A 144,179-nucleotide genomic window follows, 5' to 3' on the forward strand; every position below is an offset into this window, starting at 1 on the left:
TGAGCATCTGACTCTTGATTTTGGCTCAGATCATGATCTCAGGTTCCTGGGATTGAGCCCCATATTGGGCTTCATTCTCAACATTTGAGTGGGTTTGTACCTCTCCCTCCCTGTCTGCTCATGCCTAACACATGCTCTCTCTCTCTCTCTCTCTCTCTCTCAAATAAAGTCTTAAAAAAAAATCTTTAACTTTTAAATTCTTCTTTTAAATTATTTCGACATTTCATATCTGGTCTATGTAACTCTCAATGTTTTTCCTTTGAACTAGTTGTGAGTTATTACAAATTCTCTCATTAATTAAGGAGTTATATAGAATCTTGGTAAGGAATTTATTTTTCTACAAGAGTCATAATATTATCTTCCTTGATAGTCATTTAACTATTTGGGGTGTTATTAACTGAAATGCCCAATGAATTTACCAGAAACTAGGTAAATGTTGTCCTGGAGATACACACTATAGATGCAGCTTAGGCTCAGCTATGCATTGCCTTAGCTTCCAGAGATTTCCAAGCATCAGTAGAGCCACAATTCCACTGAATTTCTGTTTCACTAGTACTTTCCCCTCTCCTCTGCTGATTTTGTTTTGTTTGTTTCTGTTTTGCTTACATCTGATAAGTGATTGCCCAGTTGTGATAGCAGTGTTTGTGAATTTGGTTTTATAGTCTGATATTTTGAGGATCTATAAATAGATTTATAAATGTTTAGAGATCTATTATCTGTTGAGTCAGAGATGTCAAAGAATTTGGTTTGTCGATTCCTGCCATTATTAATTCTGTGCATATTTGTCTATTTTCAACACACATCAATCCACTGGAAAGCAGACCATTCTTTGCTATCAGAACCAACAAATTTTTACATCTGTGTCTTTTGACCTGTGGCTAAGTTTGTATAATTGAAGCGATCTCTGTGTCTATGCTGTGATCCTGAAAGGCCTTTCCTTGTGTGATTATATAATATTTCCTAACTTCAGAGAATATTAATAAATTAGTTTGTAAAGGATTTTTTTCTAATTGGCTTCTAGAGATAACTAAGCACTTACATACATTAAATATTCCTAATATTACCAGAAAATAAGGAAATTGAACTTAAAATACTTTAAATGTATTTGAAAGCTATTTTTATACAAGCTTAGAAACTTTTTAAGAATCCAAGTATATATGATTTTAGTTAAATCTTAAGTAAATGAGACTAATAATCTAAGCTCAATAAAAAATTTGTTTCGGGGCGCCTGGGTGGCTCAGTGGGTTAAAGCCACTGCCTTCGGCTCAGGTCATGATCTCAGGGTCCTGGGATCGAGCCCCATATTGACTCTCTGCTCAGTGGAGAGCCTGCTGCCTCCTCTTTCTCTGCCTGCCTCTCTGCCTACTTGTGCTCTCTGTCAAATAAATAAATAAAATTAAAAAAAAAATAAAAATAAAAAAATAAAAAATTTGTTTCTGTTGATTCATCAGTGTTAATTGTAATACAAGTGTACATTTTGTTCTTTTTTCACTTACTTTTCCCAAAACATAGAGGTTTATTTATAAAACAACTAACACAATTATTTGCTCAATTAAGTTGAATCATTATTTTAACAAACTTTTAATTTTAAAATTAATTGTGTTTTAGAGTATGTCATATTGAAGATAATTTTTAAGATCTTTGGGCAATTTAGATTTTTGGACTAATATTGAGTAAATAATTAACAATAGTCACCAGATGTCTACATATTTTCTAATTAATATGGAATAATGAAACATTTATTATAAGCATGATTTTAAGGTAATCTAATTTTATTCATATATTTATGTTATAGAGAATCTGTAACTTTGATTCACTTTAATGAATGTGATCATTTTGCCACTTTAAGAAACTACAAATGGATGTTTTCAGCTGTAGAATGTTGTGTTATGTATACTTATCAACTATACTAGAAAACCAAATGCTTATGAGTGATGAAAGATTTACTTTATCTAACTTCCAGTTTTATCTGTGAGATAAAAGTTCATCCCGTTGAAAGTTTGTAATCAGGAGTACCTGGGTTAAAGCCTCTGCCTTCGGCTCAGGTCATGATCTGAGGGTCCTGGGATCGAGCCCTGCATCGGGCTCTCTGCTCAGCAGGGAGCCTGCTTCCCCCTATCTCTTTGCCTGCCTCTCTGCCTGCCTGTGATCTCTGTCAAATAAATAAATAAAATTTAAAAAAAAAAAGTTTGTAATCAATTTAGTGCTTGATAGTCCACTAAGAACATTAGTGAAAGGGAAATAAGACTGTAAATGTACTTTTGCTTTTTAAGAAAAAGAGTAGTTTTCCCCTGAGGTGTTTTCTCTTTTTCTTTTTGATCCTTCAATCTCTTACAACTCTTAATTATTGAGCATTGAGGACCCCAAATTGAGAATTTTTGTTGTTGCTGTGGTTGTTTACACAGGTATGTTTATGTGCTATATTAGAAGTAAGAACAGAGAGTGTTAAAATGTACATATTTATAGATTAATTTGAAGATAGGAATAATTAACACATTGCCTGTTAACAGAAAGAAGACAATATTTTATTTATTTATTTATTTATTTATTTTCAAGAGATTTTATTTATGTATTTGACAAAGAGAGACACAGAGAGGAAACACAAGCAGGGGTAGTGGGAGAGGGAGAAGAAGGCTTCCCACTGAGCAGGGAGCTGGATATGGGCCTCCTCATGACCTGAGCCGAAGGCAGATGCTTAAGGACTGAGCCACCCAGGCACCCAAGAACATCACATTTTTAATATAAATGTTATTTTGCTCTCGAAGATCTAAGAACTGTCATCAAATAAAATGTCAGATTGTTCCAGGATGTGAAAAACATAATAATGAAGAATAAAGCATGGAAAATGATATTTTTGCCTTGGTTTATAGTACCTAAATCTAAAAACAAACTATGATGTATATCAAAATATTAGTAAATTTTTCTTAATTTTGATAAGTTTATTCTTTGGTTTATTGATTAATATCTTTACCTATAATTGGTAAAAGAGATTCTATGTGTTATTAGAATAGTGTTGTATTCTTTATTTTGACTATATTATACCACTGATTACTTAATTTAAAAAAGAAAGAGAGGAGTTTCCTCACTTAGGAAAGAACAGAAGTTCTTACAAGTTACCTTCTGTCTGCATTTGTCACTTAAAAATATTATCAAGTATTGTTCCTTAGGCACTTATGATCTCACTATTCTAACAAATTTTTTATTTTTGCTTTTCAAATATCTGATCTGAATTTGGAAAAAAATCAGTGTAACTTTCAGGATATATTTTATATATCTTTGAAGTTTCCCAGAGGTTCCCTGGAAAGTGACAAATTTTTCCCACCTTATAGGAAGTGATATCAGAAATAATTTGACTTGTTAGATTATTTGTCTGGAAAAAGTTAAGTAAAAAGAAGGGAATGTACAACTTACCTTAAATTTGTATAGGTAAAATGTTAATATGCATATTTCACAAATTATATGCTTGAAGGAAAGTTTCTAGCAGTTTGTGAATGTACTCATTATCCATACTATATTTTCATCTTAAAGGAAAACATTGATTAAGACCTTATGATATAATTCTGTTGTTTTTCTTTATTTGTCAGAGTCCTAGAGAAGCTTTGCCTGATATTTGGCAATAAAGGTATGGTGCATTCAGCTATAATTTTTCTTATTACTTATAAATTTCTACTTGATCACAACCTTACTCCTTTAATTTGTGTGTAGCATTGGTACCGTGTTCTTGTCTATCAGAGTCAAAGAATGAATCTCACAGACACAAAAGGTCACAAAAGTGAAGGTGAGAACAGAAAGAAGAAAAGCACTCTAGAATGAGAGGGGTCCAAATGGGTTGCCACTGTGAGCTATTCTTGGCAGGCTTTTATTGGGAACCCACTGGGAAGCTTGTGGCCTTAAGACTCTTGTGCCATATTGGTTTGCGCAAGGACTATTGATAACATTTTTAATGGCTTACTTCTTCTTTGAAGTCTGGTCATTTTCTGTAGTTACAATGTAGCTGCTGGGGGGGAGGAGGGATGGGGGGGGAGGGAATACCCCCTAACATTCAGGGCAAGATGGTCTGGTTTGTTCCCTTATCTCTTATCTTATCTCCTCCTGGAGCCTAGTCAGGGGTCTCCGATCTCCCCAGGCCTTTATCCTTAACCGTTTCCTTGCTCAGCGTCTTCTAGGCTAGTGGTTCTCAATTGGAAAGCATATTCAGTTTTTCTATGTAGGGTCTTTTTTTTTTTTTAAGTCAAAGTACCTATGAAACCCCTATAAAACGTAAAGATGGATGGAAATTAAGATGAACACTAACGTTTCAGCAAGACTTGACTTTAAACCGAACAAATTTCTCTCTTCCTCACTCTTGAAGCTTCCTCTGACCCTTAACTTGTTTTCTGTAAAATCCTTTGTTCCAGGAACTTGATGTTGATGTTGGCATCTTGCTGACCTCAATGTCTACTTAGTAAGAAGACGTGGATGGTGCGCGGCAGGACTAGTCATGAGACCACCTTGAACATGACACGGCTGGCTGCAAACGCCACATTCCTGTCAAAACTTTCCAGATCCTGTGTTTTCCAAATAAAACCCCTCAGCCTTATACCCCAGTGGGTCTGCAGTTTTGAAACCATTGGCCTGCTGTAGCCTCTTTTGTCTGGCAAAGTACAAAAACTATTGTTTCATCTTTATCCCCAAACTCTGTCTTCATTGGCTCCAGAGCACAGAGGTAGGTTTTTGATACCTATGTCTCAGGCCTTCTCTGGAGTTACTCAGTCTTTGTATCTAAGATTCTTTTTTTTTTTTTTTTTTTTAAGATTTTATTTATTTATTTGACAGACAGAGATCACAAGTAAGCAAAGAGGCAGGTAGAGAGAGAGCAGGAAGCAGGCTCCCTGCTGAGAAGGGCCTGATTTGGGGCTTGATCAGCCTGAGATCATGACCTGAGCTGAAGGCAGAGGCAGAGGCTTAACCCACTGAGCCACCCAGGCGCCCCATATCTTAGATTCTTTTTATATGTTTTGGTATGTCTCAGAATTCTTTTTTGTTCTATCTCATTATATTTGTTAAAATGATGTTCATTTATTCTTATAAGTCAGATGTATAACACTCCTTGTCTTCATGGAAAACAGGCTTATTCATTATTTTTAGAGATATTTTGTCAGAATTTTGGTGGGAATAGTTTCCTTATCTCTATTCCTTATGCCACAGAAACAGATTTCCTTGTCAGTTGTATTAACCTTTTTATGAATCATAATCAGATTTCTCACATTTGAAATTTATCCTTAGAAAAGAAATCATAGAAAAAACTGTAGGGATTTTGTCTCTGGCACAAAGGTTATTTGTTTTACTCTGCTATGTGCTAGATACCTTGCTATTATCTGCTGACCAGTTTTATCTTTAACAAAGAAGGATAATCCCAAAACTCCCCCAAAAGAGACAGTAATAGGTACTTAAAAGCATTGACACTTCAAAAATGAACCTCTCTTTGTAGCTTCTGAGCTGACATTGTTCAGATAATATTTAGACTATCAGTAGGCTGAATCAGAATTTTCAAGATTCCTTTTAATTAAGAAGAAGACAGTTTTACATTCGGGTCCTCCTAAGTCCAGATATAGCATAAGAGGAGCTAAATACATAAGGCTGATTAAACCGACAAAGGGAATTTTATTGTGGTTATTTGCTTGGAATATTGTTGATTCTGTCTTAATGTTCTATTTTCTATAAATATAAGAAAGTTCTTTTCTTTTTAAGTTACCCCATTTCAATGCAGTGACTTTGCTTTTGTAAACCCAGATGACTCACTGTGACACCCAAGAAATCATAAACATTTTTATTAAATCTTCTTACTTTTCATAGCAATGTAGTTGTGTGCGTACATTCAGAAAGCATCTGTCTTTCTCTTTTCCATGATCTAATTGGATAAATTGATCGTACAACTTAGATCATAGTAGTTTATCATATTTGAAAATGACGTTTCTTTAATTAGTTTTGACAAGCACCATTAAGAAGCAAGTTTAGCTAAACTTAAGGAGGGAATGTCTATAAAGTCCTTCTGGAAAAACTATCCTGGTGCCTTGTTTATGGTGTCCCAGCCTGGCAGGTGGTAAGGAAGTTTCATAGGACCAGGAAATTTAGAATATTTTGACAACCTCTAAAATAGAGTGATTCACCCAAATTTAAAGGTAAAATTTGTGGAGTTTCTGGATTCAGCTCCTGGTCTCATTATTGCAAATAATAGAGACTTTTTATAAATCCAAAGTGAGGTTCCTTATGGAAACTTCCAGACAGAAGGTAATTTTATGAATTTATTAATTGTTCAATATTCTAGGACTCTAGATTTGGAAAACGAACTCAAGGAGGTCTATACAATTGATCAGTACTTTTGCTGTACCTATGTAAATATCAGTACAAATCAGATGAGATCAGCCTGATTTTTTTTTAAGATTTTATTTATTTATTTGACAGAGAGAGATCACAAGTAGGCAGAGAGGCAGGCAGAGAGGGAGAGAGGAGGAAGCAGGCTCCCTGCTGAGCAGAGAGCTTGATGTGGGCTCGATTCCAGGACTCTGGGATCATGACCTGAGCTGAAGGCAGAGGCTTTAACCCACTGAGCCACCCAGGCACCCCAAGATCAGCCCGATTTTTGAAAAAAATTGTCTATTTGAGATTATTACAATCACAGGGGAAGAGTGGGTGCTGTAAAGAAGGAAAAATAAAAAAACCCAAAGTTCAAGGATTTTGAAATGGATGAAAGAATTCTTGGTTGGGTTTCTTTTCTGCTGGGGCATCTGACTCCGTGGAGGTTCTGCTTCTTTCTTTGCCCTGAGTTACTGCACAATCACTTGTTTATGAGCTAGACAGCTATCAGTTTTTGAAAGCCAAGAGTACAGATGATTTTTTTTCGCAGAAATATAGATTGTATCTGACTCAGTGCCCTGTGGCTATTGACCAGATAGATTCATGAAGTTTTGCATTGATTCGTAAATTCATTCCAGCGTTCCTTATCTGACTGTATAAGTGCTTTTCTCTCAATTCTACTCTGAACCAGTTAAAATACTAATGAACTCACTAAAATCTTTGAAACATTTATATTTGTATGAGCATCATTGTGATGAACAGACTGTGAGATGCCCTCCCCCACCCAAATGATTTACCAACTCCTAGAGTCCACACTGTGGGCACGCAGTATATGTGAATTGCTTCTAGGCGACAGAATGTGACACTTCTACAGGGGACATAGGGATGTCCCTCCTTTGGTGACTTATTATATATAAAACTTCATATATAAGACTTTATCATTGCAGACTGCAGTGGAAGATTATCCTTGTTGGTTTGATGAAGCAGCTATGTTGAGGAAGTCCTTGTGGCCAGAAACTGAATAGAGCCATAAGGAACTATGATTGGTCTCTGGGATCTGAAGGTGGCTTTTAGCCATAGCCAGCAAACAGCTGGAGCCCTCAGTCATTCAAACCTAAAGGAATTTCTTCTTCTAATAACTTGGATGAGTAAAAGCAGATTCTTTCCCAGGCCAGTGCCTAGTGAAACTCAGCCCAGCCAATATCTTGACAGAAATCTGTGAGACCGCAAGCAGAGATCTAGCCACACTATGCCAAGACTCCCAACCCAGAAACCGTGGGATGATAATGGTGTGTGCTATTTTAAGCCACAGAATTTGGGGTAATTGGTTATGTATGTGGTAATATAGAACAACTGATGTAGTCATGATTTTACTTTTTGTTTTTAGTTATTCTTTAATAATGTGAATTAGTGGAATTAAATTGCAGTTGCCACTGTATAAGTACTTAAAAGGAACAGAAAATATATGGTAGCTCAATTATTTCTGCACTGCAAGCCAAACGTCTTGAGGCTGCATGATTGTTCCTGTTCTACTAAGAAGGTGACTGATGAGACCAGAATTAGGAACCACAGGCATATGTGGCTGCACCAAGCAGTGAGTGACAAAGTTGAGGTAGATCGTAGCAATTCTGCGAAGAATTTTTCAAAATAAAGGAGTTGTTTTCTTTTTCAGCTTGTGGTTGAAAAATATATGTCCTGGGCCAGGAGGGAGGAGAGCCATAATCAATTGGTCATATTGCATATGGGCTTTAGCAAAAATAGAGGAGAAACTGCTGAAGACTAAAGTAACTCATAAATTGTAATCTTCTTCTGGGAATATCAAGGACCCAGTGCTTTCCTTACTCACTTGCAGCTTTCCATTTAAGAGAAAGTATACAAAACACATGGAAGAAAAGACAGATATTTTATAAGTTAGTATCTGGGATTTCATTCCATAAAAGTATTGTTGTTGTATATTCAAATTAACTAATTATGTTTTTGTAGCATTTAAAATAGAGTAACAAATATTAGATAATAAAAAATTTTTGAAATAAAAATATATGCAATATAAAATTATTACCTCTAAAATAGGATATCATTTCTTTCAACATGAGGAAGATATATAAAAGTTGTGGGGAAAAAATACTAATTGATTGACTTCAATGAGAGAGAGTAAATGGAATTTGACTTAGTCTCTCAATAGGTCATTAGAAAAACTTGTAAAGCAGAGTATAGGGGAATGAAAACTAAATCATATTATCTAAATCACTAGGTGAAGTTGATAGGCTTTATCTACAATTTAATAATTCCATGATTCATAAAATCTCCCTAGCATGGAGTCAAGCTTTTGTGTCATTGACTTTTATTTTTTAAAGATTTTATTTATTTATTAGACAGAGAGAGAGAGCACAGAGGGAGAATGTGAAAGAGAAGCAGGCTCTACACTGATGCAGGGCTTGATTCCAGGACCCTGAAACCATGACCTGAGCCAAAGGCAGACGCTTAACCAAGACTGAGCTACCCAGGTGGTCCGTGGCATTGACTTTTTTTTTTTTTTTAATTTTTTTTTTAAATAAACATATAATGTATTTTTATCCTCAGGGGTACAGGTCTGTGAATCGCCAGGTTTACACATTTTGCAGCACTCATCATAGCACATACCCTCCCCAGTGTCCATATCCCCACGACCCTCTTCTGTCCCCCCTCCCCCCAGCAACCCTCAGTCTGTTTTTTGAGATTGAGTCTTTTGTGGTTTGTCTCCCTCCCAATCCCATCTTCTTTCATTTTTTCTTTTCCTACCCCCCAAGCCTCCCACTTCCCACCAACAGTTCAGGAGGGTTCCCCTCTCTCCATATCCTCGCCAGCATCTATCATTTCTTGGCTTGTTAATTTTAGCCATTCTGACTGGTGTGAGGTGGTATCTCATTGTGGTTTTGATTTGTATTTCCCTGATGCCGAGTGATATGGAGCACTTTTTCATGTGTCTGTTGGCCATCTGGATGTCTTCTTTGCAGAAATGTCTGTTCATGTCTTCTGCCCATTTCTTGATTGGATTATTTGTTCTTTGGGTATTGAGTTTGCTAAGCTCTTTATAGATTTTGGATACTAGCCCTTTATCTGATATGTCATTTGCAAATATCTTCTCCCATTCTGTCAGTTGTCTTTTGGTTTTGTTCACTGTTTCCTTTGCTGTGCAATAGTCTTTGACCTTGATGAAATCCCAATAGTTCATTTTTACCCTTACTTCTGTTGTCTTTGGCAATGTTCCTAGGAAGAAGTTGCTGCAGTTGAGGTCAAAGAGTTTGCTGCCTGTGTTCTCCTCAAGGATGTTGATGGATTCCTTTCTCACATTGAGGTCCTTCATCCATTTTGAGTCTATTTTTGTGTGTGGTGTAAGGAAATAGTCCAATTTCATTTTTCTGCATGTGACTGTCCAATTTTCCCAACACCATTTGTTGAAGAGGCTTTTTTCCATTGGACATTCCTTCCTGCTCTGTCGAAGATTACTTGACCATAGAGTTGAGGGTCTATTTCAGGGCACTCTATTCTGTTGCATTGAACTATGTGTCTGTTTTTGTGCCAGTACCATACTGTCTTGATGATGACAGCTTTGTAATAGAGCTTGAAGTCTGGAATTGTGATGCCACCAACTTTGGCTTTCTTTTTCAATATTCCTTTGGCTATTCGAGGTCTTTTCTGGTTCGATATAAATTTTAGGATTGTTTGTTCTATTTCTTTGAAAAAAAATGGATGGGATTTTGATAGAGATTGCATTAAATGTGTAGATTGCTTTAGGTAGAATAGGCATTTTCACAATATTTATTCTTCTAATCCAGGAGCATGCAACATTTTTCTATTTCTTTGTATCTTCCTCAGTATTTCATGCCTACTTTATAGTTTTCTGAGTATAGATTCTTTGCCTCTTGGTTAGGTTTATTCCTAGGTATTTTATAATTTTGGGTGCAATTGTAAATGGGATTGACTCCTTAATTTCTCTTCCTTCTGTCTTGCTGTTAGTGTAAAGAAATGCAACTGATTTCTGTGCATTGACTTTATATCCTGACACTTTAATGAATTTTTGTGCACGTTCTAGCAGTTTTGGAGTAGAGCCTTTTGGGTTTTCCACATATAGTGTCGTATCATCTGCAAAGAGTGATAGTTTGACTTCTTCTTTGCCGATTTGGATGCCTTTATTTTCTTTATATTGTCTGATTGCTGAGGCTAGGACCTCTAGTACTATGTTGAACATCAGTGGTGATAATGGACATCCTTGCCATGTTCCTGACCTTAGCGGAAAACCTTTCAGCTTTTTTCCCTTGAGAATGATACTTGCAGTGTTTTTTCATAGATGGCTTTGATAATATTGAGGTATGTGCCCTTTATCCCTAGACTTTTGAAGAGTTTTAATCAGGAAGAGATGCTGCATTTTGTCAAATGATTTTTCAGCATCTATTTAGAGTATCATATGGTTCTTATTCTTTTATTAATGTATTGTATTACATTGATTGATTTGCGAATGTTGAACCAACTTTGCAGCCCTGGAATAAATCCTACTTGGTCATGGTGAGTAAGGCTTTTAATGTACTGTTGGATCCTATTGGCCAGTATTTTGGTGAGAATTTTTGCATCTGTGTTCATCAAGGATATTGGTCTGTAGTTCTCTTTTTTGATGGGATCCTTGTCTGGTTTTGGGATCAAGGTGATGCTGGCCTCATAAAATGAGTTTGGAAGTTTTCCTTCCATTTCTATTTTTTGGAACAGTTTCAGGAGAATGGGAATTAATTCTTCTTTAAATGTTTGGTAGAATTCCCCTGGGAAGCCGTCTGGCCCTGGACTTTTTTTGGAGATTTTTGATGACTGTTTCAATCTCCTTACTGGTTATGGGTCTGTTCAGGTTTTCTGTTTCTTCCTGCTTCAGTTGTGGTAGTTTATATGTCTCTAGAAATGTATCCATTTCTTCCAGATTGTCAAATTTGTTGACGTAGAGTTGCTCATAGTATGTTCTTATAATTGTTTATATTTCTTTGGTGTTGGTTGTGATTTCTCCTCTTTCATTTATGATTTTATTTATTTGGGTCCTTTCTCTTTCTTGATAAGTCTGGCCAGGGGTTTGTCAATCTTATTAATTCTTTCAAAGAACCAGCTCCTAGTTTCTTTGATTGGTTCTATTGTTTTTTTTCTTATTTTCTATTTCATTGATTTCTGCTCTGATCTTTATGATTTCTCTTCTCCTGCTGGGTTTAGGGTTTCTTTCTTGTTCTTTCTCCAGCTCCTTTAGGTGTAGGGTTAGGTTGTGCACCTGGGGCCTTTCTTGTTTCTTGAGAAAGGCTTGTACTGCTATATATTTTCCTCTCAGGACTGCCTTTGTTGTGTCCCACGGATTTTGAACCATTGTGTTTTCATTATCATTTGTTTCCATGGATTTTTTCAATTCTTCTTCAATTTCCTGGTTGATCCATTCATTTTTTAGAAGGATGCTGTTTAGTCTCCATGTATTTGGGTTCTTTCCAAATTTCCTCTTGTGATTGAGTTCTAGCTTCAGAGCATGTGGTCTGAAAATATGGAGGGGATGATCCCAATCTTTTGACACCATTTGAGACCTGATTTATGACCCAGGATATGGTCTATTCTGGAGAATGTTCCATGTGCACTAGAGAAGAATGTGTATTCTGTTGTTTTGGGATGGAATGCTTGAATATATCTGTGATGTCCCTCTGGTCCAGTGTGTCTTTTAAGGCCTTTATTTCCTTGTTGATCTTTTGCTTAGATGATCTGCCCATTTCAGTGAGGGGAGTGTTGAGGTCCCCTACTATTATTGTATTATTGTCGATGTATTTCTTTGATTTTGTTATTAATTGGTTTATATAGTTGGCTGCTCCCATGTTAGGGGCATAGATATTTAAAATTGTTAGGTCTTCTTGTTGGACAGACCCTTTGAGTATGATATAGTGTCCTTCCTCATCCCTTATTATAGTCTTTGGCTTAAAATCTAATTGATCTGATATAAGGATTGCCACCCCAGCTTTCTTCTCATGTCCATTAGCATTGTACATTGTTTTTCACCCCTCACTTTAAATCTGGAGGTGTCTCAGGGTCTAAAATGAGTTTCTTGTAGGCAGCATATTGATGGATTTTGGTTTTTTATCCATTCTGATACCCTGTATCTCTTGATTGCAGTATTTAGCCCATTAACATTCAGGGTAACTATTGAGAGATATGAATTTAGTGCCACTGTATTGCTTGTAAGGTGACTGTTACTGTATATCATCTCTGTTTCTTTCTGGTCTACTACTTTTAGGGTCTCTCTTTGTTTAGGGGACCCCTTTCAATATTTCCTGTAAAGCTGGTTTGGTGTTTGCAAATTCTTTTAGTTTTTGTTTGTCTTGGAAGCTTTTTATCTCTCCTTCTATTTTCAATGATAGCCTAGCTTGATACAGTATTCTTGGCTGCATATTTTTCTCATTTAGTGCTCTGAATAGATCATGCCAGCTCTTTCTGGCCTGCCAGGTCTCTGTGGATAGGTCCACTGCCAGTCTAATGTTTTTACCCATGTATGGTACAGACTTCTTTTCCCAGACTGCTTTCAGGATTTTCTCTTTGTTGCTAAGACTTGTAAATTTTACAGGTGACGAGGTGTGAACCTATTTTTATTGATTTTGAGGGGTGTTCTTAGCATCTCTTGGATTTTGATGTTTGTTCCCTTTGCCATATTAGGGAAATTCTCTACAATATTTCTCTCCAATATACCTTCTGCTCCCCTCTCTCTTTCTTCTTCTTCTGGAATCCCAATTATTCTAATGTTGTGTTGTCTTATGGTGTCACTTATCTCTCGAATTCTCTCCTCATGGTCCAGTATTTGTTTGTCTCTCTTTTGCTCAGCTTCTTTATTCTCTATCATTTGGTCTTCTATGTCACTAATTCTTTCTTCTGCCCCATTTATCCTAGCAGTAAGAGCTTCCATTTTTGATTGCACCTCATTAATAGCTTTTTTGATTTCAACTTGGTTAGATTTTAGTTCTTTTATTTCTCCAGAAAGGGCTTTTATCTCTCTGGAGAGGGTTTCTTTAATATCTTCTATGCCTTTTTCAAGGCGGGCTAGAACCTTGAGAATCGTCATTCTGAACCCTAGATCTGTCATATTACCAATGACTGTATTGATTAGGTCCCCAGCCCTCAGTACTGCCTCTTGCTCTTTTTTTTGTGGTGAGTTTTTCCGCCTTGTCATTTTGTCCAGATAAGATTTGCTTTCTCCTCCTTTGGAATTCTGCTGTTCTCTTTGGTGAGTGAAGTTGGTCTTGACTGGGTTTCTTGTTGATCTTCTGGGGGAGGGGCCTGTTGTAGTGATTCTCAAGTGTCTTTGCCCCAGGCAGAATTGCACCACCCTTACCAGGGGCCAGGCTAAGTAATCCTCTCGGGTTTGCTTTCAGGAGCTTTTGTTCCCTGAGCGCTTTCTGTAGAGTTCCGGAGGATGGGAATGAAGATGGCAGCCTCCCAATCTCTGGCCTGGAGGAGCCGAGAGCTCGCAGTTCCTCTCCTCAGTGCGCCCTCAGAGAAAAGCGCCCAACCGCCCCCATCTCCCAGGCCTCTGATTGCGCTTGGAGGAAAGTGCTCAATCGCTCACACTTGGAGAAAAGCGCCCAGTCACTTCCGTCTCTGTGGCCTTTGGCTGCGCTCCAAGCTCACCCTGCCTGTGACCAGTTCAAGGTAAGCCCAAGTTGAGAGCTCACTCCTCAGCTTCTTGCTGTAGTTGGCTTCCCCACTCTAATACCTGTGAGCTCTGTGACACTCAGACACCCCCAGTCCTTCTGTGACCCCACGGGACCTGGGGTTACGCTGACCCCGCGTGGGCTTCCCCCTGGTTTAGCCTCTGGAGCGAGGTCCCTCCGTGGAGCTGACTTTTAAAAGTCCTGATTTTGGGGTGCCTGGGTGGCTCAGTGGGTTAAGCCTCTGCCTTCGGCTCAGGTCATGATGCCAGGGTCCTGGGATTGAGCCCTGCATTGGGCTCTCTGCTCAGCAGGGAGCCTGCTTCCCTTCCTCTCTCTCTGCCTGCCTCTCTGCCTACTTGTGATCTCTGTCTGTCAAATAAATAAATAAAATCTTTAAAAAAAAAAAAGTCCTGATTTTGTGCTCCATTGCTCTGCTGCTTGCAGGGAGCTGGCCCCTCCCGCTACGGTCTATCTTCCCGTCACTGTGGATTCACTCTTCACAGGTCCTACCTTGCAGAAAGTGATTGATTTTCTTTTTCTAGAATTGTTGCTCTTCTTCTCTTTGATTTCCCATTGGATTTGTAGGTGTTCGCAATGGTTTGATAAGCTATCTAGCTGATGTCCTGCTACCTGATATTGTCTCTGCCTACTACCTTCCGCCATCTTGACTCCTCCCCTGGCATTGACTTTTAAAAAGTCTCTGAGGTCGGTATGGTTTCAGAGGACAATAAGCATTAAATGTAAGAAAGCTGTGAGAAATAGTTATGGGTATTAAAATAATCTTTTGGAAAGAAAAAGGGAGAAAACTGAAGTCACCATACAAAACTTAGAGAATTAAATTATTCAAGACATGGAACCTTTTCTTTTCCAGCAGACATGTGGTTCACTTCAATTATTTTTTAACATTTTGTCTCCTTATGATGAATATTAAGTCTTTATAGTAGAACATCTTTGCAAATTTACCAAATAAATATTCAGGAATTAGGTGGCTCCGTTGTGCAATGGACAGCACATTGGACTTCTAAATATTTAGGAATAAATATGCTAACATATTATTTGTTTTTGTGTGTTTTTATACATGTATAGGTTTTTCACTTGTAATATCAATAAATATTTTTTAAACATAAGATAATTAACACAAGTACTAGATACTTCTGACTGTCAATTCTTGAGTATTTCCTTTCTGCCCAATAACATTTAATATTGGGTCAAATTGACCACTTTTCCTGCTCTCTCTTCACTTCTTCATTTTGTATATCATGGCTTAACATTTTTTCCCCCACAAAACACAAATATGGCCATTACTTTTGGTTACTAACCCTTTAGCTTGGCCTGAAGTCTTTCTTAATAAATGAGATTGTTATAGATTGCAGTTTTTCTGAGTTTGGAGCAGGACTGGTTTGCTCACTCGATATTTGTTGAATTAAGAAATCCATCTCATGCTCCCACATCTTGTTTGGTCAGGCACAGTGGCAGGACAGACAGTTTATCTTCCATAATCTCTTTCTCATCAGGTATGTCCTTTGTCATGCGCAGCCTGTTCTCACGTATGGTAGAGTCACAGTTCATGTGACCATAAAGCTGGAACTAAATGTCTGAAATGCTTTTCTAAATTGTGTGATTATTTTTGCTCCAAAATATCTTGCTTCCTTTTTGGACTGTTGGCAGTCATTATTTTCTTCATTTGGCTTTTGCACATAAGAATGATGTAAATCATAGATTATTGATCTCCATCCCAATAATGTATATTCCTGACCATCCTTATCTCAGAAGCTAGGTTTCTGAATCCAAGAAAGGGACAGGAAGCCTTCTCTTGATGATAGAAATTGGAGTCCTTGTGATAACTTGTAAAGTATGACCAGGTAGATGAATGCCTATTCGCTGAGCCTGGGTCATTTGGACATAGAAGTGGTTAAGGATTATATCAAACTTTACAAAAAGTTTGAAACAATGTAAGTAATCTATCTCTTTTCTGGTTCCCAAAATTCACAAAGGATAAAATAAATTTATATAACTTATGGTTTCTTTCCTTCCTTTTTCCCTGAGTTATTATCACAACTTTGTTATAAAATGTGATTTGGGAAAACAAATGTTAGTGTTGTTTCAGACAAAAGATCAGAATGCTAAGATTTGGGACACCTGGGTGGCTCAGTCAGCTAAGCGTCTGCCTTCAGCTTGGGTCATGATCCTAGAGTCCTGGGATGGAGTCCTGCATAGGGCTCCTTGCTCAGCAGAGAGACTGCTTCTCCATCTCCTGCTGCTACCCCTGTCTGTGTTCGTTCTCTCTCTCTCTCTCTGACAAATAAAATAAATAAAATCTTTAATAAAAAGAATGCTAAGATTTGTTTTTATGACAAATAAAAGCTGGAACTAAAAGGAGAATTCTGGAAAAGTGAACCCTCCGAGGATCAGAGATGTTTTGTCCATTAAGGAAGGGAGAGAAGCACATTAATGAATATAAGCAGGCACTATAACTGTGCTTATGCGAGTTACCCAATCTAGGCTCTATTCAGCACAATCATAATATGTAGTGGATATTATTATTATTCCCGTTTTTTTTTTAATTTTTTTTATTTATTTAACAGACAGAGATCACAAGTAGGCAGAGAGGCAGAGAGAGAGAGGGGGAAGCAGGCTCCCTGCTCAGCAGAGAGCCCGATGTGGGGCTCGATCCCAGGACCCTGGGACCATGACCCGAGCCGAAGGCAGAGGCTTAACCCACTGAGCCACCCAGGCGCCCCCTACAAAGAATAACAAATAAGAGAAATACAGAAATATTACTATATTTTTGAAAAATTTTATTTTGGAAATTTAACACAAATACAGAATTTTTAGTATGATATAAAATACTCATCATCCTCATCAACAGTTATGAATATATCAATTTTTTTAAGATTTTATTTATTTATTTGACAGAGATCACAAGTAGGCAGAGAGGCAGGCAGAGAGAGAGAGAAGGAAGCAGGCTCCCTGCTGAGCAGAGAGCCCAATGTGGGGCTTGATCTCAGGACCCTGAGATCATGACCTGAGCCAAAGTCAGAGGCTTAACCCACTGAGCCACCCAGGTCCCCCCTACATCAATTTGTTTATATCACTCTCCATGTCTCTTCCTAGAGACATGAATCATATCCAATGAATCATCACTTTAACTGAAAATACTTAGTAGGTATCCCTAGATAAAATGCACTCTTAAAAAACAACCACCACACCATTATAAACCTAAAATAATACTCATTTTTACTGTGTTCAAATATCAACTTTTTATGTTTTTAAAATTTTAAATATTTAAAAAACTATGGTAAAAGATACAAAAAATAAAATTTACCACTTAAGCACTTTGAAGCATTTCGCTCAATGGCATTAAGTACATTTATATTATTATGCAACTGTTACTGCTATCCATCTCTGAAACTTTTCATCAAATATCTATTTTTTTAAAACTGTTTCAATCATCATACAATTTTACTTATATTACGACTTGGAAAATGGCTTTTAAATATTTAGTGTTTCAGTTTCCTTTTTTTTTGTTTTATAAATCTAATAGACAGTAGTCTGAACACTGATGATTCTAGCCACCAGCTAGCTTCTTATGACTTGGTATGTTTGGAGTTTTGATCATATTTACATTCAATTATTTTTGACAAGACTGCTTCATATAAAATCATGCATACTTCCATTCAAAGGTATGATGTTCAATTTTGTATGCCAACTTGACTGGGCCACAGAGTCCCCAGATATTTAATCAAACATTAATCTGGGTTGGTCTTTTGGGTATTTTTGGATGAGATTATGGTAAACTAAGTAAAGCAAACCACCCTCCCCAGTTTAGGTGAATTTTGTCCAGTTCATTGAAAGCCTGAATACAACAACCATGCCCTTCCCCACTGTCCCCATGAATAAGAGGAAATTCCTCCTTCCTGACTCGTTGAACTTGAATATTGATCTCTTCCTGTCTCCAGACTTGAACAGAAACAACTCTTCCTGGATTTCAGGCCTGCTGGCTTTCAGACTGGAATTTATACAATGCTTTCCTGATTCTCAGGCTTTAGGACTCAAACTAGAGCTTCACTATTTGATCTCTCCTGACATCTTCTCAACCTCCAAAATCATGTGAGTTAATTCCTTATAATAAATCTTTTTCTATATATATATGTACATCCTGTATGTTCTGTCTCTCTAGAGGGTGCCCTGACTCCTGACTAATACAAGGGGCTATATGTATGTCTGGCTGCCTTTGTTTTTGTGACATTTCCACTAATGATATTGACAGATGATTTATTATCTAAATAAGAATTCTTATTCTTATTTAAGAATAATATTTTATATTAAGATATTAAGAGTTCTCTATTCTGCCACTTAAATATGAATTCCAAAACAATAATATTCTGATTTTTATTTATTAAAGAACTCATATAACTCAGTAGCAAAATAAAAATGAACAATAGGATTTAAAAATCAGCAGGGGAACTAAATATACAGTTTTCCAAAGAAGACACATAAATGGCCAAGAGACACATGACAGGTTGCTTAACATCACTAATCATCAGGGAGATACAAATCAAAACCATAGTGAGATATCATATCACACCTGTTAAAATGGGTGGAATAAAAAAGACAAGCGGTAACAAGTGTTGGCGAGGATGTGGAGAAAAGGGGAAGCCTTGTGCACTGTTGGTAGAAATGCAAGTTGGTGCAGCCACTCTGGAAAACAGAATGGAGGGTCCTCAGAACATTAAAAATAGCAGTACGCTATGATCCAGCAATCTTAATTCTGGGCATACATCCAAAAGAAATAAAAATAGGATCTTGAAGATGTATCTGTATTCCCATGTTCATTGCAGCAGTATTTGCCATAGCCAGGATATAGAAATCACCTAAGTGTTCATCAGTGGATGAATGGGTAAAGGTGATGTAAGATATCTATATTATCTAGATGAGTTATGAAAAAAAATCTTGCCACTTATACTCATACATGAATCTTGAGGCCATGAAGCTAAGTGAAATAAGCCAGACAAGAGAACAGATAATACATGTTATCTTTTAGATGCAGAATTGTAACAAAAATTCAAAATCATAGAAATAAAGTAGAAAAGTGGTTGCCAGGGGCTGCAGGGTGGGGGAAATAGGAAAAGGTTGATAAAAGAGTAAAAACTTTTAGTGATAAGAAAAAAAAATAAGTATATATAAGAAGGTTAGCTTCTATCACTCTTCTTTTTTTTCCTTCCCTGGAAAAAATCATGTAAATATATTTATGTTTTTTCTATATTTAAATATATTATTAATAGCATGCTACACATTCTGCCTTGATTTGTTCAGCATAATACTTTGTGAAGAACACAGGATAGTATTATAAAAATGAAGTCATTTACCTGTAAAATTTAATGGAAAGGTTTTTGAGGAATTAATGTTTGAAATTGGTCTTCAGAACCCACAACTGTTCATGGAAAAAAAAAATGAAAGGGTCAAAAATTTAGGAGAATAAATTTAGGAGAATGGAGATCAATTAGGAAGCTACTAGTTTTATCTAGATGAAAACAAGAAAAATTTGAAATGGCTAGAGATGAAAAAGCACAAAGTTAGAATAGATGGTTTTGGTAAACTTCTAAGATGTGGGTAGCAAGAGGGCATTATCTAAAATAATTTCAATGTGGCAGAACAAGGTGACTGAAAGAATTATGGTGACATCAAGATGGGTAAGAAATGCATAAAACAGTATTAATTGAAGTTAGGATATTATACAATCAACATTTAAGGTTTAGTCTATTTTTTTGATATGTCTGCCATATTGTCTAGTAGTTTGTGAAAGTGAAACACAGGACTTGGAGAGAGATCAGACCTGGAGACATACAAATCGATTTGTATTTGGTTTACATAAAACAGGCAGTGATCACTGTGAGACTGGAGAAAGTGCCAATGGAAATAGTTTAAAGCTTGGAGCAGGCAGACGCAAAAATAAGGGAGAGTGAAACAAATAAGCCAACAAACAAAAACAAATCAACCAAGAAGCTTTATTTTTAAAAAGATTTATTCATCTATTTTAGAGAGAGAGCACACTCAAATGGGGGTTTAGGGGTGGGGGTGGGCCAGAAGCAGAAAGCGAGAGTCCTAAGCAGATGCCAAGTTGAGCCTCGAGCCCTATGCAGGGCTGGATCTGATGACTCTGAGATCAGAACCTGAGCTAAAACCAAGAGTCCATCACTCAACCTCCTCTGCCACCCAGGTGCCCCAGCAAAGCTTTAATTCAATGCAAATAAGAAGAAAGACAGAAGCAAGTATTAGACTTCCAGATTTGATAAATATTTGAATGCAATAAACAATAAATTAATTTTTAAATTATATTTAGCCTATAGAGATCAAGTGGCCCCCTTTTTTAAAAATATCAGTAGTATTTGCATCAGTCTGGTAGTAAAATTCAGAAAACATAATTACTCATGTGAATATAGAGAATTTATATCCCAGTTAAATGAGCTTATCCCATTTAATCCCCTTAAGGTACTTAAAATCCACAATGTTATAGAACATATTTATACAATGAATATTCTCACTTTATTTTTGTTTCTACATGAGTCTTATAGGGAGGACAAACTGATTAATCACATATGGGAAATCTTGGTGATATACACTAGAATAATGGGAAAAAGCTAATTTGAAACAGAAGGAATATGACACTATAAGTTTTTTTACCTGTGCCCCACAGGGAGTGTAAAGTTGTAGCTGAATCAATTAGAGATTTGTTACCTAGACATAAAATGCACAACTAAAAGTACCTTTTAGAGTACAAATGCTGCAGAGGAATATGTACCTAAATATATTATAGTTTTCTCCCTACATTTAATGCCAGAACTATGTTTCCTTCCAAATAGATATACCATATTTAGGTTAAATTATAATCATATTAGAGATATGTGGACTATTTAATTGATACTTTAAAACATATTTTATTTTTATGTTTACATAATTGTCATAATTCCATGACATCAATAAAAAATAATGCCTTGTAATGATTTAAATATAATTTAACTTGATATCTAAGACAGCACATATATTTCTGTGACTCAATTCTATCCTATAGAATATCAGGGTAACATGGCTCAATTTCCTAATTTATTGTTTTTAATAATAAATCCCGCTTGTGCTACACTTTCCTAATTATCATGAATCTTTTCTAGAGCCTTTAGAATCTTTTCTCAAGTGAGTTTTGCATATACATATACAACTATTTACTCTAATTATGGGGTTTCTTTCAGTGAATAGTATCTTTTAAGATTTGTAGTGCTGCTATAAGGCATGAGAAATGCAGACCATAAAGCTTCTACTTCTTTATAAGAGAGGGAGTCCTAGTATAAAAAAGGACTTATAAAAACTATGCATTCAATGCTAATTTTATCTGCTATGTGTAAGTGTCCACTTGCTAATTCAAATTTTTATCAGTGTAAATTAGTTTTGTTGAATGAAAAATATACAGTATCCTTTCTTTGAAGGAAAAATAAATAATTGGTGAGGTTAAAAATATAATATAGAAAAAGAAAGCAGAAGGAATACCTTGAATAGTCGAAAAGTGCCTGAACTGATGTCCAGTATGAGGACAAAAAGAAACCAGCTGAACCTCTAGATGCAGAAATAAATCATGTTTTATATATTTGCTGTAATGCACTACTGCTGAATACATTTCATTTCTAAAATTTAAATAAATGTCTGTAGATTAGAAGTCAACTACTTGTTAAAAACAAAAAAAATGTGAGCATTACGGACCAAACACTATATGTTTGTCTATATATACAAACATATGTTTGATTATGTATTGTGTGCATATATATATATATATATATATATATAATCTAGTATGTAGTATTTTAAAATAACTGTCCCCAAACTACTTAATAAAACAGGCATCCCCAAGTCAGGCCATTATAGAATGAAAAATATTCCATTTGGATATTATTAGAATCTTGGATATATTGAAAATTCCTCCATTATTTGTGTCTATAAAAATTCCTCCATTATTTGTGTCTATATTTTTATATTTCAATGAGGTAAATGGTATCTGATTCTGCTACTCTGCACAGTATTTGTGAACAATTTCATTTAAAAATCTTAGTAGTTTTGGGGCGCCTTGGTGGCTCAGTGGTTTAAAGCCTCTGCCTTCGGCTCAGGTCATGATCCCAGGGTCCTGGGATGGAGCCCCACATTGGGCTCTCTGCTCCACGGGGAGCCTGCTTCCTCCTCTCTCTCTCTGCCTGCCTCTCTGCCTACTTGTGATCTCTTTCAAATAAATAAATAAAATCTTAAAAAAAAAACTTAGTAGTTTCAAGATATCAAGAAGTAAATTTTACAGTGTTTAATACAACTACTGGTTATTTTAAATACAGCCATTTTGTTTATTTCCTAAATTATAATTTTCATATTTCCTAACTCAAAACAAATTTTTAGTATATGCACACATATCTTTTGGACCCAAAAAACTTGTGATAGTAGGAAGGTCCAATTTGAAGGAATTTTCCCTTCAAATATTTCTTTGTAGATGTTTTTTTTTCCCACTTCTTTTAAAGTTCCCAGTAGTAAAATTTTCACATGCTTCAGCTACCAACACAGTTACTGAAAAGGTGTGTAAAACATTTATCCCTAATGGGCTATGGATGGAACATTGATCTTAAAGTCTCTGAGGAAAACAAATAATAAGGTTCATGTAATTTAATTGGTTCCAAAGTTGATATCAGAATGCATAATACACTGTTTTTAATAAATATCATATGAATTAAAGTTTTAAAAGAAACTTTATGTTTTAAAATTTTATCCCACTGAACAATGCACTCTCTTTTCTTAGTTTCTCTCTCTGAACTTAGATTCTGCTGCTTTTCATTGAAGAATATAATATATAATTAATATTAATATATATTCATATATAATGTCATATTATATATTATAAAATTAATATATAATATATATAATTCTACTTAAAGTACAATTCTTTTATAGAAAGATAATTGCACCTAAAGGATGTATATTGCCCTTAAATGAATAAAGACCAAAATGACCTTGACATTCTCAACTTGACCTAACTTTAGACAGGTTTCTTTCTGACTCTAGGTCCCTTATCTCATTTTTCCAGGATCCTTTTCTTTAGAAAACTTGTCATTTTTTTTTCTGTGCCCTTACAAGATTTCACTATTTTTAAAAGCTTTTTCCCAGTGTTACAACCCAAGACTGTCTTTCTCAAGGACCTGGGGCCATCCCTTTGAAGTGTAATCATCAAGGGGGATAGTGCCCTATCTCTCAGTTTCTGGGGGAGGGTAAGAGTCTAACGTTAGTGGGCATCTTGCTTTAAGCAGTAAAACTACTTCCTTCTTAAAACTCTCCTGCCTTTTATTTCAGTAGAACTGTTTCTATCCTTGTCTAGGTATTAAATGAAATGTCTGTAAATTCCTTATTGCTAGCATTAGTATCAAAATAAAATCCAATTCAGCTATTCATCTTGCTTGTTATGATGGTTTCTTTAACAGTAGGATCAGCTAATACAATGCTGGACATTTTCCTTTACACAGTTTTTACTGTAAAGATGTCCATAGCCTGCATTTTCAAGTATAGGTTATGTGTTACCAAAACAGATATTAAAATTGTGAATATGAACCTTAACAAGTCTGTGTCCAAATTTTTGGTTTAAGCCCTCTGTTAAAAATAATAGAAAAAAGATGTACAGGGAAGATAAATATAGATTTTTAGACAAGACAATAATTACAATCACTCATGTTTTCTTAAGTATGCATTTGTCAGTTTAACAAATAACTGTATATATGTGAAGGCATGAACTTCAAGTCCATGGGCACCTGAAGTCCTTTTCATTTAATACACAGTCATACCCGTTAAGACACAGTTAACTAGAACTTTAAAGCAGCAGACAAATGAATAACACGGATCACAACATTTTACAAATTTCAATAAATGTTGTAGGAATTTGGAAACAGATTGTGAATAATGAGGAATTACCTAGGTCTTGAACTATGATAATCAATTAGAGATTCAGAAAAAGAGGGAAAGTACACCCAAGAATAATACAAATAAATAAAAATGTTTCAATCAAGACTGACCACAGTGCATTATATAGACTACCTAGAAGGAAGAAAGGGAATGACGAAAGATTTGGGAGGCCTTAAAGAAAGTGGTTTTTATAAGAATATAAGAACCAGAAGATAAGAACCAGTAGATTTCAGGTGCCAGTGGAATCAGACTTGCTGTAATGAGAGAGCTGGACACTTGACTGGGAAAAAATAGGAGAGCATCCAACTGTGAAGATCCCAAGTGTGGGCTAATGGGATCTGCCTGAAGCCTATATGATTCTGACATAATGAAATCAATTTCAGTAAGAAAATAAATAATTTTAATTTCTCATATAGATATTTGTATATTAATCACAAATATTTAATCTCAGTGGCTTCTTGTCTCAAATAAAAGAGGTGTTAGTAAATTGTTTAAGTAAGGCAGAATTTTCATATACCAAGAGATTCACACTCTTTTTTTTAAAGATTTTATTTATTTATTTGACAGACAGAGATCACAAGTAGGCAGAGAGGTAGGCAGAGAGAGAGGAAGGGAAGCAGGCTCCCTGCTGAGCAGAGAGCCCGATGCAGGGCTCGATCCCAAGGCCCTGAGATCATGACCTGAGCCAAAGACAGAGGCTTTAACCCACTGAGCCACCCAGGTGGCCCAAGAGAGTCACACTTTTTAAAAGCAATAATAGAGATACTTTTTATTAATAGATGATTTATATAGACCCATATGATCCAATTTAAAATATTTAGGAATTAAAGATGCAGATGGACTACTTGAGATGATCACTGTGGTTAGTGATCCCTACATAGGTCAGTAAATGATAGAGATTTGAAATTAATGCCAATAACTCAGAATGAAACCCTCTAACATTAGTTCTTAGTTGACATTCACTTTTTTTTTTTTTTTTTCCAGAGAGGTAGAGAGACAGGGTTGGGTGGCAGAGGGAGAGGGAGAGAGAGACTCTTAAGTAGGTTCCATACCCAGTGTGGAGCCCAACACGGACTTGAAGTCATGACCCTGAGACCATGATCTGAGCCAAAATCATGACCTAATGCTTAATCGCCTGAGCCATCCAAGCACCATCACAACTAAATATATATATATATTTAGATTTTATTTATTTACTTGAGAGACAGAGATCACCAGAAGGCAGAGAGAGAGGAGGGGAAGCAGGATCCCCACTGAGCAGAGAACCTGATGCGGAGCTTGATCCCAGGACCCTGAGATCATGACCGGAGCCGAAGGCAGAGGCTTGACCCACTGAGCCACCCAAGTGCCCCATGACAACTATATTTTTAAATGCTTACTAAAACTGCTGCAACACGTCCAGCCTCTGGGATTCATGAAGAGAATTCCTCTGTAAGTTTACTTTATCAACCCCACTGAGGCCTAGTCTTTGTAAATAACTCCACCAAACAGCCACTGTAGCAATGGAGGTCATAACACCACGATTCTTGTCTATACCAGAAGCTCAGACACTGATCTGGCTGATAGTAGGTTCAAAATTTCTTGCTAAAAACTATGACTCTGAAAAACAATCTGAGGGGTTTGAAGTGGCGGGGGGGTGGGAGGTTGGGGTACCAGGTGGTGGGTATTATAGACGGCACAGCTTGCATGGAGCACTGGGTGTGGTGAAAAAATAATGAATACTGTTTTTCTGAAAATAAATAAATTGGGAAAAAAAAAAAAAAAAACAAACTATGACTTAATATGATCACTTAATTTCCTGGACTACTAGAACCAAACACTTCTCCTTTAGACTTTTCCTAAAATTGACTTTAGTACACATTCCTCAATATCCGCCCAAACCATTTTATTGCTTGTGCTGGAATTCATGATACATCATTAGTATATATTTTTAAATCTTCAACTTCTTTCCAACTGCTTATTTCCACTTAGTGTACTACTCAAACATGCTTGTCTCCAGAGGACACTCATTTCCCCCAAATTAGTTAAAGTGAAGTTTGTATTTGCTTTGCATCTCAAGGCCACTTTGTAAATATTTCTTCTGATTTCATCAAAGCTCTCTTCTCATTTGAAAAACAAATGTTATTAGACTTTAACATGATTGTTTCTGTCCACTACTGATTTGGGAGTCACCCCGCCCCACATTTAAAAGTAATTATTGACTCTATTAATGGTATTTCACTCCTGAAGTACTATTCCTGTCATTATTTACAATCACTTTAATATCCCTATACAAGATTGGTTCAAAATAGTCAACACTCTGGTCTCTTGGATCTTTGTGCTCCTCCATTCAATCACGCTTTCCTTCCCTAAACTAAACTAGTTTCCATGGTCTTAATCTACACCATAAGGTCACTAATCACTACAACATTTCCAGAACCTCACCTTCAAGCATCTTAGTGTCTAACCAGTATCTTTCACCTTTCCAGATCACTGACCCACCATATTTCTATGCCATGCTGAAAGAATCCAGACAGCCATTATCATCAGACTAGGTGACTAGGTGTTTTGAAGATAGGCACACCACAGAGAGGAAAAGTTGAATACACCATTCCATAGAGTTTTTCCTATTCAGTAAACATGGGGCATAAGGATTTCTCTTACTAGAGTGAAGGACATGGAGGAAACTCACATTTTTTAACCTTTGAAAAGAAAACAAAGTATTTAAGTTGGTCACTTAAAATAGGAAGCTTTATTTCTGTACTATATTTATGCTTCTAGATTTGTGTGGAGGTAGAAAAGATGAAGCTGGTCAACATGTCTTGCCTATGTCTAGTAAAAATGTGTCTGCACTAGAAACTTGGTCCTTTTATGTTATATACAACAGAGCTCAGCATGTGAATTTGATAGGGAGGCCACATCTGAACCTGTTTTGGACCCTAGAGGAGAAAGTCAATAGAATTCCTTAGGGTTTGTAGACAAAGTCACCTTTTAGCAAGTAACTATTCTTCTATAGAGAAGTACTTTCTGACTTTTTATCGGACTGTTTTTGAGTCAAAAGTACTGAAGAAAAGGTACGTGATTATACCACCTAAGTTGTACATCATGAAAAAGATCTATCTGGACACTGTGCCAAGCATGTCTAGCAGTCCTTCACCATTCCATTATCAAGTGTAGGTATTATTTATGCATGAGATTAGACTGAGGCAAAACTTGATAGCATAAATCATGAATAAATTGCTGTCACATTTCCAATTCCACAAACTATATCTTTTGCATCATGAGATATTCTTTGTGTCCCGAATGAAAATTAAAACTCTAATTTCGGGACGCCTGGGTGGCTCAGTGGGTTAAAGCCTTGCCTTCAGCTCAGGTCATGATCCCAGGGTCCTGGGATCGAGCCCCACATCGAGCTCTCGGCTCAGCAGGGAGCCTGCTTCCTCCTCTCTCTGCCTGCCTCTCTGCCTACTTATGATCTCTGTCTGTCAAATAAATAAATAAAATCTTAAAAAAAACCCCTCTAATTTCATAGTATGCTATTTCTGTTAATTGTGTAAATACACCTAAAAATATATTCGTGGATATATATATACATATGTGGACAATATGTACTCATAGATGTAGCATATATTTGTAATCAGTAGGAAGATGAGCATATTTGTGTGTGTGTGAACTTTGCCTTTTCTTCGTTTTCTATGTCTTTTGAATTTTTTATATTTACATATTACTTTAGATTTATTTTATATGAGAAATATTAATGTTTTATTGTGAATATCATACAAGATTTTTTTCCCAGTTACTCCTTTTCTTGGACATTGCCCTTTTGTTTATTTGGTTTTTGGTCATGCAAAAGTTTCTATTTTATTTTTATATAATATAAACCAGCAATAAAAATTTTGCATCTAGATTTGGGGTAAGAATTCAAAAGCTTTCCCAACACTTAGGATATAATGAAATATACCCGGTTTTTTTTTTTAATGATACCAAATCTATCTTAACACTTAGATCTTTGCTCCAATTTGTTTTATGTAGGGGTATAAGCAGTTATATTTTGATTCAGCTGTCATTGTATCCAAATGACTACACTGTATTTTCAAACTTTTAGTTAAAACATAATTTTCCTCAGTGATTTGAAATGCCACCTTTGTGTACAGTAAATTTCCATGTACTTGTATTTGATGTTTTAGTTTGTTCCAAATATATAACTTTTTACAGGTCATATAGCGTTTTAATTTTACAGACTTTATAGTATGTTATCCTAGTTCCCAACATTTAATTTTATTTTCAATATTTCACAGTTATCATTGAATGTTTATATTTTTCATATGAGCTTCAGAATAAATGTGTCTACCTCCAGAAAAAAATAGTATATTTGTTGTTGGTGGTGTTGTCATCATTATTATTGCAACACTACTGAACCAACATTAAAGTTTATCTAAATCAAAATTTTTCTGGATTGCATTTAATTACTTTGTGAATGGAGTAATCAAATTTAGGATATAAATAACTTTGTAGTCTTGCACTAATTTAGTGTGGTAACATAATTCTTTATATTGCCAGATCTTCATAATATAACCCTTTTCTAACCCCTACCATATTATCTTGAGAGATGGAAAACAAAATATGAATTGAGACTAAATTTATTTATAAATCAAGAACTTTTCAAGATACAAGGAGTATATTTTTATTCTAGTTAGTAGGATATTAAAGAAGCTACTTTCCATGCAGATATAATATTTTTAATATTCTAAAATATGAATAATATTATACCTTAAGAAATTCAAGGAATATAATATGGTTCCTGATAGAAAAGTACTTCAGGGAAAACAAAATACTTCAAAAATGTTAAGTATTATTACTATTAAAATTCTTCACACGCTATGTCTTCCTAATTTATTAATGAAATGGTAGACTATTGAAATGACTCGATTTTAATAATGACTCACAAAATAAGAATGTCTTTGCTTTTATTAGGTGATCATTCAGACTACCAGGCACAACTGCTCACAGATGAGTGACCAAGCAGGAATCTCACTCCCTTTTCCAGGGTTTAGCTGCTGACAAATTTTAAACATCATTCCTCCCCAACCTCTATGTCCACATCTGGGTGAGCTAATATGAAAGCCCAGAGCTCTCTCCTGTAGGAACTGCAGAGAACCGTGGAAGCCCCCACCTCACCCCTACAGCACACCCTTAACCACAATAAAAACTCCTAAGCCAGCCCTCTTTTTCTAGTATTCTCCAGACACTTCAGACCTCCTTGAGAGCCCTGCCCATACCACTAATCTTTTTTTTTTTTTTTTTTTTTAAGATCTTACTTATTTATTCAGGAAGAGAGAGAGAGAGGAGAGCATGAGCAGGGGAAAGGACAGAGGGAGAGGGAGAGAGAGAGAATCTCAAGCTGGGTGTGCAGCATGACTCTAGGCTCAGTTTCACAACCCTGAAATCATGATCTGAGCTGAAATTAGGAGCTGGATGCTTAACTGACTGAGTCGCCCAGGCACCCCTGTATCACTACTCTTGACATGTCAATCAAATTTTAGTGACAGGGCTCCTTGCTTTTGCAGGGTGACTATAATGGCTTGACTCCTGCAGGAACTAATTGATTAAGGAAGACAGCACAACAGCTGTATAGTTGGTAAGTAACCAGAAAATTGGTCAGTTTTCTTTAATTACCTCAGTCTCATATGATGTTTAAAAAGTAATTCACATATACCTACTATCATTTTTCATATATGGTGAGGAGGCAAATAGATCCCAATCAAGTGGACTAAGATTAAAAAGGTTTGTACAATTTAAAAAACATGAAGATGCTATTTTCTACTCAGTTTAAATATGTGAAATATTAAATATGCCTGCTTGGCATAAACTACCCTAATTGATTTAAATAACTAAACTAACATTAAATGCTTGATAAAACAATACTAGAAATAAGACACATCTAATAGTCAACATTTCATTTACATCATGATTTCCTTCACAAAATGTTGTTTTCTTCATAATTCAATGTAAATAAGGATTATCTCTATAATATATATCTCTTGCTGCAAGAAAACCTACCAAATATAATGGCCTCCTTTTTTATGGAAATATTTCTTTTTGAGGTTTATGGAATGGTAATGATAGGAACTAAGGTGTAAGGTTCTTTTATAAAACTTTCAGTATCTTTGAAAATAGCTAATATCTTCATGACATTTAAGTGTTGGAATAATAGTGTCCCTGTGTATTTAAAAACCTATAAATTGTTGCTCTCAATATTTTCAGATTTTGTGTAGATGGAATATGTCTTTGTGTCTTAAAAATTTCTTCTCATGAAAATGTCAGTTGTGGCATGCACTGATTAATAAGGCTTGGAATAATAAATAGTCCAAAAGGTAAGTATCTAGAATTTAAGTATTCTTGGGGGAAAGGATTTTCAAATTATATGCCAAATCCCTTTAAAAAAAAAAAAAAGGCTTTGCTGTTAATCATTTATAATTTTTATTTTGTTTTAAAAGATAGAGGCATACTGGGGTGCCTGGGTGGCTCAGTGGGTTAAAACCTCTGCCTTCGGCTCAGGTCCTGATCCCAGGGTCCTGCTCTGCTCAGCAGGGAGTCTGTTCCTCCCCCTGCCTCTCTGCCTACCTGTGATCTCTGTCTGTCAAATAAATAAATAAAAATATTTTTTTAAAAAAGGCAGATGCATAAATTCTAGAGTATAAAAACTTTATTTGAAAAAATACTCTAACTTCACAGGACACAACAAGCTTTTTGACCACAGTGGGGAAAAAAAATCTTCCTTTCCTTATTCTCCTTATTCTTCATTAAGAAATATCAGAATTCTTCAGGGCACCTGGGTGGCTCAGTGGGTTAAGGCCCTGCCTTCAGCTCAGGTCATGATCCCGGGGTCCTGTGTTCAAGTCCCGCATCTGACTCTCTCTCAGCAGGGGGCCTGCATCCCTCTCTGTCTCTCTCTGTCTCTCTCTGTCTCTCTGCCTACTTGTGATCTTTCTCTCTCTGTCAAATAAATAAAACCTTAAAAAAAAATATATCAGAATTCTTACAATCTCCAGTAGATAGATAGCTTCTAGTTCTGGTTAACGGCTCCACTTTCCAAGCACAAGTTATGACAGCTTGAACATAAGTATCCCTCATTGGATTCTTATCACAAAGAGGCAGAAAGATAACTTTGCCTTAAAAAAAAAAAAAAAGTTTTAAAGTTCTTTAACATGTTTACTGAGCCGACAGTGGTTCTTCCAGGATGAATGTTTGTGTCCCTCTCAAATTCATATGTTTAACAGATAAACATAGGGAAAAGGAAAAAAAAAAGAGAGAGAGGGAAGCACACCATAAGAAACTCTTACCTATAGAGAACAAACTGAGAGTTGCTGTGGGGGAATATGAGTGGGTAGTGGGCAAAATGGATGATGAGTATTAAGGAGGGCACTCGTGACAAGCACCGAGTGTTGTACGTAGTGAGGACTCACTGAATTCTACTCCTGAAACTAATAGTACACTGTATGATAACTAAATAGAATTTAGATAAACACTTGAAAAAGAAAGAAAAATTCCTATGTTTAAATCCTAACTCACAATATGATGGTACCTGAAGGTGGACAATCTTGGGAAGAGATAAGGTCATGAGGGTGTAGCCTCCATGAATGGGATTAATGCCCCTGTAAAAGAGACCCAAGAGAGCTCCCCCCTTACCTCTTCAACCATGAGATACAGCAGGAAGATGGCCATCTATGATCCAGGAAGTGGACTCTCCCCAGACACTGAGTCTGCCAGTACATTAATACTGGAATTTCCAGCTTCTAGAACTGTTGAGAAGTAAGTTTCTGTTGTTTGTAAGCCACCTAGGCTAAGGTGTTTTTGTTGCAGCAACCCAAACAAGCTAAGATAGTAATTGCTAACAGAAGCTCTGCTGTTAAAACAAATATCTAAAAATGTGGAAGTGGCTGTGGAACTGGGTAACAGATAGAAACTGGCAGAGTTTGAAGTGTGTGCTGGGAAAAACACCACCCTGAGCAGAGAGAGATGAGGAGGATTCTGTGAAGGCTCTGAAAGAAAAAGAGAAATGTAGATAAAACCTTAATCTTCTTAAAGAATACCTAAGTAATTGTGAGCAGATGTTGGTAGAGCTTTCCCACAAAGGCTATTTTGATGAGATCTCGGATGGATTTAAGAAACATTTTATTTAAAACTGGAGGAAAGGGGGCGCCTGCGTGGCTCAGTGGGTTAAAACCTCTGCCTTCGGCTCAGGTCATGATCCCAGGGTCCTGGGATCGAGCTCCCCATCGGGCTCTCAGCTCAGCAGGGAGCCTGCTTCCCCATTTCTCTCTGCCTGCCTTTCTGCCTACTTGTGATGTCTGTCAAGTAAATAAGTAAAATCTTAAAACAAAACAAAACAAAAGAAAAAAAAACTGGAGGAAAGGATGGGGCACCTGGGTGGCTGTTAAGTGCCTGCCTTCCGCTTGGGTTGTGGTCCCAGGATCCTGGGATTGAGCCCTGAATCTTCAGGGCTCCCTGCTCAGTGGGGAGTCTGCTTCTCCCTCTCCCTTTGTCCATCCCCTCTATTCATGCACTCTCTCTTGCTCTCTCAAATAAATAAATAAATAAATAAGTCTTAAAAAAAAAAAAACAAACAGGATGAAATGTTATCTTTGTTATATAGTGGGAAAGAACTTGGTTGAATTGTATTCATATCTTGGTGTTTTGGGGACTATCGATTTTGGGAGCAATAAAATTGAATATGTAGTTGAGGAAATCTTCAGTAAAGTGTTGAAGGTGTGACTTGGCTCCTCCTGACTGTTTAAAGCAGGATGTGAGGAGAGAGAAATGACTAAAAGATGATACTGTTGAGCAAAACAGAAGCAGAGGTTAAAGATTTGGAAAATTCTCAGCCTATTCATATTACAAAAAGATGAGGATGCTAAGGGTATTACCAAGCTGTTGCTTGATGAGGAGATTAATATGAATCTCAACAGAAGCTGGAGGTTATTTTCCAAGAAGATGGAAGAAGGGCCCCAAGGGTCATCAGGGTTGCATTTCCATCATCAGCCTACGGTGCAAGGGTGTGAGAGATAAATTGGTTTCAAAGGGGGAGCATCTTCAGGTGGGCGAGAGTAACCCCACCCAGTGCCCCAGGGGTAGAACTCCTGCAGAGAGTTGTGACATGAGCTGTGCTTAGCAGAACTAAGTGGTCATCACTGCCTCTACCTAGATTTCAAATGACAAGGTTACTGGTGAAACCAGGGACTCCAGATACCAAAGTTTAGACTGAGAGATTGGTGGGCATGAAACCCCTGGCAGTAGAGACATGAGACCTCTGTCATTAGAGTCATGAGACCTAAACAGAAAGACACCATGGGAGCAAGGGCCAGCCAGGGAACCACTGCAGGACCCTCCCACTGAACTGTAGGGGTGATGTTGCCATTCCAATGGGTCCAGAAGTCAGCTTTTCAAACCAAAGAGGATTATTTTCAAGCCTTAAGTCATAATCTTGTTGCCTTAATAGGTTTTGGACTCAGTGGGACTTGTTACTCTTTTCTTTCCTACCTTTCCCTTTTGGAATGGGAATATTTATCCTATGGTATCCCACTATTGTATTTTAGAAACACGTAGCATATGCAGTTTCACAAAGAAAGAAATCTTTGTTATGTTTCCCAGTTTATGTTTTTATTGTTGTTGTTAAAGCAGCTCAATCAAAGACAGTAAGATGAGTCTAATATTTCACTTTCCACTCTGGCTTACCAGCCTAGAAAATGTAATCAAAAATTTTTTTTTAAATTATCAGATGTTTCTTTTTCTAGAGAGTTAACACACGAACTATTTTCCATTTCACAGATCACACACATACACACAAATTCTTCTGCTGACTACGCACAGTAAAGTTGTGAAAGATAGGAATATTTTGCTTGGTTCATAGTTTCTAAATCTTTATGCAAATCCTGAGTGAAGATTTATTTGAGATATACCTAGAACAATTGGACATGGTATCAACTTAATAAACTAGAATTAAGGAAACAGTTAAAGAAAAAGAAGACAATATATGAAGGTAATGTGCTAAAGAATACATTTTATATTTTGGTTAATACAAGAATACATTTTATATTTTGGTTTTTCTGTTGTAACCCAAAGGATACTGTAGGTCAAATCTGCAACATACATTTAATTATTCAACTTAGTGTCGTTGTAATAAGACTAGATTCTAAAAACAAGTAAAAGAAAGAAGGCAAAGCATAAAACATCTCAATTATCTTTTAAGATTATGATTGTGATAATGTAATTTCTTGTATTCAAAAAAGGTTACTTTTGTCATCAAACATATTTTAGTTCATTTTTTTCTAATTTTTTTTTCATAATTTTTAATTTATTTGACAGAGAGAGATTAGAAGTAGGCAGAGAGGCAGGCAGAGAGAGAGAGGAGGAAGCAAAGCTCCCTGGTGAGCAGAGAGCCTGATGTGGGACTTGATTCCAGGACCCTGAGATCATGACCTGAGCTGAAGGCAGAGGCTTAACCCACTGAGCCACCCAGGTGCCCCATTTTAGTTCATTTTTTAATAGACTACTTTTTAGGGAAGTTTTAGAGTTCAGAGAAAAATTAATTCAAAGGTAAGAGATTCATATTTTATTTTTAAATATACTTGGGCTACTAATTATCGAGTGAACTGTTTGATCATATGCATTATATATTCTACATACAAACAGTTGTGCTAGTTGTAATAGTTGTGCTATTACAAAACTCCATTGCACGCAACCTTTTGTTTGGTAATATTGTCCCACATCACTCTAATTTTATTAGTGAACTATTGGACCGCCATAGGAATGTCTTGTGCTGAACACTTAAGCTATATTCCTGGAGTCTTAATCCATTGTCTTATGCAACAGTTAAGACAAGCGTTACAAGCAGACGTTAGTGGTACAACACATGTTCATCGACACTGAAAAAGTGAGATATTTTACAGCCAAAATATTTAGTGGTAATGCTTTGAAAACATTGACTTATTTTTAGTTAGTAGAAATTACAAGCATAACCATGGAAATTTTAAGATACTAAGCATTTTTCTCATTGGAAATTCTGATACTTTTTGGAATTAGGTTTATTTAAAAATAGGCCTTGTGAATAATGATTTGTTATCTAGAAGTAAATATTATAAAATGATTTTCTGTTTTCTTAAACTATTTTAATTTTGCATTACAATGGTCTATTTAAAAATAACATATGCAGAGCCTTATGTATCATGAACTACACCAGAAGGTTAATTTATATATTTTTGGTTTAATCATTAAAAAACTTTGCAAGTCAGCACTATTACACACATTTCTTCAAATGAAGAAATTGAGATAAATATAAACTAAATAGTTATCCCAGTTAACACAGCTGCTAAAGAGCAGAAACGGGAATTGAATCTTATCTATACAGTTCTTAAGTTTATTTTTCTCTACTCCATAAGCTACTAAGAAAAAACAGTGGCTCTTCCTCAGTTCATATGCTGAAAGTATAAGAATAAGTTTCATAGTGTTTTGTGTTACTCTGCAGAATTAGGATGGATCCTGTCTAAAATTTGGTATTATGACCAGGATTATGATACTCTACACACTAAGAGAATGCAATAGAAAGTCTCTTGCTTACACAAGAGACTCCAGGGAGAACTGGAAGGGCACAAGCAGGTGGTTTGGGCAAGACCTAAGGAGTATGTTACGTTTTTATAGTGGCTGGAACTAGGACTGGAGAAAATTTCTCTGAAGGAAATTTCTCTGAAGGAAGCAGGTTTATTCCAGTCAAAAGATGAGACACATGACAGCTTTCTGTGGAATCAGGGGGGGAAAGGGAGGGTAAGGCTTAGACATGAGTCAGCAGTCATCAAAGCTGGAGTCAGTCTCTATTACAACTCATACAATATTCCTTGGAATGCTTGATATCTTTCTTATAGGCACAAAGCCCTGAAAAATAATCTTTAGTTAAAGGACAGTTTAAATCTCCAGGACTTTGCAAAAACACAATTACGACACATCCCGTCTCCTAAATTGCCAATGAGGTAATCTAAAATACTTAATTCAGACAAATCCCCTATCATCAATGGAATGCAGAAAAGGGTTCCTCCAACATACCTATAACTTGGAAGAATATCTTCACAGAAGCACACAGGTGTAAGTTGAGCGAGGTGGATTTTAGTCCCTACGTATTGGAGAAAAGCCCTAAGCTTCCATTAATACTTCTTGTTTGGGAGAACCATCTGGCTCTAAGGATTTACTGTGAAGCATTCTTGGAAGATGAATCTTTCTCCTGCATTTGCCATGCCATGCTTCATCTCTTTATGCAGCCTGCAGGGTAGAGAAATGTCCCTCTTTATTTAAGAGCAGATGGGAGTGCAGTGTTAATGTTGGCATTTGCTAAGCAACTGGCTGGAAAGATAGTCTCTTTCCTGACTTAAAAATGGACTCAACAAATGAGTCTCAGAGGTGACTTGTATTAGTCTGCTAGCGCTGTCATTACCACATATCACAGCAGGGTGAATTAAAGGACAAAAATCAAGGTGTCAGGAGGGCTGAAGTTTTCTGAGATTTCTGTCGTTGGCTGGTTGATGGCTCTCTTCTCCCTGTATCTTCACAGGATCTTCCTTCTGTCCTTGTTTGTATCCAAATTTCTCCTTCTTACTCCCCCCACCTCCCCCAACTATGTATTTCTTTATATTTTTTTTTTAGGTTTGCATCATTTAATGGCGGTGGTAATAGAGGACATCACTATCTTCACTGCGCATCAGGAGGGATGCTTATAAATATCTTAGCTTTGTTAGATTATAAACTTGAAAAATACTGTTTATTTTTTCCTTAGCTGAATATATATTGAAGATGATCAAACACATTGCATGAATGTACGTCTTCTAGCTTCTTCACTCTGCTAGTTCAGTGGCATTAATTCAGTTTCTGAAGTTTTCTTATTTTAAAGCTTTTTTGTTTTCCTGTGTAAATCTTATGTGGACTTGATTAACCTAGATTGTTATATTAATATCCTAACATGCTTTTGAAAATGGTTACTTTCATATTTTAAAAATCTTATTTCTTTTTTAGGTTTGGTGATCAATTAAAGCACATATTGTTTGAAAAACTATTAACCTTCTTCCCTTTGTTAAATATTTATACATGTGTTGGTTTTCCTGGAGATTTTATAGTACTTGCCCAGATTACACTCTGGGATGGGTACATTTTACTAATAAATTTTTTTAAAGATTTTATTTATTTATTTGAGAGAGAGAAGAGTGAGAGAGAAAGCATGAGAGGGGAAAGAGTCAGAGGGAGAAGCAGACTCCATGCTGAGCAGGGAGCCCTATGTGGGGCTCGATCCCAGGACTCCAGGGTCATGACCTGAGCCAAAGACAGTCACTTAACCTACTGAGCCACCCTGGCACCCCACTAATAAATTTTTGATCGCCAAATTGATTTATAATGTGTTTACTGGTCTGATCATAATTCCTAACACTTTTATGGCAATGTTCTTAATATTAAGTTTATGAAAAACTATCCATTGTGAAATAATTTTAAAATTATCAGTGTACAATTACATACACTTTGTAATTTCAAATTCTACCCCATACATTTTAATATTACCGTAAGGTTTTTAGCTTTTTCCCTGGAGTCACCGGATGTTTATCTGTTGTTTTATATTTTCCAAAAACATGTATCAGTGTCATTGATCAGTAGATTTATTATTTCTTACTACTTCACTGTTTTCTTTCTTAACTATGAACTGTGTTGTCCATTTTAGATTTTTCTTCCTTTAAGTCATTTGCTAGCTTAATATTTTTTCTAATATACTAGTTTTTTAAGTTAATATTTGCTAGTTTGTCTTCATAGAGTTTCCTAATATAAAATCATATTTTCTCCTGAGTGTCTTTTAGTCAATAAACTTCAGGCTCTGATATGTATGGACTGCTTTTATGTTATGTTAAAAGTAACTGTCTCCTAAATTGTTCATGTTAATGTTCATTAGGAACTATGAACTAAATTATGAACATCATGAACTAAAATGTTCATGTTAAAGTCACTGTAATTTCACTTTTGGGTTAAACCTAGAGTTGTTAGTTAACTTTCCAACTGCACATATTTTATTTCCAAAGGTAATTCTTAAAAAATTATTTAAAATAATATTTTGTAATCAGTGCACATGGAGAAATTTTGCTTGGAAATTCTTGAGATTTTACCTGGGCCAAATATATGGCATTATTGGCCATTTTATAACATGTAAGACCTGCAACAACCTATTTTTACAAATTTCATCATATTATCATATTCTTCCCAGTATATGTGTGTGTATATATGTATTTATATATCCAGTATATATATATATATATATCCAGTATATATATATATATATCCAGTACTATATATATATCCAGTATATTTATATATTCAGTATATATATATATATATATATATATACTGGAAAAACCCATTTGGGTGGGTTTTTTTGTTTTTTATTTTATTTTATTTTTTTTTAAATCTAATTCTATACTTTCTATTTTTGAAGAATTTCTGGACCTGCTATTGCATCTTTCCTGTTTTGTTTTCATTATTTTTGATTTACTGGTTTTTCTCATAACTGTTATTTCTTTTTTGTTTTTTTTTTAAAGATTTTTATTTATTTATTTGACAGAGAGAGATCACAAGTAGGCAGAGAGGCAGGCAGAGAGAGAGAGAGGAGGAAGCAGGCTCGCTGCTGAGCAGAGAGCCCGATGCGGGACTCGATCCCAGGACCCTGAGATCATGACCTAAGCCGAAGGCAGCGGCTTAACCCACTGAGCCACCCAGGCGCCCTCATAACTGTTATTTCTTGAGATTATAGGTATAGGTATTGTAGACATCTATGTCTTCAGTTTTGATCCAGTTTTCATTGCTTTTTGAAAGACAAAAGACATAATAGTAAAATGAAACATTAAATAATTGTGAAAGAAATATCTGTTTTACTTGTTCTGCAAGCTACTAATTCTTTTATGTTTCATTTTTGAAAATTAGTCCAGAAAATTCCTCTAATAAATATTTTATACATACAACACAGGAGAGAGCAAAAAACATTACTGGGAATATTTTTAGAGACCTTACAATTATAAAATAATACCACAGATTTTAGAATATGTGCTGACTTTGAGAACACCAAAATAGTTACTTTCTGAAGTTAGTTTGAGTTGCTTGTGGTAAATCACTTTCGCAAGTGAAGTCTTCTCTGTTATCTTCCCTATTATTCTCACACAGCAAAATATTTTTAAATAATGTATGTCAATGAGACTTTTATTCTGGGATTCACCAATAGTGGGGGAAGAAATGTCTCTCCACTCAGCCTTGGTATACATTGGATTGCAGTCAGAATTTACATCTTAATCAGTCATCACCCCTAGGTGAATCTTTTAAGAATTTATTGAAAAAATAATGAATACTGTTTTTCTGAAAATAAATAAATTGGGAAAAAAAAAAAAAGAATTTATCATGTGAGTCTCTTCTAATGGAAGGGATACTTTGTTTCTACTTGCCTTACTTTTCCTGGAATTGAAGATGTACATGTGAATGTTTTTCTAGGAGGAGTGCTCTGTTATATTTGCCACAATAAAATGGGGACATAAAAACAAAACCAAAAACAAACTGCAAAAATAACAAAACAAAAAATAAAAGCATTGCCTCATTAGATCTTCTTTTATTCCCAGTGTGATAATACACACAGTAACTAAAGATTCTCCTGTGGTTTTTTTCTTCCCACTTCCTTCTTTTTCAATATTTCATTTCCCCACACACATACAATAAGGGCTACTCATTTTGTTTGGTCAGTAGGACCGGCTTTTTGCCTAACAATTGCTCTGGAATGGGCAAAAGGATGAGGTGACAATCAGCCTTTCAACTTATTTTCTACTTTAGGCCTGTTGTTTGGCTTTATGAATCCATTCAATCTTTGATTAGTGGTAATTTCTCCATGTTTCTGGAAGTAGTTGATTGATACCTGATGTGTCTAACATGACCACTTAGCATTACTTTGTGTGATTAGTATGAGTATTTCAGGGGAGAGGTGGCAAACAGGGAAGTAGAGGGAGTACACTGTTTCTAGCTAGTTAATAGTTTAATGTGACACAGCAATTTATTTTTTACTTAATGGCAATGACAAGTCTAAGGTAACAGATCACATAGGAAAAAAAAAACGTTTGAGCTTAAGAATATGTGATTTTCCATCAATACTGATGGAAATCATAAGAAATATTCCATTCTTAAGATACAATGAATTTAAACAAAATTTAATAAGATTTAATGGTATAGCACAGTATAGTAAAATCAAGCATAAATACAGTTTAAAGTTTTCACCTAGATCATTCCTAAAATGACCCATTATTATCCAAAACATTTAATGTGATGAACTATATTGTTTTCCTGTATATATTACTTCCTTAAATAAAACTGGGTTCTTTTAATAAGAAGTATATTGAGAATACATGTTTGAATATACGACTATATTCTCTGCTGTAGTCTGCCCCTCTAGTTACCCCAACATCTGCACTAATTCTTCTTATTAAAAGAATAGGGATGTCTGGGTGGCTCAGTGGGTTAAGCCACTGCCTTCAGCTCAGGTCATGATCCCAGGGTCCTGGGATCTAGTGCCGCATGGGGCTCCTTGCTGGGCAGGGAGCCTGCTTCTCCCTCTGCCTCTCTGCCTGCTTGTGCACTCGCACTCTTTCTCTCTGACAAATAAATAAATAAATAAATAAATAAAGTCTTAAAAGAATATACTCATCCAGTTCTCAACAAGACAAACCTGACCTTATCCAGTTCCTGCATCCTGTTCTCTATCTCTGCACGACGTACCACCCTGTCTCAATCAGCGACATTTTTGAGATTCTGGGACCCATACACACTCTGGAAGGAATTGCCCCGCTGTTCTCTCTAAGCCCTGGTTCTGCTCTCTGAGTTTTTCCTTGTGACTTCCCATACAAAATGGTCTGTAGAAAATTTTGTCTTCTTGTGGAGAGTTTTCACAACTTTCTTCTTGGGGTACAGTTTTAGAGGAATATGAGTTGTTTTATAAGAAAATCACAAGGATTAGTCTATATATCAATAAGAAGATTTCCGTTCCTTTCTATGAGGATAGGTAACAGTTTATTCATTATACAGGATATAATAAACCCTCTTTCTAAAATAACCTGTCTCAATTATTTGCTTGCTGGTGTTATTTATTATTGTATATTAAACTGACTATGTGCCCAAGCCTCTTGCTGGATTTGTGTGCGTAGGCATATACACAAAACATATACATGTATGTATATTCTGTTATATGTACACATTTGTATGTATCTGTATGGAGATATTGATAGATTTGATATGAAGACTGGGGCAATATAAAACAATTTATCTTGATCTTTAACTCCAATTCAAATGTCTATATTTCTTGTCTGAAATTTAATGAGTCCCAGCATAATGCTCAAGTGTCTATGTAATGAAAAGTTACTTATTCTTTCTTTTTTTTTAAGGATTTTATTTACCTATTTGACAGTGCAAAAGAAAGAGTACAAGCAGGGGGAGCAGCCGGCAGAGGGAGAAGCCAGCTTCCTGCTGAGTAAAGAGCTCCATCCCAGGACCCTGGAACATGATCTTAATGGACTGAGCCCTGCATGTGCCCCCAAAAGTTATTTATTCTTGACCAAGAAACTAAAGCTAATTGTGCTTAGTTATCTTTTGTCACTTAAAAAAAAAAAAAAAAGAGGATGAAAATTCTCCTTTAAGTAAAAGTAAACAAATGACATATTAGGAAGTTCTAAATGTTTAGGTATTATTTCATTCCAGAAGAAAAAATATTCTGAAAAGAATGGTGTATTTTGAACTGTGAAGAGTTTTGTCCATTCTAATTAAGAAATTCAAAAAAAGCACAAAAGTGGAAAACGGAATTAATGGTGTACTTAAGCAATAATGAAGACCTTCTTTCTAATTTAGGGAATAATGTAACATATTCATATGCGCCATCTTGCATGAATTAGAGTGTTTTTTTTTTAAAGATTTATTTTTATTTATTTATTTTAGAAATAGAGCTCATGAGCAGGGAGAGGGGCAGAAGAGGAGGGGTAGAGGTTGAGGGACAGTGGGAGGGGATCCCAAACAAACCCCATGTTGAGCACAGAGCCTGACCCAGGGCTCAATACTGGGACACTAAGATCATGACCTGAGCTGAAAGCAACAGCTGGATGCTTAACTGACTGGGCTACCCAAATTACAAGGTATGTGTAAAAATGTAAAATTTTGTGACTTCTCCCTAAACATTTCTAAAACAGTAAGAAAAACATTCTTAAGAAATGGATAGGTGTTGGGGCACCTGGGTGGCTCAGTGGGTTAATGCTCTGCCTTTGGCTCAGATCATGATCTCAGGGTCCTGGGATCGAGCCCCACATCGGGCTCTCTGCACAGCAGGGAGTCTGCTTCCTCCTCTCTCTGCCTGCCTCTCTGCCTACTTGTGATCTCTGTCTGTCAAATAAATAAATAAAATCTTAAAAAAAAAAAAAAAGAAATGGATAGGTGAAAGAATATATTACTATTAAACACATTATTAAAAGAGTAATGACAGGGGTGCCTCAGTGGCTCAATCAGTTGGGCATCTGCCTTCTGCTCTGGTTGTGATCTCAGGGGTCTGGGATCAAGTCCTGTGTTGGGCTCCCTGTTGGGTGGGGGAGTCTGCTGCTCCTTCTCCCTCAGCCTTGCCCTGTTCATGCTCTCTCTTGGTCTCAAATAAAAAAATAAAATCTTTAAAAAATGATTATAATAAGAGTAATGACCACCAACACACACTCTAAATAAGTTGGTGTATCAGATTCGACTAGTTGTCCCATACATTGGCTCTGCATTACTTACATGACCATCCATTTCATGGCTTTCCCATCCACCTGATATGGCCACATGACTAGTAATGACAAATGGAATATTGGCCAGATGTGACATATGAATTCTAGTTTGTACTCTTAAATGGAAAAAACAGGTCTTTGGGGGGTGCCTGGGTGGCTCAGTCTTTAAGCTCCTGCCTTCGGCTCAGGTCATGATCCCAGGGTCCTGGGATTGAGCTGCACATCAGGCTCCCTGCTTAGTGGGAAGCCTACTTCTCCCTCTCACACTCCTCCCATTTGTGTTCCCTCTCTCACTGTGTCTCTCTCTGTCAAATACATAAAAGAAATTTTTTTTATCAAAAAAGAAAGAAGCAGGTCTTTTTCACTACTTGAACTCCTTCTGGATGACTGGAAAATCAATTAGGTGATTCTGACCTTGTAGCCATTGACCTTGAGTCATTCTGACCTTAATAATATAGAGGGAAGAACACAAAGGACAAGAATTTTGTCCCTTCCATATTCAACTTATTTAGGTTAATATATATTTAGTTAAAACTAACTAAAATGTTGTGTGATGTAAGTAATTTAATACATTTCCCAAAATGCACTTATACTGATTTCCATCAAACAGATTAAAGAAAAAACTATTTCTATAATTTACAATGTTCCACTTTAGAGATGGATTTCAGTATTTCAATTATTTTTTCTGATGTTTTTACTTTTTCACTATGTATAATAATAATCATGAAATAGATTACAAATATGGAAAATAAGTAAAATGCAAATAAAAATATGCCTGTGGTTATGGACGAAAGAAGAAAAGTAAAATATTCATGAAACAATGAAAACGCTTTTTATAAGATACTTTGTCTTCATACATATTTTAAAGTCCTCTGAAAGCTTGGGAATAATTTCATTCAGGATTTCTTTTGGTTTTGTTCTGAGTACTAACATAGTCATCAGACAGAAGGGAAAACACCCAACTGGGTTTTAATCAAGGAAATAAGACGGGAAAAAAGTGTTATTTAAATAGTAAAAGTGATTCTAGAATCAAGCAATCAAGTGATGGAAAAGCAGGCAAATTAAAGACATAAGCAGAAGTAAAATTTGAAGCACATTTTAAATGGGTAATTTTTGTTGTACAAATTCATTTAGAAGACAATTTATCCTTTCAAGCATTTAAATCTGTTATATTTACATCAATAGATACCATGCTTTTAAGAACACATTGTTAACAATTCTTTTATCATTTCTACTAGTCTCAAACTTCTCCTTTCCATTTTTGCACTCTTGTCTACCTTATTAGTTAGGTTTATGAGTAAGATGGGGAAAAAAAAGAATTATTGTTGCAAAGGTAATTTACATAGAGTTCTGAGAGAAAAAAGAAAGAATATCTGCCATTGAACCATTTGATCTTAAATTCTAGATACCGTTTTAACCAAAGAATGATTGCTATCAGGTCTTGGTTACACCTCTAATTCATAGCTGGAAAGTATTTGTTACATATTCAGTTGGGTAAGGGCATGTCCACTGAGAAGATAAACTTTGATTATGCATTTTTTTCCTGTAATTTCTTCATTTCAGATGTATTAAAGGTTAAGATGAGAAGATATATGATAGACTTTAATTTAATTTATAAATAATAGTGTGCAAAATTTCAGAAGATGGAAATGTCAAATTCCACAAATGAGAATAGAGTGAAGGGGGTTACTGCTTTGTGTTATTATTTTCACCTTCATGAGTGCACCACAGTGGTATTTAAGAAATATGGCTATACTAAACTAAAATAGATTTTTTTAATAAATATAAAACATCTTAAATTGTAATGAAACATGTATAAGTTAATTGACAGCATTCTTTTCTTCCTCAGTAATATGTGAAATAATGGTTACAATGAAAAGAATTTTGAATTAGATGAAATATAGCATATCTTGGATTTATTAATTATTATTTGTCAGATATTCAATATCTGTGCTTATTTTTGATCTGCTTGATGGTGATGTATCATTTGTTTTAGGACCTTTAGAAATTTATTTATCTTTTTCATATAAAATATATTTTCAATTTATAGAATAAAACTTTACTAATATGTCTATTGCTATATATTGATTACATTATTCAAATTCTCTCTATAATTATTTTTCTCTAGTAAATCAATTGGATTCTGAAAATGATATTAATATTGTCATTCTTGCTTCCTCTTTTATTGTGTTTGCCTAATGCAATATTTATTATCTGACATGGTTCAACATTTATTTCTTTGTTTTAAGAGGTCTTTTTTTATAATGCATAGTAAAGTTGATTTGATTTAATTCAATTTTAAAATATTTTTAAAAATGCAAATTAATTTACATTTAGTCTGTATGATTTCACTCCTTTCATCTAAGTTTGTTTTTAAAATTATGTTTTTACTATGTTGTATTCTTTTTTACCTTTTGCCTGTTTTTTGCTGGATTATTTTTTATTCACCCTCACTTTTACTCCAGTTACTTTGGAAGGTCCTTTAAGATTTTTCATTTGTCAAGTGTTTTTTTTTGTTGTTGTTTTTTGTTTGTTTGTTTTTTTAATATTCTCAATGCCAACAATCAATGTGTATGTTTCTGCCATATGTAAATACATCAGCTCTGTCCTACAACCAAACCCTCCACGTTTCCATGCTTCCCTTCCCCAGAATATGACATTGTAGAGATAATGCTTTTGTTCTCTCCTCCTCAATCCAGTACTCAAATTCTAGATTTTGCCATAATAGTTTCACAATTTTAGTTATGGGTTATTATTAGTTTTTGCCTTGCAGTTTGAAAGTTTTACTTCAAGAAAAGATTTTCAAATAGTAATTCAAGTCTTCAACCCAGAAGAAATATATCCATTATTTACTTTCTTTGTTCTCTTTCTCAAAAGGAGCATCTAGGCTCTGAAATCTCTGCATTAGAGATTGTTATCTTTGCCAACCTTGTAGAAACTCTCTTTCTCTGGGGTCAGGAATATTTGGCAGGTCATTTCAGGTAAGGCCTCCAAAGGATAAGGAACTGCCCTTTTCTAATACGATATAAAGCTTTCTGAGGTCTCACATTTTCCTGGCAATAGAGCACTAATTTTTATATTAGGCTCTTCCTTCTATTCTTACCTCAGTCCAAGGTTTACATGAGAACAAAATCCTTTCTGTGTGGGCTTCCAGTCCTGTCTTCTTGCACTGGTGCATTCATTTTTCATGATTTGGAAGGGAAAATATGGTGAAGGAGTGTAAGTAAGCTGGAGATCTCAACAGAAAATAATCAGGTTAACAAAATTGCTTTAAATAATGTTTTTAAATATAAGAAAACGTGTTTTATTTAACATCTATATTCAGGACTCTTATACTCTATTGCTCAAAGTATAACGAGGCACAGAAGTTTTGAAGAAAAATCTTTGAATATCTAACAAAAGATTAGCATTTTACAATGCAAATGCATTAATTTCACAGTTAAATTTATAGCAAAAATATCAATGCAGTGCAGGTAGACTTTCATATTTTGTAACAAGTTTAAAAAATACCTATGATTCTCATAGCATAAAAATTATAGCCTCTCTATGTATCATCAGCTACTTTTTACTCTCTCCTGGGTGCAAGTAATTTATATTTTCTGATCCCTACTTTCCCAATGTTATGTGAAATTCAGATAAAAAATATAACACTTTAATATATTCATATACTTTCATTGACAATCTCATGGATTAGCCTCTTACAATTAAAATATATCTTTTTATTAATTTTAATCTCTTTGATTGTTGCTATCTCAATGAACCATTGTGCACTCATAATTATAGTAATGAATTACTTACATTAATACTGGTAACTGTCATAGTTGTTCTAACCTGAGCAATTTTCCATGAAAATACATGGAAAAATATGCACGTTTTAAAAAAATGAAGTAGGAAGTGCCAGATTCTGGGTAATTTAGTTGCTCCATGAATTATTTTTAAGATTCTATCCTGTGGAAAACACACAAGAATGAATCAAACTACTAATGTGTGTACATAAAGATTAGTAAACTTAACATTCCCATTGTCCTTGTCATAAATATATTTTAGAATATATATTTTAAATAATGCATTATAAATGATGATTCTTAAATGCATATGTTGAATTCAAATTCATTGTAAAAGGTCAACTCTGAATATTCTCACAGCAGGTTCATTCTAAATTAATAGTGTTAGGAATAAGTCTATACTATCAATGTTATGCTCTTTAGTTTAAAAAAATATATATAATAAAAAAACATATAAAAAGTAAAGATGCTCCCACTTTTTTCTTTGTCAGAGTAGAAAATGATACACCTATACATAGTATAATATAAAAGTCTAAATTATATGGCTGGTGGGAGATAAAGAACACAATAGTAAATTTAATTTTCCTTTATTTTTAAAAATATGAATTTACACTTTAAAGGAGTATTCATTAAACACATTGTGGAATTTCAATCTGTATTGTGACTTTAAATGGGAGTGTTGATAACAAGGCGGTTGAGGATTTACAGCTGATATTAAGCCATTGGTTGTTTTGACTGATTTGATTCTGAGAAAAATCAATATTTTTTCTTGCTTTTATCATGCACAGGAAAAGCAGGCAATGATGAATCATATGAATGTCTTCCTGATTTATTTACATAACCACAGTCAGTATAGCTGGTTAGCTGTGCTAGTCGACCTAATTGCCATTTAATGTTTACGTTCTCTTTTCCAAAGGACTAAGCCATATGGGTGAGAAATTGTATTTCACTCTGAAACCAAGCAGCTGGAAAATACCTCACATTGTGAGGCAAGTACCAGTCAGGGGGTTGAGACTGCAGGACTCTATTCTGTTCCTCACTCAGGGCTCTACCAGATAAGCACTGTTTTTTGAGCATAAACTCTCCAGCCTACTCAGCAAATCCTAAGTCAGTCTTGACAGGTTTGAACTAGATTTCCTCACCATCTGCATACTCTGAAAATTATATTTCTCACAAGAGAATTCCTTCCCAATGAAATGGGTCCTGGACTTTTGGGAGTTGCTGTTCACAGGACCTTGAGCAAAAATCTTTGTCAAATATGTTAGCACAAATTTCCTTTTAAAGTAGAATGATATTTAGGGGTCCCTTGGGAGTCATTTAGTTTAGCATCTGCCATAAGCTCAGGTCATGATCTCAGGTTGCTGGGATCTAGCCCTGCGTGAGGCTCTCTGCTCCCAGGAGGGTCTGCTTCTCCCTCTCCCTCTGTGCTCTCTCCTTCTTGCTCTCTCTCAAATCTTTAAAAAAAATAAATAAAGTAGAATGATGTTTAGAAAATATTACAAGTGTTAAGATTTAATTATGTAATGGAAAGTGATAGCTTTCTTTTAATTAAATTTTATTAGGTACCCATCATATGAAGTTAATAGTAATAGCCATTATGTGAGATACAAAGAACATGAAACAAATGAGAGAAAAAAGAGCATATTTCTTTTGTGAACACATATTTATGTTCAAGTAATGATCATATTAAATGATTCATTTAATTCTTGTGTGGACTTAGGCAAGTGGTTTATGATTTTTGACAGTTTATTCTTCCCAAAATGCTGAGAGTAAGATGTGAACTCTAAGGTTGCCATGAGAAATGGGCACAGGTGAAATATCCAACAGAAATCTCTGCAGACTTCAGAGGAAGTCTGTAGAACATAAAGATCTGCCAGTGGAGGTGTACTTCCCACCGTGTTTAACAGCAAACTTGTTGAGAGCATCAGGACAGGATACATAGTCTGACCATGGGAGCTCTTATTGATACTGTTAGCCCCAGACACTAACTAGTAGGAAATAAGGGTTGAATAAAAAAGCACATAGATAACACGCTATTGCAGCAGCTAAGGAAGTGAGAGGTGCTGAATTTTGATCCAAAGTTCCTGGTATTTGTAAACCAGCGAGCAAGAAATCTGCAGTCAACTTATGAGCATTCCATCATGTTTCATTTGGGTATGCAGGGAAAATAACCCTCAGCCTGGAACACTGCCATCATTTCTCTTATTATGGGTCTACAGAAAAGCCCAGGAAGCCCTCATTATACTCAAACCTAAGTAATAATAATAAATGAATCAAAATGGATCTAAACAAAAAGGAGAAAAACAAACATAATATATTAAAATATTTATTTTAAAATATCTGGTAATTTTAAATGAATAAAAGGTATACTGTTTCCTTGAACAAGAATTACCAGGGTCATAGAGATTTAAGTCCTCCCAAATTACCCATTTCTTAAGGGCTCATTTAATGGGCAATTAAATTTAAAAATTTTTTTAGGATACAGAAAGTTTCCAAGTTTCTGAAAAGTAAAAATAGTTCCGATAACTCATTTTGCAATAGTACTAAGAAAAAAATTGAACTTTCAAAAGAGAAGGAAACAAAACCAAATTAAAAAAAAAAAAAAAAAAAAAAGTCTAGCATACAAACTTGCCATATAGAATAGTGGTTCATCTATATATTTAGCTCAGTAAGAATTTAAAAAATCTACAGCAGTTTTGAAAGTTCAAAGCAGATTTTAATTGTCTTTTGTAACAAATACTTTTGTAATAATAGCAAAGAATGTAATAAAATTAGAGACTATTAACATATATTAAATATGATATATACAATTTAATTAAAATAATATAATACTATTAAATAAATAAAAAGTTCAATGAAAAATAATAGTCTAGAAGTATACTTAAATTCATATATAATAAAGGTCTTACTGCTTATCAGTGGGAGAAAGATGGATTGTTTTATAAACACTGTTTGTAGAACTTGTCTTTCTCAGAAAAATGCAAATTTAGAAGCCTTAAGAGTAAGATGGATAAATTTACCTGTAAATAAATAACAAATTATTGTATAGTAAAAAAAAAAAAATACCATGAATGATGTATAAAAACAAGGAAACTGGAACAATATTATAGCACATATAACAAAAGGATACATTTTAATATTGTAACAGATCCTATGAATCATTAAGAAAAACAAGCCAGGGAAAACAGCCAAAGCAGAAACAGCAAAGGCACAATAAAGAAAATACAGATGGTCCTGAAACATTTGAAAAGAATCTTAGTCCCATTTAAAACAATACAAATGCTAATGAAAAGGCAGTTAGAGAACCATCTTCCTATTGTACAAGACTGGCAAATACAAAAGAGTTACTAACACTTCTACTGTGAGGTTGAGTGTAAAGAAACATTTTCAAACATTGTTGCTGAGAGCAATTTGGCAATGTTTATCAAAAATGTTAAAATCTTACACACTTTCCTCTGGTAATTCCATTTATAATAATTTATTCTGTAGCCTTACCCACATATGTGTATATGTGTACAAAGAAATATGTACACAGCTATTCCTTGTTTTAATAGTGAAATGTGTGTGTATATATATATACATATATGTATATATATATAGTATAATTGTATATGTAAGGTTTGGAGAATATCTTATCCAGCACAGAGGTATTGTGTAATGGCTGGGGAGCCATGAACTAATGGGGCTCTTGACTTTTTATGGATCTGTGGGCCCTGGGGAAGTGCAGAGAGAAGGAAGGGCTATGAGTGGAAAAGTACCAAATAAAAATACAAAAAGAGACTTGGTCGCTGTCCCTGATAAGGAGGCCTCTTGGAGCACCTGGGGGCTGAGGTTTTGACTGTTACTCCCTCCAGAAAAAATACAGTGCACTGGTTTTGCACAGTCTAGTGGTGGGGAGAAAGCTTCCATCCATGAAACCTGCCAGGCAAAGCCTTGCAATTGACTATGGTTGGATCTGAAAGATCACACTTAAGATTTGGGTTTGGAGCCAGACTCTGTACATATATTTTGCCTTACATTAGGCATGAAAACAATAATACAAACATTCATGTGACATATTTTTAAATGTCTTTTTGAAGTTTCATGTTACGTTTTTGTAGTTACTTATGTTTAAGTAACATAAAGGAGGTCTTAAAGAAGGATTTTACTCATATACTATTTTAAAACGATGTCAATAGATTTTTTTTTTTAACCAGTGTGGTAACATTGCAATCCTACATTGATCTAGCAAGAAAATTAAGTACATAATAAACGTGGTTGGTTGTTATTATACTAGGACTTTAATAATAATAATGTGTACACCAGTATAAAATTAACTTTGGGTTTATTCACTTGAAGGTCAAAAGTGACATGATTTTTAAAGCATCACAAATAAATTTCCAGAATTTCTTCAGAATGAGTCTATTTAGAAGTATAAGACTTTAGCATTCCAGTGTTTACACACTTCTATAATGTTAACATTTATATGAATTTGCAACTTCTGGGATGATGCAAAGATCTGGAAGATATGTTGAAACCTATTACTGAAGACTTCTTTCACCCATTTTGACGCATTCCATTGACATAGGGAACGGGTTTTGACAAGAGTTCCTGTTAGTTCATGGCCCTATACCCCCTTCATTCCACAAAGTCAGAGTGTTAGAATCTACTGGGACAAGTCAAATACTTACAAGTTATTAATTAAAATCTGGAGTTCAGATTTTGCTGAAATTCTGTATGTATGGAGGACATTTTCTCTATAATGAGCAATCAAGATCACAGGGCAGAGGTGAATAAGGCTGAGAATTGGTATTCTTTCTGCATGTACTTACACTCTAGCTTTGGCTTTCAGTTGTTTAAAACACCTGAAACAAATAAGCAAAAATAACAAACAGTGAAAAAAAAGAAAGGCACTATTTAGGGAATAATTCTAAGCACTCCAAATGAAGTTAAAAAGGAAAAAAAAAAATTTTTTTTTTGAGGGCTTAGCTGGTTTTACTCTATCTTACCAAGACCCAAATCCTATGTCCAAAGTTGACCAGGTAACCCTCTGGGTTGGTAATGTCCTAATTTCACCAGAGTTAGGTAACAGTGAGAAAAAAGTTTTGTTGAAGGGCTTTTGAAAGCAGGTGATTTTTCCAGGACCTAAATGCATATTATCTGACTTCCTAAAAATAAACAGTAAATCGATGTTCAAATCATTATTTAATTTATGTTTGTGAATTCCTTTTCTAATAAATATCCTGGGAAAGGGGGTAAAATCAAATACTGAGATACATGAGTCTTTCTCATCAGAAGAGTATCATTGATAGGGAACATCTATGCAGAACACGTCTTTTCCCACAAACACACACATATTGATTAGTGGAATGGAGTATGAGACTAGTTGTCATGATCAGGAGTCCGTAAGCATCAGCTAGGAATGGACAAAAACCTGTGTGTAGAAGATTTAGCTCTAAGTTCAACATTAGGTCTAGTTCAGAGTTACCATTTGAAGTTGTAAATGAGTTGTTATTGACCTTAGCTGGCAATTCATTCATCATGACTCTCTAGGAAGGCACACCTGGCTCCATCCTCAGCCTACATGATGAATAGTACATGATAACTGGTGCCAGAGACAGTGGCACATTCACTATCCTAGGGTGACAATAGCACAAACAGAATTTATTTTTTTATTATGTTCAGTTAACCACCATAGAGTACATCATTAATTTTTGATGTAGTGCTCAATAATTCAATAGTTGCATATAACACCCAGTGCTCATCATAACACATGCCCTCCATAATACCCATCACCCAGCTACCCCATTCCCCTCTTCCCTCTGAAACCCTCAGTTTGTTTCCCAGAGTCCATAGTCTCTCATGGTTTGTCTCTCTCTTTGATTTCCCTCCCTTCAGTTTTCCCTCTCTTCCCCATGGTCTGCCATGCTATTCCTTAATGTTCCACATATGAGTGAAACCATATGATAATTGTCTTTGTCTGCTTGACTTATTTCACTTATCATAATCTCCTCCAGCTCCATCCCTGTTGTTGTGAATGTTGGGTATTCATCCTTTCTGACAGCTGAGTAATATTTCATTGTGTATATGGACCACATCTTCTTTATACATTCATCTATAAAAGGGCATCTTGGCTCCTTCTACACTTTGGCTATTATGGACATTGCTGCTATGAACATTAGGTATGTGTGCCCCTTCTTTTCACTACATCGTATCTTTGGGTAAATACCTAGTAGTATTTACTACTACTACTACTAAAATTGCTGAGTTGTAGTGTAGCTCTATTTTTAACTTTTTGAAGAAACTCCATACTGTTTTCCAGAGTGACCATACCAACTTGCATTCCCACCAACATTGGGAGGGTCCCCTTTCTCCACATCCTCACTGACATTGGTTGTTTCTTGTCTTGTTGATTTTTGCAATTCTAACTTGTTTAAGGTGGCATCTCATTGTGGTTTTGATTTGTATTTCCCTGATGGCTAGTGATGTTGAACATTTTTTCATGTGTCTGTTAGCCATTTGTATGTCTTCTTGGAGAAGTGTCTGTTCGTGTATTCTGTCCATTTTTTGACTGGATTATTTGTTTTTTGGATGTTGAATTTGTGAAGTTCTTTATAGATCTTGTATACCAACCTTTATAAGTACTGTCATTTGCCAATATCATCTCCCATTCTGTGGGTTGCCTCTTAATTTTGTTGACTGTTTCCTTTGCTGTGCAGAAGCTTTTTATTTTGATGAAGACCCAAAAGTTTATTTTCACTTTTGTTTCCCTTGCTTTTGGAGGCATGTCTTTTTTTTTTTTTTTTTTTAAAGATTATATTTATTTTTTGACAGAGAGAGATCACAGTAGGCAGAGAGGCAGGCAGAGAGAGGGGAAGGGAAGCAGGCCCCCTGCTGAGCAGAGAACCTGATGCGGGACTCGATCCCAGGACCCTGAGATCACGACCCGAGCCGGAGGCAGCGGCCCAACCCACTGAGCCACCCAGGCGCCATGTCTTGAAAGAAATTGCTGTGGGTGATAAGGAAGGGGTTACTGCTTATGTTCTCCTCTAGGACTTTGATGGATTCCTGTCTCCCACTGAGGTTGCACAAAGACAATTTCGATTGTATTAAAAAATATTTTAATTTTTGTACCATTCCTTTTTGTTTTGTTTTCTTTGCAATATTTCACTAGATATGAGAATGTGTGGTAAGGTACCCAAAGTTTAAATTCAAGAAGAAATTAAGAAATTTATGTATGTATTTAATCATGACTTTTTTGGAGACCATCTGGTTTTCAAAATTTCAAATAATTTAAAAGTAACTTGTCCTTAGTTTTCAGTCCTTTCTAAAAGAGAAGAACAATACCTTATCAAAACATCAAGGAACATCAAGGAGTAGGGAATTTGGGTAAATTGGAAGGGGAGGTGAACCATGAGAGACTATGGACTCTGAAAAACAGTCTGAGGGGTTTGAAGTGGCGGGGGGATGGGAGGTTGGGTACCAGGTGGTGGGTATTATAGAGGGCACAGCTTGCATGGAGCACTGGGCGTGGTGAAAAAATAATGAATACTGTTTTTCTGAAAATAAATAAATTGGGAAAAAAAAAAAAACATCAAGGAAAATGTGCTTGCCATTCATCATTCCCAGCAGAACTTGTTCTTTTCCTAGTACATTGATAGACACTTATGGGATATTGAACAATAAAGCCATACAAAAAATATATAAAATGTAATTACAAGGTAATTAACTAAAAGAAAGGGCATAAGATGTTTTTTGAAATACTTAAGTAGAATAAACAAACTTTTTAAACTTAATTTTTTTCTGCATAGTTATTCAAATTGCTACTTTCTCTTTGTCCTGATACAGTAGTGCTGCTATTTTTTCTCAATGGTACTAAATCCAGAAGGATTTCTGTGGCCTTCTGTCTGTATTCAGCATCACAGATACAGCATTACCATCCTTTACATCATCTGAGTTAGTACCCTGATGTCATTATTCCCATTACTTTTTTTTATAAAACAAATCCAACATCCTTTAGTTCTAACTGGCAAAATGTATTTTTTGTTCCTCTTTGTACTAACAGTAAATTATTGATTTTAAACCAACCTTAATGACATTTATTAAAATTGTTTCTTTTTTTTTTTTAAAGATTTTATTTATTTATTTATTTGACAGAGAGAGATCACAAGTAGGCAGAGAGGCAGGCAGAGAGAGAGAGAGGAGGAAACAGGCCCCCTGCCGAGCAGAGAGCCCGATGCGGGATTCGATCCCAGGATCCCGAGATCACGACCTGAGCCGAAGGCAGCGGCTTAACCCACTGAGCCACCCAGGCGCCCTAAAATTGCTTCTTTGATTGCACTTTTTACCTGGTTTAATGCTTCTTAGGACAATTTAAGAATCCTTATTTATATAAGACTAATTTTAGACCTGAGTGTCTCGGTTCTTTTGACTCCCACATACTATATACAACCAGTATAAATATACTTCACTTTCTACACTGACCACTGAATATAGGATAACTTTATAGCACAGCATTTAATTTTATTTTTCTATTGTGGCAAAGACTTTCCAGATACCATCTTTTACCCACTTTAATCTGAACACAAACTAAAATCCTTCTGTTCTCTACAGCATCCACTTTAGATAACTCATTTATCTCACACATTTTTTCTTCTGTGCAAGGTGCCTTTTTAAAATTGAATGCCTATCTCCTCATCACCACCTGTAACATAGCTCCTATTTTATAAATTAATAAAGCCAAAGCCATTCAGAAAAATAACAGATGTAAAATATTACAAATAACTAATTAATATTATATTGTCTCTTGTTGCTGTAGCAAATTACTACAACTTTAGCAACTTAAAGAGTTTTTATTTATTTATTTTACATACAGAGATTACAAGTAGGCAGAGAGAGAGAGAGAGAGGAGGAAGCAGGCTTCCCGCTGAGCAGAGAGCCTGATGTGGTGCTCGATCCCAGGACCTTGGGATCATGACCTGAGCTGAAGGCAGAGGCTTTAACCCACTGAGCCACCCAGGTGCCCCCAACTTTTAACAACTTAAAAGAAGATAAACTTTGTATATCACAGTTCTGAAGCTATGAAATCTGAATTCACTCAGCTGACTCCCAGCTCTAGGTTCTACAAAGCTGAGATCAAGCTGTGGGCAAGGCTGTATTCCTTTCTGGAGTCTTTCAGCATGAATCTGTTTCCAAGCTTCTTTAGACTGTTGAAGAATTTGGTACCATTTTCTGTAGGACTAAGGTTCACATTCTCTTGCAGGTTGCTAATCAGGGAGATTTTCAGCTACCTGAAGCTACCGTGTTCCTATTCTTATGGCCACTTCCTCTGTCTTCAAAGCCAACAACTGCAGGCTGAGTCTTTCCTCCACTCAGAATCTCTCTGCTCTGTCCTTTTGCTTCATCTCTTCTATTTTTCAAGCCCAAGAAAGCTCTCCATATTTTTGAAAGTGCATGTAGTTAAGGATGCCTGGGTGGCTCAGCAGGTTAAATCCTCTGCCTTCGGCTCAGGTCATGATCCCAGGGTCCTGGGATAGAGCCCCGCGTCGGGCTCTCTGCTCAGCAGGGGCCTTGCTTCCTCCTCTCTCTCTGTCTCTCTCTCTCTCTCTCTGCCTGCCTATCTGCCCACTTGTGATTTCTGTCTGTCAAATAAAATCCTTTAAAAAAAAAAAAAAAAGTGCATGTGGTTAGATTAGGCCAACCCAGATAATACAAAATAATCTCCCTGCCACAAGGATCATAACCTTAACATATTTTCAAATTCCTTCTTGCTATGTATATTAGACATTTATAAGTTCTGTGGACATCTTTGAGAGGTCCTTATTTGGACTATAACAATTATGTTCAAGAAAAAAATATTTTTGGAAAATATTCAAAAGTGGGAAGAAAAGGTTAATAAAATACACATTAATACATACACACACATATTTGTGTGTGTAAGTAACTGTTTGTTAATGATTGTCTCTAATTCTGACTCTCACTTGATATTTCCATACGTGTTATTCCAGCAAAATAATTTTATGGATTAATCCATACTTTAATGGAAAATTTTAAAGTGTTCTGGTTGAAAATGTTAGTTTTTTAAAAATTCCTGTTAATACCACCTTATATTTGTTCCTCTGTTTTATTTTCTTCAAATCACATTGTTCTTTACTATCTTTCAGACTTTTTTTAAAAAATATTTATTTATTTATTTATTTATTTGACAGACAGAGATCACAAGTAGGCAGAGAGGCAGGCAGAGAGAGAGAGGAGGAAGCAGGCTCCCCGCTGAGCAGAGAGCCCGATGCGGGCCTCGCTCCCAGGACCCCGAGATCATGACCTGAGCTGAAGGCAGAGGTTTTTACCCACTGAGCCACCCAGGAGCCCCAATCTTTTAGACTTTTGATCATCCATCGTGCTTTCCTTCCTTCTAATAGTTTCTTCCTAAACCTCACATATTTTTTGCAGGCATCTGACTTCTAGTCTTTATTTATAAATTTTTCCTGTTCCTTTTAGCTTTCCCAGTACTGTTGAAGCTACACATAGTTCCACTAGCTTTTTCAAAAGCACCAATTCTATATTTAAAAAGTTATAGATTATGAATGCTATCCAAATCACTCTAAGACTTATTTTTATGTATAAAATTTTCTCCATTCTTCATATTTCCTACTATGTTTTAGTGTTTTATATACTCACTACTCAACAAATTTTGACTGGTGAGTTTGAAAAAAAAAAAAAGCATGAGTAGCTTGGCCCCTATTTTTCTTGCCTATTCTGAAGAGAGTTCACCTTCTGTGGCATATCATAAGCTTAGTCCCATCTCTGCAGCCCAGGCCTCAGGATGTGTAGCTGTCCCTGTAAGTCATCAGAAAGCTTGGCACTTGTAAAGCCACTTCTCCCATAGGAGGAGTTTCACCTCTACTTCTGTGATATTTGACCCCCATTACCCACATTTTTTAACATCTTAATTTTATTTTAGATTCGTCAGTGTTCCAAGACTCATTGTTTATGCACCCACCCAGTGCTCCATGCAATACGTGCCTTCCTTAATACCCACAACGAGGCTCACCCATTCTGCTATCCCCCTCCCTCCAAAACCCTCAGTTTGTTTCTCAAAGTCCACAGTCTGTCATGCTTCATCTTCCCCTCCTGTTTACCCCAATTCACTTTTCCTTTCATTCTCCTAGTGTCCTCCATGTTATTCCTATGCTCCACAAGTAAGTGAAACCATATGATAATTGACTTTCTCTGCTTGACTTATTTCACTCAGTATAATCTCCTCCAGTCCTGTCCATGTTGATACAAAAGTTGGATATTCATCCTTTACGATGGAGGCATAATACTCTATTGTATATATGGACCATATCTTCTTTATCCATTCATCAGTTGAAGGGCATCTTGGCTCTTTCCACAATTTGGCACTTGTGGCCATTGCTCCTATGAACATTGGGGTATATATGGCCCTTCTTTTCACTACAACTGTGTATTTGGAGTAAATACCCCGCAGTGCAATTACAGGGCCATATGGTAGCCCTTTTTAAATTTTTTCAGGAATTTCTACAGTGTTTTTCAAAGTGATTGCGCCAACTTGCACTCCCACCAATAATGTAAGAGTGTTCCCCTTTCTCCACATTCTTTCCAACACTTGTTTCTTGTTTGATTATTTTGGCCATTCTAACTGGTTTAAGGTGCTATCTCAATGTGGTTTTGAGTTTCCTTAATGGCTAATCATGATGAATATTTTTTCATGTGTCTGTTAGCCACTTGTCTGTCTTCTTTGGAGACGTGTCTGTTCACTGTTCATATCTTCTGCCCATTTTTTGACATGATTATCTGTTTTTTGGGTGTTGAGCTTGAGGAGTTCTTTATAGATCTTGGATATCAGCCTTTTGTCTGTAGTGTCGTTTGTGAACATCTTCTCCCATTCCGTGGGTTGCCTCTTTGTTTTGTTTTGTTGACTGTTTCCTTTGCTGTGCAAAATGTGCTGGCTCATTTTGGCTGGGTTTTTCTTTTTCTTTTTCTTTTTTTTTTTTCTCATCTTTTATTTTTGTCAGTCTTTCTGTTTGTTCATTTTTGTTTATGTATCTCATAATCTTACTTTGGGGGCTCATTTTGGCTGGGTATTTTCCTTTTTTTTCCCCCTGTTTTTCTTTCTCTTTTTCCTTTTTTCTTTCTTTCTGGTGGTGACTTCCGATTGCTCCAGAACTTTCCAAGGGGCACCTTGACTGGATCGTGGTTGATACATTCAGCTATACATCCCCTTAACCACCTCTCACCAAAATGACTAGAAAGAGAAACACCCAACAGAGGGAAAATTTCAGAGACCGTGACCTCTGCCACAGAACTATTGGATATAGACATAAACAATACGTTGGAAATGAAATTCAGGTAACAGTGATCCAGCCAATGGCTAGGTTGGAGAAGACCATTAGTGAGAACACAGAATCTCTAAAGGTGAAAGCGAGAGCTGATCTGACAGAAGTTAAAAATGCTATCAATGAGATGCAATCTAATCTAAATACTCTAACACCTAGGGTAAATGCAGAAGATCGAATTAATGACCTAGAAGACACACTGAGATAAAAGAAGGATCAGGATAAGGGCTGAAACAAACAGCTTAGAAGCCATGAAAACAGAAGTAAGGAAATAAATAATGCCATGAAATTATCCACTGTCAGAATTATTGTGATCCCTGAAGGGGTGGAGAAAGAGAGAAAACTAGATGATATAGTTGAACAAATACTGGATGAAAATTTCCCTAACCTAGGGAATGGAACAAGTCTTCATATCCTAGAGGAAGAGAAGACACCCCAAAGATCAACGAGTCTAGAAAGACCTCCAGACACTTAACTGTGAAATTCACAAATCATAAATTCAGAGAGGAGGTCTTAAGGGCAGCTAAGGGGAAGAGATTACCTCCATACAGAGGAAGGACCATCAGAATAACAGCAGAACTATCCACAGAAACCTGGCAAGCCAGAAAGGGCTGGCAAGACATATTTAGGGCACTAAACAAGAAGATGCAGCCACATTTTTTTGCTTTCCCTATTTGGTTGTGAATCTGTGGAGGGAAAATGGTACCATTTCTTAGATCTCTACATACCCCAAAATGTACAAATAATCATTGTGGAGGAGAGACAGAGCATACATTCTTTAGTACCTTCTCTGTGAACAGGCATTTAAATAGTGATTACATGTGAATTGGATCATTAAATCCTAAAAGTGACATTAGGAGTTAATTATTGTCTGTATTTTAGTGATGAGAATAAAGATAATTTCAGAGATGTGCCAACAGTCACAGACACTGAGAAACCCAGGACTTGGGTGGGAAGCCATCTCAGCTTGACAAAAAGACCATATTATTTTTACTTCACCTTCTTCAAGAATTTACATACATTTTTATTTTGATGGTTGTACAATAAGTAGGTACTATATTATTCACACAAAATCTTTTTATCTATTATTATTTGTAACTCACTTTATATTCAGATAGTTTCTCATTAGTTTTTTCCTTGTACACATTATCTAGAAATTCCCTTTAGATTTGTTTATTGATAAAAGTTATTTTAGTTGTAAACAGCAAAACTAAATCTGGACATTTAAAGCAAAAAATGCAATTTTTGGAGTAAAAATGAAATAGTTTACATGACCAAAGGAACTTTTGAAAGCTAAGCCTCCTGAAGGACAGGTAGCAGGTTAACTTCTAGGCAATAAGAATATTTATAGATCTCTTTTCAAGAGATCTCTCAATAACAAGATTTAGATTCAAATACTCTTGGATTTTATTTCTCTTTTTCATGTTTTAAAATACTTGAACAGAGCATAATAGCCCAAATTTGAGTCATACATTTATTTGCCCCTTGACTTATGTACCATGGATGTGGAAAAGTAAAATCTTGTTTGTAAACTTTCCCAGTGGAGATTTGCTCATATGGATGGAGTACCAATTCCACTGTAAGCCAAATAATCACTTCAAATACAACCTACACTGAACAAAATACCCACATGAATTATAGGCCAGTTTTTATTTCAGACATACATAGCTTTCAAAGCTTCATTCTTCACTTAAATATTCACTGATATGAGAAAACAGTGCTATTTGAAAATAAATTTAACCCATAATAGAAAGGATGCAGTGTTATAAATTTGTAAATGGAGAGTAACATTACTAGATTTATGGAACTAAATCAGATTGTCTACTTACATCTTTAGAGAAGTCTATTTTCTACATTTTATTTTCCTGTTAAATATTTATTGTAGCTTCAATGTTACTCTAGAATGGCACTATAACTTATGAAAAACTCATTATGTAAGACAGTACACATGACAAACCATAGAAATTGACCACCTACTTCAGATTTTCTGAATATATTTTATTGTCCAAAGTCATGGTTTATATAATCTGATAAGAAATATACCTTAGGGTTCTCCATAAAGTGAAAGGACAAGCAAAGGTATTAGTTAAGGGATACATAATAGTAATGACAATATTTTATTTATCATATTACAGTCTCTCTTTTTTATCATTATACCAACATCCAACATCTTACACTGGCTATCTGGGTAAAGTAAATGGCATTATATAAACTTTTTAATATAAATATTTATAGAAACTTTGCTATACATAGTACATATGCTTTCCTTAAATAATATTTCACATTTTTTATGTTATGCCATATTTTTCATATTGCTAATTACTACATTAATGGAGAATAAAGTATACTTATCTAAAATTCTCCATCTTCTTTTGAATAATTATTTAAAAATTCAGGCAAAATTAGAAAATCACACAAAAATTTCTGGAAAGCCAAAGACAGTTTTCTACATGGCACAGTATGTCTTCATTACTACTATTGTCTTTCAATATTCAGGCATTTAAAAAGAAATTATTGGGGCACCTGGGTGGCTCAGTGGGTTAAAGCCTCTGCCTTTGGCTCAAGTCATGATCCTAGGGTCCTGGGATCGAGTCCCTCATCGGGCTCTCTGCTTTAGCGGGGAGCCTGTTTCCCCCTCTCTGTCTCTGTCTGCCTTTCTGCCTACTTGTGCTATCTGTCAAATAAATAAATTTTTTAAAAAAAGAAATTATTTATTTGAGAGAGACAAAGAGAAAGAATAGGAGGTGGGGTAGATGGTAAGGGAGAGAGAAATCCTAAGCAGATTCATAGCTGAGTGTGGAGCCCGACATGCAACTCAATCTCATGACCCCGAGATCATGACCTAAGCCAAAACCAAGGGTTAGGCACTTAATGGAATGTGCGACCCAGGCTCTCCCAGTGCCTTTTATGATAGAGAATTATTAGGAATTTAGCTGTCTTCACAGACACTTGTTATTTATTTTGTTTGACAAGTATCTATATAGCATTTCTCTGTGCTAGTTGTTATTTTAAGTGTTTCTTATGTATGAGGGTAATAGTTTTATTAGCATATCTATTCTATAGATACTGAGGTTACTAATGCACAGAGTTTAAGTTATTTACCCAAGTGTAAAAAAAGGCATATCATTTATATAGATATATAAGATGCAAATTAAACTATGCCTGAAAACTGGAAAAAGCTAAACAGAGTGAAGGTTAAACACTTTTGTTCTATTCATTTATATTTATTCCTCTTTAGGACAATTACCTTATTAATTTCCATAATATTTTTAGCATTATAGTGAATTGTTATCCTTAATGAGATATTCCACTAACTATAAATTGATACATAATGGTACTAAAACCATTAAATTTTTATTATAGTAAATGGTATAAAAATGGATTCATTTTTATAGTAAAAATTATAATTTCTCTACTTCTGATGCTAGAAAAAGTACTGCCATTAAAATACATAATTGAAAAAATAAAGTTACATGTTTAAGTGCCACTTTAATTAAATATTCTTGCATACATTTTTCATTGATGTCAAACTCACCTTATTTTTTCTTGTTTTCAAGTGTCTCTTCCTTTTTTTTCTTTAATGTATGCAACTGTATACCTCGATATAGTTTTGTTCTTCTTTTTTCTTCTGAAAGAGATCAACAATGTTTATTTCCAAATCCATTTATGTGTAAAGACCAAGAAATGTAATTCCATTGTACTTAAAATGTTCCTATTTAGTTGTATTACTAAGAAACTGCATTTGTATTTCTCAAGAGCACCATAAACATTCCACATTTTAGAATGTTTATTCATGACATTTGTCCAATATCTGATGAAAATGTGAGTACATACCTTTCATATCTGAGGCTTTACTTTATTAGGCACACTTAAACAAGTCTTTTAAAAATAAAATAGCTTGGGCCATCCCTTTATATATTATATAAAACCAGCAATTTCCTGTGTGCTACAGTTAGAATGATATTCTCTTGAAGCTTCTAATACCTTCTTTAATTAAACATTGTCTTATGAATCTGTTTTTCTCCTCATCACTAGAATTGATACCCTTTTTTAAGAATAAAATTGTCAATTCCGACCCTGCAATTAATAACATTTTAGAGCAAAGCTCGACAGACCTCAGACTTAAAAAACTTAGACACCTTGAAATCTCTAATTAAAAAAGCTAGCATAATTTACCAACAGAAATACTGAATTTTAATTTTGCCAAGAGGTAGCTTTAGGGCATCATTTAATCCAATAGATTGCCATCCAAACAACTATCAAATCAAAGGCTATTAGCTAATACTCACTAGGAAACTGAAGGTTTGAAAATTTTCCTAAAACAGCCCTGAGGTGAAGATTGATGATTATTTTATCTAAACAAATATGAGTGAGATTTATTTTCTTTAGTGTCTTTGTGACCAGAACATCAAAGGCTATGGATTTATTACTCTGTAATCTGTTTTCAGTATGAAAAAGATATGGTGAGAAAAACTTCTAGAGAGAATTTAACTGCCCTTGAGATTCTATTAAATTTCCAGATATAGAAATTTCTACCCAGGACTCTTTATGTAAATATACTCATTATGTAAATCACTGAATTAAGACCTATATATGCCCTTATTTTGCCCCCCAAAATAATTTTTTTCTATTCAGTAGCAATCTTGAGTGAAAAACAATAAAAATCAGAAGTTATTTATTGACAGTGCTATTATATATAAAGATACATCTTAATGAATCACAAAGTTCTGATTTGTTACTGCCATAGCACAGTTTTCCTAAAGACTTGCAGGCTAAGGCAGAACTGGTTACTTAAGCATACCTTGAGCATTAATTCTTCAATATCTACTTTGATTTTTAAAAATGGTTTAATACCTTTAAAGCCCAGAGAGCTCCAGACAATGATGGTACTGCTGGCAGAGTCTGCTGATGCCCCACTGATATCTTCTTGGTCCTTAGAATTTCTAGCCATGTTTGCTTTGTTTCCAGCTGCCACCACCTGTGTACTTCTGCTGTTGGACTTTTCTGGCTGACAGAGCCTGCTCTGCTAACGGGCAAGGCATGTAAGAAGGAGTTTTCCTCCCACCCCTTAGAAGCATTCCAAAAATGACTGACAAAACCCAAATTAGGAAAGTACTCTACTAAAAGCAGTTAAAATTCTATTAGAGTCTGAACCAAAATGGTCTTACATTTCTCCTCTGCTTGACTCAATTCTATCTTATAAAAACACTGAATTAGAAGTATCTTTCTAATTCTAGGCCCCTCACATCCCTTTTCTTAGTGTACTTATTTTAGTAAATATGTCAGGTGAAATACCGTATGATTTTATTCATATGTGGAATTTAAGAAACAAAAAAAGATGAACATAGAAGAAGGGGGAAAAAAGAGAAAAAACTATAAGAGACTCTTAATTATAGGGGCACCTGGGTGGTGTAGTCGGTTAAGTGTCCAACTCTTGGTTGCAGCTCAGGTCATGATCTCAGGTCATGATCTTAGTAAGGTCCTGATCTCAGGGTCCTAAGATTGAACCCCACTTCAGGCTCTGAGTTCTGCACTCAGCATGTAGTCTACTTGAGACTTTCTCTCCTTCTGCCTATCTTCCCCACACCCCTCGCTCATTTACTCTCTCAAATAAGTAAGTAAATAAATCTTAAGAAAGAGACTTTCTTAACTTCAGAGAATGAACTGAGGGTGGCTAGAGGGGCAGTGGCTGGGGGCATGGGCTAAATGGGTGATGGGTTTAAAGGAGGGCACTTGCTGTGATGAGCCCTGGGTATTATATGTAAGCAATGAATCATGAATTCTACTTCTGAAACCAGTATTACACCATATGTTAACTAACTAGAATCTAAATTTTAAAAAATTGAAGAAAAAATATAAAATATGTAATTGTAAATCTTCCCTCTGCCTCTTTGAGATGTTATTTTTTCAATGTATATATGTATATAATATGCATATGTATATAAGACTAGTTTTATATCAACTACATTAGTTGTGGGCCTCTATATTTGTGGATTTACATATGTGTTTTTAAAATTCTTTCCAAATTTCTCCATATTCCAAATGATATAAACTGAATAAGTATTACATTTTTAATCAGAAAAAAACCCCTAAATGTTAGATATTCACCCCAAAATACAATTTTTATAAAAAAGAAGGAAAGATTTTCAGAGTTGGAGATTTTTTATAATATCAAAACAAATTCACACTATTTAAGAGCTTTTTATGTTATAAAAGATAAGTTAGTATTTTAAAATTATAAAATTTATAATTAAAATTATAATTATAAAAATTATATAATTTTTAAAAATTAAACACAATTATTTCTCAACAATATCTCAAATGAATAAGGAAACAGGGTCAGGGTCATAGCATGGCTGGAGATAGAACTAATTATCATGCCAGGATGACATTGCTTCAAAAGATGCCTTTTAAGTTAGAAAGTATTTTTAATAGTATTTTAAAGTTTTGTTATAAAGTATCACAAACAAGGAAATAACAACCAAAAGCAATGCCTATACTGTGTTTTCTTTGTATATTTTAATGTGCTTAGAATACAAACTATTTCTGTTTAGCTGATCAAAGCTGTTTTGGGTTTCTTTTAAGGTGGCAGAATTTCACCTGTGAATTTTTATAGAAGCCTGGGGAAACACTCAGCAGGATCTAACTTTTTGTTGTGGGTAAAAAACATTTTCCCTTTATGTGGAGGTTTGCTCTTTATTTGGCAGAAGGAATCCCCTGGCGAGGTGAATTTTAGCAGGAAAAAATACAATAAAATATACATTTTGAGAATGGAAGGCATCACAGTGAAGAGTGCATAATTGAAGATTTATTCATCATCTATATTATCCAAAGTAATGCTCTCTTTTTGAGGTAGAGGATAGAATTTTGCAAAAGAGTACTTGAATACGAACCATTTAGCTGTCTTTATTTTATAGTGGTGTTTATGGATCTTTATATCATGTTGAGTTTTAAACTGATTCCATCCTCCCTCCTTTTGTTTAATTAGTGTACAGTAATATTCACTACATATTCAGTCTTATAAGTCTGATAGAGTAAAATATTCAGACACAATTCACACTTAATTTACAAAAGGTATGCCTTCCAATTTGAAGACAGGCTTTTATTGTTTTTAGTTTCAAATGAAACATCATCCCCATTACCTCAGAATCTGACCTTGTTTGGAAATAAGGTCAAAGGAAGTGTTATTAGTCAAGATGAGATCTTGGTGGAGTAGGATGCCCGCCCCCCCTTTCATTCTTATATGATGGATGTCCTTACAGAAAGGGAGAATTTGGACACAAATGAAGGGAGGATGCCATGTGAAGATTGGACTCACGTTGCCACAAGCCAGGAAAGATTGGGGCAAACTACCAGAATCTAGGAGACAAGTATGGAACAGATCCTTCCCTAGTTCCTTTAGAGGGAGTAAGGCCCCACTCCCACCCTGATCTCAGACTTCCAACCTCTAGAACTGTGAGATGATACATTTCTTTTGTTTGAGCCACTCAGTGATAGGGCTTTCTTACAGCAGCCCCAGCAAACTTACTCAATTATAGGTAGAATAAAGTAAACGCCAGGGAAAAGTGTTTTAAAAATTTAAAGTTTTACAAGTATGAATTAAGTAGATGTTCCTATAGACAGAGCAACTTTGCTATGCGTATTTAAGCCATGACAGTTCTGTGTGATGCATCGCTCTTCTCAAAGTAGTATATGTGGACAGATGTGATAGTATATGTAATCACATCCAGACAGTGACTTTTTTTTTAAGGTTTTATTTTTAAATCATCTCCCTACCCAAGGTGGGACTTGAACTCATAATCCTAAAGTCAAGAGTCACATGAACATGCCAGGTGCCCCTAGACAATTACTTTATGAGTCCCATAAAAGTATATCTTTCAGGGGGGAAAAACACTCAAAGACATTGCCCAACTTTCTAAAAATATGGTAGATTTTAAACTTTGCATCATTTTATTGCTGTGACTCAGCACATAATTAGTAGGCCTTTTCCTACAACTTTCTTCCCAGATGATTAAGAATGAAGTTTCTAGTTTCTTCCATGTCAATGAGTAGCAATTATGTTAAAAATAAAAAAAAAAAAATTGCTGATCAAGGGATGAGTCAATCAGCTTCAAAGAAATTTAAGAAAAATAAATGTATTTATGAAAAATGAGCAGCTCCTAGTCAGCACACATGAAGATGAATTATTCTGTGTTATGTGAAATATCACCACAGGGCCCACTTCCACTGAACTGTGAGAATGGTGGGGAGAAACTACCCCTGGTAGTTCTGTAATTTAATAAGATAAAATATTGATGAGGGTGTCAGATCTCTTAGTGTTAAGATATTGCTGTTCTAATCAGTACATCATATAACACTTATTTAAAATCCAATTTGCCAAAAAAAGATGTCTCACCAATAGTCTTCTATACTTACTTGACAATATATTGACAGAAAGGTCCCAAATCCTCTATTTTTAAATGCACTAAGACTTCATTTATAAACGTCCACATTTCTAGAATAGATGATGAAATTTGAATAGTTCAAATAATTCTGAGACAAAAGGAAACCAACAAAACTTGATGTCTATCTTGATAAAATGTTTTTAATAATTACAATGTAGGATATGACCATTCGATTAATGTAGCTATGCCATTGTCTTTAATATTCATATGTTTTTAATATTCATATGTATTTGTATCTAGAATTCAGTCTAAAAAGTATAGGTGAGTTAGCAGGGTAGGAATAAAAGCTAAAAATGCCACCATGGTATGCCCTAAATTAAAAAAAAGTATTTTTTCCTTTTTATGTTCTCTTTATAAATAGTATTTCATTGTATCCTATTTTCTGTCACAAAGATGTTAGTGCTGATTGAAGAGGGAGAAGTTTATTCTTGCTTACTGGCGCTCTGATTCAACTTCCTTTGATGATCAGCAAGACCCTGCTTCTACAACATCCCACTGCCTGTCAGATATAGAAGCTTCTGGTTAGTCACAAATCTGCACTCAAATTACAGTTTTAACCTATGATGGACAGTTTTATTTATTTGATATTTCTCTCTCTTTCTCTTTTTTTTTTTAAGATTTTATTATTTGACAGAGAGAGACACAGGGAGAGAGGGAGCACAAGCAGGGGGAGTGGGAGAGAAGCAGGCTTCCCACCAACAGGGACCTGGTGCAGGCCTCGATACCAGGAATCTGGGATCGCGACCTGAGCCAAAGGCAAATGCTTAATGATCCTCTATTTGTGCTTTTTACATTCAGCAAGTGAAAGATGCAAATCCTAACCATACACAGGCAGATGAGTATTTACATGTGTAATCACCTTCCAGATCATGATATAGAATACTTAGGTCAACAAAGAGCATTACCTCATCTTCAGTTTCAGTCAAGAAGTAGGACATGTCCCGCCTTCTCACTTATATGTGGGTAAGCTATTCACTCACAGAATCTTCAAGAAAAACAAGAAGCCTGCATTTATAAATGCTTTATGTTTGTATACTATGGATCAATATTTCTATAGAGTTGTGGCTGGAGTCTTAATGCACAAGCAGAAATAAAACATTTGGCCTTTAAACTGCTCAGAGAGAGCTGAGATCTCTACTTTCAGTAGGAACACTGAAAAGGATGCCCTTTAAGGAAGGGAGCCTGGAACTGCCCTATCATCTAAGGAAGCAACAAAGAAATATCCTGGTTGACGCCTACTCTGAGTTTTGGTAGACAGAAAAGATTAGTTTTTCTTGAAAAAGTTAAAAAAAAAAAAAAAAAAGGTCTGCAAAGGCGGTCCCAGCGAAGAAAATGGCTTTAAAATATGGCCACAAGACATATTAAAAGGAAAAAGCAAATAAAAAATGAAAAACTGAAGACTGAAATCATACTATAGCAATATATTTTTGAATAATATAAACAGATAAGTACTCAGACTAAAACAGCTCTGTTATATAGCTACTCCTAATCCTTATGACTGTGACTATATTGAGATATCATGCTCTAATTGTGTTTTATTACAGGACTAAAGGGATTTTGCAGAAAAAATTACAAACCAGTTAACTGAGTTTTTTGTTTGTTTGTTTGTTTTTAAAGGGATTCTCTTAGTGGGCCTACTATACTCACATGCTTTTAAAGAAGAATCTTTTTTTTTTTTTTTTTAAGATTTTATTTATTTATTTGACAGAAAGAAAGATCACAAGTAGAAAGAGAGGCAGGCATGGGGGGAGGGGGAGGAGCAGGCTCCCTGCTGAGCAGAAAGCCCTATGCAGGGCTTGATCCTGGGACCCTGAGACCATGTCCTGAGCCAAAGGCAGAGGCTTAACCCACTGAGCCATCCAGGCACCCCTAAAGAAGAATCTCCTTTCAATTATCATATGATCTCTCTGATATGAGGAATTTGAGAGGCAGAGCAGGGTAGGGAGGGAAAAAATGAAACAAGATTGGATCAGGAAGGAGACAAACCATAAGAGACTCTTAATCTCACAAAACAAACTGAGGGTTGCTGGGGGAGGGGGCTATGGAGAGGGTGGCTGGGTTATAGACACTGGGGAGGGTATGTGCTATGATGAGTGCTGTGAAGTGTGTAAGACCTATGATTCACAGAATCGTACCCCTGACACAAATAATACATTATATGTTATTTAAAAAAAAAAAAAAAAAACAACAATCTTCTTTGATGGGAATCTGCAGAGTCAGAATTCAGCTGTGAGAAAGAGTTGGCATGTCATTGCTGCTTTTAAGAGGAAGGGAGCTACAAAAGAAGGAATGCAGGCTGCCTCTGGAGGGGGAGAGTGGCAAGGCTGATAATCATCAAGGATTAGGATCCTCATTTTCATAAGGACTTAATTCTTCCAAACACCTGAATGAGGGTGGAAGCAGAATTTTCCCCAGAGCCTCCTGTTACAAGTCCAGTTGGACCAAGACTTGAAGTTTGGCCTTCGAAGACTGCAAGCAGAAAATTCAATAGAGCCCGCCCACACTTCTGACGTACACAACTGTGAGATAATAACAGGATATTGTTTTATGTTCCTAAATTTGTGGTAGTTTGCTGTAAAGCAGTAGGAAACTAGTACAATAGTAAAAGAGTTTAGTGTTATTAATAATAATAACAATGATAAACAGCAAAAAAAAAAAAAAAAAAAAAAGTCCACCAGGGTAATTAAAGAGGCACAATGATAATGTGCTCCAAACAACCTGGAATAATAAAAAATAACTAATAGATCATAATTATATTTTATTGTTAAATAAATGAAAGAAAGAATATGGATTATAACAGGAGAAAAAGTCCACCATGACAAAAAATTTTAGTAAAACCACTAGAATGAAAACAAGTTGTAGTCTTCAACATTTAATAGCCATTAGCAAAATAAAATAAAATAAAATAGCCACGAGCTTGTTGAAAGATAGTCAGAAAACTTTAAAAGACAGAATTGGCAGGCACAAAGTTAAAGTGGGAGAAATCATCTGGATGGAAAAGAAATGTGTAAGATCAAACAAGGACAAAAATAATACTGTTAGTTTGAGAAGACTGAAGGAGGTCTTCGAGGAGAGGCATTAAATAATACATCTGTGATGGCTCATTCTAATGCGTCGACCTGACTTGAATAAGGGATGCCCAGACAGCTGGTAAATTATTATTTCTGCTTGTAGCTATGAGGGTGCTTCCAGAAGAGATGAGCATTTGAACTAGAACAATGACTAAAGGAGATTGTCCTCATCACTGCAGGTGGGCGTCATCTTATCTGTTGAGGGCCCTGCATAGAACAAGAGTTAGAGATAAGGATGAATAGCTTTTTTTGCTTGAGCTGAGATATCATCTCCGCCTGCCCCCAGACACTGGCACTTCTTCTTGGATCTTTGAACTCAGGTCTTGACCTACACCATTCAGCCCCCTCTTTCAGTGCTTTTAGACTTGCACTTAACACCATCAGCTCCTCTGGTTCACAGACCTTCTGACTCAGATTGAATTACACCATCGTCTCCCTCACTCTCCAGTTTATAGATGACAGATTGTGGGACTACTCTACCCGCTAATGATATGAACCAATTTCCTATAATAAGTCTTTTCATATATATGTATCTCCATTTATCTATCATCTGTCGTCTATCTATTGACCTATTATCTATCTATCTATCATCTATCTGTCATCAATCATCTCCTATTAGTTCTGTTTTTTAGAAAACATTGACTAATATGACATCCATATAAAGGTGTTAAAAACAAATGCTGGTGTGTAATCAGTGCTCTTTAAATACGTCTTACAAAGATAAAATCTAAATTACTTAAGATCATTTTCATTTTTTGTGTTTATGTTAGATTCAGTGGCTAGGGGCAGAAGAATAAAAAATTTAATACAATTTGTAAAATGCTCCATTAAATATTAGTGTAAAACTAATGTTTAATTAAGTAATTTTGAAATGAACAGAAATAATAACAAATAGAGTTAAAAGCCTTCAGAATTTGGAAGATACTATATCATATTTAACAGGAATGAAAAAGGATCACTCTGAGGTCTTAAATATATATCCAAGATTATATTGTTAGAGATTCTCAACCGCAAGTAACTCTTTAGCTTGAAGAAAAGATTTTCAGGCAAGCTAAATTAGATATTTAAAATGAAAACAAAAAACCTAAATTATTTAATATGAAAACAAAAATGTTTCCATTGAATAAGATGACTGAGTTTATATTTGCGGCAGTCAATTTAAAATCAAATAATTTCCAAACCACAAAGTCTTAAACAGAAAAGTTGTAACCACAAACAATCTAGATTTTTAACATTCTTTGAACATTTTCTGGGAGTCGTTGATATGATGTAAATAAGCAAGAAGACCTCACAAATTTATTGTTTGTTTTGCTTGTCTTCCATTTATTTCTCTACATCAGGGAGATGTAGGAAATTTACAGGGAGATGTAGGAAAATTAATTTTCATTAATGAATAAAATGCATTTTCCCTGATAGTTGGAGTAAAAAAAAGAAAACACACAAATCCTGAATTCACTGGTTTATACAAAGAGAATAACTGAAGATTTTCTGTCTGCGGGGCAAGTTAGCTTAATGAAGAATATTATACTGTGCTTTCCCTAAGGAAGATTTTGCCAGCAGTAACCTGAAATCACTCTCCTCAGATATAATTCAGAATTCCTCAGTAACAGGAAAGGACTTCACTCTTTCTAGATTTAGAAAGATATGGTGTAAGAAACTTTTCATTGTAAAGAATCTAGACGGAATAATCAATCAATTACCAATTCAACTGGATAGTGAAGATCTTCAGTTAACTAATTAAAAAGTAGTTATTGACCTAATAAGTCCATATTAATTTTTCCAAATTTCTTAAAATATGTCTAAGTGTGGCCTTATGTAATGATAATTCACTTTTGCAACAATAATTACTATTTCTCTAAGTTTAAAAAAAGACTCTTAAAGCCAAGTTTCTGTTTCAGTTAATTTAATAACTTACATGAGTTACACTGAGTGTATGAAATCTAGTTATGCTCGGTTTTTCATTTGGGCCTTCCTATGGAAAAAACGCTATTAAATAGTTCTGGCATATGACTATCAGACCTTTTCTTTTCTATGTTCAAACCACTCTTTCTTTGTTTGGTAGGCTGAATTGGAATGAAAGGACATGAGTTGAATATTTCATACTGTGCTAGTATGTATAATTCATGACCAAATTCTTCAAAAAGAAATAGATAGGAATTACTGAAAGCCATAAGTGAAATATTTTTCTACTTAACAGAGGCACAGCATAAAGATCTTTAAAGTCTTATCTGCACTGATACCAGGAAGAATTATGAAACATAACAAGCCACTAAAAAAGAATCAAAGAGAGACAGAAAGGGGAACAAAAGAGAAAGAAAGGCAGAAAAAGAAGTAAACAGAAAATAGGTAGCTCTTCATGTGAATTGCAGAAATAGTTTTCTCTCAAGTAATATATGAAAATGTTCACAAGTTTTGGCTCAAGACATGTTAGTCTGTTATTTACTGCTTCCTCTTCTGTTGTGAGTGTAAGGTGAGGGATCAACTGTTTAAAACAGGACTTTCCAAACTATGTTTTTCAAAAACAGAATTAAGGATGAGTGTGGTCAGTTTTTTTCATTGATTTTATTATTGATTGATTGATTGGTTCCACAAATCTTTATTGAGTGATCACTGCTTAACTAACCTTGTGGTAGTTGTTAGGGGTCTAGGTTTTATACGCGTAGTAATAACATGTAACATTTCTCACCCAAACTAGGACACTTTGAGTGTCTATGAAAGAGGAGACTACTGATACAGTTAAAAATGAGGCTGTTTCTGGAAAAGCAAGGTATATAAACACCCCACTTATCATACTTGCTCTTTTGACTTTTTTCTAAGTTATATCAGTATACTACAAAATGAACATAAAGCTATAAAGTAAAATGACACATTTTTAATTGAGGAGCTCCAGTATAGCTGAAGGAGAAAGGATAGAACTGACCAAGCCTAGGAGGTCATGGAAAATGTTTTAGATGTAGTAACTTAAAACTGGAGAAAGGGTTAAACGACCATCATGTAGTAATTATCAGGCTTAGTAAAACACTAAAAATATAGTTGAAGCTCCCAACCAAATAAATCACCCAGAATAGGAAGAGATTATATAATACCTTCACAAGAAATCAATGAAACTTTGTGGTCTGTGTTCCCCAAGTCATATAGTAGGGAGAAAGGAATGCCTAGTCTGCACCATAGGTTCGACTTATTATGAAAACCTGCTAACATACCACTGAAAAATGTTGTTATCTTGATGAAGTAATCTAATCTGGATTAATTAATAGGAGCCACAAGATAGTGTTTCCAATTCTAAATAGAGCAGACTGTAGTTCTGCACCACCTTTCTCTGAAATAGAGACCCTGTTACCTGAAAACAGGTTTAAGGCACACTTTGTTATTTCTCTTGGACAACCCCTCACTTCCAGTTCCAGTCAGGCAGTTAAACAAGGACAGAAGATCTCCCTTCTTCTTCTACCCTTAAAAAGATGTTTAGAATTCTTTCTTTTTCCTTTTTTAAAAGATTTATTATTTTAGAGCAACAGAGAGAGGATGTGAGTGTGAGCTGGGGGAGGAGCAGAGGGAGACAGAGAATCTTCAAGCAGACTCCCCACTGAGCACAGAGCCCCACACAGGGCAACCCCTCCACCCACGAGATCATGACCTGAGTAGAAACCAAGAATAGGATGTTTAAACAACTGAGCCACCCCCCCCCCCCGGAAACACTTAAAATAGAAAAAAAAAAAAAAAAAAAATCCCAACAATGCAGGGATAGTGCCTTGTCTTGTTAGTATTATAAACTTCAGGTTATTTTATCAGTTTTGTTTTTGTTTTTGTTTTTAGTAATATTTAATTTATTTATTTGACAGAGAGAGACACAGCAAGAGAGGGAACACAAGCAGGGGGAGTGAGAGAGGAAAAAGCAGGCTTTCTGCCAAGCAGGGAGCCTGAGGCAGGGCCTGAAGTGGGCCTCGATCCCAGGACTCTGGGATCATGACTTGAGCTGAAGGCAGACACTTAACAACTGAGCCACCCAGGCATCCCAAACTTTGGGTTATTTTAAAGACTCATAAGATAATATTTTAATATCTCTTACCAATTAAGATTAGAAAAATATATTTACATATATACACACATACACATGTGCATTACATAACATATACATATAATCCATTTAATGTTTTAAAGAAACAGTTCTTTAAAAAAAGTTCTCCTAAAATTCTAATTATATATTTCAATAATCATAACTATTCTTTCAATATTTTCATTTAGTATATATAGTATTTTATATAACTTAATGGTGATGAGGAATAAAAATTAGTTTAACATTGAGACTGAAGAAATGGATCTTTCTTGGGAAATCAAATCTAGTTGTACAAAAGAAAAGTTTAAGATGCTTCATACAAGGTAGAACAGTTATCCAAAAAGCCTTGATTCCATAGCCATTTCATGTTCATATGCATATTTTTGTTTATTGCTTCTTAAGATGCTGATCCATGACTGTCCTAAATTCAGTAAGTATTTGTTAAGTTTGGTTTAACAAAAGGTCAGCTAAAAACTCAAAGCCCTCAGTTTCTCTCATCATACCTGAGGATCCTTCATCTAAATGGCTTCCATCACCAACACATTTCAGCTATGCATCTACCTAGCACAATCTGACACTGTAATTATAGGAAACTTCCACTTCCAACGTGATACTCAGAGCATTCTCTTTCCTTCGCATGCCTTGACTTCCACGGTTTCTAATTTTACAAAGTCAGTCAAAACCTCACATTTCACTTAGTCCTCCAGTTCCCTTCTACTGTTCTAGTTAGCTTTGATTTCACTCTAGCAAATCAGCATCCCCTGTACCTTCCCCCCAAACTCCCTCATTTCTCTCTCATTGCAATTCTGATTAAGCAAGGAAGGAGAACACTGCCTCACCTGCCACGCTACTTGCTATGTTATGGCTAGGAAGCTGATGTCCTATGGAATGGTATTCAAATCCCATAAAGTAATTTTAAAATGTTTGCCAATCCTCTCATCTATATTTCATGTGCATAAATGTGCTCATATAAGCAGTTTATCAGCAGCGTCTCCGATAGGCTGTGTGTGTCAGTCTTCAGAGTACTAACCTCCAGCTTCACTCATTCATCTCTGAAATACCTAACTCCAGCCCTGTATTGAATTCTGATTCTCCGTTGCCTGCAGGGATGGCTACAGGGCTACGTTTGAGCATATCATACCTTCACTGGGACTAGGAGGAAACAGATCTGTTTTCTCTATAGTGCTGTTCTCTTCTTATGTATGTGTGTACAATAGTCACTAAACATTTTTCAAGCATTAGAGCATCAAAGCATCTTGATTTATTAATTAACCATTCCCATGTCCACTGACATTCTTAGTAAACCTTGTGGGTGCTATATTTAGTTGCTTATCATTTTAAACTGAAGGGATATGTTCTACTTGTAAAAATTTTAGGTATTATAAAGCAAAGCAAATGTAAATATTTTGGAAATCAGAATACCTTTCTTTTGTCCCTCAATTACAATGATTTAGACATTCATATGTTCTTTCAACAAATACTAAAAAGGGTGGTATATAATAAACACAAACATAGGTTTTAGAATTATAAAAACCCGAGTTTGATTTTCATTTCCCCTACTTAGTAGATATCTGACTTAGGTAGGTTATATATAATCTCTTTGAGCTGCAGTTTTCACATCTGAAAAAATGAAAGTAGTGATTGTTATCTCATGAGGCTATGAGAGCTAAGTTAGAATACATGCCTAGAATATAATGCATAATGTCTAAAACACAGTGGATGTTGAGTATCTTTTATTACCTATGTGAAATTCACCTAGGGAAAAGGAATACCTAGAGGAAAATATATGCCAAAAATAGCACAAAGGGCAGGAGGAGAGAAATGAAAGTATGAATTTGTACAATTTTATACTGTAGCAAAATATTATAACATCTTTTGAGTGTAGTCTTTGATAAGTTGAAAATATATAACATAAGCCCTAAAGCAAGTAATAAAATCAGGTAACGATAATAAGCTAATAATGAGGGAAGTGAACCTTAAATAATATTCACTTCATTTAAGAGAAAATAGAACCAAAAAAAAAAAAAAAAGAGAAAATAGAACCAAAAGGAGAAAAAAAAAGATTGAATAAGTAGAATGGAAGTAGATTTAAATACAACCAAGCCAATGCTCACATTAAAAGTAAATTAAACCCCAATCAAATACTGCAACTAAAATCAAAGATTGCCAGGTGAATAACACACGAAGAAGCAACTATAAGTTGCACACACGAAATCTGTTGTAAAAAAGACATCAGCAGCTTACGGTAAAAAAGAAAATTGAAAATATATGTCATACTAATACTAATGAAAAGAATGAAGACTGGCTATTTAATATCAGAAAGAGAAAGAGTATGACTAAAAATAAGATACTTGTAATAATAATAATTAAGGATGCAATTAAAAAACAACATGAAGTCCAAAACACCTATTGACAAAGCTGAAAGAAACAAAGTTATAAAAGCACAAAAAGAAGAAATGTAAAATAGGTAAGGAATTATCAGTGATCTCAACACCTGCTCTCAAATTGATAGTTCAAATAGAAAATCAGTAAGAATATAGTAGACCTGAACAATAGTATCAATCAACTTTTCTTAGTATTTGTAGAATACTCTATTCAACAACAGTAGGATGCATAATTATTCAATGTGCAATTTGATCATTTACCAAAGTATACCAGATTATGGGCTGTAAACAAGTCTCTATACAGAGTTATAGCATACAAAATATGTTTTCTTATTATGATGAATGAAATTATATATCAATAACAAATATGTTTTTAAAAAATCAACTATTTTTAAACTAAGTGTTTAAAGAATAACGTTTAAGTGTCGAAGGAAGAATGGCGATGTCTATTAGAAAATATATGAACTGAAATAAAACGAAGTATATAAAACAAACTGTGAGAATCAGCAAAAGCAGTGCTGAACAGAAATGAATAGCATTAAACACTAACATTAGAACAGAAGTGGATGCCTGGGTGGCTCAGTTGGTTGGACGACTGCCTTCGGCTCAGGTCGTGATCCTGGAGTCCTGGGATCGAGTCCCACATCAGGCTCCCAGCTCCATGGGGAGTCTGCTTCGCTCTCTGACCTTCTCCTCGCTAATGCTCTCTCTCACTGATCTCTCTCTCAAATAAATAAAATTAAAAAAAAAAAAAAAGAACAAAAGAATAACCAGGTTCCATGGAAAGAAAATAATAATATAAGAAATACAAATTAGACACAAAGTAAACAGAAGAAAGGAACAATAAAGACATTGGGTGTAACCAGAAACATAGTCGATACAAAATGCCAGTGTTTCTCGCTCTCAGTTTAGGCTGAAGAATTATTTGTCAGGTGGACTGTTCTGTGTATTGTAGGATGTTTAGAAATATCCCTGCTTCTACCCACTAGATGCCATTTTAGGTGTGACCAGAAAAAGGAGCATCTCCAAGAATTCAGAAATACTGCCAACTGTTCCCTAAGAGGCAAAATTGCCTACCTTCTCTGCCAGTGAGAAACACTATCCAAATCAGACCAAAACTGAACAAACAAATAATCATATTACCATTATCAAAAAAGATAAGTGACATAACATATATGATAATTAAAAGATAATAAGTTAATCTTCAACACTAATTTATAACAATAAGGTAAATTAGGTAAAATGGAAGATCCTTGAATGACACCAACTGTCAAAGCTCACACAAGGAAGAACAAGAACTCAATAATCCTATATGTGTAAAACAAACAAACAAATAAACTGGAACTGGAGTTTAAAGTATACCTACAAAAATCTTTAATCCCACATTGCTTCCCTTGATGATTCTTCCCACCACAAAAGGAAGAAATCATGCCAATTTCCCATAAATTATTTCAGAAAATAAGAGATGGGACAATCACTAATAGATTCTATGAGGAAGCATTATTTTCATACCAAAAGCAAAAGTAAAGAAAAAACAAGAAAAGAACACTATAGGTAAATACCCCTTATAAACATAGATGCAACAATTCTTAACCAAAGTTTAGCATTTTGATCCAAAAATATAAAAATAATAGTATGTCATTACTGATTGAGGTTTATCTCAAGAATGCAAAATACTTTAACATCCCAGAATTTTCTTTGTGACTCTATGAATCTTTGTTAATCTAGCACCAAAGTTTGACTTTTTTCGCTCTCAAGGGAAAATGCATTCTCTTCAGAAATTTTACTTCCTAATAAATGAATTCTAAAATCTGTCTCTACTCCTGGCTCCAAGGAACAAAAACTGTAATACTGTTCATCATCAATTTGTTTCCTACACAATCCTTTATCTTTAAGGTTAATAAGGGTCTGAAAAATTATGTACTTTGTCATACCTCTCATAGATTAAGTTCTGATATTCAAAAGTAGGATTTCTGATTTCAGTGCCTAATCACTCCATTGCCTTCCTATTTCATTTTGTTTGATTTATGAAGCTGTTTGTTCCAGGATTATGTTAGACTATAATGAATTAATGGCATTTTCAGCAAATTGAGTGACATTATCAAGTACAGTTGTATCACTGACTCTAAAAATGAAGTCTCTATTTTTTAATTCTTAACATTTGTTCTATGGGAATATGTCTTCAGTTATAAATTCATATAATAACTGTATGTGTGTGAGTAGTAGCTTTGTTAAGATTTTTAAAATTATTTATTTTAGAGAGAGAGAGAGTGAGCACATGTGGGAGGGGCAGAGGGAGAAAGGGAGAGAATCTCATGCAGACTCTATGTTGAGCAGGGAGCCTGATGCAGGGCTCCATCCCAGAACCCCGAGAACATAACCTGAGCTGAAGCCAAGAATCGGATGCCTAAATGACTCTGCCACCCTGGTGTCCCAGAAGTAGCTTTTAAAGTATTTGCATATATAAAGTTTTTACATTATCTTAAGACACAAAAAGAGTATGGAAATAATGATCCAGGATTTTCTGGCAGTAATGCTTTTCAGAAATAAGTTATTTTAAGATATTTCTGTGAAAGTATTTTATAACCCCTATATATTACATATGCATGTATATGTCTTTTCCTGTTTTGTTTTACTTGGACTAGGGATCAATGACTATAAACCCTAGATTGTGGTCATTGCCTTTTGGCCTGATTTTGTTCTTTCATCTGTACATTAAACCTCCTTCCATATCCACAACCATATGGAAGAAGTTCTAGGGGATATCCCCACGTTAAGCATCAAGAACTCTGAAGAGTCTGAATTTTACCCTATTTGCAAGCTGGCAAGTTAGCCTGTTAGAATTTCATACAAGACAGAAGACTCCTGAGTTAGAGGTAAAGTCTATTAATATACAGCAGGCAGCAGGACCTTCATGTTCATGCCAGTTTCCTATGGGCTCCAAGTCGCTGGTGAGCTTGGAGGAATGTGTGCACACACGTTTGGTTTGTGACATTGCAGGTGAACCCTAAAATTAGGAAATTCTAGTCTGTTATAACAGGATGCAAGCAAACCTGCCCAACATTTGCTCCAGAAAAAAAAAAAAATTATCTTTATTGTACTCTAACAGTAGTAAACAAACCAACCCTCTGTAGCAAAGAAAAACTCTCTCTCCTGAGGCTGTTTATTTTATAAACATCTTTGGAAAAGTAGTCTGCAACAGAGGGACATCAGTACCTCTGCTGACAAGATGGACAGAAAGATAAGAGTCCCATGGAGAACTACCTCCCCACAGTGCAAATTTGCAGCAGTCTCCTGTGGTTTCATAGGACAGAGCCAAGATTGTCTTCATTCTGTATTTCCTGGCTTTCCAGCACATCAATTGGATTGGGAATCTGTAATCTCATATTTTTAATTTGTTTTTACCTAATAGAGGATGAACTCCCCAAATTTAAATTCCCCAGAATATATCTTCCAATCATTTTTTTTTCTATTTTATATCTGCTGGAAAGTACATAAAGAAAAAGGGAATGCTCCTTGTGAGAGGAAAATAATCCTTTCTTCCTTAAAAAAATAATAATTCAGGTCCTGCCATAAAGGAATTGATTTTCTTATTTGCACATCCTTTGTGTTTTTGAACCATGTTAGAGGCTCTGAGATAGCAACTTTCCACTGTTTTTCATCCTGGTAATTTTGCATTATTTACAATAGAGTTGTAAAGATAGGGAAATAGTTCAGGTAACAGGCTCAGCTATTAGTTTTAGTTTTGAATTTTTATTTTATGTTTCCTCATGTAAATTTCAGCACAGAGTTATAACAAGAAATATGTTAGGAACTACTACTTGGATCCATTTTATATAGGGATTCTACCTATAGATGTGTGTGTGTGTGTGTGTGTGTGTGTGTGTGTGTATAAATTAGAGCAAATGCACTCTATAAAGCTACATTAATATAAGGTGGAAGTCAAAATAAAACTAGATCACTTAGGCCCCTATCAAAGAAAAAAAAAGTTTTTAATTATCAGGAGCTTTTCATCACCATAGCTGAAGTATTAAAACTTGCTGTATTTCCATGTTCCTTTTAATACATTAAAAATCACAGAAAATCACAGATATCCAGATTTTTTCTTTCAGACTACATTTCTCAAAGAAGCACAGAAACTTTTTTTTTTTCCAGGTTGGTAGCTCTAATTCTGAGTTTCAAATATACCATGATATTATGCAAAATTTAGGTCTTAAGCAACAAACCTGAGGCTACTTTATTATAAGTCTACTAAATCCTGCCTGGTCACTATGTCTTAAAAATATGATTTACTGCACATCTGAAAGATCCCAGTAAGTGCCAGGGTACTGTTTACTCTCACATGGAGGCTGGTTTATTTTTTCCCACAAGACTTATTTTAGGGGCCATCTCAGAGTAGTATTTTTCTGGATGTATAAATGACATACAATAAGCTGAGTATGATTTAATTATACAATATAAGTTTGGACATATACACTTATAAAACCATCACAACTGAAAAAATAAATACATCCACCATGTCCAAAGGTTTCTTCCTGAATCTTTGTAATTCTTCTGCCAGCCCTTTCCCTGCTACACCCAACCCCACCCCACCCAGAGATGGCCAATTATCTGCTTTTTATCATTATAAAATAGTTCATTTTTCAGACGTTTGTATAAATGTAATCCTGTGGTATGTATTCTTTTTCTGGTCTGTCTCTGCTCACTCAACATAATTATCTTGTGGTTTTTCCATGTTGAGTGTGTCACTAGCTCATTACTTTTTATTTTTGATTACCATTCTATTTTAGAAACATACTATAAGTTTTTTATCCATTTTACCTATTCATGGATAGTTGTGTTGTTTCCAGTTTGGGGTTATTGCAAATAAAACAGCTAATGGATACTTATATACAAGTATGGATCTATGCTTTCCTTGGCATGAAATGGCTGAGTGACTTTATGCATATGTTTAACTTTTCAAGAAACTACAAATAATTTTATAAAGCAATCTATCATTTTACATTCTCACCAGCATAGTATGACAATCCATGCTCCTTCACACCCTCAGCAACCCTTTGTATGATCATTATTTTTGCTTTCATTCAAGCTAATAAGTTTGCAGTGATAACTCATATTTTTTAAGAGATTTTATTTATGTATTTGAGAGAAAGCACATGCATAAGCAGGGGGAAGGGCAGAGGAAGAAGGAAAGAAACAGACTTGGGACTGAGCAGGGAGCCTGGTAGAGGGCTCGATCCCAAGACCTTGGGATCATGACCTGAGCCGAAGGCAGACGCCTAACTTACTGAGCCACCCAGGTGTCCTGTAACTCGTGTTTTTAATTTCATTTCCAATAACTAATGATGCTGAGAAATTTTTAGTATGACTATTCACCTTTCATATATCTGCTATAGTGAAGTGACTGTTGAAATTTTTTTACCCATTTGTATCATTTGCTTTTATATTATTGAGTTTAGAGAGTTCTTTCTATATTCCACTCAACATTTTTTGGCATATATGTGATTGCAAATTTTCCCTGCAAGGCTCTCTGTATTGTCTTTCCATTATTTAACAGTGTTTTTTGAAGAATGGAGGTTCTTAATTATGATGAAATTAATTTTATCATTTAAAAATATAGAAAGTGTCTTATTATTATATCTATGAAATTTTTGCCGAGCCCAAGATCACAAAGACTTTTTTCTTCTTCTTCTTTTTTTTTTTTTTAGATGTTTATAGTTTTAGGTTTCCCTTTATAATTTCTGGCTCATTTTGAGTTAATTTTCCTCCTGGTGCAAAGTATAAAAGTTAATTTTGTCTCAAAAGGATGTGCAATCAATCTAGCACCTGTTTTGAAAGACCATCTTTTCTTAATTGAATTGCCTTTGTAATTTTGTCAAACATTAACTGAATATATATTATTTTTTCATGTTTATATCTTTACCAGATTGAAGAGATTAACTAGTGCTTCTTTTAAAATCAAGAATGAATATTAGATTTGTCAAATGCTTTTTATGTATCTATAGAGATGGTCATATGATCATATTTTCTTTTTCATTTCATTATGATGATTTTGTTTCTTTTGACTAAATACTTTTATATTTCTCTTTTATTTTCTTTCTTGAGTCATGGATTATTCATGTTTGTTAATTGGTTTCTAAATATTTAGTCAATTCCTAGAGATCTTTCTGTTATTGATTTCTAATTGAATTCTATTGTGGCCAGAAAGCATATATTTTTTAAAGATTTTATTTATTTATTTGACAGAGAGAGATCACAAGTAGGCAGAGAGGCAAGCAGAGAGAGAGAGAGAGAGAGAGAGAGGAGGAAGCAGGCTCCCCGCTGAGCAGAGAGCCTGATGTGGGGCTTGATCCCAGGACCCTGGGATCATGACCAGAACAGAAGGCAGAGGCTTTAACCCACTGAGACACCGAGGTGCCCCAGGAAAACACATTTTGAATAGTTTTATTCTCTGGATAATTTTATTCACTGGAGGATCAACTGAAGAAAAAATATAGGAAAAAAGCAACTTATATTCAACAAAAGCAGCCTAAAGCACTTCATATTAAAGAGAGCTCATTATTGTCATTAGACAAAAAGCAATTATGATGCGATTTAACAAGAAGGTACATTTATAAGATAAAGAAATACAATAATCCTTAAGAGTTTGAAATGGTGCTCTATTTCACATACAGCAAAAATACATATATAAAGTAAAACTACATGGAGATACCATTTTTATTCTTTGCAGAATTATAATTGGAAGCAACCTATATATCCCTCAGAAAAGCGTGCTTAAACAGAACATTGTATTATCATGAACTAGGAGAGATATAGACCAAAAAAAACAAAAACAAAAACAAAAAAAACCCACTGCATCTCTTTTTGTAATAACACAAAGTCTTCCAGTATATGCTAAATGAAAAATCAAAATCAAAATTTATATTTATTGGGGCACCTGAGTGGCTCAGTGGGTTGTGTTCAACTCTTGATTTCAGTTCGGTCATGATTTAAGGGTTGTGAGATTGAGCCCCCCATTGGGCTCCATGCTGGGTATGAAGACTGCTTAAGACTCTCCATCCTGCTTCCTCTGCCCCTCCATCCCAGTCAGGCTCTGTCTCTCTAAAATTAAAAGAAAAATCTTTATTTATTAAACTATGATGCATGCATTAAAAATCATATAACATATGTTCCTATTTATCATTAAATATATTACATATTTCTGGAGAAATTTTTTAAAATTTGACAATATTATCTTCAGTGAAGAAAGTTATTTTCTGGAAGACAAATGTGAAGGTCACACTTTTCATTGTATATCTCATTAATTCTGAATTATACTCTGAATTATGTGAATATATTACCTATATACAAAATTGTTAGTGATAAAAGATACATATATATTGTTATAAATAATTTAACAATAAAATTTCTTTCTAAATCAAATATTTATAAAATAAATATACTATTCTATATATATGAACGGTTTCTAAAAATATACACAAAGCACTGACAACATCAGTTGCCTCAATGACTTCAATAAATATAACATTTATAACATTTATAACATTTCAATGTGGAATTGTGTAAATAACTTAACATTTCAATGTGGAATTGTGTTAATAACTTAAATATTTTTAATACACTAAAGTATTAAGATTGAAGTATTAAGAAATGAAACAAGGGGTGCCTGGGTAGCTCAGTGGATTAAGCCACTGCTTTCTGCTCAGGTCATGATCTCAGTGTCCTGGGATGGAGCCCTGCATCAGGCTCTTTGCTCAGCGGGGAGCCTGCTTCTCTCTCTCTCTGCTTGCCTCTCTGCCTACTTGTGATCTATCTCTCTGTCAAATAAATAAATGAAATCTTAAAAAAAAAAAAAGAAATGAAAGTTGCAAGGGTCCAGATTAGATATAAAGCCAACGTTCAATTCATGTAGTATCCTTGAACACTGTGTTTTGTGGTGTAGGATAGCTAGTGGTTGAGATTGTTTTGTGAGTTAGGATCTATGTTTGTCATTTTGAAAATTATCCATGTTTTTCTGAATTAATTACATTTGTCTGTGGACAAATGTGTCATTAGCATGTGAATAATAATCCTTATAGACAAATGCTAACTTTTTTATTTTTCAAGTATTTATTTAAATTCTAGTAAGTAACACATAGTATAATATTAGTTTCAGGTGTAGAATTTAGTGATTCATCACTTACATATAACACCCAGTGCTCATCCCAGTAAGTACCCTCTTCAATACCCATCACCCACTGAACCCATTCCTCCACTCCCCTCCCCTCCCACAATACTCTTCAGTTTGTTCTCTATAATTAAGAGTCCTATGTTGATCTCTCTTTTCTTTTTCGCCTTTCCCCTATATCCTTCTGTTTTGTTTCTTAAACTCCACATATGATTGAAATCGTATAGTATTTGTCTTTCTCTTGACTGACTTTTTGGCTTAGCACAATACACTAGTTCTATCCACATCATTGCAAATGGTAAGAGTTCATTCTTTTGTTTTTTTCTTTTAAGATTTTATTTATTTATTTGACAGAAAGAGACACAGCGAGAGAGGAAATACAAGCAGGGGGGTGAGAGAGGGGAAGCAGGCTTCCCGCTGAGTAGGGGCCTCAATGCAGGGCTTGATCCCAAAAACCTGGGACCATGACCTGAGCTGAAGGCAGACACCCAATGACTGAGCCACCAGATGCCCCGATTTCATTCTTTTTTATGGATGAGTAATAGTCTGGTGTAGCCACTCTGAAAAACAATACTGAAGTTCCTCAAAAAGTTAAAAAAAAGTTAAAAATAGGGTAGAACTATGCTACAACCCAGCCATTACACTACTGGGTATTTACCCAAAAAGATACAAAAAAATACTGATTCAAAGGGGCACATGCCCCCTGATGTTTATAACAGCATTATCTATAATAAACATATTATGGAAAGAGCCTGAATGTCCATTGATTGATGAATGGGTAAAGAAGAGGTTTTATATATATATATATATATATATATATATATATACACACACATACATACACACTGCAATATTGCTTAGCCATCAGAAAGAATTAAATCTTACCATTTGGCTAGAGCATATTAAGCTAAGCAAAAATAAATCAATCAAGAAAGACAAACACCATATAATTTCACTGGTATGTGGAATTTAGGAAACAAAACTGAAGAACATAGGTGTAAAAAAAGAGAGAGACAAGCCATAAAACAGACTCTTAACTATAGAGAACAAATAGGGTTGTTGGAGTGGAGGTGGGTGGTGGGTGGGAGATGCAGTAAATGGGTGGTGGGTTGAGGAGGACATTTAACTGGGACGAGCACTGAGTGTTATATATAAGTGATGAATCACTGAATTCTGCTCCTGAAACTAATATTACACTATGTGTTACTTATGAATTTAAATAAAAATTTGAAATATTGTTAAAAAAAAAAGCACTAAATCTTTTGGGATTTGTTTCTTTTTTCCATTCAGCATAATCTCCTTGAGATCCATCCAAGTAGTTGTGTGTACCAACATTTCCTCCCTTTTTATTGTCAAATAGTATTTCATTGTATGTATGTACCACAGTTTAACATTTCCCTACGAATGAGTCCAATTTTTGCCTATTACAAATAAAGTTGTTATGAACATTTGTGTGTAGGTTTTTGTGTGGTCGTAAGTTTTTATTTCTTTGACATAAAGACCCTAGAATGCAATTGTGGGATTTTATAATTATATGCAGATTTTTTTAAAGAAACTGCTGAATTTTTCTACCTGTAAAAGCTCTAAGTTCTTATTCAGTTATTCTTATTTCTTCAGTGATTGAAGTCCTATAAAATTAAACCTAGGCTTACTATTAAGAATTTCTTCCCAGAAATTAGGATAGTCAACTGTTTAAATTAGAATATAGGCAGATGGTCAATGAATATGTGGTTCAATTCTAAGCCATCTATTTATAATATTTTAGTATTCAATCTTTTTTAAACAAAGCAGAACTAAATCTAAAATTACTCACTCTAATTCTTTTTAAGGCAGTTTTTTATAAGGACCTTCCATAAATTTCACAGTTTAGATTTTAATTGCAATCATCAATGATTATCTTCTTTCTTTTTAATTTTTTTTGTAATACTATTTTTAAAGATAATAGCTTTCAGAAAGTCAATTCCTGGCACTTGGAACACTCATGGAAAAAGTGACAAACTAAATGTAATAGAACATAAACAAAATGACTAATAATGAGTAACCAAATAGGAATTAATTGGCAAGGAAAATCAATTTAGAGTTATAAAATAGTTTTGCCTCATTGATTTGCATAGCTCACTGAACAGTTACTATTGCTTGCTTTATATCCCTTTGGGTAGTTGTTCCCCAAGCTAGACTAAAATTATGGTTAGACTTCCTCCACAAACAAGGACAGCCACATAAAGTCCAAGTATGCATTAAAACTAAGTTAAGCTTTTCAGTGTTTCTTTCCAGGGTAAATTTGAAAGGGAAAATAAATAAACAAATATTTCTGAAAAGTTGTAGGATTAAGGTCACGGAGTTAGATATCAGCTCTATGTACATATAAGGGACATTTGTGACAGTTCAAATGAATGGTGGTTTCTTTCACCATTTTTATTAGTGTGTGGGGACAGTTTTTAATAAACATTAATTTTCAGACACAAATTTTCATATATGCTCTAAAAGTCTCCTAAAGCAAAATTGCCTCCAAGTTGCCCCATAGTCTTTGTTGCACTGTGGGGCAATCTTAATTTTTTTTTTTTTATTAGAAAAAAATATTGGTCTTATTTGTTGGCAACTTCACAATGTACTTTGTGTATATTTAGTTACGACTTTTCAATATGTAGGATTATTTGGTATATAATTTATATTGCCTTTCTCTCTAGGTCTACTTCTAAAAGCATATTTTTATTTGCATAAGCAAAATCATAGAACTTGTAGTGTAGTGTCTTGTTAGAGTTTTTACTCTTGGAGTAGGTAAATTTCAGGACATGTTAAAGTTTCCTAGGAAATTATTTCATTAAAAGATTTACTATATTTAATCTATATGCTTTATCTCTGTGGTTTATTATATCACACATATATATGCTTCATTAAAATTAAACTTCATTATTGAAGTTCTAGTTCAACAATTATTGTTACATTATGAAATAATCCCTTAACAATGTTTCTATAAAAAAGCTCTCTAATTAAAATGATACAGATCTTATCTTAAAATATTTGCATTATTAATTTGTTTCAGGTTTTACTGGCAGTATAAATGCATCTTTACATATAATTCTCTTTCTGAATGTTTCTCATACTGTTGTTTTTTTTTCTTTCATTTATTTATTTTCAGCATAACAGTATCATTATTTTTTCACCACACCCAGTGCTCCATGCAATCCGTGCCCTCTATAATACCCACCACCTGGTACCCCGACCTCCCACCCCCCCCCACCACTTCAAACCCCTCGGATTGTTTTTCAGAGTCCATAGTCTCTCATGATTCACCTCCTCTTCCAATTTACCCCAACCCCCTTCTCTCTAACTCCTCATGTCCTCCATGCTTTTTGTTATGCTCCACAAATAAGCGAAACCATATGATAATTGACTCTCTCTGCTTGACTTATTTCACTCAGCATAATCTCTTCCAGTCCCGTCCATGTTGCTACAAAAGTTGGGTTTTCGTCCTTTCTGATGGAGGCATAATACTCCATAGTGTATATGGACCACATCTTCCTTATCCATTCATCCGTTGAAGGGCATACTGTTGTTAAAAACAGAAACAAACAGAGACCAGCCTTGAAATTTTCCCGAGCAGAAAAAAAGTAGCTTAATCATACAAACAGCTTAATTTAGCTTATTTTGTAAGGCTATCTTGACCTGGATCATTTCTTGCTTGTGCCTCTGGAAATAATCAAAACTTGACCTGTTTCTCAAGGTTGATATGAGGTAGCCACTGAAAACTGTAATATTTTAGCCAATCACTGTGAAAAGGAAAAGTCACTGCTTTCTCACTACATAAGCTGCTTTATAACAGTGCACCCCTGAGCCTCATTCCATGCTCAGGCTTGAGTGTTCCTGGTTTGCAAACTCTGTCCTTTTGGGTTTTACCTCGGCTATTTTGAACCCTTGACATTATATAATTCAATGTCTTCCCAGTTTTGCTTTGTCTACCTGTATGGTCTGAATTTGTTGTTCAATTGAAGTTACCAACATGTTCTAATATAATTTATTAAAAAGTGATAGAAACTTTTTTTGTCTTACTGAATATATGTGAGAGATAAATCTTGAATAAACTAAAATAATTCACAGATAAAAAAAAAGACTATAGAATTAAATAGATAAATGATACAAGCAACAATATAATGCGTTGTTTACATGATTTATGTATGGCATTTGAAGAAAAATTATTATTTTGCAAAGATAATCGATCATGTAAAGGTTATCCATTTTGTTTTTTACCCTCTTTCTGAAACAGTGATGAAGTGTTACTTATTCTTTTGTCACCTAAAATACCAGACTTTAAAGTGTATCAGTCCACTACTAACTGTTCTAAGGCAAAAGGATAAGAAAAATGGCCTCATCTTTTTATTTCTCTCAAAACTAGTTAAACGGAAGAACCATATTTTATACACAAAGTATTTCAATACTGTGTTTACAAAGATACTTTTCATTAAATACTGATTTAATCTTAGTTAAAATTTTAATAGTCAATTTTAATCTTATAATCAGTTTTGAGAAAGTTGAGTATATAAAAATCATAATGATTTTCCAAAGATGCTTCTGAGAGTATTATGTCAGTCTGTTAGTTTCTTTTCATTCAAATAACCTTTTATACACAATAAGGTTAATTGTGCTGCTTCAAACTTACTTTCCTATTACAGAGTTCTTTCGAGGAGGAAGGAATAGAAAATAGGAAATAGTGTTTTTCTAACTATTTTTTCTTACTTTTAGATATATCTTGATACATTATAAACCATTTGAATTAATTTTCCTGTAGGTTCCAAATACAAGTCCTTGTACGTTATGAAAGTAATAGGAAGAAGACATCAAATGAGAATACAAACACTGGCACCCCTTTATGTAGCCCTCATGCCTATGCTAATAAGTAAAGTTATCAACACCTCAGGCAGTGGGACTAGGGGATTGGGTAATGAGATAGATATTTGAAACCCAGTCTGCCATTTACTGGCTTTGCTGCTTTGTTCATATCCTAGCACTTCTCTGAGCTTGTTTCCTTAATCCTAAATGGAAGTAGTGATACTGTGTTACTGCATTGTTACGGCATCCTGAGATGATGTATGCACTGTGCAAGAGCCGTGATGCACGTGACTGAGAACTACCGTAGTTATCAACCCCATCGAACCCATTTCCTGCTTTTAATGTTAGGACAAATTTGGTGCCAGTGTTCCTATTGACAAGGGATGAGGGTGAAGATTTATCTTGAATGAAAACACTGTAATAGAGTAAAAATTAAATCATCAGTATAATACCTTTTAAGCCTACGCCTCATTGTGATAATAGGTAGAACAGTTTTATGCAACCTGGATAAAACTCCATACAATCTATCCTCCTTGTCTGCGATCAGTTTATTTCTGGGAAGATGAAAATACTTTTTCAAGGAAACTTTGCCTTTACAAGAACATGTTCTGCCTTTGCGGAAACTCGGGAAAACATCATATGCACATCCAAGTTCTACTTTATTTCAGGGAATATATGTGAAGAGAATGCAAATTCTGAACAGACTTGGGTACCTGAGATAGACATGCATATGCTTTCCTCCTGTGATGAACACTGGGATCTAGAGTAAATTTGTTTTGGGTGAACACAAGATTTGCTAGGAAGAGCTGCAAAAGTGCCTGTTTCATCCTAATTGATTGTTGCCACTTTTTTTTTTTTTCGTTCGACTGGAATTAGAATAGGTTAAGCCTTTCAGGGGAGTTTTGGGGGCAGATGGAAATGTTTTGGAAGTGGATAGAGGTTGTGGTTGCACATCATTTTGAATACATGAAAAGCCACTGAATAGTTCACTTTTCCCTCTCCCTTTGCCCCCTCCCTGCGCACTCCACTCCACTGTTTAGAAAACTAAAATTATTCTGTGCCATTCTCTGTGCACATATCAGGGAGCAGACAATGAGGATTTTTCACCTATTGATAGTATTAAAATTCCAAGAACAAGATAATTCTTGAGAGGTTTTTTTGCATTGTTTTTATTGAGGTGAAATTGACATAACTATAGCCATTTTAAAGTGAACCATTCAGTGGCTTTTCATGTATTCAAAATGGTGTGCAACCACAACCTCTCCCTTTGCCCCTTCCTCACGTGTGCTCTCCCTCTCCTTCTCTCTCAAAATAAATGAATAAAATCTTTTAAAAAAAGTTGTCTCTAACAATGATATTCAGACTTCGGAGTAATAGTGCAAAGCACCGGGGTCAATCACATGTTAACCCTGATATTTCTTGAAACATCACCGTAAGCCAAAGAAATATTGTAAAAATAGTGTATGATTTGTCTGTTATAACACTTGGTATTATTGGTAAATGTGTGAACTGGCTAATCAAAATAACTTAAACTACATGATTTTTACTCTTTTGGAAACATTTATTAAACTTTTCAGTATCTATTGAACTGGAAATTAGTTTTCACACAATATTGACAATCATATTTTTTTTAAAAATAAATTTTAGTCTTTTGGTTCCTTGAAGTCTTGTGCATATCAGACAGCAAATGTAGAGCCCAGCCATAATAATTAGATCCTACAAGTCCATGGCTTTGATTTGAAATTAACTATGCTTTGGACCTGGTAATACAGAAACTTGTCAGTAGATGATTATCAGAATCCCCCCCAAAAAAAGACATGGGACTATGGTTTAGATGTGATATCGAAAGTGTACAAGTTAGAACAGGCTAAGAGAAAGTGAGATGACATCTTTTAGCTTCAAAGTACGAAGTCTGTACTTTGTTTCCCATCAAATTTCTTATACAGAGATATCTCTAAAGGCAAAAAGAATTCATAGGAGCCAGGTAGCTGAAAAAAAAAAAAATCATGTGCTCTAGTTTAACACTTTGGCTATCCAATATCCTTATATGCCCTTATTTCCAAACTTACACTTTCACAAAAAAAAATGTTTAGGTCATCATAATATAATTATACCTTGAATAATAATAGGAAATGTCAAACTCCTGAAGGAAAATAGTAGTTTTTTTTCAATTCTAAACTAAGATTTTATTATAAGTATTTAGGTCCTGGATGGCAGAATTTGTTGTCTTGGTTCTATTTGCCTCTTATCAGAATCTCGAATACATTTTTTTTCCTGCTTGAAATGCTTAGGCCATAGTGCTGAGGAGGAAAATGCTGGAAGAGACGAGAAGAAGAATTTGGTCAGGAGATGGAGATTGTGCAGAACCTCCAACTCCACCAAGAAGAAAACAGAAGTGTAAAAAATGGAAATCTCTGCCAATCCATGCAAAGGCCACATAAGGACCAATGGTAAAAGTTTGGGGGGAAATCTGAAGGAATTTGCCCTGGTATTTTTTAGTTCAATTCAATGTATAGAATTCACAAGCAATAGCAAATCTAAAGAAATAGAAAGTCAATTAGTAATTGCCTGGGACTGGGTGGGAAAGGGGTATTCACTGTAAAGGGGAACAATGGATCTCACTGAGTTGAAGGAAGTATTCTCAAACTGGATGGTAGTGATGGGTGTATACCTCGGTAAATTTTATACAGATCATTGAATTGTACATTTTAAAAGGGTGAGGGGGGCGCCTGGGTGGCTCAGTGGCTCTGCTTTCGGCTCAGGTCATGATCCCAAAGTCCTGGGACCAAGACCCGCAACGGGGGGGTCTTCCCCCATGCCCTGCTGCCTCTCTGCTCACTTGTGATCTCTGTCAAATGAATAAATAAAATCTTAAAATAAAAAATAAAAGAGTGGATTTTAGGATATGCAACTTATGCCATGATAAAGCTGTTAAAAAAAAATTATGGCAACTGAAGGCAGTATGATGTTAATCACTCCTCACCCTCCTGACCAAGGCTGCTGAAAGCAAATTCTGACAGCCGGATTTCCTCTAACAGTCACCTTTAAAGGGGTCTCCTGGAAATATCTAGCAAATTAGTTAGAAGGGGATATGAAAAAGAATTATGCTAAAACATCCCACAATTAAATATTCCCATCACATTTGTGATTCTTAAACTGGAAACCTAAGAAAGTCTTGAGTCTTGTGTAATTTCCAGATGTGAGCCCCAGAGGACTGAATAGCTGGTTTTCAAGATCTACAGAAAATTCGTTACTTTCTTTTCTCTCCAGTGAATGGTTTTGCTCTCATGGTGCATAAAATATAAATAATGAAGATTTCTGAAGTCATATTGTGAATGCATGCTGGCTGTTTTTCTCTGCCATTATTCATTTTCACGGTTTCACTGGACTAGGAGGGGGATACTGGAATCCTGAGATCATACAGTGGAACTTCTAGTCACAGGACACTTACAGGGTAATGCTGACTGACAGTAAGACTATCAATTCTTTGCAGCTTCTGACTAGGTCGATGACCCGCACCCTCGGCTCAGCACTGACTGGCTCCTGGCTCATCAATACAATCTGACTTCCCTGGGATCAGCTTGCCCTCAGAGGGAACACTGGGCATTTCCAAGCAAAGGACCACTGCCTTTTCACTCTGGGCCACCAAACCAGACCCCCGCAGAGGCTTCCTCATCATCTCCACCCTCCGAGGGGTTGGAGGAAGGATTGGGAAGCTCTCTAACCAAGTGTCATCAAATGGGATGCCTTGATGAGGCAGTCTCGACCATCCCGGTTTGCAGTCCTCTCCCATTCATGTACGGCACTGGGTTCAAGCCCGAGGTTCCCGAGAGAGATGGCTAGCCTAAAGACTTCGTCCTGTGATAGATCACTGGATATAACTCAGAACAGCCAAATAGAAGAGCTGCACAGGGTAAGGTATGGGGAAAGGGCGTGTAGCCTCCACAGCTCTCCAGGCCGGCCACTTTCCCCATACCTCCACGTGTTCACCCTCCCAGAAGCCTTGAAGGAAAATAGTCTTGCCAGCTATTTTAACCAGATATGGGTGAATGAATCTCAAATAGGCTAAATGCAGAAAGAACCATAACGAGGCACATTATAGAGAAACTAGTCAAAGACAAAAAGAAAGTCTTGAAATCTTTCAAAGATAACTGGTCATCATAGAATTAGGATTCTTTGCAAAGTATTGCCATATCTTGCCAAAAGCCCATCCTCTAATACTTCTACCATTTTCAGCTCAAACTACTTTTAAAAGCAAAATCTCCCAAATTCTAACCACTGTTCTGTTGACTTTCTCTTTGGCAGTGATTCCTACTGACAATATTCAAATTAATTATAGATTTTAGCTTTAATCAACAGAAATTAAATCTGCCAAATGAAACAAGAAGGGAATTTATGAGAAAAACTAATTGTAGCCAAAGGGTTAAGCAAGGGAAGAAAATGGGCTTCAATAAATGAAAGGAAGCAAGGGAAGAAGCAAGGGAAGAAAATGGGTTTCAATAAATGAAGGGTCAAAGATTAAATTTCAGTCAAAATCCCACAGAAGATGTATGATAAGTAAAACACTTCCAAAGTTAGCTCCATTGATACCATATTACTGGCACTATATGCCCAACTGGTACAATTTCCCCTGGAAATGATGTTCTATTGCTCTGGTCCTCAAAGCATATTTCCTTCTGTGTGCGTTCTTTCCATTTAAGAGACTTTATAATATCATTTGTTAATAACATTCAGAGCTATGAAAATGTTATACATCCATACAATTAAAAGCTTTGCTGATACATAAACAAATAGACACATAAAAAGGAAGCTTACAGTGTCAACATATTTTAGCCATGGATCAAGAACAGGACAAGCTTTACAAATTAGATTCTTCCTCATCTCTCATCCATCAGAAAATAAGTACCATAAACTATTAATCAATTGTCAGAGGTCATCAAAATGATCATACATAATATCAACCTATCAATTATTGCTGCCTGCAATTGGCTGCTCATAAGCCAAATATACAATTGAAAACAAAATATATAATGCAAAATTAGTAGGAAAGAAAAATAGAATAAGGAAAACATAACACAAAACAGAGGTTCATAGGGGAAGGGAGGGAAAAGTAAAACAAGACGAAATCAGAGAGGAGGCAAACCATAAGAGGCTCTAATCTATAGGAAAAAAACTGAGGGTTGCTGGAGGGGTGGTTGGTGGGGGAATGGAGAAAATGGTTGATGAGCATAAAGGAGGGCATAGGATGTAATGAACACTGGGTGTTAAATGCAATGGATGAAACACTGAACTTTTCATCTGAAACTTATGATACGCTATATGTTAATTAATTGAATTTAAATAAAATAAGTTAAAAAAGAGAGGAAACATAGAAAAATTCTGTTAACACTTTGGATTTTCTGTGACCGAATAGGAGTCAACTGGACTTAATCTGTTTACGAGGTATGCTTCTCTTATAATGAGATTTACCTAGTTGTGTTAGGTGATCCAATGGACACATTGGAAAACCTTCTAAACTCTTAAAAGATAAGTTTAATAAAAATTAAAATCACAATTATTACACAAATATGCAAATGAACTTACATTAAATATTTTATTTAATTATAGTGAAGGAGTAAAGTAAATATTTTAAGGAGAATTCAAAGAGACACACTTACAAAACTGAAATATTTAAATAAATATGAAAATGGACATAGAACTGGATTGTTCCAGTAAGGAGAGTAAGTCAATTGAAACTCCATCAGAAGGGATAGAATGAACATAGGAAAGAATTTATAAGAAATAGTGGTTTTGCATCATTACCAGATTTCTTAAGATTTACAGAATTATAAAATAGTTCCTATAAAAGAATCATATAAATTGGAATGGTATGTTATAGATAATGCATAATTTTCAGTAAAGCCTGCATTTTTAAATGAGTTCCTTTAAAATATGTGGTGATATTAGAGCACTGTATTTCCCTATAAAAATATTTGATTTTTCAGTGATTGTTATCTAGCTATAGAATTATCTGTCTATAGACTTGTCTATAGAAATATCTTTCTTTGAATATTATTTTTCTGAAACAAAGAATTGCCAAAAAGTCAACCAGAATAACTAGACAATTTCAGTTCTAACTGAAATTAGTATGTTTAAATGCATTAAGATGAAATATTTTAATATTTTCTTTAGAGTTTTTTTATTATGAGCCTTTGTTTTTGTGTGCAAGCTGAAACTAAATTGTCTAATATATTTTGATTTTCTAAAAGCCTGAAAATAAATATTTTTGTAGGAAATAAATATACAGTCATGTTTTCTATAGCATAGAGAACTATCAGAGCTGAACAGCTTAGTTAGTAACCTAAGCTCATGAAATGACAAAGGTAACAGTTTTCTTCATCTTTGCATGCCTTTAAACTACCAGAAAAGATCAAAATAAAAAATCAGGGGAGGACAAATAATTGCCATACTAATTATATACTAATTTAAGTATGGTAGAAATTTTTTTAATCTGGAAAACTTTCATCAGTATAATAAATTGCTATTTTATAGCTTTGGAGATTTACATAAATTTGTTTAATACTTAACCCAGATGCTTGACTTGCAAGAATTTTTTTAAACAATTATTATATAGTGTGCCTTTTGATTGGAAATAAAATTCACATTTTTAAATCTGGAGGGACTCTCATAAAAGATACATATTTTTATTGTTTCCGATTAACGTAATTTATTAAATGCTAAATTGTATCACCATGCTAGTTGAGTTTTGCCATAATGAATTCTTCTGTTTCTAATTGTTTTATAATGGCATCCAGTAGAGGAACTCCTTCAAGTGTTAACAAAAATAATAGTTTCATCATCTCAAAACAAATAGTTGAAAAGGTATAATTTACCACATAGGAGGCTTACTTCTAACCTGTTTTTCAGTAAAAAGAAAAAAAAGAAAAACAATGGTAATTGGCCTTAAATGGATATAAAACGTTATGCATTGTAGAGATTTTTGGATTGGTGTTTTCTCTTACTCTAACTACTCTGACACTTGTTAGCCACAAGCATTTGGTATGTCATTTGACAATGTTTCTTTATCGATACAATAAAATTACAACAATGGTACAGGAATCTTATAAAGATCAAATGATACCTTATGGTGTTTTTTAAGATTTCTTAAAATCAATTAGGTGTGGAACATTGTTTTTTAAAAAAATTATTGTATAAATTCCCAGAACTTAGGTAAATATTTTGCAGAAATGGCCCATTTCAGGGGTTAAGAAATATTTTCTGTTAAAAGGCCTGAAAGTAAATTATGCTTTGCAGACCATATGCTTGCAGACCCTCTAGTCTGTCTCGAGTGAGGGCAGCCATGACAATAAGAAATTGAGAATGTATCCATGAAACAAGATGGGATAGAGAGGGAGACAAACCATAAGTGACTCTTAATCTCACGAAACAAACTGTGGGTTGCTGGGGGGAGGGGGGTTGGGAGAAGGAGGGTAGGGTTATGGACATTGGGGAGGGTATGTGCTTTTGGGTAAATTGGAAGGGGTGGTGAACCATGAGAGACTATGGACTCTGAAAAAACAATTTGAGGGGTTTGAAGTGGCAGAGGGGTGGGAGGTTGGGGTACCAGGTGGTGGGTATTATAGAGGGCACGGCTGCATGGAGCACTGGGTGTGGTGAAAAAATAATGAATACTGTTTTTCTGAAAATAAATAAATTGGAAAAAAAAAGATATTAAAAAAAATAAAAATAAAAGACCTAAAAAAAAAAAAAAAGAAATTGAGAATGTGGCTGTGTCCCAATAACATTTTATTTATGGACACTGAAACTGGAATATCATGAAACTGTCATTTGTCATGGGATATTATTTTTTGATAATTATCAAATTATGGTTACATAATGAAGTATTCTGAACATGGAGGTAACACAAAAAAGGCAATGGCTTGAACTTTGGAGGCTCTTAACATTGCTCCTATTCAACTTCCCTCACTTTAGTCAGTAAAGAAAAAATCTAACTCCATAACCCCTAGAGAATTTCTTACGGAATGATTTGAATGACATCTGCAAGAGTCATGTAAGTTGTAAAACCTTGGACAATTAGTTATTGTCATTAAGTTATTACAAAAATATCAGCTTGGAAGCTTATAATATATTTTTGTTATTCAAATAGTCTTTGAAATAATTCCATAAATTTAGAGACTACCTTAAATTCAGGACAATAAAATAGACAATGCTTCTGTTCACACCAATAAAGGTAACTAACCCAGTATAGTAATTACATTAATATTTACAGATTTTTAAATTGCTTCATGAGTTTAATGAGCAAAAACAGACTCATATCCAGCTTCGTATTTCAAAATAGGGTAATTGGCTTTCAATAGGTAAAAAGAAAACTGTTATTTAAATTATATATATAGCAATATATTCACACACAATGGGACTGGCTTAATGTATGAAGTCATTATAGTTCATCAAAATGACAAAACTATGTTTGCATTTTGCAAAAATATAAGCACTTTGAAGGTAGAGGTAGAAGCAGCCGGATTTCTACTACTTTGAATTTTTTTTCCTGCATATTGGCATATGACACTTGGTGATCCACTGGACTTCTTTAAGCTCTGGTAGTTCAGGCAAGTAGATAATGTCTAATATCTATTGTGATATAATTACTATTAGTGATGGCATGTGATATTTAGCATGAGAGATCGGAAGTAAATCTTAATTTAATGACAAACTGCAAACTGAATTTTCATTAATTAATTTTCTTAAAGCTCTGCCCTAATTCCAGGTATCTACCGAAGTTTCAAACATAAATGTTGACTCTCTATTTCTTCACTTTCCTTAATCTCTCAAATTCCTTTTACTTCCCATTTTAAATTGTATTTTCACCTTATAAATTGACTTTTAGTTCAATTGAACTGAATCATCACATTCTCTCTTCCAGAAATCATGTTTTTATTTAGAACAAGTACTGAAAGTTAAATTCCATAAAGAGGTTAAGGATTGCATTAGTAAGGATATAGCTGTGGTGGTTCTGAGAGTTCTAAAACCACAGAGGCTCAATTACAGAGCTCAGTCCTAACTCACATAAAAATCTAGGCTGGTATGTCAGGTCTGCTCTCCAGATAGAACAAAGCCACTTCTATCTTTCTGTCCCTCCATCCCCATGATGCTCCTTCTTTTAGATGGTCCAGGATGGCTCAGCATAGAGCCACATTTATAACCTGGTGGTAAGGGGAGCAGAGAACATAGGCAATCAAGTGTTTTCTTAAAAAAATTATAAACTAGACATTGCATACATCCTTCTTCCTCCTGCTCACATTGACTAATATTTAGTCATGTTATACATCAAACTTGAGAGGTGTTATAGACTTATTTTTGGTAACCAAATGCTTGCTCAACATTGAGTTACGTTACTATATGGGTAACCCAAACCAAATCTATGCTAAGTTAGATATTTCAACTGAAACATTTTTTTAAAGATTTTATTTATATACTTGAGAAAGTGAGACAGAGATAATGAGAGAGAGCATGATCGTTGGGGAGAGGGAGAAGCAGTTTCCCCACTGAGTAGGGATCCCTAAGCAGGACTCCAACCTAGGACCCTGGGATCATGACCTAAGCCAAAGGCAGATGCTTAACCAATTTAGCCACCCAGGCACACCCTTAAGGGAGACTTAAAACATGATAGACAAAAGATAGCTCACTATACTTAAATTATGCTTAAATGTTCATGCAGGTAACAGAGAGGCAATTATCCTAGCCCTTCACAATAAAACAAGGGAATAAAATATAAGACATGAAACATTTTTTAAACTCTTTGGAAATAACTGCACTATAAGCTCCGTTCCTTCTCTTTGAATAAAGCCAAGAAGGAGGGAATCTCCACTCTTTCTTCTACAGTTATACTTACTGTAGATTAAAAAAAAATTAAAATTTAAAGAAAAGCTGCTTCATCCTCAGAGTAAAGAAAACTATCTTTAGAGGTATTTTCACTTGATTTCTCAGAAAGATTAAGGAACAACAGAGATTGGTACTTGCATTTGGTCAGTATAAAATTGTTTAAAAATATTTGAATATTTTAGGGATGCCTGAGTGGCTTAGTTGGTTAGAAGTCTGCCTTCAGCTCAGGTCATGATCTCAGGATCCTGGGATCAAGCCCTATGTCAGGCTCTTTGCTCCGTGGGGAGTCTGCTTCTCCCTTTCCCTCTGCCGCTGTTCCCCCTGCTTGTGCATTTTCTCTCTCTCTCTCTCTCTCTCTCTCTGTGTCAATAAATAAATAAAATATAACAATATAAAAATATTTGATTATTTTAAAACATTTGAATATATTTGCATGAGACATATTTTATATGTTCAAATATGTACAATTATTATATCTTTTTGGTTGTGAGATTCAGGATGAGATCTTTGTATTTGTATTTTATTTACAAAATAAAGAAAAATACAAGAAGGTGTTAAGCAGAAATTAAACTGCAGACATATAAAGAATGTTCTCTGAAACTCTATACAGTAACTCCTTTATCCACTGTTTTACTTTCCACAGTGACAATTACCTGTGTCCAACCACAGTCTGAAAGCAGAGGATCCTCCTTCTAACATATTCCTAACATAAGCCAATAGCAGTCTAACTCTACTTCACAATGCCTGTTTTTCATCTCACTTCATCTCATCACATCAGTTTTTCACACCATCCCATGAAGAAGGGCAAGTACAGCATAATAAGATATTTTGAGAGAGAGAGAGAGAGAGAGATCACATTCACATAATTTAATTACAGTATATTGATATGATTATTCTATTTTTTATTCATTATTACTCTTAATATCTTACTATGCCTTATTAATAAATTAAATTTTACCAAAAATATGTATGAAATAAAACCAGCCCCATGTCGGGCTCCCTGATCATCAGGGAGCCTGCTTTTTCCTCTGCTCATGCTCTCTCTCGCTCTCAAATGAATAAATACAATCTTAAAAAAAATAAAATAAATAAAACCTTAAAGAATTAAAAAAGTAAAATTCATTTTAAGTCATTTTGAAACTTGTGTCTTATTGTCTGACCATTATAGGGACTGGAAAGATGATTAACTGGGATATGGTTCTCTATATTCAATATTAGTTAGCTTTTAATCCGGATATGAAATAATACTTCTATTCTGTTTGTGGTTACCCCACCATAAGTAACGGAGCTAAACTCTCAGTTATTTACCTCCACCTCTGTCCTTGAAGATAGAATTTATAGGAAGAATATAACATGATATATATTCAGATTCTTTAAGTTGTTATTAGTGTCATGTTAATATAAAGGAGCTTTAAAAAAGAAATAGGGATGCCTGGGTGGCTCTGTGGGCTAAGCATCTACCTTCAGCTCAGGTCATGATCACACACAGGTCATGATCACAGGGTCCTGGAATAGAGTCTCACATTGGGCTCCTTGCTCAGCAGGGAACCTGCTTCTCCCTCTGCCTGCCTCTCCCCCAGCTTGTGCTCTCTCTCTCTCTGACAAGAAAGAAAGAAAGAAAGAAAGAGAAAAAAAAAAAAAAGAAAGAAAGAAAAAAAGAAAAAAGAAAGAGAGAAAGGAAGGGAAAGATTAAGTCATTGGATGACTGAGCTTTGCAAACAAGTAAAGATAACTCGGGATGGGTAACTATTACAGTGCATAGAACATTCTTCGCAAGTATCCATTTTAATCAGTAAAACTAATTGGAAACCTTCATTAAGTATTTTTCATGGTAAATGGACTACTTCTACAATGTTACTGGTTCATAGACTGTGATTCATAATATTACAAAGTTCAGGTAACTACTCAAGGGTTGCTCTTATATGGAAATAGAATTTATAAATTAAGTGTAATTCTGTCCACCAAAGAAGTATTTTAATTCAGCTCTCAATTAGTCATGAGTCATGCACTTCCTTTCAGGAGATATCAGTTAAATTACTAAGTAATGCTCAGAATTAATAGTTATGGGACCTTTTAATAAGCCAACATTGAATAAGTTTTCAAAGGAATTTAGATATCATTTTGAACTATAATAATGGCTCACTAGCCCTTTAATAAAAGTACGCATGAATTTAGCACTTAGAAGATTCTTTTAGCTGGATATATTTTACTCTTTTCCTAAACGTGTAATATCACTCTTAAATTCTCTCATGTCACAGTAATTATTCTATGTCACTTTCTGGAAAATAAATCTGTCAGAGGACTCAAATACTCCAATTGAAGAAGGTGAGAATACATCTAGCAGAAAAAATATCAGAAAAATACTTCATAGCCTGATAAGGGCAACCAATATTTGGAGTATAAAATATGACCTTAAAACAGTCTGATGCCATTGGAAAAGAGGCCCCTTCTACCCTGTAGAAGGGGATTGGAAAAGTTTTTGAAGCGTAACTCTCTAGATTTGCACTTAAACTGTTATCCAGAAAATCTAGCTGCGAATCTAGCTGAACTCATCTTCACAGACTGCTCGCCGCAGTTGGACTCTATGTGCAACAGGGCAAGGCCAGCTACAGGACAAAGTGTGTACTGGGTTTTCAGCTCTGTAAAATTCATCCTTTATTTACAAATTAGGTCTGTCCACTGACTGCAAATTAATGGTTGAAGTTTAAAATGTAAACATTTAGGTTAATCAGAGTAACAAGGCAAATGTCAAGAAAAAAAATCATAATCCTCTTATATTACCAATAGCAAGACTACCATTTGGTAAGTCATCAGAGGAAGTCCTGTTTAAGCAGGAACACTGACGGGTAATTTAAATATCATTTTGGATATCCTTATTTTATAAAAGAAAAACTGAACAACCAAATCCCTCATGTTTGCAAACCAACAAAATTCCCTGGTGCCAGGGGGATAAGCAGAATTGGCAGCCAAGACCAAGTGAATAAGAAAGAATTAAGATGTATTAATTGACTAATTAATTTTACATTAAAATGGTATTGTGAAATAAAAAGAGGGAGACTGTAGAAAATAAGCATAAGGTTTATATCGCAACGCTAGAAGTAGAAGGAAATTAGAGGAAGAAACATCTGTGGATGTGATTTAAAGGGAGACTAATTGGATAGCAGATGGCCTCCGGATTTTCACCACAGAGACTAGAAATGTGCCAAGAGGGCTGCTGAAATCTTACCTGACCAGGACCTGGATACCAGTGGGACTGAACCAACAATGGCGAAGGCTGAAAAACACATTTCTTGGATGAAAAGGCCATTCCTTATTCTCCATTGCTGGGAGTACAAGAAATTCCACTGAGCCTCAAGATTTTTAGGATTCCCATTCGTAGAACAAAATACAACCAGGGCTCTGAGCTAAACCTAATATAACACAACTGAGGTCAGAGACCTTGACACTTAGAGGGTCAGACATGATATGCAAAGAACAAAGGCAGCACAAGCACTTGGACTGAACTTGCCAGTGAACTAAACCTAAATTATAATTATAACATTTCACATATCTGAGATGTTATACTATGTAAAAACAAAAACAAAATGCACACACATCTCCCTGTACCTAAGTAAATAAATAAATAAATAAATAAAATGCAAAACATACAAGATAGATTAAATAATGAATGGTATCTTTTGAGAAACAAAGAGTACACATTTCAAAACTCTGCTGCCTTCTGTAGAATATGAATTATGACATGTTTAAGATTAGACAAGTTGCCTAGAGCCCTGCTTCAGTCTGCACTGTGGAGATAGTGTTTCATACAAGCCTTAGAATTTCTAAGCAAGAATTATTCTTCTAACTTATTCATAAGGAAGAGGAGAAAATTCTAAAGAAGTAAATTGACTCTGTACACCGATGGCTAGATTTCTTGCTTTTAGAGAGAAAGTTTTATCTAAAATAGCCTCTTAAGTATCTCTTCCTCTATCCACAGGTACAATCCTTTGCTTGGCAAAAGAAAACATTTAAAGGTTGAAGTTAAGATTAAATAAAAATGTATAACAGAGAAATGCAAGAATTTTAAACTTAAAAAAAAAAAAACTCTACATCTCCAATGTAGTAAATGTAAATGTAAATACACAGAAACTACAGAAAGCCACAAACTGGATGGAAGAAGAGTGATAAGATTTCTTGAAAATAAGACTAAAATGCTTTAAATTTTATAGACACATATGAAAATCTGATTGCATAAATATAAAAATAAACATTTTAAAATATATATAAAACTAGAGGAGATTTAGGGGTAGTCCAGTGTTAAACCTAGTGTTCATACTAGGTGTTCTAATGTTCTATTTCAGATCTCAAACACTTTACAATATGGTTTCACTCAACCTTCTCTATGGGGCCAATATTGCTTTATATTTGTTTCTCTTTAATAAAAAAATATTTTATTCATTTGTTTTAGAGAGAAAGAGCCTGCACAAGCAGGGAGGGGCAGAGGGAGAAGGAGAAAATCTGAGGCAGACTCTGCTCTGAGTGGGAAGCCAAATATGGGACTCAGTCCCACGATCATGAGATCATGACCTGCGCCCAAGCTAAGTGTGGGTTTATTAACTCCAGGTTCCCCTTGTTTCTCTTTTTAAAATATTAATATTAATATTAATATCCTGCCTGCCTCAACACATTGGCAGTTAGAACTTTCCAGCATGAGTTTTGACTTGCTGCTGTCTGTTCCAAGTCTGTTCCATGGATCAAGCTCTCAGCTGGCTCTGTCTGCACCCTTTCACACCCAGGATTGGCAACAGTCTCCTACAAATGCTGGTCATTGGGTTACTTAATATTTCCTGGTGTTTTTCTTAAATGTAACCATACCTGTGAATATATTCCATTATTAAATTCTCTCTGAAATCCACCCTGAGGGTGCTCTTATATACATTCTATATATACATATATGTATTGATTTCTGTGGGCCATTTTATTTGTTTTATTTTAAACCTGAATATTTACCTTTATTGACCTATCCTCTTTTTTCCTTTCTCAGGTTGTTCTTTGTATTCTAAACTTGTTTATGCTCAAACTTTAGCGTGTTTTTTGCCTTGTTTGTGTTTGCTTTGCAATAAATGTTTTGTCGTTTTACATCATCACATTGATCATTTATAATTCATTTTGGAGAAAGGAATGAGATTATGTGCTATTCCTCAGTGGCACCACCCCAGTGAGTTGCCCTAACATCATTTACTGAAGAATTTATTTACCTCATAATCTCTAAATGCCTACTATATAACATTTTACATCTTCATGTATAGTCGAGTTTACCTCCAGTTAAATATGTCACATTCACTATATCTTGTAAGTGGCCATTTTGTCAAAAATTGTGAAAATTATGAGAACTTACCCTACTTATAGGTAACAAATTAGCTTGCCACAATTTCATGTGTGCTGATGGGAGACACAAGTATTCTGGGATAGAGACAAAGGACTTTATTACCCATGATGCTGCAAAGCAGGCTGATCTTCATGCTTTTGATAGATCTCCTTGACATTAACTACCAAAGATATATGTGGAGTAGAAACCACACAGACACTGTGCACACAGCGTGATTGCATCACTGCTGAGAATTGTAAAGCTTAGGGAATTATTAATCTTGTATAAATAACTGAAGGAGAACGTTTTGTTTATTATGCTGGGCAGTAAACAAATATGACCTGTTCACCAGAGGGAAACACTATCTAGTCTTTCAAAGATGTTTGTTATACGAACATCCTTGAAAATATAATCAAAAGGCCAATGCCACTGCATGGTACAGTGTACAGAAATGCAATAGATTCTGGATGAAAATCTACCAACATTAGAAAAGTATAAGAAAAGAACTGATTGAGTGCACAAATTCTGTCATTAACCACACTCTGAACATTTTAATTGATTCTTTCCTTTTACACAGCTAAATCCCTTAGATCTAGATAGACAAATCATCCACAAATACTGATATGTTTGCTATTTTAAAAATCTGTGGCACTAATTTCACTTTTCTTATCTAATAATAGTAACCAGAATTTCCAAAAAAGCTCTTAGCATTATATTCCTAAACATACACACATTCATTTTCCAAACTGAAATGTTCAACTCTATTCAGTACATACTGAAATTTTAAGTGGGTTTGTGGTTAAAGTTCAGGAGAAATCTCATTGGTCCTTTCCAGGATCCTAAATAATTTATATATATTTTTTAGAGGGTTGGGGAGGGCAGAGGGAGAAGGAGAGAATCTTAAGCAGGCTCCATGCCCAGCACAGAGCCCCAGGTGGGGTTCAATCGCACATACCTGAGATGGTAACCTGAGCTGAAATCAAGAGTCAGATGCTTAACCAATGAGCCACCGAAGTGCCCCCTAAATACTTTCCTTTAATCAGAAATAAAATTAAGGGTATTTCTTACCTTCAGATGAGTGTTTCCTTATTACAGGAGGTATTATTTCTAAAACTCCCTATAATGTTCAAAAGAACTATGAAACACAGTGAGAGGTTGTGGTTTTGGGTTTGGGGCTTTTAAAAACATATACTTTCAGGGACGCCTGGGTGGCTCAGTTGGTTATGCAGCTGCCTTCAGCTCAGGTCATGATCCCAGCGTCCTGGGATTGAGTCCCACATCAGGCTCCTTGCTCAGCAGGGAGCCTGCTTCTCCCTCTGCCTCTGCCTGCCTGTGCTTGCTTTCTCGCACTCCCTCTGACAAATAAATAAATAAATAAATAAATAACATACCTTTTCATTTCTAAAATATCTGCTGATAGCCTGCTATATGTCTTAAGGGCAATAGCACTCTCCCATGATCTTTTTTCTCCCTTCTGTGCACATTTCAATTTTATTAGTCATTATTTTAAAATAACATTGTCTATGGCATTTCATATTCTTATATAGTTATAAGTGACAGAAATATTTATTCTTTATTTATATGCTCATCATGTCAATCCATACTCATCATCAGTCATTTTATCTCAGATTTTTTTCTTTCATTTCTATTTTCATTTCTTTACCTGGCTCAATTTAATTGCTAAGTGAATTCTTTTCCTCAATAACAGTTTATATGTGTGTTTATGTTAGTGAAAGTCTACTGTTTTTATACTTCAATGAGGACTTGACTGGATAAATGTTCTTAAGACTACATTTTTTTTTTCCCTTTAAGATCTATAAACATTTGTTACATCAGTTTTTGGTATTGACAACTATTATAGAGAAGCCCTAATGCTAGTCCATGTGTTCCTCTTGGGAATATATAATGCACATTTTTCTGCCAAAATGTTGAATATATTTAAAATTTATTTCTCACATTCTATAGCATAAAAAAGCCTCAGAGTTGTTCTTTCTTTATCAAATTTCCTTGATATTCAGTTTGCTTCTCAAATTACAATATTTTTTTGTTCTTTTTTTAGTGTATTTTTGATAATTTATTACATTTTTAAGATTTTTACTTATTTATTTTACAGGGGGAGGGGTAAAGGGAGAGGGAGAGAGAATCTCAAGCAGACTCTGAATAAACACAGTGCCAACAAGCTTATCTCATGACCCTGAGATCATGACCTGAATGGAAACCAAGAATTGAATACTTAACTGACTGAGCCACCCGGGCACCCCTTTCTATTACATTTTTTAGAACTGCTTTGTTTTTCTATTTATTTTCTCATGTCCTCAATCTTTTTCACTTCATTATGCTGATTTATGAACTTATCTTTTAGCAATTATTTATTTCAAATATTTTTTTATTGAGTAACTTCACAGGTTTAGGCACTATTTAGAAACTTTCTTCTCCTGGGTTAGGTTTTCATGCAGGCACAGTTCTATAGTATGCTATAACGTGAAGATGTCAGTGCTGAAGACGTATTGATAGTACTGTTGTGTTTCAAACAGAACATGGGGAAAGTGAAATACTGTCTGTAGACTCTGCTTCTTCTGTTTCCACCTTCTCATAAATTTTTCCATTTAACATCAGTGAAGTAAGCATTGCAATAAACTTAAAATTTAAATTTTAACACATTTAAAATTACAGATAAACCTTATTTATAAGAAATCATTGGTACATGTATATATTTATTGTCCTGATGATCACATTCCTTCAAAAACTTGAATTTTCTAATTATGGGGAAAAATTGTGATACATTTTCACATATACTGCAACATATACTGCAACATATACTGTAACCTGTGAAATGTAACCACCCAGTCTCCAGGTGTTAAACCTACAGGGAAAATGATACTTGAATATAGATTACGTTTTCATGGTCCAATCTCATAGGCAAAATGTTACATTTATATTTCTAACACAAATAGCAGAATGTAAATATCTTTTGAAAAATGTCTGTCTGCTTAAATAAAAGCAATAAAAGTCTGAAAAAGGAACTTGTGAAAAATAAATAAGGGATAATTATGAGGTAATGAAATTAAATTCCTTGAAAACCATCTAACTAGAAAAGACTTCCTTGTAGTGTTAGATAAAATTTTAGTAGTAACTTCCTCCCTTATGTCACCATTTAATAAATATTAAATTTATTATATTCTTCCCTAAGAATGACATTAATTTATTTACAAAATAAAAGCTAGTCATAAAAACATTATTATTTAAGCAACCAGACACTTTTCAAAGATTTACAGTGTTAACTGAATTATTTTAATAATCAAACTAGGACTGAAAGTAGTTAGCTGTTGATATGTAATTTTGGTCATACCTGTTAATGTCAAAGATAGAATATTTTACACCTATGTTATTTCTCTACCTTTTCTGTTTTATCTTTATTCTTATTTCTCTGATTATACAGAAAAATGACCTAAATATAACTGAGGAACTTTCTTCCCAACATTTTTGCCCATATACAATCAAAGTGAATCTTTGACTGTATGAGGACAGTTTATATGGTAGAATGAATAAAAAGACTTTTGAAGTAGTTTTGGTAATAAAAATCAAATTTTCTGAAATATGCTAAATGTTATCTTATTATAAATGCATACATATGATATTTTAGAGAGTACCTTTAAAAAGGGATAATAAAATTAATAATTTATAGGAGAGAATACTTGGAAAATATTTGGGGAATATATTTCTCACTCAAGAACTTTTACATAAATAGAATGTAATGCCCTAAATTAACAAGAATGATATGTGATAAATATTCAGTGTTTGCTTCTGTACATTGACGACGAGGATTACATATTAATGGTAAACTATGGATTTTTTAGCTTCTAGTTTTTATTTTTCTATGGATTTTTCTCTCCATCTTGCATATGAAGAAGCATAGATCAAAATATTATTACTAGGCAATTGAGTATTCTAAAATCTTAAGAATTAAGAAAACTGCTCAATTATAAACTTTTTTATATTTTTTCATTAGTAATTAGTAATTTGTAGTTTAAATTAAATTTTATTTTTTATGGAGTCATCAAGTATTCAAAAATAATAAAATATTAAAACATAAATTTGCTAAAGATACTGACTATGGCTTTCCCTTATATTCTAATTTAGGTTTCCAGCCTTTTATTTCTTTTCTTTTGAAGAAAAGAAACAAAAGCCTTATAGTATAGTCAAATAGTTCTTTAATCTATTGTATTGAATGCATTTCATTTTTTGTTGTTGTTTTTTGAAAACATATCCATTGAAACCCAGGAATTTCCTTCTCTAATTTTTACCAACTGATTTTAGGTGTCTTATATTATTTTAAAATAGGGTTTATTTTATTTGGAACTCATTTTTTATGTATACAATTATTTTATTCATTGTTATCTATTTATTTTTATTTTTGCTTTGTTAACTTTTTGTCATTAGAGATATAATGAATGGTAAATTTTAAAAATTATTTTATGCTTGAAAATGCTGCTTTTTGTTGGTTGTGGGGGGGCTCAGTTTCAGATTTACCTAACTTTTTATTGGTGTGTATAACTCTTGGTCCATAATAATACTGATTCCAAACTTTGAAAGATCTTGCTTCAGTGTCTCTTTGTATTCAGTTTTTCTGATCAGAGCCAATCTGAGGTCAACCTGAATCTTATTCCCTTGTAAAAGACATATTTCCATTTCTAGAAGCTTTTAGCATGTTCCCTTTTTCCAGTCCTTCAAAACTGCACAATTAGGGACGCCTGGGTGGCTCAGTTGGTTAAGCTGCTGCCTTCCGCCCAGGTCATGATCCCAGCGTCCTGGGATCGAGTCCCATATCGGGCTCCTTGCTCGGCGGGGAGCCTGCTTCTGCCTCTGCCTGCCATTCTGTCTGCCTGTGCTCGCTCTCTCTCCCTCTCTCTCTCTGACAAATAAATAAAAAATCTTAAAAAAAAAAAACAAAACAAAACTTCACAATTAAATATCAATGTAGACTCCACCTTTTTTTCTGCTCCCCACTTTAGGTAGTGAGTTCATATAGTTTGAAGTTTAGAGTCTCTCTTCAGAGGACACAAAATGCCATGAGCAATTCACCTCTTTGAACTAGAGTTCTTTAATCAATGACTTGAATAAAGAATCTAAGTGATGTATTTTATGCATACAATCAAGGGATTTTAATGAACTTTTATTTTCTTTTATTTTCTCAGTTGTGAAATGTGAACAATAATAAGATAATAAGTGCTCTCTTCAACAGCACATATACTAAAATTGAAACAATAATAAGATAATAAATGATAAGCTTTTTTGCCATATTGATATAATTCTGAAAAGTTTTTTGTCTTATCCAATCAATTTGTAATTCATAATTTAAATCCTGGAATCCTTAGTTTCTGTTTAATTAAATTAGAAGAATAAAGATTGCGGGTTCACTATATTCATGGCAAAGTTCAGCTCAATGTTATAAATCAAATGAACACTAATTCAGTACTTAATTAGAGTGTCAGTGTCTTAATAGATTTATTTTTCTGTGTCCTCAGCAAATCAGAAATCAGAAAACCTTTTGTCTTTCTCTGATTTTCCTTGAAATAAGCTTTTTAGCTATATTATACATTTAGTGACCAACTATCCTTAGTTCCAGATCTAGCTGATTCTAAAAAAAAAAAAAAAAAAAGAAAGAAAAGAAAAGAAAAAAAATCACTAATTCTGGACAAAAAAAGGAATCATTTTTTCAAATTGCCATGTTGGTTTTTTTTTTAAAGATTTATTTATTTGAGAGAGAGAGAAAGCTGGGGAGGGGCAGGGAGAGAGAGTTTAAGCTGACTCCATGTTGACAGAGCCTGACATGGAACTCAAACTCATGATCTTGAGATCATGACCTGAACCAAAACCAAGAGCTGGATATTTAATTGACTATGCCACCCAAGCACCCCAAATTGCTATATTACTTTTAAAAAACTATTTACTAGATTAAAGGGTTAGATAGATCTCTGCTGTAAAACCTAATACTTATAGTTAATGACATGGTATTGTATACTTCAAAATTTAAGAGAGTAGATCTCACGTTAAATACTTTTACCACTTAAAAAAAAAGACAAACAACAGAGAGAAACAAGGAAACTTTGCAGGGTGTTGAATATGTATGTTATCTTGATTATGGTGAAGATATCACAGTTGTTTTCCTATGTCCTAATTCATTAAATTGTACCATTAAATGATGCAACTATGTATCAATTATACCTCAGAAAAGCTGTAAAAATGCCATATGTTTTATTAGTAAAATATAAAACAAATTTTTAAATAACATGATACGATATTTACACAACAAAGCATTGTCAAATGCTGATTATCTTGGAGTACACTTCCTGAAGACAAACTTCCAAAGACATACCTACTCCTTATTTGTGGTATCTTCTGGAATAGAGAACTGAAACTGAGTAAGCAATAAAACTGTGACTGTTATGTCAAGGAGAAAGTTTTTAAAAAGTTGTTTTCTAAAGTTGGGACGCCTGGGTGGCTCAGTCAGTTAAGGCTCCACCTTCAGCTCAGGTCATGATCCCAGGATCCTGGGATGGTGTCCTGTGTCTGGCTCCTTGCTCAGTGGGGAGCCTGCTTCTCCCTCTGGCTGCTGTTTCCCCAGCTTGTGTGCATGCTCTCTTTCTCTGACAATTAAATAGCCTTTTTTAAAAAGTTATTTTATAACGTTGACTATCTCTGCTCATTTTACAACCATTTATTTTTATTTTTTGGTTGAGACTTCATCTAGAAGTGCCTTTTCCTGTCCAAATACAAAGCCACTATAACCCTTTTTCTATAGTACAAGTCAAAGGCAGCTGGGCAAAAGAGACACTCCAGATGATGCAGGCAGCTAAAGCAGGCATTTTCCAAAAAAGCAGAATACAAATGAAAACAGATCAGAGAACATCAAGCAAATGAGTAAACCCATGGAAAATTTTGTAAAATATATTGAAAGATTAAGAATCTGCTTATATTGGGGCGCCTGGGTGGCTCAGTGGGTTAAGGTCTCTGCCTTCGGCTCAGGTCATGATCCCAAGGTCCTGGAATCAAGCCTGCATCTGGCTCTCTGCTCAGCGGGGAGCTTGCTTTTCTCTCTCTGCCTGCCTCTCTGCCTACTTATGATCTCTGTCAATAAATAAAATCTTAAAAAAAAAATCTCATATTACAAAATTGGAGAGTTTTATAAAAATACAGACTTAGCTTGATAAAGTATAGAAATACTTGATTATGAACCATCATTTAATGTTTGAACTTAATTTTTAATATTAAAGTATCCAATAAAAATAAGTGGTAACTTTAGTGCATATTAGCAAAAGAAAAAATAGGATAAAATCAGAAGGCAAATATGTGTAGAACAGATTTGGAACCAAAGAAGGGATATTACTCTTAGCTGCACATGAACAAAATGGCACAAATCATTCCATAATGAGGAAGAAAGTGAGAAAAAGAAAGGACTGGAAACAGAATGAGTTTCAGTCCACGTACAAATAGTAATGTGTCTTTCCTAAGAAATCTGGGAGTCAGAAATAGTGTGTAAAAGATGGGGACTCTCAAATGAAGAAGTGGTAATTTACACTGAAAAGAGAAAAAGAAAGGATATCCTCGGGTTTTTGTTGTTGTTTTTCTTTGTTTAGTTTAGGGTATCCTTGTTTCTTTTAAGCACTGCAAAGCTAGAAAGAAAGGGAAGTTCTGTCGCAGTTTGTTCTGAGGCAAAGTAGAAATGTTATATACCAGAAAAGGAAGTTAGATTTCAGAGATACTACATTTAAAAACAGGGCTTATCTTATACATAACACTTTTCCCACAGAGAAGTTAGACCCCCAGAGAGATTTGTGGCTTACATGAGAGCCTGCTCATTTCCTCCAGCTTCCCAGGAACCATGCTTAACTCACTCCTGCAGTTTCAATCACTGCGCTGCTCCTTGCTCCTCATCACCCAAGTGCACAGAAATCCCTCTCGTCTTAAAACCAGACAATTCTTTATTTCTAATGTGCCTATTTCATTTGTCCTATTCTTTACCTTTGCACTGCCAAACTTCCCTAAAGAGCGATTTATACCTATTTTGTTCTATATCCTACGGTCTGAATTAGATCTCAACCCACTTCAGCTGCCTTTTCATACATATTCTTACATAAAATTATTCCTTCAAAGGCTATTAACAATCTTTTAATTTTCATATCCAATGGTCATGCCTCAAAACTTATCTTACTGGGCTTTTCACCTTCATTTGACAATTTCTAGCTTCATCATTATTGAAAACATCTTTTCCTGCTGACATCTACATATTTCTTAAATTACTTTCTCTTACTTCTTTAAGTTTTCAAGTATTTATTATATCTGTAGCTTTCTGTAGAAGGAAAACACTTTGGTCTTTCTCCTTTTCTCTCATAGTATAACACACTTCACTTCACTTCTTGACACCAGATACGTGGGTTTTCCATACATCTAGCAATTCTCTGACATCAGCTGAGTGTCCTACAATTTACCTCAATCAGTTTTGATACTATTTACCTGCCCCTCCCTTCAGGTGCCAACTGCAAGTCCAAGACTATCCCCCATACCTCTAATAGTCTAGCTCTAAATCGTGGATCCCATGATTCCCTCCTTGGGTTTGATAATTTGCTAGAATGATCACAAAACTCAGAGGAACACTTATGCTTACTGGTCAGTTATATTTAAAAAGGATATAACAAAGGCTATAGATAAACAGCTAACTGGACAGATACACAGAGAAAGTTCTGGAAAGCTCCCAAGCACAGGAGCTTCTGTTCCCATGGAGTTGGGGTGCATGACTTCCCCAGCATATGGGTGTATTATCCAATCTGGAAGCTATCCAACCCCATGTTTTAGAGCATTTCTGGAGGTTTCATCACAGACACGATACATCTTTAACTCACCTACTAGCCCTTCTTCTCCTGGAGCTTCTAATTATGGCTTGGTCTTTCTGGTGGTTAGTCCCTATTCTTTAGTTATTCAGGAGTCCACTAGATTTGCCTCATTGGAACACAAATGAAACTTCTATCACCCAGCAAGTTTCAACAGATTTAGGAGCTCTATGTCAGACACCAGAGCCAAAGATCAAGTATTTGAACAAAAGATGTCCCTAGTTCTCTAGACACTTAGGAAATTTCAAGGATTTGGGGAGCACTATGCCAGAAACCAGGAGCAGATCTAGATAAGTAGGTAGATAGGTAGATTACATATAGATATCAAGGTAGATAGATTATAGATAGATGATATATAGATAGATTTTTCTATTATTTTATGCATTCACTATCATTTTATATGCAATTAATATCTGAATCACTGTCTCAATGCAAAATTTCTTTCCACAATTCCAGGTCAAGCCTCAAGTGCCTATTGAGCATTTCTGTCTGAATAAACATAGACCCACAAATAGAATGCTTTGAAGTCATTAAGTTCCTCTTCCAAATGTTCATTTGTACTCTCTATTTCGCTGAATACTACCAATATCCCAACATACGGTGGAGATAAAACTTTGGTAGTTTCATGAACCCTGTAGCTTTACCCTATCTACTTCATATGCAGCTGATAAAATATTAAATTATGTCAATTTGGCTTCCAACAATTGCTACATTTATTCCTATCTATCCATCCCCTTTGACACTGCTCTTTATTTTTTTTTCACCTGGACTATTACAATAGTATCCCAACAGATTCTGCGAAGCCCATAAGAGGTTGATATTTCTTTTCCTCATTATCCTATTTTTCTTACCTTTTATTATTTATTTATTTATTTATTTGAGTAGAGTTGACACACAATGTCACGTTAGTTTCAGGTGTACAATTTAGTGATTTGACAAGATTATACATTATGCTATGTTCACCACAAATACAGCTACCAACTGTCCCATTACATTGCTATTACAATATCATTCACTGTATCCCTTATGCTATCCCTTTTATTCCTGTGAGTTACTTACTGAAGAAAAGAAAGAACTGACTGACTTGGCCTGATTCAACTCCATGGATTGGATTCAGCCCTACTCTTAATAGATGGTGTTTTCATCATCTTATCATCTTCATCATCATCTTCATCATCTCATTGCTTAAAGGCATACTATGTGTCAGATGTTATTATAAATAGTTTACATGATTTATCCAACTGTGTGAGTCATCATACATATATTTTAGGAAACTGAGTCTTAGATTAAATAACTTGCTAATACATAATGAAGTTTTGGATGGGAGTGAGTCTCTATGTCATTGTCCTTATTTTCATATTCTTTGTCATAATTTGAAATTATATTCTTCGTTTAGTTTTCTTGTTCATTATTTTTTACTCTTCTAGAACTACATAAACAAGAAAATAGTGACCTTACCTGCAATGACTATGACTATATCTTCAGGGCTTAGACCAAGACCATGTGTACAATAGACACTCAATAAACCATAAGGAAACCCAGCAAGTCTAGTTCTGAAGCTGGTGATTTTATGCTACCCAGGACACTGTGCTGGTCAAATGCATGTAGGTGATATTCTTTTTGGATTCTCTATTCTCTCAAATGGATATCTATTTGTTGGCCCTAGATGCAGGCATCTAGGACTGTGACTATTTATTTAGTCCATTCTTGTCACAATATTACTACATAGAAAACCACTCTAAAACTCAGAAATTAAATCACTAACCAAGTATTCCCATATTCATATATCTGGAAGTGAACTGAAATTCACTGGGTTAGATTGGACTTGAAGTATTTGAGCTTTTGTCTCCACTTTGGATACAGATCTTTCCACATGCTTTTCATTATGTGGAATATACAGCTGGACAATGAATGGACCATATGTAAAAAGAGATCTCTGACCTATAGTCTACAGCAACCAGCCCAGGAAAGAAATCCATTAACTTCAACAACAAGCCCAAGAGGCTGGCCTGCTATCTAGAAGTGAGATTTGCGGGAAGTCTGATTACTGTCTCTAGCAATGACTTCAAGAAGCCAAGCATAACTCCTATAGCAATCAGCCCTAAACAGAGAGACTTAATTAGTAACAGTTCCCCTAAACTTTTTTCCCCATATCCAGTAAAGACCAACCAGAGAAATGCAAGCATTTCTCCTGACCAATCACATAGGATGCCCCACTACCGGTTAGCCCACCTATGGCTTCCTCATGCCAACAGCCTACAACCATGGCATATCTGAGCACTTCCTTTTAAAATTTCCACTCTTGGGGCACCTGGTGGCCCAGTTGGTTAAGCATCTGACTCGGTTTTGGTTCAGGCCACTATCTCAGAGTCTTGAGATCAAGCTCCACGTTGGGCTCTGAGCTCAGCATGGTTTAAGACTGTCTGTCTTTCCCACTCCTGCTCTCTCTCTCTCTAATAAAATAAATAAATCTTTAAAATAAAGAAATAAAATGTTCACTATAAAGCTTTTGACTCCCATGTATAAGAATTTCTTTGTATTTATTTACTAACACTAAACCACTAACTGTATGCCAGTTTGTTCTATGTGTATTTAATTTTTAAAATTTTTTAAAGTTATATTCATCTTACTGTTCATTGTGAATGCAGAAATTTATACAATATAAAAATGTGTGAGAGGTTTTTTTTTTGCAGACTCTTGACACAGCTTGCTATTAAACTTTGTGATCTTTAAAAATTTTGATCCACATTTCTATTATTTGCATGAAGATATTTATATTTTATTAGTGGACATGATATATTAAAGGACAATTTCTTCTGAAGATTCAATGAACAGTGTTACTATTGCTCATTGAAAAAGGACACTATTCCTCTGACTTGGAAGAGTTTAAAGCTTTGAACATATAGCCATGGGGTTGTTTGTTTTTGAAAAGGAAATTTAGATATATTTTAGATTAGCAATTCAATATTTTTCATTCATACATTTGAATATATCTTATTTAGAGAGTAAAGTTAAATAATCATAGTTGCTTTTATAAAAACATATTTTCCTGATTTCTAATTTTTTTTTAGGATGGTTTTTTTTGAACCATACTTTGTTTTTTTCCATTACTTATGCACTAGTTATCATCATGAAATATAGGATTTCTAGGTATACTGTAAATAATGTTTATGAGGCATAGTCTAGACATTTTTCTAATAGAAGACTTCTATTGTAAAATACTTGTTTCTCATTTCACATCAGATTCAGCTCAAAATGACTCAAATATATCATTTCACTCCTAGTAACAGAGTATTTCTGAAATATCGGGAACACCATGCCCACTAAGGATGCTAGAACTACTGTTTATTTATGTATTGTTGGGTTTTATTTTGTTTTTTGGGTTTTTTTGTTTTGCTTTGTTTTGTTTGTTTTTCGTATTGCAGTAGTGCTATGGGAAGCTATTTTCTCTGATACTGGTCTTCTCTGATGAAATTTTTGGAGTTGGTGAGAGAAGGGAGATCAAAGAGGGAAGACAGAAATAGTTCTTTATAGTTTTCAGATTTTTTTCTTTTTACTTAAATTTTTCAACCTGATGCATTAATTATAATAAAGACATCAATCTCTGAAAGAATTTGGGAAAGACAGTTGCCTACGTTGCTAATAAACTTTGCAAAAACTTGAAATTCTTAGAGGAAAGTTACCTAAGAAATAGAAAACCCTATTGAACAACAGTGACCATAGATAGCATCAGTAGAAACTAATCAGTATTTCTGCAATATATATCAAATGAAAAAAGATTTTTAGTACATAAAAATGAAAGCATTTATAATCAGATGTAATGAGATGTAAATTTAAATAGAAGGAAAAAAGGACAAGTTAAGGAGTATTTTACACTGTATTCACCAACACTTTTGAAAGTTTTTTTATATATATTCTTAAGGCATATATTTCCAATGTGACATTAAATGAGATTTTAATTTTTTTGACAATATTTTACTTTGAGAAGGTACTATAAAACAATATTGTAAGTTGAGAACTTACCATTTGTCAGGAAGTATACTAGATGTTGGGAACACCATTAGTGATAAATAAAACAAGCAAAAGTTTTGACTTTTGTGGAGTTTTCTAGAGGGAGACAAAGGAAATAAATAACATAAACTAAATAGTTATTATTTAATGTAAGCTGTTAAGGAGGAACATAAGAAAAGAGGGTAAGAAATGCCAGTGGGGTTTTTGACATATCAGGTAAGATTTTCTGAGTAAGTAATTTTCAATTAAGACCCAGGAGGAAGGAAAGGATCTAGCTGTGTGGACATCTAGGGGAAGAATACTCAAAAAGAGGTAAGGGTAAGAACAAAGACCAAAGCAGATAATGTAATGTGCCCAGTGTGTTCACGGAACAGGAAGAAGAAGAGTGCAGATGAAAGACAGTAAAAACAAGCAAGGAGTTACAGATGAGAACAGATTAGAAATGAAGAGCCAGCTTAAGAAGGGTTCTTAAGTCCTGACAAGTGCATCGACCTTCACTCTGAGAAGGGAGCGCCTTAGAGAAACTTGATGGAGGCATAACGTAAAAAGATTTACATTTATGTTCTACTATTTAGACATACCACCAGTGATAAACAATTATATTTACAGTGTGACTTAAATGGAAATGCCCCGATAATATCAAAATTAAAAAATTCTTTTCAGAGCTCTGTGTGATGAGAGGTATTGAGAACACACTGGGTTCATAAATAAGGGATTGGACTACATGATATCCAGGGATTTGACTAGAGTTCTGTAGTGGGTTGTTAAAGGGTTAACATAATTAATACACAATTTAAGTCCTAAACATGGGAAGTACTTAAGCCATGTTGATGGGGAAATATTCTTATCAAAACATGGTGTACAACTAGACCAGACATTATCTAGTTTATTTTGGATGACTTCTTTTTAACTGAAACTGAATTTTACTCAATTTTTAAAAGTCCCATGTTTTCAGATGAAGAAACAACTTTCATTTTCAGAAGAAGTAACAACTCCCTTCATACAAGTGTGAAAGAAATAGCAGCTAGCCAATCAAATGTTAGGATAAGTTTTGCCTATTACAATTATATTGGGGTAAATGTTGACTACTCATAAAAATAACTTTTAGGGAAAAAGCAAAACAGGATTAACAATAAAAATCTTAGGCATGGGGTTGCCTGGGTGGTGCAGTCAGTTAGGTGTCCAACTGTTGATTTAGGCTCAGGTCACGATCTCAGGATCGTGGGATTGAGCCCCATGTTGGGCTCCACACTTGTGTGGAGTCATCTTGGGGTTCTCTCTTCCTTTCCATCTGCCCTTCCCACTCATGCTTTCTCTCTCTCTCTCTAAAATAAATCAATAAATCTTTAAAAAAATCTTAGGTGCAAAATTTAAGAATAATGCATATATACATTAATGTTAAAAAATATTGTAACGGGGACGCCTGGGTGGCTCAGTTGGTTGGACGACTGCCTTCGGCTCAGGGCGTGATCCTGGAGTCCCGGGATCGAGTCCCACATCAGGCTCCCAGCTCCATGGGGAGTCTGCTTCGCTCTCTGACCTTCTCCTCGCTCATGCTCTCTCTCACTGTCTCTCTCTCTCAAATAAATAAATAAAATCTTAAAAAAAAAATATTGTAACGTACTGATACTGTTAAAAAGTAATTGAGTAAATACAGCAAAATATATGTAAAAATAGCACATTTTGTTAATTTATTTTATTTTTTTTAAAGATTTTATTTATTTATTTGACAGAGAGAGATCACAAGTAGGCAGAGAGACAGGCAGAGAGAGAGAGAGGAGGAAGCAAGCTCCCTGCTGAGCAGAGAGCCCGATGCGGGACTCGATCCCAGGACCCTGAGATCATTTATTTTGATCAGTATAACTGAGTTTTAACTATTTAGGAGTTGTATGAAATTGCATGAAGAAATTGCATTATCTTTGCAATTAGGAAAAAAAAAAGTCTTCCATATGAGGTAAATGGACTTTAATGCCATTTTTAGGGACCATGAAATATTTATTCTTATCAATTTATACAGCATCATATTACTGAGATTATTCTTTGGGAAAAAAAAACATGAATACCAGATGCATTTGTTAAATATATTGTGTTTGGAACTTAATTAACTATGCAAGGATTCAATACATAATTACCATATGGCTTAACAAGAAACATAATACTATTTATTAAGACATTTCCCTCTATGGGTCGCCTAGGTGGCTCAGGTGGTTAAGCCGGTACCTTCAGCTTGGGTCATGATCCCACCATCCTGGAATGGAGACCCACATGGGCTCTTTGCTCAGCTGTGAGCTTGCTTCACCTCTCCTCTCCACTGTACTCTCTCTCTCTCTCTCTCGCTATGTCATTCTCTCCCTCTTTCTCAAATAAATAAGTAAAATCTTTGAAAAAAAAGACATTTCTCTCTAGTTACCTCAGATGAGAAGAAAGAGATAAATAATTGTATGCTAACATTATACACAATCATTTCATAAAAATCACTTTGCTAAGTTTATTTAAGAATTATATTTCAGGGTGCCTGGGTGGCTCAATCTGCCTTCAGCTCAGGTCATGATCTCAAGGTTCTGGGATCGAGCCTAGTGTCATACTGTCTTCTCAGTGGGGAGTCTGCTTCCCCCTCTCATTCTCCCTCTGTGTTCTCCCCTTCTCTTTCCCTATTATTCTCTCGAATAAAGTCTTAAAAAGCAGAAACATATTTCAATATGATCTTACTCTTAAACTATAACTAAAAGCATAATTATTGATCATGAACTCTATCACGATAAGGGACAAAAAGATTTGACCAGATTGATAGGTATAATTCAGACAATACTTCAGTATAATATACAAAATAAGAAAAATGGAAAAGAATATAGAGGTTAAGGAAAATAAAAGGCAATATTATATAGTAAATATAGTCCAATAATTCCTTGTTATCAAAAACTAAAAAGGCACATGGTAAAAATTTATTCAAAAGAAATTTAAGTACACTAATCAATGACAGAGCTACAATTAAAAAGTTAAGCCAGTAATATATTTTTAAGTTTGACAGGAGGTAGAATATACTTTATTCACCACTTGTCTTCGGAGACAATAGAATACTTAATTAAATTAAGTTGATAATGTCCTTCTTTGTGCCCCAGTGAGCCATGTTCTCCATACCTAGTAAAAAGCCTAAAACATAAAATGGGACTTATGAATTGGATACCCACTAAATTATGAGTTTCTTGAGAGTTGAAATTATGTTTTATTTATTTGTTCTAGAACTTTTTTTTTGTGCAACAATGACTCATTAAGGAAAGCCTAAAGGACTGGTCTGTATCATTGTCTTCCTTCTTAGTCACCCATTTCCTCCTGTTCATTTTGGTTGGTTTTCCCCAATGATTCCAATAAAAATGTTTCCAAAGGCATCATTTTATCATAATTCAATTATTATTTCTATGTCCACATCTTAATTTGTCTTTCAGTAGCATTTTCAGTAAAAATATTCTCTTTAGGACAACTCTTTCTAAGGATTCTTTGGCTTGTACCTCAGCTTTAATTTTTTTGTTGTTTTTTTGTTCTTTCCCAATCTCCATATTTCTTTATACCATTTATTTTGTGGCTTCTGTTTCTTGTCTCATTTCCATGTTTTGGAAAATTCCAGTACTTTGTTATCGTCATCTGAGTTTTCTCCTTAAGGGATCTCATTATCTTTGCAATAAGGAAAAAAAAATCTAAATGGGATTCCTATTTGATTTTGGTCTGAACGCTTCCTCTTTCCTTTATTTCCTTTATTACACTCACTCTTACCACCCTGACGGAGCCATACCAGCCAAATTATAGGCCATTAAATATGTCATGAGAGAGACTGCTAGTTCTCACCAGTATCTATGACATGTTGTTTTTTCTTTTTCTTGGTATGGCTTCAGCACATATGTGAGCCCTCTTAGATTCAGTTAATGCCATGAAATTAGCTCTGACCAATAAGATATGGGTGGAAGTGATGCATATCATCTTCAAACATGATACTTACAAGCTTCAATATTCCACATTTTCTTACCATGTTTCCTGGCTTGATGCAGAGGATAGGGAGAACAGTTAATTCACCATGGAGTGTTGAATTATGTATCCCTTCTACCTTGCCATTTTGTGTGTGTTAGGGGAGAGGGGGCTCATTTGCTGAATTGTTAGGATTCTCATTTGCTGTTTACTTTTTAATTTTTATATAGGAGAATACAGTTTATACATTTGAAAACAACTCGCACTTTTGCATTTCTGTGGACAGAGATGACAAGTTTGTTTATCAGGTTTTAAGTTCTACAGCATTGCTTTCCTGTAGTGTAGGTTTCTTCATTTAAGTAACTGTTTTGAAGAAATGTGGGGAAGCATTGTGTTTCTTTACATGTTTAATTTTCTTGTTTTCTTGTCCTGTGCTAAGTTATCCTTCTTGTTGTTGTTTTCATCTTCACTGTTTATTTTCCTTAGAGCACCTCATATTTGCTCCTATTTCCTTCTGTCCTTAGGGAACTATCATTTCAAGTTTATCTTCTCATACCTCCCATATCTCCATGCACCTTTTAGTCTCTTCTCTGGAATAAGTGCTCTGATCCCCTGATAGACTTTTTCAGTATTTTAACACATAGGGTGGGCTTTCTTATTCTGTGGATAGATTTGGTCAATCTTTGTCCTGCTCTATTTTTTTTTTTTTTTTTGCAGTATTTCCTCAATTTTTACTTCTGTCTGTGAAGACCTGCAGTGGAAATGTGGTAGAGAACTTGGGTTGGATTGGGTGATATTGCAGGTGAGAGTGTTTTACAGGATTTGGTTTCCCAGTTAAACCTTTGAAAGTCCTCTGTGAGCTACATACACTAGTATCTTTTGCCAACATTGATTTTTCAATCCTTAAAGCAATATCATATGGTAAGTAGTGATATATTTATTCTGGCTTCAGAGAGAAGATGATTTCACTCCATTGTTGGAGGGGGAAAAACCCACAAAACTAATCCAGGTCTTCAAATGTCCTTAAACTCATACTTATTTCCTTGTTCTATATACTTTTCCTAACAGATCAGATTATATGGTGACTTGTCTGATTTTTCACCCTTCTCACTTGCTCCCTCTCAGATAAAATTCAACACTTTAGTATCCTGCTAGGAACAGAGACTTCAAGCACTTAAAGTTCAAACTGAAAAGTTATTACAATTGGAGTTATGCTGAGTTGGGATTTCAGGATGTACTTAAAATTTTATTTGATATTTGAATAATATTAGGCAAATATTATTTAATCTCAGTTTCCTAGTGACTATGAGTTTCAATCAAAGTGCTATTCTTATTTCCTCTTATAAATAATGAAAAGTTGCAAAAGAAAACTTGTCATGATACTATATCCTATTATGGGAGCTATATAATATACATTTAATATACAGGGAAGGTAGGAAATTTTCATGACATTTTTAAATGTAAATTTTGGCATATATGTACGTAAGTATGTTTGTTCATGTGTGTGTGCATATACTGCTAAACACATATGGAGGCAAAAAGCCATGTGAATAATTTTGTAAGATGAGAAACTCATTGTAATAAGTGGGGGATTGAGTTTTTATATGTCTGGCATTGGTGACTTGTTTGACAATTCTATTCCATGTTTCTAGTTCTCATTATCTCTTTTCTGATTTTGCAGTCTTATGGGTACTTTTCCTGAAAATACCTAACCTGCTTCAGACTTGAACTCAAATTCTAACAATTACAATAGCCCAAGGATACAAATTTGAACACTTAGTCCATGAGTCCTCATTACTTACAGAAACAACTGCAAATATCCTAGCTTTACATTCACAAAAATTTGTCACTAAAATAATAACTTGCCTTCTTACTCTCATCCCTTCAGAACTCTGATATGTCTATACAGCAACATAAACTTCTAGTTATTTTTTCCTATGGGTACACTCCACTAACATTCTTCCTTGTTTATATTCAGCTGTCTCTTCATTCTATTAGGCATTATAATCAAGAAGAATTTCTTACTCTTCAGTTAGAACTAAATTCTCCGTAGAATTCTTCAGAGTTGCTAGACTCCCAGCATGCTATGTTATTTGTTCTGTGGTGATGGTTGTTCTACGATTGCAATTGATCACAGACTTGGTCACATTAAAAAATATATTTGTATTTTTTTTGTAGTGATTATGACAGATTTACATATACATGCATAATTATTAAATATCCCTAAGGTAAGGCATCATGCTATGCACTTTTCAAACGATGTTCTATTTAATAACCAGAAACATCAGCTAGTAGGAAAAATTGACCTGTAAGGAAGTTAATGAGCTTGCTCTTTATTTTTGCTAAATTCTTTACTTCAATTTATACATCCTTTGGTTATAAATATAAACAATGCAACATAGTAATATTAATATTTTCAGCATATTTGTCACCAACCGAAATCACATATATTTCCATAGCATTACAGGTATTATATATATTTCAACATATTGTTCACCCTGATCACATCTTTAAAATTATGGTACCTATTTTATCAACTCACTAATGGATCTTGTTATTTAACATGTGATAAAGACTATAATACTCTCTTTCAAATTTATTTTTTAATAAAGTTTAATTTTTAGAACAGTATAGCAAAATTGAGAGTAAAGTACAGAGATTACCTATATAGCTGCTGCCCCTGCATATGTACAGCCTCTCATAGTATCAGCATGTCCCACCAGAGGGTACATGTTATGACTGATGAACCTGCACTGGCACATCATTAGCCAGAGTCCTTAGTTTAGGTCAGGGTTCACCAGTAGATAACTCTTTGACCAGTAGGTAACTGGGGTATAGTAGGCTCCTAACAAATGGAATGATCTTAAGAACTGAGTAAACTGTACAACCACATTAAGGTCTGCTTGAAACATATCTACTAATATTTCATTGGCCAAACATCTCACCTGGCCAAGCCCAACACCCGTAAGGTGGGGAATTAAACTCTGCCCAAAGAAGAGGGAGTTCAGTATTTATTGAAGAATAATCTAGGCTATTCCAAGAATCTCTACTCCAACCCTTATGATATAGTTATTTTTATTATTATTAATTTTCAGATGAGGAAATCAAGACTGGGATGGTTAAATAATTGGCCTACTTCTTTATATTTAGGAAATATCAGAAGCAGATTTCAAGACATTTCTGTTGGATCCCAAAGCCTCTTATATTTCCACCATACATTTATCTATATAGTAATTATCAGATTAATCTTTGGAAGAGTCTCAACATATTTCTCTCAAAGCAAGGAAGTTAGAAATATGATTTGGAATTATTTATATTAATATGCTTTTCATAAATACCCAGTTTCCCTCTTTAAGTGGATAACTATCATTTATGCAGATGATTATGTAGGCTGAATATTTAAGTCCTAAAATACTTTGACATCAAGATGTTACTATAATTTTGTGCTCAATTAAACACTAAGCAGAAAATGTAATATCCAGTTAAAACTATTTATGATACTAATCATTTTGGAATGCAAATCAAAAACACAATGAGATACCAACTCACACCCATTACACTGGCTATTATTTAAAAAAAAAGAGAGAGAGAGAGAATGTTAGCAAAGATGTGGAAAAATTGGAACAGTTGTACATTGTTGGTGATAAGGTAAAGTGATGTAGTTTCTGTGGAAGACAATATGAATATGATGGGTCCTCAAACAACTATGCATAGAATTACCATATAAACCAGCAATTCTGCTTATTAGAATTTAAAGCAGCAACTCAAACAGGTATTTGCACACCAGTGTTCACAGCAGCTTTATTCACAATAGTCAAAATGTGTTAACAACTCAAATGTCCACCGATTAGGTAAACAGATAAACAAAATGTGGTGTATTGCATACAATGTAGTATTGCTCAGCCTCAAAAAGAATGAAATTTGGAGGTTCCTGGGTGGTTCAGTGGGTTAAGCCTCTGCCTTTGGCTCAGGTCATGATCTCAGGGTCCTGGGATGGAGCTCCGCATGGGGCTCTCTGCTCAGCAGGGAGCCTGTTTTCCGCTCTGTCTGCCTCTCTGCCTACTAGTGATCTCTCTGTCAAATAAATAAATAAAATCTTTAAAAAAAAAAGAATGAAATTTTGATATATGCTATACCATGCATTAACCTTGAGGATCTGCTTAGTGAAATCAGTCAATCACAAAAAGATAAATACTGTAGGATTCCACTTAACGGGAGGTACCTAAGATAGTGATATTCATAGAGACAAAAAGCAAAAACGGTCGTTGCCAGGGACTGGGGGAGGAAGAAACAGGGAGTTATTGTTTGATGTGTACAAAGTTGAGTTTGTGAGGCTGAAAACGTTCTGGAGATGGAAAGTGGTGATAACTGGACAACCATGTAAGGGTATTTATTGCTACTAAAGGGCACACTTAAAATGGTTACAATAGTAAATTTTATGTCATGTATATTTTATAACTTAAGAAACAACATCTCCCCCAAAAAACTAACCATGATAGAATATTAAGTGGATGATAGGAATCACTGTTAAGTAAATGGCTACAAGCATAGAAGCGGGGATTTGTAGGTTTTACAAACCTGAATAGACAGAACCGACTAGGAGAGCATAACTTAAATTTCTTCCAATAAAACTGGTAAAAGGAATGGGGACTTGGATTCAGTTTTGTGAGGTGAAACAGGAAAATGGTGAAACCTCAAGAACAAACTGAAAACTCTGTAGTTAGAATTGATCAGAGACCAACGAACACAGGACCAGGTAACTGGGGTAAATGCTATTGAATTCGTCTTGCCTCTTCTAAAGATTTATACTTTCAGGTGAAGGAAGGCAGAATTATTGTCGGCATCAAGTAACCTCAGGTGTCAGGAGAAAGAGACCAAAGAAAAGTAAACAAAGACTGATAAATGCACACTTTCTTTTACCCAAAGCCTGTATCTGTGGTCTAGTAGTTTTAATAAATCTGTGATACTTTATAATTCAATAGAATTTTCCCACAGCAGAGTAGAAATTGATAAATGTGACTTCAGCTGCCTATCAACAGTTGATGTTTGTCAAGAGAAAAAAAAAATGGAAGTACTTTCCCCTGGTACTTTCCTATAATAAATCACAACACTTAGGTTATTTGACCAAAGAAGACAATGAATCAGCAAAAGTTATCATTAATTGTCTTACCTTTCTATGGCCCAGAAATTTGTTACTTTCAAACTGTTTCTGCTTTTTAACTTTTACACTTCAATAACATAGCTCCCTTATATTAAAAAAAAGTCAATATGCAACTAATATCTGATTATTAGAACTGTGTTACAAAAAAATCAACCAGATGTCATGTAGCAGCTTTTAACCAGATAATAAATTATGAAATAATGATAACTTGACTTTACAAATTTATCTTCCAGATGAGCACCAATTTATACTTGTCTAAGTTCCTGTCAGTATTAATAATGTGCATCATTAAAGAACACTAGGAGCAGCCAGTATAAAAAGAAAAGGTGAAGTAGAATAAATAGAGGACTGTCTTTTAATCAGTGAAGGCAACCCATACAAAAGGAGGAAAAATAAAATCTTTAGGAAAAATATTTGAATACATTATAAAACAGTTTAAATTTTTTAGTGGAGATCAGGCTGTTAAAATATTTGTTTTATGCCAAAATCAATCAATTTAGTTTAATTTTGATACATTCAAATGTTTATACCTATAATTTATAATTATTTGTTGCTTAATTAATCATTTGGACTCATATTGAGCAAGGATGAATGTGCATCAGTATAACTGTTATAATTACTCTATAAAAATTAATTTTAAATGTGTACTATAATTCAATATTTATTGCACTCCAAAAAACTAATATCAAAATAATATTTTATTATTGCAAAATACTAAGTAAAATTTTTCTTCCAGATATATACATCAAATTTGTATTGGGCATTCTGAATAAGTTTCCTAACTTAACCATATACCTTTCCTGGAATGTGCTCAAATCAATTTTTTGTTGTTGTTTTTTAAGATTTTATTTATTTATTTGAGAAAGATTGGCAGGAACAGAGCACAAGCAGGAGGAGGGGCAGAGAGAGAGGGAGAAATAGGCGCCCTGCTGAGCATGGATCCTGATGTAGACTGTTCCCAGGGTCCTGGGAGCATGACCCAAGCCGAGAGCAGATGCATAAGCTTAACTGACTGAACCACCCAGGTGTTCCTCAAATCCATTTCAAAAAGAAAAGATCTATAGAAAGATTAGTATTCTATATTCATTTCTCAATGTTAGGTTTGTGGCAAACTCTGAGTTATCAGGAAAATAAACTCTTTTAATCTACCTACAACCTCCTTCTAATATTCAGATACTAGAGAGAAATCTGAGCCCCCAAATTTGGTTTAATATATAATATATATGATATATAATATAATTAATATATCATATATAATCTTGTTAGTTATTATTTACACTGCTTGATCAATTTATGGATAAGTATGCATTACCTTCCTGAAAATGAAACCCAAGGAAGTTTGCAAGTAAAAGCAGACAGACAGAAGTTCAAGTTCCAGGAACAAAGTAACTTTTGCAAATTCCAGACTTAAGAAAAAAAGATTGAAGGCACTAGAGATTGACCAAAAGTAGGCAGAAATGGGAATAGAGGGACGCCTGGGTGGCTCAGTTGGTTAAGCAGCTGCCTTCGGCTCAGGTCATGATCCCAGCGTCCTGGGATCGAGTCCCACATCGGGCTCCTTGCTCGGCAGGGAGCCTGCTTCTCCCTCTGCCTCTGCCTGCCTCTCTGTCTGCCTGTGCTCGCTCTCTCCCCCTCTCTCTCTGACAAATAAATAAATAAAATCTTAAAAAAAAAAATGGGAATAGATAAACCCACAAAAGATGGAAACTATACTGAATGAGGTCCACATTTTTATGGATTTTACCTGAAAGCATTCTCCAACGTATGAAACATAATGTAGCTATAATCCAAACAAAAAATCTGCTTAAACAAAATCCAAACAAAAAATCTGCTATGGCTTAAAGTTAGACAAAATTTAATTGGTTTCATGAATCAAAGAACTAAGTTTGAAATTATCATAACTACTTAGAGGGAGAGACCCAGATAGGAAAAAGCATGAAGATTTTATAAATATTTATGTAAGCTATGCTTAAATTCTTGAATGACACCTGTGCAGAAGGTTCTCCAAGGTTTGCACCAGAAACATCAACTAGAGACACTAACAAGGCTAAGCAGAAATTTCAGTTGCTGTTCTCCTACTTTTGAAGAGAGATGGAGTTTGGAAGTTAAGTGTAGCCAAAGCTGAAAACCTCCTAAAATGAGTTCTTCAGTGAAAGATAACAGAATTAGGAACAGTACAATGCATTATCCACAATATAGAGCACGCAATTAAAAGTAATGGAAATATGAAGAAAGAGGAAAATGTACACCAGTAGAGAAAAGAAAAATAAGTAAGTAGAAACTGAAAAAAAAAAAAAAAGAAAAGAAAAGAAAGAAAGAAAGAAAAAATAAAGTTGTGGGGCACCTGGGAGGCTCGGTAGGTTAAGCCTCTGCTTTCAGCCAAGGTCATGATCTCCGGGTCTTGGGATGCAGCCCGCATCAGGCTCTCTGCTAGGTGGGAAGCTTGCTTCCCCCTCTCTCTCTGCCTGCCTTTCTGCCTATTTGTGATCTTTCTCCATCAAATAAATAAAAAAAACTTTAAAAAAATACAGATGTTAGAATTAACAGACAGTAGCTTTTAAGCAATATTATAAATATCCTTAAGGACCTAAATCAAAATACTGACACAATGAGTGAACAGATGGAGAATTACAGGGAAAAAAAAATGAAAACTGTAAAAAGGTATAAATTCCTAAAGTGAAAACTATAATATCTAAAATGAAAAATTCACTACGTGAGCTTTATATCATATTGGAAAAAGTGAAAGAAAGTGCTGGTAATATAGAAGATAAATTAATAGAAACTAATCTGCTATGGCAAATGGGGGAAAAAACAGATTGCAATAAAGTGGTAATGTCTTCAGTCATCTGTAGGAAAATATCTGTGGTAGACCAAATGCATAATTAGAGCTACAGAAGGCAAAGAGAGAGAGAATGAAGCAAAAGCAACAGAGAAATTTAATAGTTTAAAATTTCTCACCATTGAGGAAAAGTCTAAATTTATAACTCTATGAAATTCAACAAACTTAATAACATGATAATTCAAAGAAAACCACACCTATGAACAACGTAGACAAACTGCTGAAAACTTCAAAACTTAAAAGCAGCCAGAGAAAAATACCAGTGTATTACCTAAAAGAAATTAACTATACAAAGTAAGCTGATATTTCCTTGGAAATAATGAGGACCAGAAGACAATAAAATAGCATTTTAAAGAGTTGAAATAAAGGTATTTCAAATAAACAAAAACTATGATAATTTGTTAGCAGAAGAAATAATGAGTTTCCAGACTGAAAGTAAATGGCTATAGGAAAATTTTGGATCCAGAGGAAAAATATGAAAACAAAAAAACAAAAAAACCCAAATCTAAAATATGGCAATATTAAGAGACTATCCCTCTCTTAAAAATCCACTTTATTTATTTGAATCACAAATAAAAAATTAAAGCTTTAAAAACAATGAATTATGGAATTCAGTATATGTGAAGTATATGACAGTAATAGCTTTAAAACTAGGGAGGGGGTAAACATAATGTTGCAAAATATTTATATTTTATGTGATCTGGTACAGTAGTAACTCAAACTCCTTTGCCATCATTTTAAGCTGCATATGCTTATCCTTATTACAAGCACTAAGGATCACATAGAGTGGAATAGCTAAAAGCCTATTGGATAAATGAAATTAAATCCTGGGGGGAAAAAAGGGTGTTGCATCCACCAGCACTAAGACAGGAAAGAGGGAAGTATAAGAACCAAAAACATATGGGATAAGTGGAAAACAGGCAAAAATGTTTTACACATAATAAATTAAGTTGGATAGCAATAAAAATAAGGCATTTTGAAAGACCATATGTTTGGAAATAAAGCAGCACACTTCTCCAAGTAACCCTAAGTCAAAGAAGAATATCATTAGGGATATTAAAAAGCATTTGTGAAAACACAACATATCAAAATTTTTGGAATACAACTAAAGCATGGTTAGAAAGAAATTCACAATATTAAGTAAAATAATCAGTAAAGGAGAATAATTTTAACTATAATTACTTAATTATAGTTACAATATCCACTCTAGACATTCTTAGAAGATAAGAAATTTAAATCCAAAATTATTAAAAGAAGGAAGTATGAAAAATAAGAATAGATATCAATGAACTAGAAAACAAGAAAACAACTATAAGCAAAATATGTTCACTGAAATAATGAATTTGATAAAGCCTTGCCAAGACTGTACAGAAAAACAAGAGAAAATACAATTTACCAATGTCAATACTGAAAGATGGTGTATTATTATACTTTCTACATTTGCTTAAATGATAATAAGAAAATAGTATGAATAATTTTATGCCCATACATTTGACAACATAGGTATTATAGACAAATTCCTTGAAAAACAAAACTTAGCGATTTAACGTGAAAAAATTGAAAACTGAAGTAACTACATATTATTTATGGTAACATAAAACTTTTATGCAAAGAAAACCCTAGATGTAGATAATTTCACTGGTAAATTTTATCAGATGTATGAGGAAGAAGCAACAGAGTTTACACACAGTATTTCCAATGGAAAGAGACGGTGGAGAACTACACAACTCCTTTTATAGTGCCAGCGATCTTCTGGTGACAAATCTTGAAAACAAGGAAGGGGAACAATAGATCAGTGACACTCAGAAATGCGTTCAAAAAAGGAATGACTTCATACTAGAAAATTAATTAATGCATTTCACCATATTAACAAAATAAGGGAAGCATAATTTAACCATCTTAGTAGAAGCAAGTAAAAAAACTGACAAATCTTCGAGATGCATTTATATTAAGAACTCTTAAAAAAAGAACTCTTAGCAAACTAGAAATAGAAGGGAACTTCTTCAGTTTAATAGAGGGCATCTGCCAAATATTTATAGCTATTACAGTAATAGTGATATTTCCCCTTGTGATTAGTACCATGAAAAGGATGTCCATTCTGACCACTACTTATTGACATTATATGGAACTTTCTGGCTAATGCAAAAAGAAAAAATAGAAAAAAATCATAACAATCAAAAAAGGAGTAAAATGTATTATTTATCAATAGCATTTACACAGAAAAATTTTAACTTAAGAAAAAACTTAGAACTAGTAAGTGAATTTTAAAGGATTACAGGATATGACACTAATTGACAAAAGTCAACTTTATTGTTATGTGCTAAGTAGCAGCAGCAACTGAAAAATGAAGTTAAAATTGTAGCTCCTCGTACCAGCATTGTAAGCATATAATACACCTAAGTGAAAATTTAATGGAAAAACATTATTGAAATTTCTGGAAAAAAAATGTAAGTAGCTGGTATAACAGTCACTATAATTTGACAGTAGTAAGCTTAAGGTGCGTATGGCATGTCCTAGATCAGCTAATAAAAATGATAAATAGAGGTATACCTAAAAAGTTAACAGCGGAAATAGAATAAGGTCTTAAAACAACATTCCAACGCCTTATAAAAAGGCAGGATAAGGAGAAACAGAGAACAAAATCAACAGGACAAACAGGAAATAGACAAAAATTGGTAGATCTAAATATGATAGTACATATGAAAATAGAATAAACACTCCTATTAGAAACAGAGATTATCTAACTCTATACTAAAATCTTTAAGTATTCCGTAGGTTAATTAAAGAGGAGCTAAATAAATGTAGAGATATACAACTTCCTGAATTATAAAATTAATACTTTTAAGATACCATTTGTAGCAACTTGATCAATGGACTTAACCACTTCCATTCATAATCTCAGCAGTTTCATGTAAGTCTTAATCCTGACTATATAGTTTTATGGAAAAACAAAAGGACATAGCATATCTAGAACAATTTTGAAAAAGAAGAATAAAGTTGTAAGACCTCAGTTACCTGATTTCAAGACTTATTTCTGTCTAAATAGTGAGGTAAGTACAGTATTGACATTACAGAATGGGGATTCCAGAAATAGATCAATTTATATAAAATCAATTTTTTTTCTTGCATGAATGATAGAATGACCTTTCTTACAAATTGGATGGATTTATTATACATTCTATTTAATGGGAAAAATTAACACTGATACCACACTCAGAAATAATTCGAGGTGGATTTTAGAAATAAACATGATGTGTATTAACTATAAATTTCCCATTGGGTAGGAAGAAAAAGGAAAAAGGGAGAGAGATTGCAAAAGTGAAAAAAGATGCAATCATTAAGTCTGAAAGCACTTACATGGCATTTAAATCTTTAGTCTGTGTACCATTGTCATAATGAATTTAAGAAAAATACATTCATAATTCACAAATAATTCATTTAATTTTTTAAATTTTTTAAATATTTTATTTATTTATTTGACAGACAGAGATCACAAGTAGGCAGAGAGGCAGGCAGAGAGAGAGGAAGGGAAGCAGGCTCCCTGCTGAGCAGAGAGCCCGATGTGGGGCTCAATCCCAGGACCCCGAGACCATGACCTGAGCCGAAGGCAGAGGCTTAACCCACTGAGCCACCCAGGCGCCCCCACAAATAATTCATGTCACGTAGCCTTGAAATGTTTGCTTCAGATATTGCTGAGTGTAGTCAGTTTAATGCTTCATAGAGTAATATTAGCCAAGTCACTTCCTGGAACAGCTGCTACGGATAAAAAAGCCTCTGCTAAGAATTTTTAGTTTTTGCTATACTTCCTGTTGGCTTTTTTTGATGTGTGTGTAAAATGTTCACATAAAGAAATGCAAAATAAGAGAATGACTAACTCTGAATGTAGTTCAATACCTAATGAAATAAATATAAAAAAACACTTAATTTCTTAATTCCATAGAGTAATTATTAGAAATAATTTTAGCCCTGTGTTTATTTTGTTAAATAAATATTTTATTATTTATTACTTAAGAAATATGCTGTGATGACACTGACTTTTAGTTACTGAACACTACTTGGGATTATTCCCAGTACTTCAACGGGATTGACTCACAAAAGCAGATAATGACTTTAACAGTTATGTCAACTGTATCTTGATCATCAGATGCTGTTTACCATCTGCCATCCGTATGCCTAGACACTACAGAACCCTAGACTTTATTTGGACTTGGTAATACCATCTCCAGAGAAATGAGGTTCCATTGTACTTTTAACATATTGGAAAAATACAGAACGCTAAAGGATATTCCTTAGACGAGAAGTTGTTAAGAATAAAGTAAAAAAGATTCCCACGCTGTCTTTATTATTCATATACATCATGTTAACGCCAATATAGGTTCTGTATGCATAAATTATTGTTATAATTTGATCACCTGTGGGCCTGTGTGACATATGTCATACAAGGTGTATAGGGAAATAAATACATTCCTGAAAAGATAGGGTATAGCTGAGAGTAGTTTAAACAAAAGCTCCAGAAAGAGGGGGCATAAGGCATAGTAGAAAAAGAAAAAGATCTACAAAAATTATAAAGGACAAATCTGTGACAGAACATGTTTGATGGTCTCATGTCTGTGAACCAGAATAAATGGGATATGGTGGAAAATACATCCCCAGCACTGGCAAGACCTCATACTAGAAGCAAAGTATCCGTGAAACAGAGGATATATTCATCATAGTTTAAAATGTATAGTAGCATAGGCAGATAAAGAAACAAAGAATAGAATACCTACAGGTAGGGGCATCTGGGTGGCTCAATCAGTTAAGTGTCTGCCTTCAGCTCATGTCACAATCCCAGAGTCCCAGGATCAAGGCCCACATCCGGGTCCCTGCTTGGTGGGGAGTCTATTTCTTCTGCTCCTCACCCCGAACATGTGCTCCTCTCTCTCTCTCTCAAATAAATAAATAAATAAATAAAGTCATTTAAAAAAAAAAAGAAATTATTACTGCTACCATTTAGATCAATTGCTACTAAAGGCAAGGTATGGTTGTGACTAGGACATGTTAACATGTACAATGGCAATGACAACAAAATGGACAACATAGTGACTCTACCTCCCTATCTATACTTGACAAGCTGCAGGATCCTTAAGGTGGTTATGTAAAGTTGAGTTAAAATTAAAATCATCATTGTTTTATGGATAGCTAAGGCATTTAGATAGAGATACACTATCAACTGAGAAGCCCTAATCTTAGAAAACCCAAAGTTATTTTGTTCATCTTTAGAGAAGGGTCATTGATTTAAAAAAAAAAAAAAAAAAAGAAAGAAAACAAAAAAAAAACTATTTTTATGGGCTTTCATCTTCCATTTGTCAGGGTTTGACCTGTGGGTAATAACCTTCATCCATTTCCAGGAATATGCATGTGTGAGTATACACCAGATTTTCACAGCATCCTACACACTGCACCAGGAATTTTAATGAAATATATCAAAAAACAAACAACAGAATGTAAAATATCTTAAAATATTAAAAAGAAGACAAAACAAGTAAAGACCAAGGTTGAATATCCTCTCATCAGTATATGTTACCTAAAAGTACACATTTTTTCTTGGATGGAACTTGTCAGAAAGTCAATTATTCTCATTTAATTTATACTATTAACTCTAACCATAGTCTGTGAGGTTTTCATAGACTTAGTCAAGAAGATTTAAATAACACTTGAAACAAAAAAAAAATTAAAAAGTAATTTTTAAAAAGATTAATAGGGGCGCCTGGGTGGCTCAGTGGGTTAAAGCCTTTGCCTTTAACCTCATGACCTCAGGGTCCTGGGATCAAGTCCTGCATCAGGCTCTCTGCATCTGGCTCTCTCTCTCTCTCTCTCTGCCTGCCTCTCTGCCTACTTGTGATCTCACTCTCTGTCAAATAAATAAATAAAATTTTAAAAAAAACCTGCAAGTAAAAGAAAGTTATTTAATAAATAATGTTACTAGTAGTAATGTATAATTTTTAATCACTATGCTACATATGCCAACAGAAAATCTAAGTTTGTTAAACGTTTTTAAGTATAAATTAAATTGTACTAATTTTAATAAGAATAATAACCAGAAAATGTATAATTTCATAAGGGTGTGAAAAAATTTTAAACATGACAAAAGCAACCATAAGAAAAAAAAATGTTACATCTACTTCTATCAATATTAACAGCAAAAACAACAAACCTCCATAGCATAATCATGATTAGTAAAAAGGAAAAGACAAATGACTGACTGATGTAGAAAATTTTCTGCAAATAATTTATATTCTTAAATATAAAATTATGTTTCAGTGGCAAAGGAAAATAAACACTTTGAGAGTAAAACACTTTAAGAGAAAAATATATGTAAGAAATAAAAATTTGAAAATAATGCAAAGTCACTTTAAATAAACAGTACAGTGAAAAACCAACTTACTCTGCATTTGTCCAAGATAAATTTTCAGAGTTAAAAATTATTTAAAAGCTTAGAGAATCAAGTTTGTAGTAAGCAGGTAAACCCATAAACGACTTAGGAAGTGTCATTTGGCACAATCATCTGGAAGGAGGAAAAACTAACAACATTCTCAGCATTTAAAATGTATATATAGCACCTGAGACAGCTTATCCACACCAAGAAACTGACTACAAAGATTTGGTAGCAAGAGTATTTACTTGAAATATTAATAATGTCAAGAAAATGTTAAAAAAAATTCTCCTACTAATAGTTCAATGATTGAAAAATACAGGAGTATGGTTACAGTTGAATTTTCTTCAGTGTAGAAAAAAATGTCACATAGTGTATATCTGAACAGAAAGAAAAAGTTTCAAAACATTATGTGGATCATGGTTGTGTAATAGACTCAGTAAAATATTGATCCATATTCACTTATTCTGGCCAACAGCTCTTGCCCCCAAACACCATGACCCTCAACACTCTCCTTGCTTTTTAGCTGGACCTGACCTGATGGTAGATCACAGGTTTGCTATCATCACCAAGCCAGATAATCTCCCTGGCTGAACTGGACCTGTGGAGACCTTGGCTGTTTACCAGCTGGATGGTCCAAGTAACCCACCAGATATGTCTGGTCTTAACTTTATGAGTTAATTTTGATGATCTCTGGAAGATGGGGCATGGCATGGAGATCATGGGTAAATTCATCTCTTTATCTGCACCCCTGTCCCCTCATACAGTTTTGAGAGTTTCTAGGCTTCAAACAGGCCTTCTGAACACATTATGTGAAACAAAGCAATTGGGTGTAATTTCTTGTGAAACATTAGACAGACTGGTAATGCTTTCTCATGTACTTGTTTTCCCTACATCCCTATTATATTCCCCTTTCCCCACTTTCCCTCAAGCTTACCTTTTTGGGAGTTCACTCCCCAAAAGAGCTTAAACCTTACTTTGGCTTAATATTATATGTAATATTAATATTATATATATATTATTATAGATCATATATATTACAGGATACAAATTAACAAACACATTTTATATGTGAATTACTATTATATATTATAATACTTTATATATAATGTGTATATATATACTATATATATAAAATGTGTATATATATAATGTAATATATATACTACTACCACCTATGTATAATGATATTGAATTGTATTTACTGATCAGCTACTACTATGCCAACACTCAGCTATGCACTTATACATGCATTTTTTTCACATTTAATCCTCTAAACCATTACATGAGGTAGATGGTATTATAGATATAGAGATAACTTTGACATCATGTAGCTAATAATGGAGTTCCATGTCTTATTTGCAAAGTTCTTTCTTAACTTCTATATTATCTAACAATTTGTGAAGGTAAAAATATACATTTCTAACATCCCTACAATAGTCACAATTACTTGTGTAATAAAAAAAAAAGTAAAATAATAGCCAGTTCAGTAAATAGCTAGTTCAGAGATAATTAGTGGTAGAAAACGTGTAGGAAGCATGTAGCCCTACTACATCATTTTAAAGATAGTCACTGAAAGGCTGAAAACACTAGAATTTTTCTTGGCCTCTATTATCTGTATCAAAGTGGATGCTTCAGAGTCACAGGTGATATGCAAGCCCAATATAGAATATAGAAAATATAGAAAATAGATCTCAATTGGAAAATGTCTTTCACTCATGATAACTTTATTGAATTAACAATGTTGAATAACATTGTTTTCTAACTTTAGGTAAATCAAAAATGGATGTAGCTGCAATGTAATGGTGATACATAATATGAAGTGTACTCTTTATAAAATACAAAACCAATTTAAATATCAAATATATTTATCTTTTATTTTTTTAAAGATTTTTATTTATTTATTTGACAGGGAGAGAGAGATCACAAGTAGGCAGAGAGGCAGGCAGAGAGAGAGAGTTGAGTAGCAGGCTCCCCGCTGAGCAGAGAGCCTGATGCAGGGTTCGATCCCAAGACCCTGAGATCATGACCTGAGCTGAAGGCAGAGGCTTAAGCCACTAAGCCACCCAGGTGCCCCTATATTTATCTTTTAAAATATGCTATCATGTATTGCACATAACCATTATGGCATTATTTCAGATACATGGGTATAGACAATACTTGCACCTACTCGTGTGTGTCCAAATTGAGTTATATTAAATCTTCAGGTGTTGTCATTTGTTTTCACAGTTTTTAATGAAATAAAACATTATAAAGTTGAAATTCCTTGAGAACCTTTTCTCTCTACATGTCTTTCCTAGAATTAGTTAAAATGTAATTAGAATTATTGCATTCTTGAGTGCTAAGAATTCTATAAAATGATCTAGGGATGGATGGTGACTAGATTTTAACAATTAGATTTGTTACATCAATTTACCAAGTTATTAAGATTTTATATATATTCTAGAGTAAGTTTCGGTAAGTAATTTTTTTCTGGGAAGTTGGATATTCTACCTATGTTTTGCACAGTTGTTGGTTTAGAGCTTTATTTAAGATTTTTAATGTTTTATCCTCAGAGGTGTTCAGCATAATGAATTCTCTTGAAAGCATCTATGCATCCACCAAGCAAGTCAAGAAATATACCGTCACTCTAAACTTTAAGCACTGTACAATATTAGTATTAGAGCACTAAGAATTTAAGGTATTAAAACCATTTGATTGGTACCATAAAAATTATGTTTCGTATTGAACAAAAATAAAATGATAACATAAAACAATAGGAACCAACTCCAATTAATAAGAAAGGCCTCAGGATACCTGGGAGGGGGAGACGCAGATTCCCCAGCTGAGTAGAAACCAGACATGTGGCTTGATCCCAGGAGACAGTGACCTAAGCAGAAGGCAGAAGCTTAATCCATTGAACCACCCTCTAAAATGTAAGCACAAAGGAGCTCTAATATATAATCTTCTGAAAATAAAAAAACAAAGAAAACTTACCCAAGTTAGTTTCGATAATTACAATAACCTGAAAGTAATTGAGACAGTTGCAAGCATAGGCAAAATAGATATTGGGAAGAATTAAGTGCCCAGATACAGACAAGAAATGGAAGAAATAGAGAAATTTTCTCATAAATATATGATCAATAGACTAAGATAAAAAAATTTTTTATCCTACAGTTCTGCCCATTGCAGGCAAGTATCTGTTTTCTAGACTGCAGGAAGCAAAAACTTCAAGCCAGTTAAGAGTTACACCTGGAAATGGCACACTGTCACTTCAATTTTTTGATATTGGTCAAAGAAGTCACAGGGCCAGCCTGAATCCAAAAGCATGTGGGAATAAACTCCATCTCTTAACAAAGTAGTGGCAAAATTACAGTGTAAAAGAACATGTAGGTTGGGAGATACTGTGAAATCTATGTTTGGAAAATATAAGTTGTCATGTTTCAAAGCATGGGTGAATCTCAAAAAAAAAAAAATTCTGCTAAAGAAAGTCATCAGTTGACGCTTTGAATATATATATGTATATATCTATCTATATATATAGAAAGATATATATATAGGACAAGACACAAACTGGAAATGGCTATGAGGACTATTTTGTGATGATGGAAACATTCTATGTCATGATTTGGGTGTTAATTGCATGGGTTGTATATTTGTCAAAACTCATCAAACTCATCTGTAGCTTTTACTACATAATACATTAAATATATCTAAATGTAGTGGCTTAAATAACAAACCAGTTATTATTTTTCATGATTCTGTGGGCAGAGCTGACTACATAATTTGCAGGGTTTAGTGCAAATGGAAAATGTGAATTCCTTTCCACTGGGTGTGGTGCATAAACAATGAATTCTGGAACACTGAAAATAAATTTTAAAAAAAGGGGGAAAAAACCTAATGGGATAGAGAAATTGTTAAAGATACTACATGTAAATTTTCTCTTTCTTTTTAGATGTTCTCTCTTGTGACCTGTCATGGTCATTTTTAAATTTTAAATTTAATGTCATTCTTCTTTGGCAGTGAATACTCACTAGTGTGAACTGGTATGAACCTCACAGGTGCTGGGAGACACATCTCATCTCATTGTGTGGCACATGGGCATGGCTTATTGTCCACAAGATTTCCTCTCCTGTCAGCTACCAGAGAAATTCAAGGTATTCCTGCTAAAGATAAGGAAACCTATCTCCCCATACTATGGGCTTGCTGCCCCCACCCCTGGCAGATAGATGACTCCCAAAGGATTACAACCTGGAGCAAAGTTGAGGCAAAGTCTTGCCCACCTAGAAATTGCATGGCATTGTATCCAGAGCAGGGATGGCAGCTACCATGCCCCACCCTGAGATGCTGAAATATACACACTAGACCTAGCACTTGCACCCAAAACACTGAAGGCAGCAGTGGTCCCTGGGCAGGAGCAGGTAGAGAAGGCTAGGCAGGAAAGGAAGGCAAGGAGTTGCAAGCACTAAGAGAAAGAAGAAAAACTGTTGCTAATCTGTCCCTGGAAGGCCAGGAGGCTGTAGGTGGTAGGACTCTGTATGAACCACGAATTCCAACCCCTCCTGAATGCTCCATTGTCCCATGGGACTCTTTACTTACAAAACACAAATTCAAAGATTCAATTATTAGGAATTTCAAGCCAACAACCACAAAATATTAAACCCCAAGAGTAAGATTCTTAACCTTTTACCATCACTGAGCTCTGTACAGTGACACACTCATGAAGCCATCTATCCACGTGTCACTGAGGAGGTTAGAATATGAATCAACTCAACCAATACTTGAGGTCAACTGGAGTCCTGGCTTGAACCAGACATCTAAGATGACCACGCTCACATATGTGGTAGCTGGTTAGGTTTCAGCCAGCGGAAAGGAGATGACTTGACCAACATGTTGATCATCATTGCCTCCTCACTGCTGAGAATTTAAATTACTCCAATATATTGCTACCTCACCTAACAGCCTACAAACTCACAAGTCACTTCCTGATGTGACTTCCCATTTCCCGGTGATGAGCACTCTCTCTTGCACCCCAGCTCCTTCTCTTTGTGCAACCTTTAAGTAAGACCCTCTTGGAACTTGCCAAAAACGCACTCTATTCGATTCTGATTGACATTCTGGCTTTAGTCCACAAAAGCCAAAAGCACTCCACCACTCTCAGATGCTCCTAAAGACATACATCCCAGTTGCTACTGCTCCGTCTCTGCCTATACCCTGCCCTGAACTTCTAAGTGGCCCCTGCAGGCAACCATGTACTTCCTCCAGGACCTGTGAGTAATAAACTTCTCTTTATTGAATTTTCCCTTGTGGTCTTTGTTGATCCAGATTTCACCATCTGACACCCGGGGGCTCTACTTAACAAATGTTAATTTAACAAAAGTCACAACTCTCACAGTTGTGGTTTGAGGATTCCCAAAAGCAATGAGCAAGTCAGTCCCAGGTGAAAGCACTTTTCAAAGCTCTACTTGTATCTCATGTTGCAATATCCCAAGGCCAGCCCAGAGTCAATGCAGGACCAAATTTGCAAAAGGCTTGGTTACAGGGAGAGGGATCATTTGCAGTCATTTTTCCAATCTATATACTAAGCCCATTAAACTGTATACTTCAGATCTGTGCTTTTCCCATAAAGAAGTTATATAACAATAAAATCAATTAATTAAAAAAATGAAAATGATCTGGTAGAACAAAAAGTTCAACAGCCTCTGGGGGAGAAGGGAGTTACTTCTTTAGCTCGAGGGGGTTAATTTGGTTTCAAAATGACTCTTTTCTATTCTATGAGTTTTTATTTTTCTTTTGTTGTTTTCTTAGAGGTTCAGTTGCAAATTATTTCTATGTATAAATATATACACATATATATTTGTTTTAGCCAGCTTTTCCCCTGAAATTTGATTATTTGTTGTGAAATGGCACACAGCTTATGACTCAATCTTACCATGATGTATTCTTTCTGTCAAGAGTATATATCTATGCAAATAAAATATGCATTTCCAATATGAAGTGCTCATATGTGTAATGTCAGTATCATTTCATGCTTAATTTAATGAATTTAACATAATTTAAATTTCAATGAATTACAGCATTTTATGAATGACTAAATTGCATTTGCCCCAGCCCGCAAGCTTTATAAGTGATATACATATCCTATCTTTCTTGTGTGATATTTCTTTTTTTTTTTTCTAAAGATTTTATTTATTTATTTGACAGAGAGAGATCACAAGTAGGCAGAGAGGCAGGCAGAGAGAGAGGAAGGGAAGCTCAGCAGGGAGCCCGATGCGGGACTCGATTCCAGGACCCTGAGACCATGACCTGAGCCGAAGGCAGAGGCTTAACCCACTGAGCCACCCAGGCGCCCCTCTTGTGTGATATTTCTTTAAAATTATTATTCAGTTAAGCAAAGGGGATAATTAGGATTTCAATTATTTTAAGTTCCCAAATATTCTATTCAGTTCCAAACCATTTCAATTAGGATTATTTCCTTTGATAGAAAAAACATCTTTTCATAGATTCAAGTGGCTTGTCTTCAAGGCCATGCTTTCTTCCATTATATTATAATCCTTTGTAAAACATAGTAACAAGGCCCTTTTTAAAAGGTCATAAAATTATATCAAGAGCTACATTCTGTCAATTTTGTATTGCCGCTCCTAAAAGAAATTCGATCATACTTGCCACAATCCTCCTTTTATGAATTCCTGCTGACCAAAAATGAATTATATACCTAATTTTTAGGTCATAATGGCAGACACCCAAGTGCTCAGCGGCCTTGAGTTCTTGACATTTACAATTTGAAAGCTACTAAAATTTAACCCACTGCATATCATATTTTTCTCCTAATTATATATTTTTCTTTTCCATTTTTAAGCTTTCAAGTAGTAACGTATGAGCCTTCTATTTATTTGTGCCTCAATTTCAGTGTGCCATATGCATGTGTTATACATGTTTTAATCTTCTCTGTATCACTGAATTCGGAATTCCACCAAATAACTAACTGGAGGATATTAATTTTCTCTCCTAAAAGAAGCCAAATTTTGGAATCGTGAATGAGAACGTACTTCTCTTTCTCTCTGGAAATCTGTTATTTTTGTTATTTTTCTTCTATCTGTGTTTGGCTGCAGTTCATCAATTTTAGGAGGTATGCTCTCCACACTTTCATGCCTCTGATATTGAGCTATTGCTTCAGGTGATGTCATCTTACAATTACTGCTGCGGTCACGACATAGTTGTCTTTGCCTCCATGTGTGCAAAAATTGATCATGTTGTCTTAAGTTTGTCTCTTTGATTCCATTTTGAAAGTAAAAGTTTAGGTTTAATTGTCATGTAATCTCCAAACCAGACCACTATAGCTTCAGCATTGCAACAGATAGTCATCTTGTAAATAATATATACATATATGTATAAAATCCAAGCATGGAGGTATAAGTCTGATAATACTAAAGCAAGAAATTTTTACTGGAAAAGTGATGAAAATTCCCTATTCTCTTACAAAATGGCAACCAAGTACTTCATATTATCTAAGAAAGGAAACTATCAATGAGTAGATAGAGTTTTGCTATACTTTATTTACTGAGCTACAACAACATCAAAATGATTGTCTTTCACATCAGAATGAAACATCAGGGTCATAACAAATTATATTTTAATTATTTTAAAACAATAATAAATTTTAGAATATATGTGTATCCCAGGGGAAGAACTTAATAGAGGAAAAGAAATTGGATATATAGAAAGAATAAAAAAGAGAATAATTGCAGAAAAGAAACTCTTGAGAAGGTGGGAGATGATAAACTATGGATAGGAGTCAGAGCCCTGGCCTTAACTA

The 144,179-nt window shown here is 34.7% G+C and overlaps 1 long non-coding RNA gene across 2 annotated transcripts; it reads left to right on the forward strand.

Annotated features, from left to right (window-relative positions):
- The first annotated feature begins 18,008 nt into the window (after positions 1-18,008).
- Positions 18,009-92,259, forward strand: LOC122893186. Of its 2 annotated transcripts, none has more exons than XR_006381594.1 (3): positions 18,009-18,131; positions 29,543-29,613; positions 92,179-92,259. It is a non-coding gene; the product is annotated as an uncharacterized LOC122893186 (long non-coding RNA). The 2 variants fall into 2 exon arrangements; XR_006381593.1 differs by lacking the exon at positions 92,179-92,259 and adding an exon at positions 41,462-41,490.
- The last annotated feature ends 51,920 nt before the right edge of the window (positions 92,260-144,179 follow it).

This window comes from Neovison vison, chromosome 13 (genome assembly GCF_020171115.1).
Source record: "Neovison vison isolate M4711 chromosome 13, ASM_NN_V1, whole genome shotgun sequence".
NCBI classification, from domain to species: domain Eukaryota; kingdom Metazoa; phylum Chordata; class Mammalia; order Carnivora; family Mustelidae; genus Neogale; species Neogale vison.